The sequence below is a fragment of the Poecilia mexicana genome, unplaced genomic scaffold, assembly GCF_051168715.1.
Source record: "Poecilia mexicana isolate PSO_F unplaced genomic scaffold, ASM5116871v1 scaffold_11, whole genome shotgun sequence".
Taxonomy (NCBI): Eukaryota; Metazoa; Chordata; class Actinopteri; order Cyprinodontiformes; family Poeciliidae; genus Poecilia; species Poecilia mexicana.
Window position 1 is genome coordinate 22283181 of NW_028263380.1, and position 134935 is coordinate 22418115.

General features: G+C 47.1%; 2 protein-coding genes and 1 long non-coding RNA gene across 3 annotated transcripts; 1 reads left to right on the top strand and 2 right to left on the bottom strand.

Annotated features, from left to right (window-relative positions):
• Positions 1-14577: 14577 nt before the first annotated feature.
• Positions 14578-86304, bottom strand: LOC148156542 (uncharacterized). Its single transcript, XM_088009977.1, has 8 exons — positions 86268-86304; positions 29495-29635; positions 28230-28309; positions 24065-24476; positions 22413-22762; positions 21887-22193; positions 18846-19642; positions 14578-14676 (listed from the first exon to the last, which is right to left on the bottom strand). Exons 1-8 carry the CDS (start codon positions 86302-86304, stop codon positions 14578-14580), a joined length of 2223 nt encoding a protein of 740 aa, XP_087866103.1.
• Positions 86305-91202: 4898 nt separating this feature from the next.
• On the top strand, positions 91203-93861 carry LOC148156543 (uncharacterized). The gene is made up of 2 exons (XR_015764565.1): positions 91203-91553; positions 91917-93861. It is a non-coding gene; the product is annotated as an uncharacterized LOC148156543 (long non-coding RNA).
• Positions 93862-114809: 20948 nt separating this feature from the next.
• LOC148156544 (uncharacterized) lies at positions 114810-125274 on the bottom strand. The gene is made up of 6 exons (XM_088009978.1): positions 125217-125274; positions 124551-124606; positions 123549-124458; positions 119228-119325; positions 117894-119175; positions 114810-114957 (listed from the first exon to the last, which is right to left on the bottom strand). Exons 2-6 carry the CDS (start codon positions 124582-124584, stop codon positions 114810-114812), a joined length of 2472 nt encoding a protein of 823 aa, XP_087866104.1. The 5' UTR covers positions 124585-124606; positions 125217-125274.
• Between the last annotated feature and the right edge of the window lie 9661 nt (positions 125275-134935).

Consider the following 134935-nt stretch of genomic DNA (forward strand, 5'->3'; position numbering starts at 1 on the left):
GGTACCGCTGTGGTTTTTGTCAAAACAGCTGTGGTTGTAGTTGGTGAAGCTGTGGTTGTTGTATAAGCAGCTGTGGTTGTTGTTGGAGCCGCTGGGGTTGTTGTTGAACCAGCTGTGGTTGACATCTTACCAGCTGAAGTTGTTGTTGGAGAGACTGTAGTCTTAGACGGTGCAACTGTGGTTGTTGGCTTAACAGCTGTGGTCGTACTTGGAGCAGCTGTGGTTGATGTCTGAGCAACAGTGGTTGTTGTGGAAGCAGCTGTGGTTGTATCAACTGCTGTAGTTGTGGTCGCTGCAGCTGTGGTTGTTTGTCCCGCTGTGGTTTTTGGTACCACTGTGGCTGTTGTCAGACCGGCTGTAGTTGTTTTTGGAGCAGCTGTGGTTGTAGTTGGAGCAGCTGTTGTTGTATCAGATGCTGTGGTTGTGGTCGCTGCTGCTGTGGTTGAAGTCGGAGCCACTGTGGTTGATGTTGGAGCAGCTGTGGTTGTCGTCTCACCTGCTGTGGTTGTAGTTGAAGCAGCTGTGGTTGTTGTTGAAGAAGCTGTGGTTGTCGGAGAAGCTGTGCTTGTAGTTGAAGCAGCTGTGGTTGTCGGAGAAGCTGTGGTTGTTTTTGGAGAAGCTGTGGTTGTTGTCAGAGAAGGTGTGGATATTGTTGGAACAGCTGTGGTTGTTGTTGAAGCAGCGATGGTTGTTGTTTGAGCAGCTGTCCTTGAAGTTGAAGCAGTTGTGGTTGTCGGAGAAGCTGTGCTTGTAGTTGAAGCAGCTGTGGTTGTCGGAGAAGCTGTGGTTGTTTTTGGAGAAGCTGTGGTTGTTGTCGGAGAAGGTGTGGATATTGTTGGAGCAGCTGTGGTTGTTATTGATGAAGCTGTGGTTGTCGGAGAAGCTGTGGTTGTTGTTGGAGAAGCTGTGGTTGTTGTTGGAGAAGCTGTCCTTGAAGTTGAAGCAGTTGTGGTTGTCGGAGAAGCTGTCCTTGTAGTTGAAGCAGCTGTGGTTGTTGTCGGAGAAGGTGTGGATATTGTTGGAGCAGCTGTGGTTGTTATTGATGAAGCTGTGGTTGTCGGAGAAGCTGTGGTTGTTGTTGGAGAAGCTGTGGTTGTTGTTGGAGAAGCTGTCCTTGTAGTTGAAGCAGCTGTGGTTGTTGTCGGAGAAGCTGAGCTTGTAGTTGAAGCAGCTGTGGTTGTTGTCGGAGAAGGCGTGGATGTTGTTGGAGCAGCTGTGGTTGTTGTCGAAACAGTTGTGGTTGTCGGAGAAGCTGTTGTTGTAGATGAAGCAGCTGTGCTTGTAGTTGGAGCAGCTGTGGTTGTTGTTGGAGCAGCTGTGGTTGTTGTTGGAGCAGCTGTGGTTGTTGTTGGAGCAGCTGTGCTTGTAGTTGAAGCAGGTGTGGTTGTTATCAGAGAAGGTGTGGTTGAAGTTGAAGCAGCTGTGGTTGTTGTTGAAGCAGCTGTGGTTGTTGTCGGAGAAGCTGTGGTTGTTGTTGGAGAAGCTGTGGTTGTTGTTGAAGAAGCTGTGGTTGTTGTTGGAGCCACGGTGGTTGTTTTCTCAGCTGCGGTGGTCGCTGTCAGTGCAGCTGTGGTTGTTGTTGGAGGAACTGTGGTTGTAGTTGGAGAAGCTGTGGTTATTGTTGGAGCAGCTGTGGTTGATGTCTGAGCAGCTGTGGTTGTAGTTGAAGCAGCTGTGGTTGTTGTTGATGCAGCTGTGGTTGTCGGAGAAGCTGTCCTTGTAGTTGAAGCAGCTGTGGTTGTCGGAGAAGCTGTGGTTGTTTTTGGAGAAGCTGTGGTTGTTGTTGGAGAAGCTGTGGTTGTTGTTGAAGCAGTTGTGGTTGTTGGAGAAGCTGTGCTTGTAGTTGAAGCAGCTGTGGTTGTTGTCGGAGAAGGTGTGGATGTTGTTGGAGCAGCTGTGGTTGTTGTCAAAACAGTTGTGGTTGTCGGAGAAACTGTTATTGTAGATGAAGCAGTTGTGGTTGTCGGAGAAGCTGTGCTTGTAGTTGAAGCAGCTGTGGTTGTCGGAGCAGCTGTGGTTGTTTTTGGAGAAGCTGTGCTTGTAGTTGAAGCAGGTGTGGTTGTTGTCGGAGAAGGTGTGGATATTGTTGGAACAGCTGTGGTTGTTGTTGGAGCAGCTGTGCTTGTAGTTGAAGCAGGTGTGGTTGTTGTCGGAGAAGCTGTGGTTGTTGTCGGAGATGCTCTGCTTGTTGTTGGAGAAGGAGTGGTTGAAGTTGAAGCAGCTGTGCTTGTTGTCGGAGAAGCTGTGGTTGTTGTCGGAGAAGCTGTGGTTGAAGTTGAAGCAGCTGTGGTTGTTGGAGAAGCAGCGGTGGTTGTTGTTAGAGCCGCTGTGGTTGATCTCTGAGATGCTGTGGTTGTTGTTGGAGAAGCTCTGGTTGTAGTCGAAACAGCTGTTATTGTATCAGATGCTGTGGTTGTGGTCGCTGCAGCTGTGGTTGTGGCTGGAGAAGCTGTGGTTGTAGTTGAAGCTGCTTTGGTTGTTGTTGGAGCAGCTGTGGTTGTGGTCGCTTCAGCTTTGGTTGTTGATTTAACAGCTGTTGTCGAAGTCAGAGTCGTTGGTGTTGATGTCTGAGAAGCTGTGGTTGTAGTTGTAGATGTGGTTGTAGTTGGAGCAGCTGTGGTTGTAGTTGACGCAGCTGTTGCTGTTGTTGGAGAAGCTGTGCTTGTAGGTGAAGCAGCTGTGGTTGTAGTCGGTTCAGCTGTTGTTTTATCAGATGCTGTGGTTGTGGTCGCTGCAGCTGTGGTTGTCGGAGAACCTGTGCTTGTAGTTGAAGGAGCTGTGGTTGTTGTTGGAGCAGCTGTGCTTGTAGGTGAAGCAGCTGTGGTTGTTATTGGAGCAGCTGTGCTTGTGGGTGAAGCAGATGTGGATGTTGTTGGACCAGCTGTGCTTGTAGGTGAAGCAGCTGTGGTTGTTGTTGGAGCAACTGTGGTTGCTGTTGATGCAGCTGTGGTTGTTGTTGGAGATGCTGTGTTTGTAGTTGGAGCAGCTGTTTTTGTATCAGATACTGTGGTTGTGGTCGCTGCAGCTTTGGTTGTTGATTTAACAACTTTGGTCGAAATCGGACCCGAGGTGGTTGATGTCTGAGCCGCTGTGGTTGTTGTTGTAGAGGAAGTGGTTCTACTCAGAGTAGATGTTGTTGTATCAGTTGCTGTGGTTGTGGTCGCTGCAGCTGTGGTTGTTGTTGGAGAAGCTGTGGTTGTTGTTGGAGAAGCTATGGTTGTAGTTGGAGCAGCTGTGGTTGATGTCTGAGCAGCTGTGGTTGTAGCTGAAGCAGCTGTGGTTGTAGTTGAAGCTGCTGTGGTTGTTGTTGGAGCAGCTGTGGTTGTTGTTGGAGAAGCTGTGGTTGTAGTTGAAGCCGCTGTGGTTGTAGTTGTTGTCGGAGCAACTGTGGTTGTAGTCAGACCCTCTGTGGTTGTAGTTGAAGCTGCTGTGGTTGTTGTCGGAGCCGCTGTGGTTGTAGTCAGACCCTCTGTGGTTGTAGTTGAAGCAGCTGTGGTTGTCGGAGAAGCTGTGCTTGTAGTTGAAGCAGCTGTGGTTGTCGGAGAAGCTGTGGTTGTTTTTGGAGAAGCTGTGGTTGTTGTCGGAGAAGGTGTGGATATTGTTGGAACAGCTGTGGTTGTTGTTGAAGCAGCGATGGTTGTTGTTTGAGCAGCTGTCCTTGAAGTTGAAGCAGTTGTGGTTGTCGGAGAAGCTGTGCTTGTAGTTGAAGCAGCTGTGGTTGTCGGAGAAGCTGTAGTTGTTTTTGGAGAAGCTGTGGTTGTTGTTGGAGAAGGTGTGGATATTGTTGGAACAGCTGTGGTTGTCGAAGAAGCTGTGGTTGTTGTTGATGCAGCTGTGGTTGTTGTCGGAGAAGGTGTGGATATTGTTGGAGCAGCTGTGGTTGTCGAAGAAGCTGTGGTTGTTGTTGGAGAAGCTGTGGTTGAAGTTGAAGCAGTTGTGGTTGTTGGAGAAGCTGTCCTTGTAGTTGAAGCAGCTGTGGTTGTTGTCGGAGAAGCTGAGCTTGTAGTTGAAGCAGCTGTGCTTGTTGTCGGAGAAGCTGTGCTTGTAGTTGAAGCAGCTGTGGTTGTTGTCGAAACAGTTGTGGTTGTCGGAGAAGCTGTTGTTGTAGATGAAGCAGCTGTGCTTGTAGTTGGAGCAGCTGTGGTTGTTGTTGGAGCAGCTGTGGTTGTTATCAGAGAAGGTGTGGTTGAAGTTGAAGCAGCTGTGGTTGTTGTTGGAGGAACTGTGGTAGTAGTTGGAGAAGCTGTGGTTATTGTTGGAGCAGCTGTGGTTGTGGTTGCTGCAGCTGTGGTTGTTGTTGGAGCCGCTGTGGTTGATGTCTGAGCAGCTGTGGTTGTAGTTGAAGCAGTTGTGGTTGTAGTTGAAGCTGCTGTGGTTGTAGTTAAAGCTGCTGTGGTTGTTGTTGGAGAAGATGTGGTTGTAGTTGGAGCAGCTGTCGTTGTTGTTGAAGCAGTTGTGGTTGTCGGAGAAGCTGTGCTTGTAGTTGAAGCAGCTGTGGTTTTTGTTGGAGCAGCTGTGATTGTTGTTGATGCAGCTGTGGTTGTTGGAGAAGCTGTGCTTGTAGTTGAAGCAGCTGTGGTTGTCGGAGAAGCTGTGGTTGTAGTTGGAGATCCTGTGGTTGTTGTTGGAGCAGCTGTGGTTGTTGTCGGATTCGCTGTGGTTGTTGTCGGAGTGACTGTGGTTGTAGTTGGAGAAGCTGTGGTTGTAGTTGGAGCAACTGTGGTTGTTGATGGAGAAGCTGTGGTTGTGGTCGCTGCAGCTGTGGTTGTCGGAGAACCTGTGGTTGATGTCTGAGCAGCTGTGGTTGATGTCTGAGCAGCTGTGGTTGATGACTGAGCAGCTGTGGTTGTTGTTGGAGCAGCTGTGGTTGTTGATGAAGCAGCTGTGGTTGTAGTTGGAGCAGCTGTTGTTGTTAGAGAAGCTGTGGTTGTAGATGGAGCAGCTGTTGTTGTTGATGGAGCAGATGTGGTTGTTGTTGGAGCAGCTGTGGTTGATGTCTGAGCAGTTGTGGTTGATGTCTGAGCAGCTGTGGTTGTTGTTGGAACAGCTGTGGTTGTGGTTGCTGCAGCTGTGGTTGTTGTTGGAGCCGCTGTGGTCGTTGTCGGAGCCGCTGTGGTTGATGTCTGAGCAGCTGTTGTTGTAGTTGAAGAAGCTGTGGTTGTTGTTGGAGAAGTTGTGGTTGTTGTTGGAGAAGCTGTGGTTGTTGTTGGAGCCGCTGTGGTTGTTGTCGGAGCCGCTGTGGTTGATGTCTGAGCAGCTGTTGTTGATGTCTGAGCAGCTGTGGTTGATGTTGGAGCAGCTGTTGTTGTATCTGATGCTGTGGTTGTGGTCGCTGCAGCTTTGGTTGTTGATTTAACAGCTGTGGTTGTTGTTGGAGAAGCTGTAGTTGTAGTTGGAGCAGGTGTTGTATCAGATGCTGTGGTTTTAGACGGAGCAGCTGTGTTTGTTGTCGGAGAAGCTGTGGTTGTAGTTGAAGCTGCTGTGGTTGTAGTTAAAGCTGCTGTGGTTGTTGTTGGAGAAGATGTGGTTGTAGTTGGAGCAGCTGTCGTTGTTGTTGAAGCAGTTGTGGTTGTCGGAGAAGCTGTGCTTGTAGTTGAAGCAGCTGTGGTTTTTGTTGGAGCAGCTGTGATTGTTGTTGATGCAGCTGTGGTTGTTGGAGAAGCTGTGCTTGTAGTTGAAGCAGCTGTGGTTGTCGGAGAAGCTGTGGTTGTAGTTGGAGATCCTGTGGTTGTTGTTGGAGCAGCTGTGGTTGTTGTCGGAGTGACTGTGGTTGTAGTTGGAGAAGCTGTGGTTGTAGTTGGAGCAACTGTGGTTGTTGATGGAGAAGCTGTGGTTGTGGTCGCTGCAGCTGTGGTTGTCGGAGAACCTGTGGTTGATGTCTGAGCAGCTGTGGTTGATGTCTGAGCAGCTGTGGTTGATGACTGAGCAGCTGTGGTTGTTGTTGGAGCAGCTGTGGTTGTTGATGAAGCAGCTGTGGTTGTAGTTGGAGCAGCTGTTGTTGTTAGAGAAGCTGTGGTTGTAGATGGAGCAGCTGTTGTTGTTGATGGAGCAGATGTGGTTGTTGTTGGAGCAGCTGTGGTTGATGTCTGAGCAGTTGTGGTTGATGTCTGAGCAGCTGTGGTTGTTGTTGGAACAGCTGTGGTTGTGGTTGCTGCAGCTGTGGTTGTTGTTGGAGCCGCTGTGATCGTTGTCGGAGCCGCTGTGGTTGATGTCTGAGCAGCTGTTGTTGTAGTTGAAGAAGCTGTGGTTGTTGTTGGAGAAGTTGTGGTTGTTGTTGGAGAAGCTGTGGTTGTTGTTGGAGCCGCTGTGGTTGTTGTCGGAGCCGCTGTGGTTGATGTCTGAGCAGCTGTTGTTGATGTCTGAGCAGCTGTGGTTGATGTTGGAGCAGCTGTTGTTGTATCTGATGCTGTGGTTGTGGTCGCTGCAGCTTTGGTTGTTGATTTAACAGCTGTGGTTGTTGTTGGAGAAGCTGTAGTTGTAGTTGGAGCAGGTGTTGTATCAGATGCTGTGGTTTTAGACGGAGCAGCTGTGTTTGTTGTCGGAGAAGCTGTGGTTGTAGTGGAAGCAGCTGTCGTTGTTGATGGAGCCTTTGTTGTTGATGTCTGAGCAGCTGTGGTTGATGACTGAGCAGCTGTGAATGATGTCTGAGCAGCTGTGGTTGTTGTTGGAACAGCTGTGGTTGCTGTTGGAGATCCTGTGGTTGTTGTTGGAGCAGCTGTGGTTGTTGTCGGAGAAGCTGTGGTTGTAGTCAGAGCCGCTGTGGTTGTAGTTGAAGGAACTGTTGTTGTTCTTGGTGCCGCTGTGGTTGTTGTCGGATTCGCTGTGGTTGTTGTCGGAGTCGCTGTGGTTGTAGTTGGAGAAGCTGTGGTTGTAGTTGGAGCAACTGTGGTTGTTGATGGAGACTCTGTGGTTGTGGTCGCTGCAGCTGTGGTTGTTGTCGGAGCCGCTGTGGTTGATGTCTGAGCAGCTGTGGTTGATGACTGAGCAGCTGTGGTTGTTGTTGGAGATCCTGTGGTTGTTGTTGGAGCAGCTGTGGTTGTTGTCGGAGAAGCTGTGGTTGTAGTTGAAGCAACTGTTGTTGTTGCTGGTGCCGCTGTGGTTGTTGTCGGAGTCCCTGTGGTTGTTGTCGGAGTCGCTGTGGTTGTAGTTGGAGAAGCTGTGGTTGTAGTTGGAGCAACTGTGGTTGTTGTTGGTGCCGCTGTGGTTGTTGTCGGAGCCGCTGTGGTTGTGGTTGCTGCAGCTGTGGTTGTTGTTGGAGCCGCTGTGGTCGTTGTCGGAACTGCTGTAGTTGATATCTGAGTAGCTGTGGTTGTTTTTGGAGCAGCTTTTGTTGTATCTGATGCTGTGGTTGTGGTCACTGCAGCTTTGGTTGTTGATTTAACAGCTGCGGTTGTAGTTGATGCAGCTGTCGTTGTTGTCGGAACTGCTGTGGTTGATGTCGGAGCCGCTGTGGTTGATGTCTGAGCAGCTGTTGTTGTAGTTGAAGCAGCTGTGGTTGTTGTTGGAGAAGCTGTGGTTGTTGTTGGAGAAGCTCTGGTTGTTGTTGGAGCCGCTGTGGTTGTTGTCGGAGCCGCTGTGGTTGATGTCTGAGCAGCTGTGGTTGTAGTTGAAGCTGCTGTGGTTGATGTCTGAGCAGCTGTGGTTGATGTCTGAGCAGCTGTGCTTGTTTTTGGAGCAACTGTGGTTGCTGTTGATGCAGCTGTGGTTGTTGTTGGAGATGCTGTGTTTGTAGTTGGAGCAGCTGTTTTTGTATCAGATACTGTGGTTGTGGTCGCTGCAGCTTTGGTTGTTGATTTAACAACTTTGGTCGAAATCGGACCCGAGGTGGTTGATGTCTGAGCCGCTGTGGTTGTTGTTGGAGCAGATGTGGTTGTTGTTGTAGAGGAAGTGGTTCTACTCAGAGCAGATGTTGTTGTATCAGTTGCTGTGGTTGTGGTCGCTGCAGCTGTGGTTGTTGTTGGAGAAGCTGTGGTTGTTGTTGGAGAAGCTGCGGTTGTTGTTGGAGCCGCTGTGGTTGTATTTGTAGAGGAAGTGGTTGTAGACGGAGCTGTTGTGGTTGTGGTTGCTGCAGCTGTGGTTGTTGTTGGAGAAGCTATGGTTGTAGTTGGAGCAGCTGTGGTTGATGTCTGAGCAGCTAAGGTTGATGTCTGAGCAGCTGTGGTTGTAGCTGAAGCAGCTGTGGTTGTAGTTGAAGCTGCTGTGGTTGTTGTTGGAACAGCTGTGGTTGTTGTTGGAGAAGCTGTGGTTGTAGTTGGAGCCGCTGTGGTTGTAGTTGTTGTCGGAGCAACTGTGGTTGTAGTTGAAGCTGCTGTGGTTGTTGTCGGAGCCGCTGTGGTTGTAGTCAGACCCTCTGTGGTTGTAGTTGAAGCTGCTGTGGTTGTTATCGGAGCCGTTGTGGTTGTTGTCGGAGCCGCTGTGGTTGTAGTCAGACCCTCTGTGGTTGTAGTTGAAGCAGCTGTGGTTGTTTGAGCAGCTGTCCTTGAAGTTGAAGCAGTTGTGGTTGTCGGAGAAGCTGTGCTTGTAGTTGAAGCAGCTGTGGTTGTCGGAGAAGCTGTGGTTGTTTTTGGAGAAGCTGTGGTTGTTGTCGGAGAATGTGTGGATATTGTTGGAACAGCTGTGGTTGTTGTTGATGCAGCTGTGGTTGTCGGAGAAGCTGTCCTTGTAGTTGAAGCAGCGATGGTTGTTGTTTGAAAAGCTGTCCTTGAAGTTGAAGCAGTTGTGGTTGTCGGAGAAGCTGTGCTTGTAATTGAAGCAGCTGTGGTTGTTGGAGAAGCTGTGCTTGTAGTTGAAGCAGCTGTGGTTGTTGTCGGAGAAGGTGTGGATATTGTTGGAGCAGCTGTGGTTGTCGGAGAAGCTGTGGTTGTTGTTGGAGAAGCTGTGGTTGAAGTTGAAGCAGTTGTGGTTGTTGGAGAAGCTGTCCTTGTAGTTGAAGCAGCTGTGGTTGTTGTCGGAGAAGCTGTGGTTGTTGTCGAAACAGTTGTGGTTGTCGGAGAAGCTGTTGTTGTAGATGAAGCAGCTGTGCTTGTAGTTGGAGCAGCTGTGGTTGTTATCAGAGAAGGTGTGGTTGAAGTTGAAGCAGCTGTGGTTGTTGTTGAAGCAGCTGTGCTTGTAGTTGGAGCAGCTGTGGTTGTTGTTGGAGCAGCTGTGGTTGTTATCAGAGAAGGTGTGGTTGAAGTTGAAGCAGCTGTGGTTGTTGTTGAAGCAGCTGTGGTTGTTGTTGGAGCAGCTGTGGTTGTTATCAGAGAAGGTGTGGTTGAAGTTGAAGCAGCTGTGGTTGTTGTTGAAGCAGCTGTGGTTGTTGTTGGAGAAGCTGTGGTTGTTGTTGGAGAAGCTGTGGTTATTGTTGGAGCAGCTGTGGTTGTTGTTGGAGCCGCTGTGCTTGTTGTTGAAGCAGTTGTGGTTGTCGGAGAAGCTGTGCTTGTAGTTGAAGCAGCTGTGGTTGTTGTCTGAGCAGCTGTGGTTGTTGTTGGAACAGCTGTGGTTGTGGTTGCTGCAGCTGTGGTTGTTGTCGGAGCCGCTGTGGTTGATGTCTGAGCAGCTGTTGTTGTAGTTGAAGAAGCTGTGGTTGTTGTTGGAGAAGTTGTGGTTGTTGTTGGAGAAGCTGTGGTTGTTGTTGGAGCCGCTGTGGTTGTTGTCGGAGCCGCTGTGGTTGATGTCTGAGCCGCTGTGGTTGATGTCTGAGCAGCTGTGGTTGATGTTGGAGCAGCTGTTGTTGTATCTGATGCTGTGGTTGTGGTCGCTGCAGCTTTGGTTGTTGATTTAACAGCTGTGGTTGTTGTTGGAGAAGCTGTAGTTGTAGTTGGAGCAGGTGTTGTATCAGATGCTGTGGTTTTAGACGGAGCAGCTGTGTTTGTTGTCGGAGAAGCTGTGGTTGTAGTGGAAGCAGCTGTCGTTGTTGATGGAGCCTTTGTTGTTGATGTCTGAGCAGCTGTGGTTGATGACTGAGCAGCTGTGAATGATGTCTGAGCAGCTGTGGTTGTTGTTGGAACAACTGTGGTTGCTGTTGGAGATCCTGTGGTTGTTGTTGGAGCAGCTGTGGTTGTTGTCGGAGAAGCTGTGGTTGTAGTCAGAGCCGCTGTGGTTGTAGTTGAAGGAACTGTTGTTGTTCTTGGTGCCGCTGTGGTTGTTGTCGGAGTCGCTGTGGTTGTTGTCGGAGTCGCTGTGGTTGTAGTTGGAGAAGCTGTGGTTGTAGTTGGAGCAACTGTGGTTGTTGATGGAGACTCTGTGGTTGTCGTCGCTGCAGCTGTGGTTGTTGTCGGAGCCGCTGTGGTTGATGTCTGAGCAGCTGTGGTTGATGACTGAGCAGCTGTGGTTGTTGTTGGAGATCTTGTGGTTGTTGTTGGAGCAGCTGTGGTTGTTGTCGGAGAAGCTGTGGTTGTAGTTGAAGCAACTGTTGTTGTTGCTGGTGCCGCTGTGGTTGTTGTCGGAGTCCCTGTGGTTGTTGTCGGAGTCGCTGTGGTTGTAGTTGGAGAAGCTGTGGTTGTAGTTGGAGCAACTGTGGTTGTTGTTGGTGCCGCTGTGGTTGTTGTCGGAGCCGCTGTGGTTGTGGTTGCTGCAGCTGTGGTTGTTGTTGGAGCCGCTGTGGTCGTTGTCGGAACTGCTGTAGTTGATATCTGAGTAGCTGTGGTTGTTTTTGGAGCAGCTTTTGTTGTATCTGATGCTGTGGTTGTGGTCACTGCAGCTTTGGTTGTTGATTTAACAGCTGCGGTTGTTGTTGATGCAGCTGTCGTTGTTGTCGGAACTGCTGTGGTTGATGTCGGAGCCGCTGTGGTTGATGTCTGAGCAGCTGTTGTTGTAGTTGAAGCAGCTGTGGTTGTTGTTGGAGAAGCTGTGGTTGTTGTTGGAGAAGCTCTGGTTGTTGTTGGAGCCGCTGTGGTTGTTGTCGGAGCCGCTGTGGTTGATGTCTGAGCAGCTGTGGTTGTAGTTGAAGCTGCTGTGGTTGATGTCTGAGCAGCTGTGGTTGATGTCTGAGCAGCTGTGCTTGTTTTTGGAGCAACTGTGGTTGCTGTTGATGCAGCTGTGGTTGTTGTTGGAGATGCTGTGTTTGTAGTTGGAGCAGCTGTTTTTGTATCAGATACTGTGGTTGTGGTCGCTGCAGCTTTGGTTGTTGATTTAACAACTTTGGTCGAAATCGGACCCGAGGTGGTTGATGTCTGAGCCGCTGTGGTTGTTGTTGGAGCAGATGTGGTTGTTGTTGTAGAGGAAGTGGTTCTACTCAGAGCAGATGTTGTTGTATCAGTTGCTGTGGTTGTGGTCGCTGCAGCTGTGGTTGTTGTTGGAGAAGCTGTGGTTGTTGTTGGAGAAGCTGCGGTTGTTGTTGGAGCCGCTGTGGTTGTATTTGTAGAGGAAGTGGTTGTAGACGGAGCTGTTGTGGTTGTGGTTGCTGCAGCTGTGGTTGTTGTTGGAGAAGCTATGGTTGTAGTTGGAGCAGCTGTGGTTGATGTCTGAGCAGCTGTAGTTGTTGTCGGAGCAACTGTGGTTGTAGTTGAAGCTGCTGTGGTTGTTATCGGAGCCATTGTGGTTGTAGTCAGACCCTCTGTGGTTGTAGTTGAAGCTGCTGTGGTTGTTGTCGGAGCCGCTGTGGTTGTAGTCAGACCCTCTGTGGTTGTAGTTGAAGCTGCTGTGGTTGTTATCGGAGCCGTTGTGGTTGTTGTCGGAGCCGCTGTGGTTGTAGTCAGACCCTCTGTGGTTGTAGTTGAAGCAGCTGTGGTTGTTGTTTGAGCAGCTGTCCTTGAAGTTGAAGCAGTTGTGGTTGTCGGAGAAGCTGTGCTTGTAGTTGAAGCAGCTGTGGTTGTCGGAGAAGCTGTGGTTGTTTTTGGAGAAGCTGTGGTTGTTGTCGGAGAACGTGTGGATATTGTTGGAACAGCTGTGGTTGTTGTTGATGCAGCTGTGGTTGTCGGAGAAGCTGTCCTTGTAGTTGAAGCAGCGATGGTTGTTGTTTGAAAAGCTGTCCTTGAAGTTGAAGCAGTTGTGGTTGTCGGAGAAGCTGTGCTTGTAGTTGAAGCAGCTGTGGTTGTTGGAGAAGCTGTGCTTGTAGTTGAAGCAGCTGTGGTTGTTGTCGGAGAAGGTGTGGATATTGTTGGAGCAGCTGTGGTTGTCGGAGAAGCTGTGGTTGTTGTTGGAGAAGCTGTGGTTGAAGTTGAAGCAGTTGTGGTTGTTGGAGAAGCTGTCCTTGTAGTTGAAGCAGCTGTGGTTGTTGTCGGAGAAGCTGTGGTTGTTGTCGAAACAGTTGTGGTTGTCGGAGAAGCTGTTGTTGTAGATGAAGCAGCTGTGCTTGTAATTGAAGCAGCTGTGGTTGTTGGAGAAGCTGTGCTTGTAGTTGAAGCAGCTGTGGTTGTTGTCGGAGAAGGTGTGGATATTGTTGGAGCAGCTGTGGTTGTCGGAGAAGCTGTGGTTGTTGTTGGAGAAGCTGTGGTTGAAGTTGAAGCAGTTGTGGTTGTTGGAGAAGCTGTCCTTGTAGTTGAAGCAGCTGTGGTTGTTGTCGGAGAAGCTGTGGTTGTTGTCGAAACAGTTGTGGTTGTCGGAGAAGCTGTTGTTGTAGATGAAGCAGCTGTGCTTGTAGTTGGAGCAGCTGTGGTTGTTATCAGAGAAGGTGTGGTTGAAGTTGAAGCAGCTGTGGTTGTTGTTGAAGCAGCTGTGCTTGTAGTTGGAGCAGCTGTGGTTGTTGTTGGAGCAGCTGTGGTTGTTATCAGAGAAGGTGTGGTTGAAGTTGAAGCAGCTGTGGTTGTTGTTGAAGCAGCTGTGGTTGTTGTTGGAGAAGCTGTGGTTGTTGTTGGAGAAGCTGTGGTTATTGTTGGAGCAGCTGTGGTTGTGGTTGAAGCAGCTGTGGTTGTTGTTGGAGAAGCTGTGGTTGTTGTTGGAGAAGCTGTGGTTGTTGTCGGAGAAGCTGTGGTTGTCGGAGAAGCTGTTGTTGTAGATGAAGCAGCTGTGCTTGTAGTTGGAGCAGCTGTGGTTGTTGTTGGAGCAGCTGTGGTTGTTATCAGAGAAGGTGTGGTTGAAGTTGAAGCAGCTGTGGTTGTTGTTGGAGTAGCTGTGGTTGTTATCAGAGAAGGTGTGGTTGAAGTTGAAGCAGCTGTGGTTGTTGTTGAAGCAGCTGTGGTTGTTGTTGAAGAAGCTGTGGTTGTTGTTGGAGAAGCTGTGGTTGTTGTTGAAGCAGCTGTGGTTGTTGTTGAAGCAGCTGTGGTTGTTGTTGGAGAAGCTGTGGTTGTTGTTGGAGAAGCTGTGGTTGTTGTTGAAGAAGCTGTGGTTGTTGTTGGAGAAGCTGTGGTTATTGTTGGAGCAGCTGTGGTTGTGGTTGCTGCAGCTGTGGTTGTTGTTGGAGCCGCTGTGGTTGATGTCTGAGCAGCTGTGGTTGTAGTTGAAGCAGCTGTGGTTGTAGTTGAAGCTGCTGTGGTTGTTGCTGGAGAAGATGTGGTTGTAGTTGGAGCAGCTGTCATTGTTGTTGAAGCCACTGTGCTTGTTGTTGAAGCAGTTGTGGTTGTCGGAGAAGCTGTGCTTGTAGTTGAAGCAGCTGTGGTTGTTGTCGGAGAAGGTGTGGATATTGTTGGAGCAGCTGTGGTTGTTGTTGATGCAGCTGTGGTTGTAGGAGAAGCTGTGGTTGTTTTTGGAGAAGCTGTGGTTGTTGTTGGAGAATCTGTGGTTGTTGGAGAAGCTGTGCTTGTAGTTGAAGCAGCTGTGGTTGTCGGAGAAGCTGTGGTTGTAGTTGAAGCAGTTGTGGTTGTTGTTGAAGAAGCTGTGGTTGTCGGAGAAGGTGTGGATGTTGTTGGAGCAGCTGTGGTTGTTGTCAAAACAGTTGTGGTTGTCGGAGAAGGTGTGGACATTGTTGGAACAGCTGTGGTTGTTGTTGGAGCAGCTGTGCTTGTAGTTGAAGCAGGTGTGGTTGTTATCAGAGAAGTTGTGATTGAAGTTGAAGCAGCTGTGCTTGTTGTCGGAGAAGCTGTGGTTGTTGTCGGAGATGCTCTGCTTATTGTTGGAGAAGGTGTGGTTGAAGTTGAAGCAGCTGTGCTTGTTGTCGGAGAAGCTGTGGTTGTTGTCGGAGAAGCTGTGGTTGAAGTTGAAGCAGCTGTGGTTGTTGGAGAAGCAGCGGTGGTTGTTGTTGAAGCAGTCGTGCTTGTAGTTGGAGCAGCTGTGGTTGTTGTTGGAGCAGCTGTGGTTGTTATCAGAGAAGGTGTGGTTGAAGTTGAAGCAGTTGTGGTTGTTGTTGAAGCAGCTGTGGTTGTTGTTGGAGCAGCTGTGGTTGTTATCAGAGAAGGTGTGGTTGAAGTTGAAGCAGCTGTGGTTGTTGTTGAAGCAGCTGTGGTTGTTGTTGGAGAAGCTGTGGTTGTTGTTGAAGAAGCTGTGGTTGTTGTTGGAGCCACGGTGGTTGTTTTCTCAGCTGCGGTGGTCGCTGTCAGTGCAGCTGTGGTTGTTGTTGGAGGAACTGTGGTTGTAGTTGGAGAAGCTGTGGTTATTGTTGGAGCAGCTGTGGTTGCTGTTGATGCAGCTGTGGTTGTTGTTGGAGATGCTGTGTTTGTAGTTGGAGCTGCTGTTTTTGTATCAGATACTGTGGTTGTGGTCGCTGCAGCTTTGGTTGTTGATTTAACAACTTTGGTCGAAATCGGACCCGAGGTGGTTGATGTCTGAGCCGCTGTGGTTGTTGTTGGAGCAGATTTGGTTGTTGTTGTAGAGGAAGTGGTTCTACTCAGAGCAGATGTTGTTGTATCAGTTGCTGTGGTTGTGGTCGCTGCAGCTGTGGTTGTTGTTGGAGAAGCTGTGGTTGTTGTTGGAGCCGCTGTGGTTGTTGTTGGAGAAGCTGCGGTTGTTGTTGGAGCCGCTGTGGTTGTATTTGTAGAGGAAGTGGTTGTAGACGGAGCTGTTGTGGTTGTGGTTGCTGCAGCTGTGGTTGTTGTTGGAGAAGCTATGGTTGTAGTTGGAGCAGCTGTGGTTGATGTCTGAGCAGCTGTGGTTGATGTCTGAGCAGCTGTGGTTGTAGCTAAAGCAGCTGTGGTTGTAGTTGAAGCTGCTGTGGTTGTAGTTGTTGTCGGAGCAACTGTGGTTGTAGTTGAAGCTGCTGTGGTTGTTGTTGGTGCTGCTGTGCTTGTTGTTGGAGCAGCTGCCGTTGTTGTTGGAGCCGCTGTGCTTGTTGTTGAAGCAGCTGTCGCTGTAGTTGGAGCAGCTGTTGTTGTTGATGGAGCAGCTGTGATTGTTGTTGGTGCCGCTGTGGTTGTTGTTGCAGCAGCTGTGGTTGTTGTTGCAGCAGCTGTGGTTGTCGTTGGAGCAGCTGTGGTTGCTGTTGGAACTGCTGTGGTTGTTGTTGGAGCCGCTGTGGTTGGTGTTGGTGCAGCTGTGGTTGTCGTTGTTGCCGTTGTGGTTGTCGTTGGAGCAGCTGTGGTTGCTGTTGGAACTGCTGTGGTTGTTGTTGGAGCCGCTGTGGTTGTCGTTGGTGCCGTTGTGGTTGTCGTTGGTGCAGCTGTGGTTGTTGTTGCAGCAGCTGTGGTTGTCATTGGGGCAACTGTGGTTGTTGTTGGGGCAGCTGTTGTTGTTGTTGGAGCCGCTGTGGTTGTTATTGGTGCAGCTGTGGTTGTCGTTGGTGGGGCTGTGGTTGTTGTTGGAGCCGCTGTGGTTGTTATTGGTGCAGCTGTGGTTGTCGTTGGTGGGGCTGTGGTTGTAGTTGAAGCTGCTGTGGTTGATGTCTGAGCAGCTGTGGTTGATGTCTGAGCAGCTGTGCTTGTTTTTGGAGCAACTGTCGTTGCTGTTGATGCAGCTGTGGTTGTTGTTGGAGATGCTGTGTTTGTAGTTGAAGCTGCTGTGGTTGTTGTCGGAGCCGCTGTGGTTGATGTCTGAGCAGCTGTTGTTGTAGTTGAAGCAGCTGTGGTTGTTGTTGGTGCTGCTGTGGTTGATGTCTGAGCAGAGGTGGTTGATGTCTGAGCAGCTGTGCTTGTTGTTGGAGCAGCTGCCGTTGTTGTTGGAGCCGCTGTGCTTGTTGTTGAAGCAGCTGTCGCTGTAATTGGAGCAGCTGTTGTTGTTGATGGAGCAGCTGTGATTGTTGTTGGTGCCGCTGTGGTTGTTGTTGCAGCAGCTGTGGTTGTTGTTGCAGCAGCTGTGGTTGTCGTTGGAGCAGCTGTGGTTGCTGTTGGAACTGCTGTGGTTGTTGTTGGAGCCGCTGTGGTTGGTGTTGGTGCAGCTGTGGTTGTCGTTGTTGCCGTTGTGGTTGTCGTTGGAGCAGCTGTGGTTGCTGTTGGAACTGCTGTGGTTGTTGTTGGAGCCGCTGTGGTTGTCGTTGGTGCCGTTGTGGTTGTCGTTAGTGCAGCTGTGGTTGTTGTTGCAGCAGCTGTGGTTGTCGTTGGGGCAACTGTGGTTGTTGTTGGAGCAGCTGTGGTTGTTGTTGGTGCAGCTGTGGTTGTTGTTGGTGCAGCTGTGGTTGTTGTTGCAGCAGCTGTGGTTGTCGTTGGGGCAACTGTGGTTGTTGTTGGGGCAGCTGTTGTTGTTGTTGGAGCCGCTGTGGTTGTTATTGGTGCCGTTGTGGTTGTCGTTGGTGCAGCTGTGGTTGTTGTTGCAGCAGCTGTGGTTGTTGTTGGTGCCGTTGTGGTTGTCGTTGGTGCAGCTGTGGTTGTTGTTGCAGCAGCTGTGGTTGTCGTTGGGGCAACTGTGGTTGTTATTGGTGCAGCTGTGGTTGTCGTCGGTGGGGCTGTGGTTGTTGTTGGAGCCGCTGAGGTTGTTATTGGTGCAGCTGTGGTTGTCGTTGGTGGGGCTGTGGTTGTAGTTGGAGCTGCTGTAGTTGATGTCTGAGCAGCTGTGGTTGATGTCTGAGCAGCTGTGCTTGTTTTTGGAGCAACTGTCGTTGCTGTTGATGCAGCTGTGGTTGTTGTTGGAGATGCTGTGTTTGTAGTTGGAGCAGCTGTTTTTGTATCAGATACTGTGGTTGTGGTCGCTGCAGCTTTGGTTGTTGATTTAACAACTTTGGTCGAAATCGGACCCGAGGTGGTTGATGTCTGAGCCGCTGTGGTTGTTGTTGTAGAGGAAGTGGTTCTACTCAGAGTAGATGTTGTTGTATCAGTTGCTGTGGTTGTGGTCGCTGCAGCTGTGGTTGTTGTTGGAGAAGCTGTGGTTGTTGTTGGAGAAGCTGTGGTTGTTGTTGGAGCAGCTGTGGTTGATGTCTGAGCAGCTGTGGTTGATGTCTGAGCAGCTGTGGTTGTAGCTGAAGCTGCTGTGGTTGTTGTTGGAGCAGCTGTGGTTGTTGTTGGAGAAGCTGTGGTTGTAGTTGGAGCCGCTGTGGTTGTAGTTGTTGTCGGAGCAACTGTGGTTGTAGTCAGAACCTCTGTGGTTGTAGTTGAAGCAGCTGTGGTTGTTGTTGAAGAAGCTGTGGTTGTCGGAGAAGCTGTGCTTGTAGTTGAAGCAGCTGTGGTTGTTTTTGGAGAAGCTGTGGTTGTTGTCGGAGAAGGTGTGGATATTGTTGGAACAGCTGTGGTTGTTGTTGATGCAGCTGTGGTTGTCGGAGAAGCTGTCCTTGTAGTTGAAGCAGCGATGGTTGTTGTTTGAGCAGCTGTCCTTGAAGTTGAAGCAGTTGTGGTTGTCGGAGAAGCTGTGCTTGTAATTGAAGCAGCTGTGGTTGTTGGAGAAGCTGTGCTTGTAGTTGAAGCAGCTGTGGTTGTTGTCGGAGAAGGTGTGGATATTGTTGGAGCAGCTGTGGTTGTCGGAGAAGCTGTGGTTGTTGTTGGAGAAGCTGTGGTTGAAGTTGAAGCAGTTGTGGTTGTTGGAGAAGCTGAGCTTGTAGTTGAAGCAGCTGTGGTTGTTGTCGGAGAAGCTGTGCTTGTAGTTGAAGCAGCTGTGGTTGTTGTCGGAGACGGCGTGGATGTTGTTGGAGCAGCTGTGGTTGTTGTCGAAACAGTTGTGGTTGTCGGAGAAGCTGTTGTTGTAGATGAAGCAGCTGTGCTTGTAGTTGGAGCAGCTGTGGTTGTTGTTGGAGCAGCTGTGGTTGTTATCAGAGAAGGTGTGGTTGAAGTTGAAGCAGCTGTGGTTGTTGTTGAAGCAGCTGTGGTTGTTGTCGGAGAAGCTGTGGTTGTTGTTGGAGGAACTGTGGTTGTAGTTGGAGAAGCTGTGGTTATTGTTGGAGCAGTTGTGGTTGTGGTTGCTGCAGCTGTGGTTGTTGTTGGAGCCGCTGTGGGTGATGTCTGAGCAGCTGTGGTTGTAGTTGAAGCAGTTGTGGTTGTAGTTGAAGCTGCTGTGGTTGTAGTTAAAGCTGCTGTGGTTGTTGTTGGAGAAGATGTGGTTGTAGTTGGAGCAGCTGTCGTTGTTGTTGAAGCCACTGTGCTTGTTGTTGAAGCAGTTGTGGTTGTCGGAGAAGCTGTGCTTGTAGTTGAAGCAGCTGTGGTTTTTGTCGGAGAAGGTGTGGATATTGTTGGAGCAGCTGTGGTTGTTGTTGATGCAGCTGTGGTTGTCAGAGAAGCTGTGGTTGTTGTTGCAGCAGCTGTGGTTGTCATTGGGGCAACTGTGGTTGTTGTTGGGGCAGCTGTTGTTGTTGTTGGAGCCGCTGTGGTTGTTATTGGTGCAGCTGTGGTTGTCGTTGGTGGGGCTGTGGTTGTTGTTGGAGCCGCTGTGGTTGTTATTGGTGCAGCTGTGGTTGTCGTTGGTGGGGCTGTGGTTGTAGTTGAAGCTGCTGTGGTTGATGTCTGAGCAGCTGTGGTTGATGTCTGAGCAGCTGTGCTTGTTTTTGGAGCAACTGTCGTTGCTGTTGATGCAGCTGTGGTTGTTGTTGGAGATGCTGTGTTTGTAGTTGAAGCTGCTGTGGTTGTTGTCGGAGCCGCTGTGGTTGATGTCTGAGCAGCTGTTGTTGTAGTTGAAGCAGCTGTGGTTGTTGTTGGTGCTGCTGTGGTTGATGTCTGAGCAGAGGTGGTTGATGTCTGAGCAGCTGTGCTTGTTGTTGGAGCAGCTGCCGTTGTTGTTGGAGCCGCTGTGCTTGTTGTTGAAGCAGCTGTCGCTGTAATTGGAGCAGCTGTTGTTGTTGATGGAGCAGCTGTGATTGTTGTTGGTGCCGCTGTGGTTGTTGTTGCAGCAGCTGTGGTTGTTGTTGCAGCAGCTGTGGTTGTCGTTGGAGCAGCTGTGGTTGCTGTTGGAACTGCTGTGGTTGTTGTTGGAGCCGCTGTGGTTGGTGTTGGTGCAGCTGTGGTTGTCGTTGTTGCCGTTGTGGTTGTCGTTGGAGCAGCTGTGGTTGCTGTTGGAACTGCTGTGGTTGTTGTTGGAGCCGCTGTGGTTGTCGTTGGTGCCGTTGTGGTTGTCGTTAGTGCAGCTGTGGTTGTTGTTGCAGCAGCTGTGGTTGTCGTTGGGGCAACTGTGGTTGTTGTTGGAGCAGCTGTGGTTGTTGTTGGTGCAGCTGTGGTTGTTGTTGGTGCAGCTGTGGTTGTTGTTGCAGCAGCTGTGGTTGTCGTTGGGGCAACTGTGGTTGTTGTTGGGGCAGCTGTTGTTGTTGTTGGAGCCGCTGTGGTTGTTATTGGTGCCGTTGTGGTTGTCGTTGGTGCAGCTGTGGTTGTTGTTGCAGCAGCTGTGGTTGTCGTTGGTGCCGTTGTGGTTGTCGTTGGTGCAGCTGTGGTTGTTGTTGCAGCAGCTGTGGTTGTCGTTGGGGCAACTGTGGTTGTTATTGGTGCAGCTGTGGTTGTCGTCGGTGGGGCTGTGGTTGTTGTTGGAGCCGCTGAGGTTGTTATTGGTGCAGCTGTGGTTGTCGTTGGTGGGGCTGTGGTTGTAGTTGGAGCTGCTGTAGTTGATGTCTGAGCAGCTGTGGTTGATGTCTGAGCAGCTGTGCTTGTTTTTGGAGCAACTGTCGTTGCTGTTGATGCAGCTGTGGTTGTTGTTGGAGATGCTGTGTTTGTAGTTGGAGCAGCTGTTTTTGTATCAGATACTGTGGTTGTGGTCGCTGCAGCTTTGGTTGTTGATTTAACAACTTTGGTCGAAATCGGACCCGAGGTGGTTGATGTCTGAGCCGCTGTGGTTGTTGTTGTAGAGGAAGTGGTTCTACTCAGAGTAGATGTTGTTGTATCAGTTGCTGTGGTTGTGGTCGCTGCAGCTGTGGTTGTTGTTGGAGAAGCTGTGGTTGTTGTTGGAGAAGCTGTGGTTGTTGTTGGAGCAGCTGTGGTTGATGTCTGAGCAGCTGTGGTTGATGTCTGAGCAGCTGTGGTTGTAGCTGAAGCTGCTGTGGTTGTTGTTGGAGCAGCTGTGGTTGTTGTTGGAGAAGCTGTGGTTGTAGTTGGAGCCGCTGTGGTTGTAGTTGTTGTCGGAGCAACTGTGGTTGTAGTCAGAACCTCTGTGGTTGTAGTTGAAGCAGCTGTGGTTGTTGTTGAAGAAGCTGTGGTTGTCGGAGAAGCTGTGCTTGTAGTTGAAGCAGCTGTGGTTGTTTTTGGAGAAGCTGTGGTTGTTGTCGGAGAAGGTGTGGATATTGTTGGAACAGCTGTGGTTGTTGTTGATGCAGCTGTGGTTGTCGGAGAAGCTGTCCTTGTAGTTGAAGCAGCGATGGTTGTTGTTTGAGCAGCTGTCCTTGAAGTTGAAGCAGTTGTGGTTGTCGGAGAAGCTGTGCTTGTAATTGAAGCAGCTGTGGTTGTTGGAGAAGCTGTGCTTGTAGTTGAAGCAGCTGTGGTTGTTGTCGGAGAAGGTGTGGATATTGTTGGAGCAGCTGTGGTTGTCGGAGAAGCTGTGGTTGTTGTTGGAGAAGCTGTGGTTGAAGTTGAAGCAGTTGTGGTTGTTGGAGAAGCTGAGCTTGTAGTTGAAGCAGCTGTGGTTGTTGTCGGAGAAGCTGTGCTTGTAGTTGAAGCAGCTGTGGTTGTTGTCGGAGACGGCGTGGATGTTGTTGGAGCAGCTGTGGTTGTTGTCGAAACAGTTGTGGTTGTCGGAGAAGCTGTTGTTGTAGATGAAGCAGCTGTGCTTGTAGTTGGAGCAGCTGTGGTTGTTGTTGGAGCAGCTGTGGTTGTTATCAGAGAAGGTGTGGTTGAAGTTGAAGCAGCTGTGGTTGTTGTTGAAGCAGCTGTGGTTGTTGTCGGAGAAGCTGTGGTTGTTGTTGGAGGAACTGTGGTTGTAGTTGGAGAAGCTGTGGTTATTGTTGGAGCAGTTGTGGTTGTGGTTGCTGCAGCTGTGGTTGTTGTTGGAGCCGCTGTGGGTGATGTCTGAGCAGCTGTGGTTGTAGTTGAAGCAGTTGTGGTTGTAGTTGAAGCTGCTGTGGTTGTAGTTAAAGCTGCTGTGGTTGTTGTTGGAGAAGATGTGGTTGTAGTTGGAGCAGCTGTCGTTGTTGTTGAAGCCACTGTGCTTGTTGTTGAAGCAGTTGTGGTTGTCGGAGAAGCTGTGCTTGTAGTTGAAGCAGCTGTGGTTTTTGTCGGAGAAGGTGTGGATATTGTTGGAGCAGCTGTGGTTGTTGTTGATGCAGCTGTGGTTGTCAGAGAAGCTGTGGTTGTTTTTGGAGAAGCTGTGGTTGTTGTTGGAGAAGCTGTGGTTGTTGGAGAAGCTGTGCTTGTAGTTGAAGCAGCTGTGGTTGTCGGAGAAGCTGTGCTTGTAGTTGAAGCAGCTGTGGTTTTTGTCGGAGAAGGTGTGGATATTGTTGGAGCAGCTGTGGTTGTTGTTGATGCAGCTGTGGTTGTCAGAGAAGCTGTGGTTGTTTTTGGAGAAGCTGTGGTTGTTGTTGGAGAAGCTGTGGTTGTTGGAGAAGCTGTGCTTGTAGTTGAAGCAGCTGTGGTTGTCGGAGAAGCTGTGGTTGTAGTTGGAGATCCTGTGGTTGTTGTTGGAGCAGCTGTGGTTGTTGTCGGATTCGCTGTGGTTGTTGTCGGAGTGACTGTGGTTGTAGTTGGAGAAGCTGTGGTTGTAGTTGGAGCAACTGTGGTTGTTGATGGAGAAGCTGTGGTTGTGGTCGCTGCAGCTGTGGTTGTCGGAGAACCTGTGGTTGATGTCTGAGCAGCTGTGGTTGATGTCTGAGCAGCTGTGGTTGATGACTGAGCAGCTGTGGTTGTTGTTGGAGCAGCTGTGGTTGTTGTTGGAGATCCTGTTGTTGTTGTTGGTGCCGCTGTGGCTGTTGTCGGAGTCGTTGTGGTTGTTGTCGGAGTCGCTGTGGTTGTAGTTGGAGAAGCTGTGGTTGTAGTTGGAGCAACTGTGGTTGTTGTTGGTCCCGCTGTGGTTGTTGTCGGAGCCGCTGTGGTTGTGGTTGCTGCAGCTGTGGTTGTTGTTGGAGCCGCTGTGGTTGATGTCTGAGCAGCTGTTGTTGTAGTTGAAGCAGCTGTGGTTGTTGTTGGAGAAGCTGTGGTTGTTGTTGGAGAAGCTCTGGTTGAGGTTGGAGCCACTGTGGTTGTCGTCGGAGCCGCTGTGGTTGATGTCTGAGCAGCTGTGGTTGTAGTTGAAGCTGCTGTGGTTGATGTCTGAGCAGCTGTGGTTGATGTCTGAGCAGCTGTGCTTGTTGTTGGAGCAGCTGTCGCTGTAGTTGGAGCAGCTGTTGTTGTTGATGGAGCAGCTGTGATTGTTGTTGGTGCCGCTGTGGTTGTTGTTGCAGCAGCTGTGGTTGTTGTTGCAGCAGCTGTGGTTGTCGTTGGAGCAGCTGTGGTTGCTGTTGGAACTGCTGTGGTTGTTGTTGGAGCCGCTGTGGTTGGTGTTGGTGCAGCTGTGGTTGTCGTTGTTGCCGTTGTGGTTGTCGTTGGAGCAGCTGTGGTTGCTGTTGGAACTGCTGTGGTTGTTGTTGGAGCCGCTGTGGTTGTCGTTGGTGCCGTTGTGGTTGTCGTTGGTGCAGCTGTGGTTGTTGTTGCAGCAGCTGTGGTTGTCGTTGGGGCAACTATGGTTGTTGATGGAGCAGCTGTGGTTGTTGTTGGAGCCGCTGTGGTTGTTATTGGTGCAGCTGTGGTTGTCGTTGGTGGGGCTGTGGTTGTTGTTGGAGCCGCTGTGGTTGTTATTGGTGCAGCTGTGGTTGTCGTTGGTGGGGCTGTGGTTGTTGTTGAAGCTGCTGTGGTTGATGTCTGAGCAGCTGTGGTTGATGTCTGAGCAGCTGTGCTTGTTTTTGGAGCAACTGTCGTTGCTGTTGATGCAGCTGTGGTTGTTGGAGAAGCTGTCCTTGTAGTTGAAGCAGCTGTGGTTGTTGTCGGAGAAGCTGAGCTTGTAGTTGAAGCAGCTGTGGTTGTTGTCGGAGAAGCTGAGCTTGTAGTTGAAGCAGCTGTGGTTGTTGTCGAAACAGTTGTGGTTGTCGGAGAAGCTGTTGTTGTAGATGAAGCAGCTGTGCTTGTAGTTGGAGCAGCTGTGGTTGTTGTTGAAGCAGCTGTGGTTGTTGTCGGAGAAGCTGTGGTTGAAGTTGAAGCAGCTGTGGTTGTTGGAGAAGCAGCGGTGGTTGTTGTTGAAGCAGTCGTGCTTGTAGTTGGAGCAGCTGTGGTTGTTGTCGGAGAAGCTGTGGTTGTTGTCGGAGATGCTCTGCTTATTGTTGGAGAAGGTGTGGTTGAAGTTGAAGCAGCTGTGCTTGTTGTCGGAGAAGCTGTGGTTGTTGTCGGAGAAGCTGTGGTTGAAGTTGAAGCAGCTGTGGTTGTTGGAGAAGCAGCGGTGGTTGTTGTTGAAGCAGTCGTGCTTGTAGTTGGAGCAGCTGTGGTTGTTTTTGGAGCAGCTGTGGTTGTTATCAGAGAAGGTGTGGTTGAAGTTGAAGCAGTTGTGGTTGTTGTTGAAGCAGCTGTGGTTGTTGTTGGAGCAGCTGTGGTTGTTATCAGAGAAGGTGTGGTTGAAGTTGAAGCAGCTGTGGTTGTTGTTGAAGCAGCTGTGGTTGTTGTTGGAGAAGCTGTGGTTGTTGTTGGAGAAGCTGTGGTTGTTGTTGAAGAAGCTGTGGTTGTTGTTGGAGCCACGGTGGTTGTTTTCTCAGCTGCGGTGGTCGCTGTCAGTGCAGCTGTGGTTGTTGTTGGAGGAACTGTGGTTATTGTTGGAGCAGCTGTGGTTGCTGTTGATGCAGCTGTGGTTGTTGTTGGAGATGCTGTGTTTGTAGTTGGAGCTGCTGTTTTTGTATCAGATACTGTGGTTGTGGTCGCTGCAGCTTTGGTTGTTGATTTAACAACTTTGGTCGAAATCGGACCCGAGGTGGTTGATGTCTGAGCCGCTGTGGTTGTTGTTGGAGCAGATTTGGTTGTTGTTGTAGAGGAAGTGGTTCTACTCAGAGCAGATGTTGTTGTATCAGTTGCTGTGGTTGTGGTCGCTGCAGCTGTGGTTGTTGTTGGAGAAGCTGTGGTTGTTGTTGGAGCCGCTGTGGTTGTTGTTGGAGAAGCTGCGGTTGTTGTTGGAGCCGCTGTGGTTGTATTTGTAGAGGAAGTGGTTGTAGACGGAGCTGTTGTGGTTGTGGTTGCTGCAGCTGTGGTTGTTGTTGGAGAAGCTATGGTTGTAGTTGGAGCAGCTGTGGTTGTAGCTAAAGCAGCTGTGGTTGTAGTTGAAGCTGCTGTGGTTGTAGTTGTTGTCGGAGAAACTGTGGTTGTAGTTGAAGCTGCTGTGGTTGTTGTCGGAGCCGCTGTGGTTGATGTCTGAGCAGCTGTTGTTGTAGTTGAAGCAGCTGTGGTTGTTGTTGGTGCTGCTGTGGTTGATGTCTGAGCAGAGGTGGTTGATGTCTGAGCAGCTGTGCTTGTTGTTGGAGCAGCTGCCGTTGTTGTTGGAGCCGCTGTGCTTGTTGTTGAAGCAGCTGTCGCTGTAGTTGGAGCAGCTGTTGTTGTTGATGGAGCCTCTGTTGTTGTTGATGGAGCCTCTGTGGTTGTGGTCGCTGCAGCTGTGGTTGATGTCTGAGCAGCTGTGGTTGATGTCTGAGCAGCTGTGGTTGTTGTTAGAGCAGCTGTGGTTGTTGTTGGAGATCCTGTGGTTGTTGTGGGAGCAGCTGTGGTTGGTTTCAGAGCAGCTGTGGTTGATGTCTGAGCAGCTGTTGTTGATGTCTGAGAAGCTGTCGTTGTTGTCGGAACTGCTGTGGTTGATGTCTGAGCAGATGTGGTTGTAGTTGAAGCTGCTCTGGTTGTTGATGAAGCAGCTGTCGTTGTAGTTGGAGCAGCTGTTGTTGTTAGAGAAGCTGTGGTTGTAGTTGGAGCAGCTGTTGTTGTTAGAGAAGCTGTGGTTGTAGTTGGAGCAGCTGTTGTTGATGGAGCAGCTGTGGTTGTTGTTGGAGCAGCTGTGGTTGATGTCTGAGCAGCTGTGGTTGATGTCTGAGCAGCTGTTTTTGTAGTTGAAGCAGCTGTGGTTGTTGTTGGAGAAGCTGTGGTTGTTGTTGGAGAAGCTCTGGTTGTTGTTGGAGCCGCTGTGGTTGTTGTCAGAGCCGCTGTGGTTGTGGTTGCTGCAGCTGTGGTTGTTGTTGGAGCCGCTGTGGTTTTAGACGGAGCAGCTGTTGTTGTTGATGGAGCCTCTGTGGTTGTGGTCGCTGCAGCTGTGCTTGTAGTTGGAGCAGCTGTGGTTGATGTCTGAGCAGCTGTGGTTGATGTCTGAGCAGCTGTGGTTGATGTCTGAGAAGCTGTGGTTGATGTCTGAGCAGAGGTCGTTGATGTCTGAGCAGCTGTGGTTGATGTCTGAGCAGCTGTGCTTGTTGGTGGAGCAGCTGTGGTTGTAGTTGGAGCAGCTGTGGTTGTTGTTGGAGTTGCTGTGGCTGTTGTCTCAGTCGCTGTGGTTGTAGTTGGAGCAACTGTGGTTGTTGTTGGTGCTGCTGTGGTTGATGTCTGAGCAGCTGTGCTTGTTGTTGAAGCAGCTGTCGCTTTAGTTGGAGCAGCTGTTGTTGTTGATGGAGCCTCTGTTGTTGTTGATGGAGCCTCTGTGGTTGTGGTCGTTGGAACTTTGGTTGTAGTTGGAGCAGGTGTCGTTGTAGTTAGGGCAGCTGTTGTTGTTGATGGAGCCTCTGTGGTTGTGGTCGCTGCAGCTGTGGTTGTCGGAGAACCTGTGGTTGTTGTCGGAGCCGCTGTGGTTGATGTCTGAGCAGCTGTGGTTGATGTCTGAGCAGCTGTGGTTGTTGTTAGAGCAGCTGTGGTTGTTGTTAGAGCAGCTGTGGTTGTTGTTGGAGATCCTGTGGTTGTTGTTGAAGCAGCTGTGGTTGTAGTTGGAGCACCTGTTGTTGTTTTCAGAGCAGCTGTGGTTGATGTCTGTGCAGCCGTTGTTGATGTCTGAGAAGCTGTGGTTGTAGTTGGAGCAGCTGTTGTTGATGGAGCAGCTGTGGTTGTTGTTGGAGCAGCTGTGGTTGATGTCTGAGCAGCTGTGGTTGATGTCTGAGCAGCTGTGCTTGTTGTTGGACCAGCTGTGGTTGTTGTTGGAGCAGCTGTTGTTGTTTGAGAAGCTGTGGTTGTTGTTGGAGAAGCTGTGGTTGTTGTTGGAGCCGCTGTGGTTGTTGTCGGAACCGCTGTGGTTGATGTCTGAGCAGCTGTTTTTGTAGTTGAAGCAGCTGTGGTTGTTGTTGGAGAAGCTTTGGTTGTTGTTGGAGAAGCTCTGGTTGTTGCTGGAGCCGCTGTGGTTGTTGTCGGACCCGCTGTGGTTGATGTCTGAGCAGATGTGGTTGATGTCTGTGCAGCTGTGCTTGTTGTTGGAGCAGCTGTGGTTGTTGATGAAGCAGCTGTGGTTGTAGTTGTAGCAGCTGTTGTTGTTGATGGAGCCTCTGTGGTTGTGGTCGCTGCAGCTGTGGTTGTAGTTGGAGCAGCTGTGTTTGATGTCTGAGCAGCTGTGGTTGATGTCTGAGCAGCTGTGGTTGTTGTTGGAGCCACTGTAGTTGTTGTTGGAGCCGCTGTGCCTGTAGTTGGAGCAGCTGTTGTTGTTGATGGAGCCTCTGTGGTTGTTGATGGAGCCTCTATGGTTGTGGTCGCTGGAGCTTTGGTTGTAGTTGGAGCAGCTGTCGTTGTAGTTAGGGCAGCTGTTGTTGTTGATGGAGCCTCTGTGGTTGTGGTAGCTGCAGCTGTAGTTGTAGATGGAGCAGCTGTTGTTGTTGATGGAGACTCTGTGGTTGTGGTCGCTGCAGCTGTGGTTGTCGGAGAACCTGTGGTTGTGGTCGGAGCCGCTGTGATTGATGTCTGAGTAGCTGTGGTTGATGTCTGAGCAGCTGTGGTTGATGTCTGAGCAGCTGTGGTTGTTGTTGGAGCAGCTGTGGTTGTTGTTGGAGATCCTGTGGTTATTGTTGGAGCAGCTGTGGTTGTTGTTGGAGCCTCTGTGGCTGTGGTCGCTGCAGCATTGGTTGTGGATTTAACAGCTGTGGTTGTAGTAGAAGCAGCTGTGATTGTTGTTGTAGCAGCTGTTGTTGATGGAGCCTCTGTGGTTGTGGTCGCTGCAGCTGTGGTTGATGTCTGAGCAGCTGTGGTTGATGTCTGAGCAGCTGTGCTTGTTGTTGGAGCAGCTGTGGTTGTTGTTGGAGCAGCTGTGGTTGTTGGAGAATCTGTGCTTGTTGTTGGACCAGCTGTGGTTGTTGTTGGAGCAGCTGTTGTTGTTTGAGAAGCTGTGGTTGTTGTTGGAGCCGCTGTGGTTGTCTTCGGAGCCGCTGTGGTTGATGTCTGAGCAGCTGTTTTTGTAGTTGAAGCAGCTGTGGTTGTTGTTGGAGAAGCTGTGGTTGTTGTTGGAGAAGCTCTGGTTGTTGTTGGAGCCGCTGTGGTTGTTGTTAGAGCCGCTGTAGTTGTGGTTGCTGCAGCTGTGGTTGTTGTTGGAGCCGCTGTGGTTTTAGACGGAGCAGCTGTTGTTGTTGTTGGAGAAGCTGTACTTGTAGTTGAAGCAGCTGTGTTTGTAGTTGTAGCAGCTGTTGTTGTTGATGGAGCCTCTGTGGTTGTTGTCGCTGCAGCTGTGGTTGTAGTTGGAGCAGCTGTGGTTGATGTCTGAGCAGCTGTGGTTGATGTCTGAGCAGAGGTGGTTGATGTCTGAGCAGCTGTGGTTGATGTCTGAGCAGCTGTGCTTGTTGTTGGAGCAGCTGTGGTTGTTGTTGGAGCAGCTGTGGTTGTTGTTGGTGCTGCTGTGGTTGTTGTTGGTGCTGCTGTGGTTGATGTCTGAGCAGCTGAGGTTGTAGTTTGTGCAGCTGTCGTTGTTGTTGGAGCCGCTGTGCCTGTTGTTGAAGCAGCTGTCGCTGTAGTTGGAGCAGCTGTTGTTGTTGATGGAGCCTCTGTGGTTGTTGATGGAGCCTCTGTGGTTGTGTTCGCTGCAGCTGTGGTTGTCGGAGAACCTGTGGTTGTTGTCTGAGCCGCTGTGCTTGATGTCTGAGCTGCTATGGTTGATGACTGAGCAGCTGTGGTTAATGTCTGAGCAGCTGTGGTTGATGTCTGAGCAGCTGTGGTTGTTGTTGGAGCAGCTGTGGTTGTTGTTGGAGATCTTGTGGTTGTTGTTGGAGCAGCTGTGGTTGTTGTTGGAGCCTCTGTGGTTGTGGTCGCTGCAGCATTGGTTGTGGATTTAACAGCTGTGGCTGTATTAGAAGCAGCTGTGGTTGTAGTTGGAGCAGCTGTTGTTGTTTTCAGAGCAGCTGTGGTTGATGTCTGAGCAGCTGTTGTTGATGTCTGAGCAGCTGTCGTTGTTGTCGGAACTGCTGTGGTTGATGTCTGAGCAGCCGTGCTTGTTGTTGGACCAGCGGTGGTTGTTGTTGGAGCAGATGTGGTTGTTGTTGAAGCCGCTGTGGTTGTTGTTGGAGATCCTGTGGTTGTTGTTGGAGCAGCTGTGGTTGATGTTGGAGCAGCTGTGGTTGTTGAAGCCGCTGTGTTTGTTTTTGGAGATCCTGTGGTTGTTGTTGGAGCAGCTGTGGTTGTTCTTGGAGCCTCTGTGGTTGTGGTCGTTGCAGCATTGGTTGTGTATTTAACAGCTGTGGTTGTAGTTGAAGCAGCTGTGGTTGTTTTCAGAGCATCTGTGGTTGTAGTTGAAGCTGCTGTGGTTGTTGTTGAAGCAGCTGTGGTTGTAGTTGGAGCAGCTGTGGTTGATGTCTGAGCAGCTGTGCTTGTTGTTGGAGCAGCTGTGGTTGTTGTTGGAGCAGCTGTGGTCGTTGTCGGAACTGCTGTGGTTGATGTCTGAGCAGCTGTGGTTATAGTTGAAGCAGCTGTCATTGTTATTGGAGAAGCTGTGGTTGTTTTTGGAGAAGCTGTGGTTGTTGTTGGTGCCGCTGTGGTTGTTTTCAGAGCATCTGTGGTTGTAGTTGAAGCTGCTGTGGTTGTTGTTGAAGCAGCTGTGGTTGTTGTTGGAGCCACTGTGGTCGTTGTCGGAACTGCTCTGGTTGATGTCTGAGCAGCTGTGGTTATAGTTGAAGCAGCTGTCATTGTTATTGGAGAAGCTGTGGTTGTTGTTGGAGAAGCTGTGGTTGTTGTTGGTGCCGCTGTGGTTGTTGTCGGAGCCGCTGTGGTTGTGGTTGCTGCAGCTCTGGTTGTTGTTGGAGCCGCTGTGGTTGATGTCTGAGCAGCTGTGGTTATAGTTGAAGCAGCTGTTGTTGTTGATGGAGCCTCTGTGGTTGTGGTCGCTGCAGCTGTGGTTGTAGTTGGAGCAGCTGTGGTTGATGTCTGAGCAGCTGTGGTTGATGTCTGAGCAGAGTTGGTTGACGTCTGACCAGCTGTGGTTGATGTCTGAGCAGCTGTGCTTGTTGTTGGAGCAGCTGTGGTTGTTGTTGGAGCAGCTGTGGTTGTTGTTGGAGATCCTGTGGTTGTTGTTGGAGATCCTGTGGTTGTTGTTGGAGATACTGTGGTTGTTGTTGGAGATCCTGTGGTTGTTGTTGCAGCAGCTGTGGTTGTTTTCAGAGCATCTGTGGTTGTAGTTGAAGCTGCTGTGGTTGTTGTTGAAGCAGCTGTGGTTGTAGTTGGAGCAGCTGTGGTTGTTGTTGGAGCCACTTTGGTCGTTGTCGGAACTGGTCTGGTTGATGTCTGAGCAGCTGTGCTTGTTATTGGAGAAGCTGTGGTTGTTGTTGGAGAAGCTGTGGTTGTTGTTGGTGCCGCTGTGGTTGTTGTCGGAGCCACTGTGGTTGTGGTTGCTGCAGCTGTGGTTGTTGTTGGAGCCGCTGTGGTCGTTGTCGGAACTGCTGTGGTTGATGTCTGAGCAGCTGTGGTTATAGTTGAAGCAGCTGTTGTTGTTGATGGAGCCTCTGTGGTTGTGGTCGCTGCAGCTGTAGTTGTAGTTGGAGCAGCTGTGGTTGATGTCTGAGCAGCTGTGGTTGATGTCTGAGCAGAGGTGGTTGACGTCTGACCAGCTGTGGTTGATGTCTGAGCAGCTGTGCTTGTTGTTGGAGCAGCTGTGGTTGTTGTTGGAGATCCTGTGGTTGTTGTTGGAGATCCTGTGGTTGTTGTTGCAGCAGCTGTGGTCGTTGTCGGAACTGCTGTGGTTGATGTCTGAGCAGCTGTGGTTATAGTTGAAGCAGGGGTCATTGTTATTGGAGAAGCTGTGGTTGTTGTTGGAGAAGCTGTGGTTGTTGTTGGTGCCGCTGTTGTTGTTGTCGGAGCCGCTGTGGTTGATGACTGAGAAGCTGTGGTTGATGTCTGAGCAGCTGTGGTTGATGTCTCAGCAGCTGTGCTTGTTGTTGGAGCAGCTGTGGTTGTTGTTGGAGCAGCTGTGGTTGTTGTTGGAGCAGCTGTGGTTGTTGTTGAAGCCGCTGTGTTTGTTGTTGGAGATCCTGTGGTTGTTGTTGGAGCAGCTGTGGTTGTTGTTGGAGCCTCTGTGGTTGTTGTTGAAGCCGCTGTGTTTGTTGTTGGAGATCCTGTGGTTGTAGTTGAAGCAGCTGTCGTTGTTGTCGGAACTGCTGTGGTTGATGTCTGAGCAGCTGTGGTTGTAGTTGAAGCTGCTATGGTTGATGTCTGAGCAGCTGTGGTTGTAGTTGAAGCTGCTGTGGTTGATGTCTGAGCAGCTGTGGTTGTTGTTGGAGAAGCTCTGGTTGTTGTTGGAGCCGCTGTGGTTGTTGTCGGAGCCGCTGTGGTTAATGTCTGAGCAGCTGTTGTTGTAGTTGAAGCAGCTGTGGTTGTTGTTGGAGAAGCTGTGGTTGTTGTTGGAGAAGCTCTGGTTGTTGTTGGAGCCGCTGTGGTTGTTGTCGGAGCCGCTGTGGTTGATGTCTGAGCAGCTGTGGTTGTAGTTGAAGCTGCTATGGTTGATGTCTGAGCAGCTGTGGTTGATGTCTGAGCAGCTGTGCTTGTTGTTGGAGCAGCTGTGGTTGTAGTTGAAGCAGCTGTCGTTGTTGTCGGAACTGCTGTGGTTGATGTCTGAGCAGCTGTGGTTGTTGTTTGAGAAGCTGTGGTTGTTGTTGTAGAAGCTGTGGTTGTTGTTGGAGCCGCTGTGGTGGTTGTCGGAGCCGCTGTGGTTAATGTCTGAGCAGCTGTTGTTGTAGTTGAAGCAGCTGTGGTTGTTGTTGGAGAAGCTGTGGTTGTTGTTGGAGAAGCTCTGGTTGTTGTTGGAGCCGCTGTGGTTGTTGTCGGAGCCGCTGTGGTTAATGTCTGAGCAGCTGTTGTTGTAGTTGAAGCAGCTGTGGTTGTTGTTGGAGAAGCTGTGGTTGTTGTTGGAGAAGCTCTGGTTGTAGTTGGAGCAGCTGTGGTTGATGACTGAGCAGCTGTGGTTGATGTCTGAGCAGCTGTGGTTGTAGTTGAAGCTGCTATGGTTGATGTCTGAGCAGCTGTGGTTGATGTCTGAGCAGCTGTGCTTGTTGTTGGAGCAGCTGTTGTTGTTGATGGAGCAGCTGTGGTTGATGTCTGAGCAGCTGTGGTTATAGTTGAAGCAGCTGTAATTGTTGTTGTAGCAGCTGTTGTTGTTGATGGAGCCTCTGTGGTTGTGGTTGCTGCAGCTGAGGTTGTAGTTGGAGCAGCTGTGGTTGATGACTGAGCAGCTGTGGTTGATGTCTGAGCAGCTGTGGTTGATGTCTGAGCAGCTGTGGTTGATGTCTGAGCAGCTGTGCTTGTTGTTGGAGCAGCTGTGGTTGTTGTTGGAGATCCTGTGGTTGTTGTTGGAGCAGCTGTGGTTGTTGTTGGAGATCCTGTGGTTGTTGTTGGAGCAGCTGTGGTTGTTGTTGGAGAAGCTGTGGTTGTAGTTGGAGCAGCTGTTGTTGATGCATCCTCTGTGGTTGTGGTCGCTGCAGCTCTGGTTGTTGATTTAACAGCTGTGGTTGTTGTTGGAGCAGTTGTGGTTGTTGTCGGAGAAGATGTGGTTGTTGGCAGAGCCGCTGTGGTTGTAGTTGAAGCAACTGTTGTTGTTGTTGGTGCCGCAGTGGTTGTTGTCGGAGTCACTGTGGTTTTTGTCGGAGTCGCTGTGTTTGTTGGCAGAGCCGCTGTGGTTGTAGTTGAAGCAACTGTTGTTGTTGATGGAGCCTCTGTGGTTGTGGTTGCTGCAGCTGAGGTTGTAGTTGGAGCAGCTGTGGTTGATGTCTGAGCAGCTGTGGTTGATGTCTGAGCAGCTGTGGTTGATGTCTGAGCAGAGGTGGTTGATGTCTGAGCAGCTGTGGTTGATGTCTGAGCAGCTGTGCTTGTTGTTGGAGCAGCTGTGGTTGTTGTTGGAGCAGCTGTGGTTGTTGTTGGAGCAGCTGTGGTTGTTGTTGGAGCTGCTGTGGTTGTTGTTGGAGATCCTGTGGTTGTAGTTGGAGATCCTGTGGTTGTTGTTGCAGCAGCTGTGGTTGTTGTTGGAGAAGCTGTGGTTGTAGTTGGAGCAGCTGTTGATGCATCCTCTGTGGTTGTGGTCGCTGCAGCTTTGGTTGTTGATTTAACAGCTGTGGTTGTAGTTGGAGCTGTTGTGGTTGATGTCTGAGCAGCTGTGGTTGTTGTTGGAGCCACTGTGGTCGTTGTCGGAACTGCTGTGGTTGATGTCTGAGCAGCTGTGGTTATAGTTGAAGCAGCTGTCATTGTTATTGGAGAAGCTGTGGTTGTTGTTGGAGAAGCTGTGGTTGTTGTTGGTGCCGCTGTGGTTGTTGTCGGAGCCGCTGTGGTTGTGGTCGCTGCAGCTGTGGTTGTTGTTGGAGCAGCTGTGGTTGATGACTGAGAAGCTGTGGTTGATGTCTCAGCAGCTGTGCTTGTTGTTGGAGCAGCTGTGGTTGTTGTTGGAGCAGCTGTGGTTGATGACTGAGAAGCTGTGGTTGAAGTCTCAGCAGCTGTGCTTGTTGTTGGAGCAGCTGTGGTTGTTGTTGGAGCAGCTGTGGTTGTTGTTGGAGCAGCTGTGGTTGTTGTTGAAGCCGCTGTGTTTGTTGTTGGAGATCCTGTGGTTGTTGTTGGAGCAGATGTGGTTGTTGTTGGAGCCTCTGTGGTTGTGGTCACTGCAGCACTGGTTGTGGATTTAACAGCTGTGGTTGTAGTTGAAGCAGCTGTCGTTGTTGTCGGAACTGCTATGGTTGATGTCTGAGCAGCTGTGGTTGTTGTTTGAGAAGCTGTGGTTGTTGTTGGAGAAGCTGTGGTTGTTGTTGGAGCCGCTGTGGTTGTTGTCGGAGCCGCTGTGGTTGTTGTCGGAGCCACTGTGGTTGATGTCTGAGCAGCTGTGGTTGATGTCTGAGCAGCTGTTGTTGTAGTTGAAGCAGCTGTGGTTGTTGTTGGAGAAGCTGTGGTTGTTGTTCGAGAAGCTCTGGTTGTTGTTGGAGCCGCTGTGGTTGTTGTCGGAGCCACTGTGGTTGATGTCTGAGCAGCTGTGGTTGATGTCTGAGCAGCTGTGCTTGTTGTTGGAGCAGCTGTGGCTGTTGTTGGAGAAGCTGTGGTTGTTGTTCGAGAAGCTCTGGTTGTTGTTGGAGCCGCTGTGGTTGTTGTCGGAGCCACTGTGGTTGATGTCTGAGCAGCTGTGGTTGATGTCTGAGCAGCTGTGCTTGTAGTTGGAGCAGCTGTTGTTAGAGAAGCTGTGGTTGTAGTTGGAGCAGCTGTTGTTGTTGATGGAGCAGCTGTGGTTGATGTCTGAGCAGCTGTGGTTATAGTTGAAGCAGCTGTGATTGTTGTTGTAGCAGCTGTTGTTGATGGAGCCTCTGTGGTTGTGGTCGCTGCAGCTGTGGTTGTAGTTGGAGCAGCTGTGGTTGATGACTGAGCAGCTGTGGTTGATGTCTGAGCAGCTGTGGTTGATGTCTGAGCAGCTGTGGTTGATGTCTGAGCAGCTGTGGTTGTTGTTGGACCCGCTGTGCCTGTAGTTGGAGCAGCTGTTGTTGTTGATGGAGCCTCTGTGGTTGTTGATGGAGCCTCTGTGGTTGTGGTCGCTGGAGCTTTGGTTGTAGTTGGAGCAGCTGTCGTTGTAGTTAGGGCAGCTGTTGTTGTTGATGGAGCCTCTGTGGTTGTGGTCGCTGCAGCTGTAGTTGTAGTTGGAGCAGCTGTTTTTGTTGATGGAGACTCTGTGGTTGTGGTCGCTGCAGCTGTGGTTGTCGGAGAACCTGTGGTTGTTGTCGGAGCCGCTGTGGTTGATGTCTGAATAGCTGTGGTTGGTGTCTGAGCAGCTGTGTTTGATGTCTGAGCAGCTGTGATTGTTGTTGTAGCAGCTGTTGTTGTTGATGGAGCCTCTGTGGTTGTGGTCGCTGCAGCTGTGGTTGATGTCTGAGCAGCTGTGGTTGATGTCTGAGCAGCTGTGGTTGATGTCTGAGCAGCTGTGCTTGTAGTTGGAGCAGCTGTGGTTGTTGTTGGAGCAGCTGTGGTTGTTGGAGCAGCTGTGGTTGTTGTTGGAGCCTCTCTGGTTGTGGTCGCTGCAGCATTGGTTGTGGATTTAACAGCTGTGGTTGTAGTAGAATCAGCTGTGGTTATAGTTGAAGCAGCTGTGATTGTTGTTGTAGCAGCTGTTGTTGTTGATGGAGCCTCTGTGGTTGTGGTCGCTGCAGCTGTGGTTGATGTCTGAGCAGCTGTGGTTGATGTCTGAGCAGCTGTGGTTGATGTCTGAGCAGCTGTGCTTGTAGTTGGAGCAGCTGTGGTTGTTGTTGGAGCAGCTGTGGTTGTTGGAGCAGCTGTGGTTGTTGTTGGAGCCTCTCTGGTTGTGGTCGCTGCAGCATTGGTTGTGGATTTAACAGCTGTGGTTGTAGTTGAAGCAGCTGTGGTTGTTGTTGGAGCAGCTGTGGTTGTTGGAGCAGCTGTGGTTGTTGTTGGAGCCTCTCTGGTTGTGGTCGCTGCAGCATTGGTTGTGGATTTAACAGCTGTGGTTGTAGTTGAAGCAGCTGTGGTTGTAGTTGGAGCAGCTGTTGTTTTCAGAGCAGCTGTGCTTGTTGTTTGACCAGCTGTGGTTGTTGATGGAGCAGCTGTGGTTGTTGATGGAGCAGCTTTGGTTGATGTCTGAGCAGCTGTGGTTGATGTCTGAGCAGCTGTGCTTGTTGTTGGATCAGGTGTGGTTGTTGTTGGAGCAGCTGTGGTTGATGTTGGAGATCCTGTGGTTGTTGTTGGAGCAGCGGTGGTTGTTGTTGAAGCCGATGTGTTTGTTGTTGGAGATCCTGTGGTTGTTGTTGGAGCAGCTGTGGTTGATGTTGGAGCAGCTGTGGTTGTTGTTGGTGCAGCGGTGGTTGTTGTTGAAGCCGCTGTGTTTGTTGTTGGAGATCCTGTGGTTGTTGTTGGAGCAGCTGTGGTTGATGTTGGAGCAGCGGTGGTTGTTGTTGAAGCCGCTGTGTTTGTTGTTGGAGATCCTGTGGTTGTTGTTGGAGCAGCTGTGGTTGTCGTTGGAGCCTCTGTGGTTGTGGTCGCTGCAGCATTGGTTGTGGATTTAACAGCTGTGGTTGTAGTTGAAGCAGTTGTGGTTGTTGTTGGAGATCCTGTGGTTGTTGTTGGAGCAGCTGTGGTTGATGTTGGAGCAGCTGTGGTTGTCGTTGGAGCCTCTGTGGTTGTGGTCGCTGCAGCATTGGTTGTGGATTTAACAGCTGTGGTTGTAGTTGAAGCAGCTGTGGTTGTTGTTGGCGAAGCTGTGGTTGTAGTTGGAGCAGCTGTTGTTGTTTTCAGAGCATCTGTGGTTGATGTCTGAGCAGCTGTTGTTGATGTCTGAGCAGCTGTGGTTGTAGATGAAGCTGCTGTGGTTGTTGATGAAGCAGCTGTCGTTGTAGTTGGAGTAGCTGTTGTTGTTTTCAGAGCATCTGTGGTTGATGTCTGAGCAGCTGTGGTTGATGTCTGAGCAGCTGTGGTTGATGACTGAGCAGCTGTGGTTGATGTCTGAGCAGCTGTGGTCGTTGTCGGAACTGCTGTGGTTGATGTCTGAGCAGCTGTGGTTATATTTGAAGCAGCTGTGGTTGATTTTGGAGAAGCTGTGGTTGTTGTTGGAGCCGCTGTGGTTTTAGACGGAGCAGCTGTTGTTGTTGGCGGAGAAGCTGTGCTTGTTGTTGAAGCAGCTGTGGTTGTAGTTGTAGCAGCTGTTGTTGTTGATGGAGCCTCTGTGGTTGTGGTCGCTGCAGCATTGGTTGTGGATTTAACAGCTGTGGTGGTAGTTGAAGCAGCTGTGGTTGATGTCTGAGCAGCTGTGGTTGTAGTTGTAGCAGCTGTTGTTGTTGATGGAGCCTCTGTGGTTGTGGTCGCTGCAGCATTGGTTGTGGATTTAACAGCTGTGCTTGTTGTTGGAGCAGCTGTGATTGTTGTTGGAGCAGCTGTGGTTGTTGTTGAAGCCGCTGTGGTTGTTGTTGGAGAGTCTGTGGTTGTTGTTGAAGCAGGTGTGGTTGTTGTTGGAGAAACTGTGGTTGTAGTTGGAGCAGCTGGTGTTGTTTTCAGAGCAGCTGTGATTGATGTCTGAGCAGCTGTTGTTGATGTCTGAGCAGATGTTTTTGTAGTTGGAGCAGCTGTTGTTGTTACAGAAGTTGTGGTTGTAGTTGGAGCAGCTGTTGTTGTTGATGGAGACTCTGTGGTTGTGGTCGCTGCAGCTTCGGTTGTTGATTCAACAGCTGTGGTTGTTGTTGGAGCAGTTGTGGTTGTTGTCGGAGTCGCTGTGGTTGTAGTTGGAGAAGCTGTTGTTGTAGTTGGAGCAACTGTGGTTGTTGTTGGTGCTGCTGTGGTTGATGTCTGAGCAGCTATGGTTGTTGTTGGAGCCGCTGTAGTTGTTGTTGGAGATCCTGTGGTTGTTGTTGGTGCAGCTGTGGTTGTTGTTGGAGCCTCTGTGGTTGTGGTCGCTGCAGCATTGGTTGTTGTTGGAGCCTCTGTGGTTGTGGTCGCTGCAGCATTGGTTGTTGATTTAACAGCTGTGGTTGTTGTTGGAGAAGCTGTGGTTGTAGTTGGAGCAGCTGTTGTTGTTTTCAGAGCAGCTGTGGTTGATGTCTGAGCAGCTGTGGTTGATGTCTGAGCAGCTGTTGTTGATGTCTGAGCAGCTGTGGTTGATGACTGAGCAGCTGTGGTTGATGTCTGAGTAGCTGTGGTTGTTGTTGGAGACCCTGTGGTTGATGTCTGAGCAGCTGTGGTTGTTGTTGGAGATCCTGTGGTTGTAGTTGGAGCAGCTGTGGTTGTTGTCGGAGAAGCTATGGTTGTAGTCAGAGCCGCTGTGGTTGTAGTTGAAGCAACTGTTGTTGTTGTTGGTGCCGCTGTTGTTGTTGTCGGAGCCGCTGTGGTTGTTGTTGCTGCAGCTGTGGTTGTTGTTGGAGCCACTGTGGTTGATGTCTGAGCAGCTGTGTTTGTTGATGGAGCCTCTGTGGTTGTGGTCGCTGCAGCTTTGGTTGTAGTTGGAGCAGCTGTGGTTGTTGTTGTTGCCGCTGTGGTTTTTGTTGGAGCCGCTGTGGTTGTTGTTGCTGCAGCTGTGGTTGTTGTTGGAGCCACTGTGGTTGATGTCTGAGCAGCTGTGTTTGTTGATGGAGCCTCTGTGGTTGTGGTCGCTGCAGCTTTGGTTGTAGTTGGAGCAGCTGTTGTTGTTGATGGAGACTGTGTGGTTGTGGTCGCTGCAGCTGTGGTTGTCGGAGAACCTGTGGTTGATGTCGGAGAACCTGTGGTTGATGACTGAGCAGCTGTGGTTGATGTCTGAGCAGCTGTGGTTGTTGTTGAAGCCGCTGTGGTTGTTGTTGGAGAGTCTGTGGTTGTTGTTGAAGCAGGTGTGGTTGTTGTTGGAGCAGCTGGTGTTGTTTTCAGAGCAGCTGTGATTGATGTCTGAGCAGCTGTTGTTGATGTCTGAGCAGATGTTTTTGTAGTTGGAGCAGCTGTGGTTGTTGTCGGAGAAGCTATGGTTGTAGTCAGAGCCGCTGTGGTTGTAGTTGAAGCAACTGTTGTTGTTGTTGGTGCCGCTGTTGTTGTTGTCGGAGCCGCTGTGGTTGTTGTTGCTGCAGCTGTGGTTGTTGTTGGAGCCACTGTGGTTGATGTCTGAGCAGTTGTGTTTGTTGATGGAGCCTCTGTGGTTGTGGTCGCTGCAGCTTTGGTTGTAGTTGGAGCAGCTGTGGTTATTGTCGCAGTCGCTGTGGTTGTAGTTGGAGAAGCTGTGGTTGTAGATGGAGCAACTGTGGTTGTTGTTGTTGCCGCTGTGGTTTTTGTCGGAGCCGCTGTGGTTGTTGTTGCTGCAGCTGTGGTTGTTGTTGGAGCCACTGTGGTTGATGTCTGAGCAGCTGTGTTTGTTGATGGAGCCTCTGTGGTTGTGGTCGCTGCAGCTTTGGTTGTAGTTGGAGCAGCTGTTGTTGTTGATGGAGACTGTGTGGTTGTGGTCGCTGCAGCTGTGGTTGTCGGAGAACCTGTGGTTGATGTCGGAGAACCTGTGGTTGATGACTGAGCAGCTGTGGTTGATGTCTGAGCAGCTGTGGTTTTTGTTGGAGCATCTGTGGTTGTAGTTGGAGCAGCGGTTGTTGATGCATCCTCTGTGGTTGTGGTCGCTGCAGCTTTGGTTGTTGATTTAACAGCTGTGGTTGTAGTCAGAGCCGCTGTGGTTGTAGTTGAAGCAACTGTTGTTGTTGTTGGAGCCGCTGTGGTTGTTGTCTGAGTCACTGTGGTAGTGGTTGCTGCAGCTGTGGTTATAGTTGAAGCAGCTGTGATTGTTGTTGGAGAACCTGTGGTTGTTGTTGGTGCCGCTGTTGTTGTTGTCGGAGCCGCTGTGGTTGTGGTTGCTGCAGCTGTGGTTGATGTCTGAGCAGCTGTGGTTGATCTCTGAGCAGCTGTGGTTGATGTCTGAGCAGCTGTGCTTGTTGTTGGAGATCCTGTGGTTATTGTTGGAGCAGCTGTGGTTGTTGTTGGAGAAGCTGTGGTTGTTGTTGGAGCCGCTGTGGTTGTGGTTGCTGCAGCTGTGGTTGATGTCTGAGCAGCTGTGGTTGATCTCTGAGCAGCTGTGGTTGATGTCTGAGCAGCTGTGCTTGTTGTTGGAGATCCTGTGGTTATTGTTGGAGCAGCTGTGGTTGTTGTTGGAGAAGCTGTGGTTGTTGTTGGAGATCCTGTGGTTGTTGATTTAACAGCTGTGGTTGTAGTTGGAGCAGTTGTGGTTGTTGGTGAAGAAGCTGTGGTTGTAGTTGGAGGAGCTGTGGTTGTAGTTGGAGCAACTGTGGTTGTTGTTGGTGCCGCTGTGGTTGTTGTCGGAGCCGCTGTGGTTGTGGTTGCTGCAGCTGTGGTGGTTGTTGGAGCAGCTGTGGTTGATGTCTGAGTCACTGTGGTTGTGGTTGCTGCAGCTGTGGTTATAGTTGAAGCAGCTGTGATTGTTGTTGGAGAACCTGTGGTTGTTGTTGGTGCCGATGTTGTTGTTGTCGGAGCCGCTGTGGTTGTGGTTGCTGCAGCTGTGGTGGTTGTTGGAGCAGCTGTGGTTGATGTCTGAGTCACTGTGGTTGTGGTTGCTGCAGCTGTGGTTATAGTTGAAGCAGCTGTGATTGTTGTTGGAGAACCTGTGGTTGTTGTTGGTGCCGCTGTTGTTGTTGTCGGAGCCGCTGTGGTTGTGGTTGCTGCAGCTGTGGTTGATGTCTGAGCAGCTGTGGTTGATCTCTGAGCAGCTGTGGTTGATGTCTGAGCAGCTGTGCTTGTTGTTGGAGATCCTGTGGTTATTGTTGGAGCAGCTGTGGTTGTTGTTGGAGAAGCTGTGGTTGTTGTTGGAGATCCTGCGGTTGTTGATTTAACAGCTGTGGTTGTAGTTGGAGCAGTTGTGGTTGTTGGTGAAGCAGCTGTGGTTGTAGTTGGAGGAGCTGTGGTTGTAGTTGGAGCAACTGTGGTTGTTGTTGGTGCCGCTGTGGTTGTTGTCGGAGCCGCTGTGGTTGTGGTTGCTGCAGCTGTGGTGGTTGTTGGAGCAGCTGTGGTTGATGTCTGAGTCACTGTGGTTGTGGTTGCTGCAGCTGTGGTTATAGTTGAAGCAGCTGTGATTGTTGTTGGAGAACCTGTGGTTGTTGTTGGTGCCGCTGTTGTTGTTGTCGGAGCCGCTGTGGTTGTGGTTGCTGCAGCTGTGGTTGATGTCTGAGCAGCTGTGGTTGATCTCTGAGCAGCTGTGGTTGATGTCTGAGCAGCTGTGCTTGTTGTTGGAGATCCTGTGGTTATTGTTGGAGCAGCTGTGGTTGTTGTTGGAGAAGCTGTGGTTGTTGTTGGAGATCCTGTGGTTGTTGATTTAGCAGCTGTGGTTGTAGTTGGAGCAGTTGTGGTTGTTGGTGAAGCAGCTGTGGTTGTAGTTGGAGGAGCTGTGGTTGTAGTTGGAGCAACTGTGGTTGTTGTTGGTGCCGCTGTGGTTGATGTCTGAGCAGCTGTGGTTGTTGTTGGAGATACTGTGGTTGTAGTCAGAGCCGCTGTGGTTGTAGTTGAAGCAACTGTTGTTGTTGTTGGTGCCGCTGTTGTTGTAGTTGGAGAAGCTGTGGTTGTAGTAGGAGCAACTGTGGTTGTTGTTGGTGCCGCTGTGGTTGTTGTCGGAGCTGCTGTGGTTGATGACTGAGCAGCTGTGGTTGATGACTGAGCAGCTGTGGTTGATGTCTGAGCAGCTGTGGTTGTTGTTGGAGATACTGTGGTTGTAGTCAGAGCCGCTGTGGTTGTAGTTGAAGCAACTGTTGTTGTTGTTGGTGCCGCTGTTGTTGTAGTTGGAGAAGCTGTGGTTGTAGTTGGAGCAACTGTGGTTGTTGTTGGTGCCGCTGTGGTTGTTGTCGGAGCTGCTGTGGTTCTAGTTTGTGCAGCTGTCGTTGTTGTTGGAGCCGCTGTGCTTGTTGTTGAAGCAGCTGTCGCTGTAGTTGGAGCAGCTGTTGTTGTTGATGGAGCCTCTGTTTTTGTTGATGGAGCCTCTGCGGTTGTGGTCGCTGCAGCTTTGGTTGTAGTTGGAGCAGCTGTAGTTGTTGTTGGAGATCCTGTGGTTGTTGTTTGTGCAGCTGTGGTTGTTGTTGGAGCCTCTGTGGTTGTGGTCGCTGCAGCATTGGTTGTTGTTGGAGCCTCTGTGGTTGTGGTCGCTGCAGCATTGGTTGTTGATTTAACAGCTGTGGTTGTTGTTGGAGAAGCTGTGGTTGTAGTTGGAGCAGCTGTTGTTGTTTTCAGAGCAGCTGTGGTTGATGTCTGAGCAGCTGTGGTTGATGTCTGAGCAGCTGTTGTTGATGTCTGAGCAGCTGAGTTTGATGACTGAGCAGCTGTGGTTGATGTCTGAGTAGCTGTGGTTGTTGTTGGAGACCCTGTGGTTGATGTCTGAGCAGCTGTGGTTGTTGTTGGAGATCCTGTGGTTGTAGTTGGAGCAGCTGTGGTTGTTGTCGGAGAAGCTATGGTTGTAGTCAGAGCCGCTGTGGTTGTAGTTGAAGCAACTGTTGTTGTTGTTGGTGCCGCTGTTGTTGTTGTTGGAGCCACTGTGGTTGATGTCTGAGCAGCTGTGTTTGTTGATGGAGCCTCTGTGGTTGTGGTCGCTGCAGCTTTGGTTGTAGTTGGAGCAGCTGTTGTTGTTGATGGAGACTGTGTGGTTGTGGTCGCTGCAGCTGTGGTTGTCGGAGAACCTGTGGTTGATGTCGGAGAACCTGTGGTTGATGACTGAGCAGCTGTGGTTGATGTCTGAGCAGCTGTGGTTGTGGTTGGAGCATCTGTGGTTGTAGTTGGAGCAGCGGTTGTTGATGCATCCTCTGTGGTTGTGGTCGCTGCAGCTTTGGTTGTTGATTTAACAGCTGTGGTTGTAGTCAGAGCCGCTGTGGTTGTAGTTGAAGCAACTGTTGTTGTCGTTGGAGCCGCTGTGGTTGTTGTCTGAGTCACTGTGGTTGTGGTTGCTGCAGCTGTGGTTATAGTTGAAGCAGCTGTGATTGTTGTTGGAGAACCTGTGGTTGTTGTTGGTGCCGCTGTTGTTGTTGTCGGAGCCGCTGTGGTTGTGGTTGCTGCAGCTGTGGTTGATGTCTGAGCAGCTGTGGTTGATCTCTGAGCAGCTGTGGTTGATGTCTGAGCAGCTGTGCTTGTTGTTGGAGATCCTGTGGTTATTGTTGGAGCAGCTGTGGTTGTTGTTGGAGAAGCTGTGGTTGTTGTTGGAGATCCTGTGGTTGTTGATTTAACAGCTGTGGTTGTAGTTGGAGCAGTTGTGGTTGTTGGTGAAGCAGCTGTGGTTGTAGTTGGAGGAGCTGTGGTTGTAGTTGGAGCAATTGTGGTTGTTGTTGGTGCCGCTGTGGTTGTTGTCGGAGCCGCTGTGGTTGTGGTTGCTGCAGCTGTGGTGGTTGTTGGAGCAGCTGTGGTTGATGTCTGAGTCACTGTGGTTGTGGTTGCTGCAGCTGTGGTTATAGTTGAAGCAGCTGTGATTGTTGTTGGAGAACCTGTGGTTGTTGTTGGTGCCGCTGTTGTTGTTGTCGGAGCCGCTGTGGTTGTGGTTGCTGCAGCTGTGGTTGATGTCTGAGCAGCTGTGGTTGATCTCTGAGCAGCTGTGGTTGATGTCTGAGCAGCTGTGCTTGTTGTTGGAGATCCTGTGGTTATTGTTGGCGCAGCTGTGGTTGTTGTTGGAGAAGCTGTGGTTGTTGTTGGAGATCCTGTGGTTGTTGATTTAACAGCTGTGGTTGTAGTTGGAGCAGTTGTGGTTGTTGGGGAAGCAGCTGTGGTTGTAGTTGGAGGAGCTGTGGTTGTAGTTGGAGCAACTGTGGTTGTTGTTGGTGCCGCTGTGGTTGATGTCTGAGCAGCTGTGGTTGTTGTTGGAGATACTGTGGTTGTAGTCAGAGCCGCTGTGGTTGTAGTTGAAGCAACTGTTGTTGTTGTTGGTGCCGCTGTTGTTGTAGTTGGAGAAGCTGTGGTTGTAGTTGGAGCAACTGTGGTTGTTGTTGGTGCCGCTGTGGTTGTTGTCGGAGCTGCTGTGGTTGATGACTGAGCAGCTGTGGTTGATGACTGAGCAGCTGTGGTTGATGTCTGAGCAGCTGTGGTTGTTGTTGGAGATACTGTGGTTGTAGTCAGAGCCGCTGTGGTTGTAGTTGAAGCAACTGTTGTTGTTGTTGGTGCCGCTGTTGTTGTAGTTGGAGAAGCTGTGGTTGTAGTTGGAGCAACTGTGGTTGTTGTTGGTGCCGCTGTGGTTGTTGTCGGAGCTGCTGTGGTTCTAGTTTGTGCAGCTGTCGTTGTTGTTGGAGCCGCTGTGCTTGTTGTTGAAGCAGCTGTCGCTGTAGTTGGAGCAGCTGTTGTTGTTGATGGAGCCTCTGTTTTTGTTGATGGAGCCTCTGCGGTTGTGGTCGCTGCAGCTTTGGTTGTAGTTGGAGCAGCTGTCGTTGTCGTTGGAGCAGCTGTTGTTGTTGATGGAGCAGCTGTTGTTGTTGATGGAGCCTCTGTGGTTGTGGTCGCTGCAGGTGTGGTTGTAGTTGGGGCAGCTGTGGTTGATGTCTGAGCAGCTGTGGTTGATGTCTGAGTAGCTGTGGTTGTTATTGGAGCAGCTGTTGTTGTATCTGATGCTGTGGTTGTGGTCACTGCAGCTTTGGTTGTTGATTTAACAGCTGCGGTTGTAGTTGGAGCAGCTGTTGTTGTTGGTGGAGCCTCTGTTGTTGTGGTCGCTGCAGCTGTATTTGTAGTTAGAGCAACTGTTGTTGTTGATGGAGACTCTGTGGTTGTGGTCGCTGCAGGTTTGGTTGTTGATTTAACAGCTGTGGTTGTAGTTGGAGCCGCTGTGGTTGTAGTTGAAGCAACTGTTGTTGTTGTTGGAGCCGCTGTGGTTGTTGTCTGAGTCACTGTGGTTGTTGTCGGAGTTTCTGTGGTTGTAGTTGGAGAAGCTGTGGTTGTTGTTGGTGCCCCTGTGGTTGTTTTCGGAGCCGCTGTGGTTGTGGTTGCTGCAGCTGTGGTTGTTGTTGGAGCCGCTGTGGTTGTTGTCTGAGTCACTGTGGTTGTTGTCGGAGTTTCTGTGGATGTAGTTGTAGCAGCTGTTGTTGTTGATGGAACCTCTGTGGTTGTGGTCGCAGCAGCTGTGGTTGTTTTTGGAGCAGCTGTTGTTGTATCTGATGCTGTGGTTGTGGTCACTGTAGCTTTGGTTGTTGATTTAACAGCTGCGGTTGTAGTTGGAGCAGCTGTTGTTGTTGGTGGAGCCTCTGTTGTTGTGGTCGCTGCAGCTGTAGTTGTATTTAGAGCAACTGTTGTTGTTGATGGAGACTCTGTGGTTGTGGTCGCTGCAGCTGTGGTTGTCGGAGAACCTGTGGTTGTTGTCGGAGCCGCTGTGGTTGATGTCTGTGCAGCTGTGGTTGATGTCTGAGCAGCTGTAGTTGATGACTGAGCAGCTGTGGTTGATGTCTGAGGAGCTGTGTTTGTTGTTGGAGCATCTGTGGTTGTAGTTGTATCAGCGGTTGTTGATGCATCCTCTGTGGTTGTGGTCGCTGCAGGTTTGGTTGTTGATTTAACATCTGTGGTTGTAGTTGGAGCAGTTGTGGTTGTTGTCGGAGAAGCTGTGGTTGTAGTTGAAGCAACTGTTGTTGTTGTTGGAGCCGCTGTGGTTGTTGTCTGAGTTACTGTGGTTGTTGTCGGAGTTGCTGTGGTTGTAGTTGGAGAAGCTGTGGTTGTTGTTGGTGCCCCTGTGGTTGTTTTCGGAGCCGCTGTGGTTGTGGTTGCTGCAGCTGTGGTTGTTGTTGGAGCCGCTGTGGTCATTGTCGGAACTGCTGTGGTTGATGTCTGAGTATCTGTCGTTGTTTTTGGAGCAGCTGTTGTTGTATCTGATGCTGTGGTTGTGGTCACTGCAGCTTTGGTTGTTGATTTAACAGCTGCGGTTGTAGTTGAAGCAGCTGTTGTTGTTGATGGAGCCTCTGTGGTTGTGGTCGCTTCAGCTGTGGTTGTAGTTGGGGCAGCTGTGGTTGATGTCTGAGCAGCTGTGGTTGATGTCTGAGCAGCTGTGGTTGATGTCTGAGCAGCTGTGGTTGATGTCTGAGAGGCTGTGCTTCTTGTTGGAGCCGCTGTGGTTGTTGTTGGTGCCTCTGTGGTTGTGGTTGCTGCAGCTGTGGTTGTTGTTGGAGCAGCTGTGGTTGTAGTTGTAGCAGCTGTTGTTGTTGATGGAGCCTCTGTGGTTGTGGTCGCTGCAGCTGTGGTTGTAGTTGGAGCAGCTGTGTTTGATGTCGGAGCAGCTGTGGTTGATGTCTGAGTAGCTGTGGTTGTTTTTGGAGCAGCTGTTGTTGTATCTGATGCTGTGGTTGTGGTCACTGCAGCTTTGGTTGTTGATTCAACAGCTGCCGTTGTAGTTGAAGCAGCTGTTGTTGTTGATGGAGCCTCTGTGGTTGTGGTCGCTGCAGCTGTGGTTGTAGTTGGGGCAGATGTGGTTGATGTCTGAGCAGCTGTGGTTGATGTCTGAGCAGCTGTGCTTGTTGTTGGAGCCGCTGTGGTTGTTGTTGGTGCCTCTGTGGTTGTGGTTGCTGCAGCTGTGGTTGTAGTTGTAGCAGCTGTTGTTGTTGATGGAGCCTCTGTGGTTGTGGTCGCTGCAGTTGTGGTTGGAGCAGCTGTGGTTGATGTCTGAGCAGCTGTGGTTGATGTCTGAGCAGCTGTTGTTGATGTCTGAGCAGCTGTGGTTGATGTTGGAGCAGCTGTGGTTGTTGTTGGAGCTGCTGTGGTTGTTGTTGGAGATCCTGTGGTTGTTGTTGGAGCCGCTGTGGTTGTTGTTGGAGATCCTGTGGTTGATGTCTGAACAGCTGTGGTTGATGTCTGAGCAGCTGTGGTTGATGTTGGAGCAGCTGTGGTTGTTGTTAGAGCTGCTGTGGTTGTTGTTGGAGATCCTGTGGTTGATGTCTGAGCAGCTGTGGTTGATGTCTGAGCAGCTGTGGTTGATGTCTGAGCAGATGTGGTTGATGTTGGAGCAGCTGTGGTTGTTGTTGTAGCTGCTGTGGTTGTTGTTGGAGATCCTGTGGTTGTTGTTGGAGCCGCTGTGGTTGTTGTTGGAGATCCTGTGGTTGTTGTTGGAGCAGCTGTGGTTGTAGTTGAAGCAGCTGTGGTTGTTGTTGGAGAAGCTGTGGTTGTAGTTGGAGCAGCTGTTGTTGTTTTCAGAGCAGCTGTGGTTGATGTCTGAGCAGCTGTTGTTGATGTCTGAGCAGCTGTGGTTGATGTCTGAGCAGATGTGGTTGTAGTTGAAGCTGCTGTGGTTGTTGATGAAGCAGCTGTCGTCGTAGTTGGAGCAGCTGTTGTTGTTAGAGAAGCTGTGGTTGTAGTTGGAGCAGCTGGGGTTGTAGTTGGAGCAACTGTGGTTGTTGTCGGAGCCGCTGTGGTTGTGGTGGCTGCAGCTGTGGTTGTTGTTGGAGCAGCTGTGGTTGATGACTGAGCAGCTGTGGTTGATGTCTGAGCAGCTGTGGTTGTTGTTGGAGATCCTGTGGTTGTAGTCAGAGCCGCTGTGGTTGTAGTTGAAGCAACTGTTATTGTTGTTGGTGCCGCTGTTGTTGTTGTCGGAGTCGCTGTGGTTGTTGTCGCAGTCGCTGTGGTTGTAGTTGGAGAAGCTGTGGTTGTGGTCACTGCAGCTTTGGTTGTTGATTTAACAGCTGCGGTTGTCGTTGAAGCAGCTGTTGTTGTTGATGGAGCCTCTGTGGTTGTGGTCGCTGCAGGTGTGGTTGTAGTTGGGGCAGCTGTGGTTGATGGCTGAGCAGCTGTGGTTGATGTCTGAGCAGCTGTGGTTGATGTCTGAGCAGCTGTGGTTGATGTCTGAGTAGCTGTGGTTGTTTTTGGAGCAGCTGTTGTTGTATCTGATGCTGTGGTTGTGGTCACTGCAGCTTTGTTTGTTGATTCAACAGCTGCCGTTGTAGTTGAAGCAGCTGTTGTTGTTGATGGAGCCTCTGTGGTTGTGGTCGCTGCAGCTGTGGTTGTAGTTGGGGCAGCTGTGGTTGATGTCTGAGCAGCTGTGGTTGATGTCTGAGCAGCTGTGGTTGATGTCTGAGCAGCTGTGGTTGATGTCTGAGCAGCTGTGCTTGTTGTTGGAGCCGCTGTGGTTGTTGTTGGTGCCTCTGTGGTTGTGGTTGCTGCAGCTGTGGTTGTTGTTGGAGCAGCTGTGGTTGTAGTTGTAGCAGCTGTTGTTGTTGATGGAGCCTCTGTGGTTGTGGTCGCTGCAGTTGTGGTTGGAGCAGCTGTGGTTGATGTCTGAGCAGCTGTGGTTGATGTCTGAGCAGCTGTTGTTGATGTCTGAGCAGCTGTGGTTGATGTTGGAGCAGCTGTGGTTGTTGTTGGAGCTGCTGTGGTTGTTGTTGGAGATCCTGTGGTTGTTGTTGGAGCCGCTGTGGTTGTTGTTGGAGATCCTGTGGTTGATGTCTGAACAGCTGTGGTTGATGTCTGAGCAGCTGTGGTTGATGTTGGAGCAGCTGTGGTTGTTGTTAGAGCTGCTGTGGTTGTTGTTGGAGATCCTGTGGTTGTTGTTGGAGCCGCTGTGGTTGTTGTTGGAGATCCTGTGGTTGATGTCTGAGCAGCTGTGGTTGATGTCTGAGCAGCTGTGGTTGATGTCTGAGCAGATGTGGTTGATGTTGGAGCAGCTGTGGTTGTTGTTGGAGCTGCTGTGGTTGTTGTTGGAGATCCTGTGGTTGTTGTTGGAGCCGCTGTGGTTGTTGTTGGAGATCCTGTGGTTGTTGTTGGAGCAGCTGTGGTTGTAGTTGAAGCAGCTGTGGTTGTTGTTGGAGAAGCTGTGGTTGTAGTTGGAGCAGCTGTTGTTGTTTTCAGAGCAGCTGTGGTTGATGTCTGAGCAGCTGTTGTTGATGTCTGAGCAGCTGTGGTTGATGTCTGAGCAGATGTGGTTGTAGTTGAAGCTGCTGTGGTTGTTGATGAAGCAGCTGTCGTCGTAGTTGGAGCAGCTGTTGTTGTTAGAGAAGCTGTGGTTGTAGTTGGAGCAGCTGGGGTTGTAGTTGGAGCAACTGTGGTTGTTGTCGGAGCCGCTGTGGTTGTGGTGGCTGCAGCTGTGGTTGTTGTTGGAGCAGCTGTGGTTGATGACTGAGCAGCTGTGGTTGATGTCTGAGCAGCTGTGGTTGTTGTTGGAGATCCTGTGGTTGTAGTCAGAGCCGCTGTGGTTGTAGTTGAAGCAACTGTTATTGTTGTTGGTGCCGCTGTTGTTGTTGTCGGAGTCGCTGTGGTTGTTGTCGCAGTCGCTGTGGTTGTAGTTGGAGAAGCTGTGGTTGTGGTCACTGCAGCTTTGGTTGTTGATTTAACAGCTGCGGTTGTAGTTGTAGCAGCTGTTTTTGTTGATGGAGCCTCTGTGGTTGTGGTCGCTGCAGGTGTGGTTGTAGTTGGGGCAGCTGTGGTTGATGGCTGAGCAGCTGTGGTTGATGTCTGAGCAGCTGTGGTTGATGTCTGAGTAGCTGTGGTTGTTTTTGGAGCAGCTGTTGTTGTATCTGATGCTGTGGTTGTGGTCACTGCAGCTTTGGTTGTTGATTTAACAGCTGCGGTTGTAGTTGGAGCAGCTGTTGTTGTTGGTGGAGCCTCTGTTGTTGTGGTCGCTGCAGCTGTAGTTGTAGTTAGAGCAACTGTTGTTGTTGATGGAGACTCTGTGGTTGTGGTCGCTGCAGCTGTGGTTGTCGGAGAACCTGTGGTTGTTGTCGGAGCCGCTGTGGTTGTTGTCGGAGCCGCTGTGGTTGATGTCTGTGCAGCTGTGGTTGATGTCTGAGCAGCTGTGGTTGATGACTGAGCAGCTGTGGTTGATGTCTGAGCAGCTGTGGTTGATGTCTGAGCAGCTGTGGTTGTTTTTGGAGCAGCTGTTGTTGTATCTGATGCTGTGGTTGTGGTCACTGCAGCTTTGGTTGTTGATTTAACAGCTGCGGTTGTAGTTGAAGCAGCTGTTGTTGTTGATGGAGCCTCTGTGGTTGTGCTCGCTGCAGCTGTGGTTGTAGTTGGGGCAGCTGTGGTTGATATCTGAGCAGCTGTGGTTGATGTCTGAGCAGCTGTGGTTGATGTCTGAGCAGCTGTGCTTGTTGTTGGAGCCGCTGTGTTTGTTGTTGGTGCCTCTGTGGTTGTGGTTGCTGCAGCTGTGGTTGTTGTTGGAGCAGCCGTGGTTGTAGTTGTAGCAGCTGTTGTTGTTGATGGAGCCTCTGTGGTTGTGGTCGCTGCAGCTGTGGTTGTAGTTGGAGCAGCTGTGGTTGATGTCTGAGCAGCTGTGGTTGATGTCTGAGTAGCTGTGGTTGTTTTTGGAGCAGCTGTTGTATCTGATGCTGTGGTTGTGGTCACTGCAGCTGTGGTTGTCGGAGAACCTGTGGTTGTTGTCGGAGCCGCTGTGGTTGATGTCTGTGCAGCTGTGGTTGATGTCTGAGCAGCTGTGGTTGATGACTGAGCAGCTGTGGTTGATGTCTGAGGAGCTGTGGTTGTTGTTGGAGCAGCGGTTGTTGATGCATCCTCTGTGGTTGTGGTCGCTGCAGGTTTGGTTGTTGATTTAACAGCTGTGGTTGTAGTTGGAGCAGTTGTGGTTGTTGTCGGAGAAGCTGTGGTTGTAGTTGAAGCAACTGTTGTTGTTGTTGGAGCCGCTGTGGTTGTTGTCTGAGTCACTGTGGTTGTTGTCGGAGTTGCTGTGGTTGTAGTTGGAGAAGCTGTGGTTGTTGTTGGTGCCCCTGTGGTTGTTTTCGGAGCCGCTGTGGTTGTGGTTGCTGCAGCTGTGGTTGTCGGAGAACCTGTGGTTGTTGTCGGAGCCGCTGTGGTTGATGTCTGTGCAGCTGTGGTTGATGTCTGAGCAGCTGTGGTTGATGACTGAGCAGCTGTGGTTGATGTCTGAGGAGCTGTGGTTGTTGTTGGAGCAGCGGTTGTTGATGCATCCTCTGTGGTTGTGGTCGCTGCAGGTTTGGTTGTTGATTTAACAGCTGTGGTTGTAGTTGGAGCAGTTGTGGTTGTTGTCGGAGAAGCTGTGGTTGTAGTTGAAGCAACTGTTGTTGTTGTTGGAGCCGCTGTGGTTGTTGTCTGAGTCACTGTGGTTGTTGTCGGAGTTGCTGTGGTTGTAGTTGGAGAAGCTGTGGTTGTTGTTGGTGCCCCTGTGGTTGTTTTCGGAGCCGCTGTGGTTGTGGTTGCTGCAGCTGTGGTTGTTGTTGGAGCCGCTGTGGTCGTTGTCGGAACTGCTGTGGTTGTTTTTGGAGCAGCTGTTGTTGTATCTGATGCTGTGGTTGTGGTCACTGCAGGTTTGGTTGTTGATTTAACAGCTGCGGTTGTAGTTGAAGCAGCTGTTGTTGTTGATGGAGCCTCTGTGGTTGTGCTCGCTGCAGCTGTGGTTGTAGTTGGGGCAGCTGTGGTTGATATCTGAGCAGCTGTGGTTGATGTCTGAGCAGCTGTGGTTGATGTCTGAGCAGCTGTAGTTGATGACTGAGCAGCGGTTGTGGATGCATCCTCTGTGGTTGTGGTCGCTGCAGGGTTGGTTGTTGATTTAACAGCTGTGGTTGTAGTTGGAGCCGCTGTGGTTGTAGTTGAAGCAACTGTTGTTGTTGTTGGAGTCACTGTGGTTGTTGTCGGAGTTTCTGTGGTTGTAGTTGGAGAAGCTGTGGTTGTTGTTGGTGCCCCTGTGGTTGTTTTCGGAGCCGCTGTGGTTGTGGTTGCTGCAGCTGTGGTTGTTGTTGGAGCAGCTGTGGTCGTTGTCGGAACTGCTGTCGTTGATGTCTGAGTAGCTGTGGTTGTTTTTGGAGCAGCTGTTGTTGTATCTGATGCTGTGGTTGTGGTCACTGCAGCTTTGGTTGTTGATTTGACAGCTGCGGTTGTAGTTGAAGCAGCTGTTGTTGTTGATGGAGCCTCTGTGGTTGTGGTCGCTGCAGCTGTGGTTGTAGTTGGGGCAGCTGTGGTTGATGTCTGAGCAGCTGTGGTTGATGTCTGAGCAGCTGTGCTTGTTGTTGGAGCCGCTGTGGTTGTTGTTGGTGCCTCTGTGGTTGTGGTCGCTGCAGCTGTGGTTGTTGTTGGAGCAGCTGTGGTTGTAGTTGTAGCAGCTGTTGTTGTTGATGGAGCCTCTGTGGTTGTGGTCGCTGCAGCTGTGGTTGTTTTTGGAGCAGCTGTTGTTGTATCTGATGCTGTGGTTGTGGTCACTGCAGCTTTGCTTGTTGATTTAACAGCTGCGGTTGTAGTTGGAGCAGCTGTTGTTGTTGGTGGAGCCTCTGTTGTTGTGGTCGCTGCAGCTGTAGTTGTAGTTAGAGCAACTGTTGTTGTTGATGGAGACTCTGTGGTTGTGGTCGCTGCAGCTGTGGTTGTCGGAGAACCTGTGGTTGTTGTCAGAGCCGCTGTGGTTGATGTCTGTGCAGCTGTGGTTGATGTCTGAGCAGCTGTAGTTGATGACTGAGCAGCTGTGGTTGATGTCTGAGGAGCTGTGGTTGTTGTTGGAGCATCTGTGGTTGCAGTTGTATCAGCGGTTGTTGATGCATCCTCTGTGGTTGTGGTCGCTGCAGGTTTGGTTGTTGATTTAACATCTGTGGTTGTAGTTGGAGCAGTTGTGGTTGTTGTCGGAGAAGCTGTGGTTGTAGTTGGAGAAGCTGTGGTTGTTGTTGGTGCCCCTGTGGTTGTTTTCGGAGCCGCTGTGGTTGTGGTTGCTGCAGCTGTGGTTGTTGTTGGAGCCGCTGTGGTCGTTGTCGGAACTGCTGTGGTTGATGTCTGAGTAGCTGTGGTTGTTTGTGGAGCAGCTGTTGTTGTATCTGATGCTGTGGTTGTGGTCACTGCAGCTTTGGTTGTTGATTTAACAGCTGCGGTTGTAGTTGAAGCAGCTGTTGTTGTTGATGGAGCCTCTGTGGTTGTTGTTGGTGCCTCTGTGGTTGTGGTTGCTGCAGCTGTGGTTGTTGTTGGAGCAGCTGTGGTTGTAGTTGTAGCAGCTGTTGTTTTTGATGGAGCCTCTGTGGTTGTGGTCGCTGCAGTTGTGGTTGGAGCCGCTGTGGTTGATGTCTGAGCAGCTGTGGTTGATGTCTGAGCAGCTGTTGTTGATGTCTGAGCAGCTGTGGTTGATGTTGGAGCAGCTGTGGTTGTTGTTGGAGCTGCTGTGGTTGTTGTTGGAGATCCTGTGGTTGTTGTTGGAGCCGCTGTGGTTGTTGTTGGAGATCCTGTGGTTGATGTCTGAACAGCTGTGGTTGATGTCTGAGCAGCTGTGGTTGATGTTGGAGCAGCTGTGGTTGTTGTTAGAGCTGCTGTGGTTGTTGTTGGAGATCCTGTGGTTGTTGTTGGAGCCGCTGTGGTTGTTGTTGGAGATCCTGTGGTTGTTGTCTGAGTTACTGTGGTTGTTGTCGGAGTTGCTGTGGTTGTAGTTGGAGAAGCTGTGGTTGTTGTTGGTGCCCCTGTGGTTGTTTTCAGAGCCGCTGTGGTTGTGGTTGCTGCAGCTGTGGTTGTTGTTGGAGCCGCTGTGGTCGTTGTCGGAACTGCTGTGGTTGATGTCTGAGTAGCTGTGGTTGTTTGTGGAGCAGCTGTTGTTGTATCTGATGCTGTGGTTGTGGTCACTGCAGCTTTGGTTGTTGATTTAACAGCTGCGGTTGTAGTTGAAGCAGCTGTTGTTGTTGATGGAGCCTCTGTGGTTGTTGTTGGTGCCTCTGTGGTTGTGGTTGCTGCAGCTGTGGTTGTTGTTGGAGCAGCTGTGGTTGTAGTTGTAGCAGCTGTTGTTTTTGATGGAGCCTCTGTGGTTGTGGTCGCTGCAGTTGTGGTTGGAGCCGCTGTGGTTGATGTCTGAGCAGCTGTGGTTGATGTCTGAGCAGCTGTTGTTGATGTCTGAGCAGCTGTGGTTGATGTTGGAGCAGCTGTGGTTGTTGTTGGAGCTGCTGTGGTTGTTGTTGGAGATCCTGTGGTTGTTGTTGGAGCCGCTGTGGTTGTTGTTGGAGATCCTGTGGTTGATGTCTGAACAGCTGTGGTTGATGTCTGAGCAGCTGTGGTTGATGTTGGAGCAGCTGTGGTTGTTGTTAGAGCTGCTGTGGTTGTTGTTGGAGATCCTGTGGTTGTTGTTGGAGCCGCTGTGGTTGTTGTTGGAGATCCTGTGGTTGTTGTCTGAGTTACTGTGGTTGTTGTCGGAGTTGCTGTGGTTGTAGTTGGAGAAGCTGTGGTTGTTGTTGGTGCCCCTGTGGTTGTTTTCAGAGCCGCTGTGGTTGTGGTTGCTGCAGCTGTGGTTGTTGTTGGAGCCGCTGTGGTCGTTGTCGGAACTGCTGTGGTTGATGTCTGAGTAGCTGTGGTTGTTTGTGGAGCAGCTGTTGTTGTATCTGATGCTGTGGTTGTGGTCACTGCAGCTTTGGTTGTTGATTTAACAGCTGCGGTTGTAGTTGAAGCAGCTGTTGTTGTTGATGGAGCCTCTGTGGTTGTTGTTGGTGCCTCTGTGGTTGTGGTTGCTGCAGCTGTGGTTGTTGTTGGAGCAGCTGTGGTTGTAGTTGTAGCAGCTGTTGTTTTTGATGGAGCCTCTGTGGTTGTGGTCGCTGCAGTTGTGGTTGGAGCCGCTGTGGTTGATGTCTGAGCAGCTGTGGTTGATGTCTGAGCAGCTGTTGTTGATGTCTGAGCAGCTGTGGTTGATGTTGGAGCAGCTGTGGTTGTTGTTGGAGCTGCTGTGGTTGTTGTTGGAGATCCTGTGGTTGTTGTTGGAGCCGCTGTGGTTGTTGTTGGAGATCCTGTGGTTGATGTCTGAACAGCTGTGGTTGATGTCTGAGCAGCTGTGGTTGATGTTGGAGCAGCTGTGGTTGTTGTTAGAGCTGCTGTGGTTGTTGTTGGAGATCCTGTGGTTGTTGTTGGAGCCGCTGTGGTTGTTGTTGGAGATCCTGTGGTTGTTGTCTGAGTTACTGTGGTTGTTGTCGGAGTTGCTGTGGTTGTAGTTGGAGAAGCTGTGGTTGTTGTTGGTGCCCCTGTGGTTGTTTTCAGAGCCGCTGTGGTTGTGGTTGCTGCAGCTGTGGTTGTTGTTGGAGCCGCTGTGGTCGTTGTCGGAACTGCTGTGGTTGATGTCTGAGTAGCTGTGGTTGTTTGTGGAGCAGCTGTTGTTGTATCTGATGCTGTGGTTGTGGTCACTGCAGCTTTGGTTGTTGATTTAACAGCTGCGGTTGTAGTTGAAGCAGCTGTTGTTGTTGATGGAGCCTCTGTGGTTGTTGTTGGTGCCTCTGTGGTTGTGGTTGCTGCAGCTGTGGTTGTTGTTGGAGCAGCTGTGGTTGTAGTTGTAGCAGCTGTTGTTTTTGATGGAGCCTCTGTGGTTGTGGTCGCTGCAGTTGTGGTTGGAGCCGCTGTGGTTGATGTCTGAGCAGCTGTGGTTGATGTCTGAGCAGCTGTTGTTGATGTCTGAGCAGCTGTGGTTGATGTTGGAGCAGCTGTGGTTGTTGTTGGAGCTGCTGTGGTTGTTGTTGGAGATCCTGTGGTTGTTGTTGGAGCCGCTGTGGTTGTTGTTGGAGATCCTGTGGTTGATGTCTGAACAGCTGTGGTTGATGTCTGAGCAGCTGTGGTTGATGTTGGAGCAGCTGTGGTTGTTGTTAGAGCTGCTGTGGTTGTTGTTGGAGATCCTGTGGTTGTTGTTGGAGCCGCTGTGGTTGTAGTTGAAGCAGCTGTGGTTGTTGTTGGAGAAGCTGTGGTTGTAGTTGGAGCAGCTGTTGTTGTTTTCAGAGCAGCTGTGGTTGATGTCTGAGCAGCTGTTGTTGATGTCTGAGCAGCTGTGGTTGATGTCTGAGCAGATGTGGTTGTAGTTGAAGCTGCTGTGGTTGTTGATGAAGCAGCTGTCGTCGTAGTTGGAGCAGCTGTTGTTGTTAGAGAAGCTGTGGTTGTAGTTGGAGCAGCTGGGGTTGTAGTTGGAGCAACTGTGGTTGTTGTCGGAGCCGCTGTGGTTGTGGTGGCTGCAGCTGTGGTTGTTGTTGGAGCAGCTGTGGTTGATGACTGAGCAGCTGTGGTTGATGTCTGAGCAGCTGTGGTTGTTGTTGGAGATCCTGTGGTTGTAGTCTGAGCCGCTGTGGTTGTAGTTGAAGCAACTGTTATTGTTGTTGGTGCCGCTGTTGTTGTTGTCGGAGTCGCTGTGGTTGTTGTCGCAGTCGCTGTGGTTGTAGTTGGAGAAGCTGTGGTTGTGGTCACTGCAGCTTTGGTTGTTGATTTAACAGCTGCGGTTGTAGTTGTAGCAGCTGTTGTTGTTGATGGAGCCTCTGTGGTTGTGGTCGCTGCAGGTGTGGTTGTAGTTGGGGCAGCTGTGGTTGATGGCTGAGCAGCTGTGGTTGATGTCTGAGCAGCTGTGGTTGATGTCTGAGTAGCTGTGGTTGTTTTTGGAGCAGCTGTTGTTGTATCTGATGCTGTGGTTGTGGTCACTGCAGCTTTGGTTGTTGATTTAACAGCTGCGGTTGTAGTTGGAGCAGCTGTTGTTGTTGGTGGAGCCTCTGTTGTTGTGGTCGCTGCAGCTGTAGTTGTAGTTAGAGCAACTGTTGTTGTTGATGGAGACTCTGTGGTTGTGGTCGCTGCAGCTGTGGTTGTCGGAGAACCTGTGGTTGTTGTCGGAGCCGCTGTGGTTGTTGTCGGAGCCGCTGTGGTTGATGTCTGTGCAGCTGTGGTTGATGTCTGAGCAGCTGTGGTTGATGACTGAGCAGCTGTGGTTGATGTCTGAGCAGCTGTGGTTGATGTCTGAGCAGCTGTGGTTGTTTTTGGAGCAGCTGTTGTTGTATCTGATGCTGTGGTTGTGGTCACTGCAGCTTTGGTTGTTGATTTAACAGCTGCGGTTGTAGTTGAAGCAGCTGTTGTTGTTGATGGAGCCTCTGTGGTTGTGCTCGCTGCAGCTGTGGTTGTAGTTGGGGCAGCTGTGGTTGATATCTGAGCAGCTGTGGTTGATGTCTGAGCAGCTGTGGTTGATGTCTGAGCAGCTGTGCTTGTTGTTGGAGCCGCTGTGTTTGTTGTTGGTGCCTCTGTGGTTGTGGTTGCTGCAGCTGTGGTTGTTGTTGGAGCAGCTGTGGTTGTAGTTGTAGCAGCTGTTGTTGTTGATGGAGCCTCTGTGGTTGTGGTCGCTGCAGCTGTGGTTGTAGTTGGAGCAGCTGTGGTTGATGTCTGAGCAGCTGTGGTTGATGTCTGAGTAGCTGTGGTTGTTTTTGGAGCAGCTGTTGTATCTGATGCTGTGGTTGTGGTCACTGCAGCTGTGGTTGTCGGAGAACCTGTGGTTGTTGTCGGAGCCGCTGTGGTTGATGTCTGTGCAGCTGTGGTTGATGTCTGAGCAGCTGTGGTTGATGACTGAGCAGCTGTGGTTGATGTCTGAGGAGCTGTGGTTGTTGTTGGAGCATCTGTGGTTGTAGTTGTAGCAGCGGTTGTTGATGCATCCTCTGTGGTTGTGGTCGCTGCAGGTTTGGTTGTTGATTTAACAGCTGTGGTTGTAGTTGGAGAAGCTGTGGTTGTAGTTGAAGCAACTGTTGTTGTTGTTGGAGCCGCTGTGGTTGTTGTCTGAGTCACTGTTTTTGTTGTCGGGGTTGCTGTGGTTGTAGTTGGAGAAGCTGTGGTTGTTGTTGGTGCCCCTGTGGTTGTTTTCGGAGCCGCTGTGGTTGTGGTTGCTGCAGCTGTGGTTGTTGTTGGAGCTGCTGTGGTCGTTGTCGGAACTGCTGTGGTTGTTTTTGGAGCAGCTGTTGTTGTATCTGATGCTGTGGTTGTGGTCACTGCAGCTTTGGTTGTTGATTTAACAGCTGCGGTTGTAGTTGAAGCAGCTGTTGTTGTTGATGGAGCCTCTGTGGTTGTGCTCGCTGCAGCTGTGGTTGTAGTTGGGGCAGCTGTGGTTGATATCTGAGCAGCTGTGGTTGATGTCTGAGCAGCTGTAGTTGATGACTGAGCAGCGGTTGTGGATGCATCCTCTGTGGTTGTGGTCGCTGCAGGGTTGGTTGTTGATTTAACAGCTGTGGTTGTAGTTGGAGCCGCTGTGGTTGTAGTTGAAGCAATTGTTGTTGTTGTTGGAGCCGCTGTGGTTGTTGTCTGAGTCACTGTGGTTGTTGTCGGAGTTTCTGTGGTTGTAGTTGGAGAAGCTGTGGTTGTTGTTGGTGCCCCTGTGGTTGTTTTCGGAGCCGCTGTGGTTGTGGTTGCTGCAGCTGTGGTTGTTGTTGGAGCAGCTGTGGTCGTTGTCGGAACTGCTGTGGTTGATGTCTGAGTAGCTGTGGTTGTTTTTGGAGCAGCTGTTGTTGTATCTGATGCTGTGGTTGTGGTCACTGCAGCTTTGGTTGTTGATTTAACAGCTGCGGTTGTAGTTGAAGCAGCTGTTGTTGTTGATGGAGCCTCTGTGGTTGTGGTCGCTGCAGCTGTGGTTGTAGTTGGGGCAGCTGTGGTTGATGTCTGAGCAGCTGTGGTTGATGTCTGAGCAGCTGTGGTTGATGTCTGAGCAGCTGTGCTTGTTGTTGGAGCCGCTGTGGTTGTCGTTGGTGCCTCTGTGGTTGTGGTCGCTGCAGCTGTGGTTGTTGTTGGAGCAGCTGTGGTTGTAGTTGTAGCAGCTGTTGTTGTTGATGGAGCCTCTGTGGTTGTGGTCGCTGCAGCTGTGGTTGTTTTTGGAGCAGCTGTTGTTGTATCTGATGCTGTGGTTGTGGTCACTGCAGCTTTGCTTGTTGATTTAACAGCTGCAGTTGTAGTTGGAGCAGCTGTTGTTGTTGGTGGAGCCTCTGTTGTTGTGGTCGCTGCAGCTGTAGTTGTAGTTAGAGCAACTGTTGTTGTTGATGGAGACTCTGTGGTTGTGGTCGCTGCAGCTGTGGTTGTCGGAGAACCTGTGGTTGTTGTCGGAGCCGCTGTGGTTGATGTCTGTGCAGCTGTGGTTGATGTCTGAGCAGCTGTAGTTGATGACTGAGCAGTTGTGGTTGATGTCTGAGGAGCTGTTGTTGTTGATGGAGCCTCTGTGGTTGTGGTCGCTGCAGCTGTGGTTGTTGTTGGAGCAGCTGTGGTTGTAGTTGTAGCAGCTGTTGTTGTTGATGGAGCCTCTGTGGTTGTGGTCGCTGCAGTTGTGGTTGGAGCAGCTGTGGTTGATGTCTGAGCAGCTGTGGTTGATGTCTGAGCAGCTGTTGTTGATGTCTGAGCAGCTGTGGTTGATGTTGGAGCAGCTGTGGTTGTTGTTGGAGCTGCTGTGGTTGTTGTTGGAGATCCTGTGGTTGTTGTTGGAGCCGCTGTGGTTGTTGTTGGAGATCCTGTGGTTGATGTCTGAGCAGCTGTGGTTGATGTCTGAGCAGCTGTGGTTGATGTCTGAGCAGATGTGGTTGATGTTGGAGCAGCTGTGGTTGTTGTTGGAGCTGCTGTGGTTGTTGTTGGAGATCCTGTGGTTGTTGTTGGAGCCGCTGTGGTTGTTGTTGGAGATCCTGTGGTTGTTGTTGGAGCAGCTGTGGTTGTAGTTGAAGCAGCTGTGGTTGTTGTTGGAGAAGCTGTGGTTGTAGTTGGAGCAGCTGTTGTTGTTTTCAGAGCAGCTGTAGTTGATGTCTGAGCAGCTGTTGTTGATGTCTGAGCAGATGTGGTTGTAGTTGAAGCTGCTGTGGTTGTTGATGAAGCAGCTGTCGTCGTAGTTGGAGCAGCTGTTGTTGTTAGAGAAGCTTTGGTTGTAGTTGGAGCAGCTGGGGTTGTAGTTGGAGCAACTGTGGTTGTTGTCGGAGCCGCTGTGGTTGTGGTGGCTGCAGCTGTGGTTGTTGTTGGAGCAGCTGTGGTTGATGACTGAGCAGCTGTGGTTGATGTCTGAGCAGCTGTGGTTGTTGTTGGAGATCCTGTGGTTGTAGTCAGAGCCGCTGTGTTTGTAGTTGAAGCAGCTGTTGTTGTTGTTGGTGCCGCTGTTGTTGTTGTCGGAGTCGCTGTGGTTGTTGTCGCAGTCGCTGTGGTTGTAGTTGGAGAAGCTGTGGTTGTGGTCACTGCAGCTTTGGTTGTTGATTTAACAGCTGCGGTTGTAGTTGTAGCAGCTGTTGTTGTTGATGGAGCCTCTGTGGTTGTGGTCGCTGCAGGTGTGGTTGTAGTTGGGGCAGCTGTGGTTGATGGCTGAGCAGCTGTGGTTGATGTCTGAGCAGCTGTGGTTGATGTCTGAGTAGCTTTGGTTGATGTCTGAGCAGCTGTGCTTGTTGTTGGAGCCGCTGTGGTTGTTGTTCGTGCCTCTGTGGTTGTAGTTGTAGCAGCTGTTGTTGTTGTTGGAGCCTCTGTGGTTGTGGTCGCTGCAGCTGTGGTTGTAGTTGGGGCAGCTGTGGTTGATGTCTGAGCAGCTGTGGTTGATGTCTGAGCAGCTTTGGTTGATGTCTGAGCAGCTGTGCTTGTTGTCTGAGCAGCTGTGGTTGATGTCTGAGCAGCTGTGGTTGATGTCTGAGTAGCTGTGGTTGTTTTTGGAGCAGCTGTTGTTGTATCTGATGCTGTGGTTGTGGTCACTGCAGCTTTGGTTGTTGATTTAACAGCTGTTGTTGTTGATGGAGCCTCTGTGGTTGTGGTTGCTGCAGCTGTGGTTGTAGTTGGAGCAGCTGTGGTTGTTGTTGTTGCCACTGTGGTTGTTGTTGGTGCCTCTGTGGTTGTGGTCGCTGCAGTTGTGGTTGGAGCAGCTGTGGTTGATGTCTGAGCAGCTGTGGTTGATGTCTGAGCAGCTGTGGTTGATGTCTGAGCAGATGTGGTTGATGTTGGAGCAGCTGTGGTTGTTGTTGGAGCTGCTGTGGTTGTTGTTGGAGATCCTGTGGTTGTTGTTGGAGCCGCTGTGGTTGTTGTTGGAGATCCTGTGGTTGTTGTTGGAGCAGCTGTGGTTGTAGTTGAAGCAGCTGTGGTTGTTGTTGGAGAAGCTGTGGTTGTAGTTGGAGAAGCTGTTGTTGTTTTCAGAGCAGCTGTGGTTGATGTCTGAGCAGCTGTTGTTGATGTCTGAGCAGATGTGGTTGTAGTTGAAGCTGCTGTGGTTGTTGATGAAGCAGCTGTCGTCGTAGTTGGAGCAGCTGTTGTTGTTAGAGAAGCTGTGGTTGTAGTTGGAGCAGCTGGGGTTGTAGTTGGAGCAACTGTGGTTGTTGTCGGAGCCGCTGTGGTTGTGGTGGCTGCAGCTGTGGTTGTTGTTGGAGCAGCTGTGGTTGATGACTGAGCAGCTGTGGTTGATGTCTGAGCAGCTGTGGTTGTTGTTGGAGATCCTGTGGTTGTAGTCAGAGCCGCTGTGGTTGTAGTTGAAGCAGCTGTTGTTGTTGTTGGTGCCGCTGTTGTTGTTGTCGGAGTCGCTGTGGTTGTTGTCGCAGTCGCTGTGGTTGTAGTTGGAGAAGCTGTGGTTGTGGTCACTGCAGCTTTGGTTGTTGATTTAACAGCTGCGGTTGTAGTTGTAGCAGCTGTTGTTGTTGATGGAGCCTCTGTGGTTGTGGTCGCTGCAGGTGTGGTTGTAGTTGGGGCAGCTGTGGTTGATGGCTGAGCAGCTGTGGTTGATGTCTGAGCAGCTGTGGTTGATGTCTGAGTAGCTGTGGTTGTTTTTGGAGCAGCTGTTGTTGTATCTGATGCTGTGGTTGTGGTCACTGCAGCTTTGGTTGTTGATTTAACAGCTGCGGTTGTAGTTGGAGCAGCTGTTGTTGTTGGTGGAGCCTCTGTTGTTGTGGTCGCTGCAGCTGTAGTTGTAGTTAGAGCAACTGTTGTTGTTGATGGAGACTCTGTGGTTGTGGTGGCTGCAGCTGTGGTTGTCGGAGAACCTGTGGTTGTTGTCGGAGCCGCTGTGGTTGTTGTCGGAGCCGCTGTGGTTGATGTCTGTGCAGCTGTGGTTGATGTCTGAGCAGCTGTGGTTGATGACTGAGCAGCTGTGGTTGATGTCTGAGCAGCTGTGGTTGATGTCTGAGCAGCTGTGGTTGTTTTTGGAGCAGCTGTTGTTGTATCTGATGCTGTGGTTGTGGTCACTGCAGCTTTGGTTGTTGATTTAACAGCTGTGGTTGTAGTTGAAGCAGCTGTTGTTGTTGATGGAGCCTCTGTGGTTGTGCTCGCTGCAGCTGTGGTTGTAGTTGGGGCAGCTGTGGTTGATATCTGAGCAGCTGTGGTTGATGTCTGAGCAGCTGTGGTTGATGTCTGAGCAGCTGTGCTTGTTGTTGGAGCCGCTGTGTTTGTTGTTGGTGCCTCTGTGGTTGTGGTTGCTGCAGCTGTGGTTGTTGTTGGAGCAGCTGTGGTTGTAGTTGTAGCAGCTGTTGTTGTTGATGGAGCCTCTGTGGTTGTGGTCGCTGCAGCTGTGGTTGTAGTTGGAGCAGCTGTGGTTGATGTCTGAGCAGCTGTGGTTGATGTCTGAGTAGCTGTGGTTGTTTTTGGAGCAGCTGTTGTATCTGATGCTGTGGTTGTGGTCACTGCAGCTGTGGTTGTCGGAGAACCTGTGGTTGTTGTCGGAGCCGCTGTGGTTGATGTCTGTGCAGCTGTGGTTGATGTCTGAGCAGCTGTGGTTGATGACTGAGCAGCTGTGGTTGATGTCTGAGGAGCTGTGGTTGTTGTTGGAGCATCTGTGGTTGTAGTTGTAGCAGCGGTTGTTGATGCATCCTCTGTGGTTGTGGTCGCTGCAGGTTTGGTTGTTGATTTAACAGCTGTGGTTGTAGTTGGAGCAGTTGTGGTTGTTGTCGGAGAAGCTGTGGTTGTAGTTGAAGCAACTGTTGTTGTTGTTGGAGCCGCTGTGGTTGTTGTCTGAGTCACTGTGGTTGTTGTCGGAGTTGCTGTGGTTGTAGTTGGAGAAGCTGTGGTTGTTGTTGGTGCCCCTGTGGTTGTTTTCGGAGCCGCTGTGGTTGTGGTTGCTGCAGCTGTGGTTGTTGTTGGAGCCGCTGTGGTCGTTGTCGGAACTGCTGTGGTTGATGTCTGAGTAGCTGTGGTTGTTTGTGGAGCAGCTGTTGTTGTATCTGATGCTGTGGTTGTGGTCACTGCAGCTTTGGTTGTTGATTTAACAGCTGCGGTTGTAGTTGAAGCAGCTGTTGTTGTTGATGGAGCCTCTGTGGTTGTTGTTGGTGCCTCTGTGGTTGTGGTTGCTGCAGCTGTGGTTGTTGTTGGAGCAGCTGTGGTTGTAGTTGTAGCAGCTGTTGTTTTTGATGGAGCCTCTGTGGTTGTGGTCGCTGCAGTTGTGGTTGGAGCCGCTGTGGTTGATGTCTGAGCAGCTGTGGTTGATGTCTGAGCAGCTGTTGTTGATGTCTGAGCAGCTGTGGTTGATGTTGGAGCAGCTGTGGTTGTTGTTGGAGCTGCTGTGGTTGTTGTTGGAGATCCTGTGGTTGTTGTTGGAGCCGCTGTGGTTGTTGTTGGAGATCCTGTGGTTGATGTCTGAACAGCTGTGGTTGATGTCTGAGCAGCTGTGGTTGATGTTGGAGCAGCTGTGGTTGTTGTTAGAGCTGCTGTGGTTGTTGTTGGAGATCCTGTGGTTGTTGTTGGAGCCGCTGTGGTTGTTGTTGGAGATCCTGTGGTTGTTGTCTGAGTTACTGTGGTTGTTGTCGGAGTTGCTGTGGTTGTAGTTGGAGAAGCTGTGGTTGTTGTTGGTGCCCCTGTGGTTGTTTTCAGAGCCGCTGTGGTTGTGGTTGCTGCAGCTGTGGTTGTTGTTGGAGCCGCTGTGGTCGTTGTCGGAACTGCTGTGGTTGATGTCTGAGTAGCTGTGGTTGTTTGTGGAGCAGCTGTTGTTGTATCTGATGCTGTGGTTGTGGTCACTGCAGCTTTGGTTGTTGATTTAACAGCTGCGGTTGTAGTTGAAGCAGCTGTTGTTGTTGATGGAGCCTCTGTGGTTGTTGTTGGTGCCTCTGTGGTTGTGGTTGCTGCAGCTGTGGTTGTTGTTGGAGCAGCTGTGGTTGTAGTTGTAGCAGCTGTTGTTTTTGATGGAGCCTCTGTGGTTGTGGTCGCTGCAGTTGTGGTTGGAGCCGCTGTGGTTGATGTCTGAGCAGCTGTGGTTGATGTCTGAGCAGCTGTTGTTGATGTCTGAGCAGCTGTGGTTGATGTTGGAGCAGCTGTGGTTGTTGTTGGAGCTGCTGTGGTTGTTGTTGGAGATCCTGTGGTTGTTGTTGGAGCCGCTGTGGTTGTTGTTGGAGATCCTGTGGTTGATGTCTGAACAGCTGTGGTTGATGTCTGAGCAGCTGTGGTTGATGTTGGAGCAGCTGTGGTTGTTGTTAGAGCTGCTGTGGTTGTTGTTGGAGATCCTGTGGTTGTTGTTGGAGCCGCTGTGGTTGTTGTTGGAGATCCTGTGGTTGTTGTCTGAGTTACTGTGGTTGTTGTCGGAGTTGCTGTGGTTGTAGTTGGAGAAGCTGTGGTTGTTGTTGGTGCCCCTGTGGTTGTTTTCAGAGCCGCTGTGGTTGTGGTTGCTGCAGCTGTGGTTGTTGTTGGAGCCGCTGTGGTCGTTGTCGGAACTGCTGTGGTTGATGTCTGAGTAGCTGTGGTTGTTTGTGGAGCAGCTGTTGTTGTATCTGATGCTGTGGTTGTGGTCACTGCAGCTTTGGTTGTTGATTTAACAGCTGCGGTTGTAGTTGAAGCAGCTGTTGTTGTTGATGGAGCCTCTGTGGTTGTTGTTGGTGCCTCTGTGGTTGTGGTTGCTGCAGCTGTGGTTGTTGTTGGAGCAGCTGTGGTTGTAGTTGTAGCAGCTGTTGTTTTTGATGGAGCCTCTGTGGTTGTGGTCGCTGCAGTTGTGGTTGGAGCCGCTGTGGTTGATGTCTGAGCAGCTGTGGTTGATGTCTGAGCAGCTGTTGTTGATGTCTGAGCAGCTGTGGTTGATGTTGGAGCAGCTGTGGTTGTTGTTGGAGCTGCTGTGGTTGTTGTTGGAGATCCTGTGGTTGTTGTTGGAGCCGCTGTGGTTGTTGTTGGAGATCCTGTGGTTGATGTCTGAACAGCTGTGGTTGATGTCTGAGCAGCTGTGGTTGATGTTGGAGCAGCTGTGGTTGTTGTTAGAACTACTGTGGTTGTTGTTGGAGATCCTGTGGTTGTTGTTGGAGCCGCTGTGGTTGTTGTTGGAGATCCTGTGGTTGTTGTCTGAGTTACTGTGGTTGTTGTCGGAGTTGCTGTGGTTGTAGTTGGAGAAGCTGTGGTTGTTGTTGGTGCCCCTGTGGTTGTTTTCAGAGCCGCTGTGGTTGTGGTTGCTGCAGCTGTGGTTGTTGTTGGAGCCGCTGTGGTCGTTGTCGGAACTGCTGTGGTTGATGTCTGAGTAGCTGTGGTTGTTTGTGGAGCAGCTGTTGTTGTATCTGATGCTGTGGTTGTGGTCACTGCAGCTTTGGTTGTTGATTTAACAGCTGCGGTTGTAGTTGAAGCAGCTGTTGTTGTTGATGGAGCCTCTGTGGTTGTTGTTGGTGCCTCTGTGGTTGTGGTTGCTGCAGCTGTGGTTGTTGTTGGAGCAGCTGTGGTTGTAGTTGTAGCAGCTGTTGTTTTTGATGGAGCCTCTGTGGTTGTGGTCGCTGCAGTTGTGGTTGGAGCCGCTGTGGTTGATGTCTGAGCAGCTGTGGTTGATGTCTGAGCAGCTGTTGTTGATGTCTGAGCAGCTGTGGTTGATGTTGGAGCAGCTGTGGTTGTTGTTGGAGCTGCTGTGGTTGTTGTTGGAGATCCTGTGGTTGTTGTTGGAGCCGCTGTGGTTGTTGTTGGAGATCCTGTGGTTGATGTCTGAACAGCTGTGGTTGATGTCTGAGCAGCTGTGGTTGATGTTGGAGCAGCTGTGGTTGTTGTTAGAGCTGCTGTGGTTGTTGTTGGAGATCCTGTGGTTGTTGTTGGAGCCGCTGTGGTTGTAGTTGAAGCAGCTGTGGTTGTTGTTGGAGAAGCTGTGGTTGTAGTTGGAGCAGCTGTTGTTGTTTTCAGAGCAGCTGTGGTTGATGTCTGAGCAGCTGTTGTTGATGTCTGAGCAGCTGTGGTTGATGTCTGAGCAGATGTGGTTGTAGTTGAAGCTGCTGTGGTTGTTGATGAAGCAGCTGTCGTCGTAGTTGGAGCAGCTGTTGTTGTTAGAGAAGCTGTGGTTGTAGTTGGAGCAGCTGGGGTTGTAGTTGGAGCAACTGTGGTTGTTGTCGGAGCCGCTGTGGTTGTGGTGGCTGCAGCTGTGGTTGTTGTTGGAGCAGCTGTGGTTGATGACTGAGCAGCTGTGGTTGATGTCTGAGCAGCTGTGGTTGTTGTTGGAGATCCTGTGGTTGTAGTCTGAGCCGCTGTGGTTGTAGTTGAAGCAACTGTTATTGTTGTTGGTGCCGCTGTTGTTGTTGTCGGAGTCGCTGTGGTTGTTGTCGCAGTCGCTGTGGTTGTAGTTGGAGAAGCTGTGGTTGTGGTCACTGCAGCTTTGGTTGTTGATTTAACAGCTGCGGTTGTAGTTGTAGCAGCTGTTGTTGTTGATGGAGCCTCTGTGGTTGTGGTCGCTGCAGGTGTGGTTGTAGTTGGGGCAGCTGTGGTTGATGGCTGAGCAGCTGTGGTTGATGTCTGAGCAGCTGTGGTTGATGTCTGAGTAGCTGTGGTTGTTTTTGGAGCAGCTGTTGTTGTATCTGATGCTGTGGTTGTGGTCACTGCAGCTTTGGTTGTTGATTTAACAGCTGCGGTTGTAGTTGGAGCAGCTGTTGTTGTTGGTGGAGCCTCTGTTGTTGTGGTCGCTGCAGCTGTAGTTGTAGTTAGAGCAACTGTTGTTGTTGATGGAGACTCTGTGGTTGTGGTCGCTGCAGCTGTGGTTGTCGGAGAACCTGTGGTTGTTGTCGGAGCCGCTGTGGTTGTTGTCGGAGCCGCTGTGGTTGATGTCTGTGCAGCTGTGGTTGATGTCTGAGCAGCTGTGGTTGATGACTGAGCAGCTGTGGTTGATGTCTGAGCAGCTGTGGTTGATGTCTGAGCAGCTGTGGTTGTTTTTGGAGCAGCTGTTGTTGTATCTGATGCTGTGGTTGTGGTCACTGCAGCTTTGGTTGTTGATTTAACAGCTGCGGTTGTAGTTGAAGCAGCTGTTGTTGTTGATGGAGCCTCTGTGGTTGTGCTCGCTGCAGCTGTGGTTGTAGTTGGGGCAGCTGTGGTTGATATCTGAGCAGCTGTGGTTGATGTCTGAGCAGCTGTGGTTGATGTCTGAGCAGCTGTGCTTGTTGTTGGAGCCGCTGTGTTTGTTGTTGGTGCCTCTGTGGTTGTGGTTGCTGCAGCTGTGGTTGTTGTTGGAGCAGCTGTGGTTGTAGTTGTAGCAGCTGTTGTTGTTGATGGAGCCTCTGTGGTTGTGGTCGCTGCAGCTGTGGTTGTAGTTGGAGCAGCTGTGGTTGATGTCTGAGCAGCTGTGGTTGATGTCTGAGTAGCTGTGGTTGTTTTTGGAGCAGCTGTTGTATCTGATGCTGTGGTTGTGGTCACTGCAGCTGTGGTTGTCGGAGAACCTGTGGTTGTTGTCGGAGCCGCTGTGGTTGATGTCTGTGCAGCTGTGGTTGATGTCTGAGCAGCTGTGGTTGATGACTGAGCAGCTGTGGTTGATGTCTGAGGAGCTGTGGTTGTTGTTGGAGCATCTGTGGTTGTAGTTGTAGCAGCGGTTGTTGATGCATCCTCTGTGGTTGTGGTCGCTGCAGGTTTGGTTGTTGATTTAACAGCTGTGGTTGTAGTTGGAGAAGCTGTGGTTGTAGTTGAAGCAACTGTTGTTGTTGTTGGAGCCGCTGTGGTTGTTGTCTGAGTCACTGTTTTTGTTGTCGGGGTTGCTGTGGTTGTAGTTGGAGAAGCTGTGGTTGTTGTTGGTGCCCCTGTGGTTGTTTTCGGAGCCGCTGTGGTTGTGGTTGCTGCAGCTGTGGTTGTTGTTGGAGCTGCTGTGGTCGTTGTCGGAACTGCTGTGGTTGTTTTTGGAGCAGCTGTTGTTGTATCTGATGCTGTGGTTGTGGTCACTGCAGCTTTGGTTGTTGATTTAACAGCTGCGGTTGTAGTTGAAGCAGCTGTTGTTGTTGATGGAGCCTCTGTGGTTGTGCTCGCTGCAGCTGTGGTTGTAGTTGGGGCAGCTGTGGTTGATATCTGAGCAGCTGTGGTTGATGTCTGAGCAGCTGTAGTTGATGACTGAGCAGCGGTTGTGGATGCATCCTCTGTGGTTGTGGTCGCTGCAGGGTTGGTTGTTGATTTAACAGCTGTGGTTGTAGTTGGAGCCGCTGTGGTTGTAGTTGAAGCAATTGTTGTTGTTGTTGGAGCCGCTGTGGTTGTTGTCTGAGTCACTGTGGTTGTTGTCGGAGTTTCTGTGGTTGTAGTTGGAGAAGCTGTGGTTGTTGTTGGTGCCCCTGTGGTTGTTTTCGGAGCCGCTGTGGTTGTGGTTGCTGCAGCTGTGGTTGTTGTTGGAGCAGCTGTGGTCGTTGTCGGAACTGCTGTGGTTGATGTCTGAGTAGCTGTGGTTGTTTTTGGAGCAGCTGTTGTTGTATCTGATGCTGTGGTTGTGGTCACTGCAGCTTTGGTTGTTGATTTAACAGCTGCGGTTGTAGTTGAAGCAGCTGTTGTTGTTGATGGAGCCTCTGTGGTTGTGGTCGCTGCAGCTGTGGTTGTAGTTGGGGCAGCTGTGGTTGATGTCTGAGCAGCTGTGGTTGATGTCTGAGCAGCTGTGGTTGATGTCTGAGCAGCTGTGCTTGTTGTTGGAGCCGCTGTGGTTGTCGTTGGTGCCTCTGTGGTTGTGGTCGCTGCAGCTGTGGTTGTTGTTGGAGCAGCTGTGGTTGTAGTTGTAGCAGCTGTTGTTGTTGATGGAGCCTCTGTGGTTGTGGTCGCTGCAGCTGTGGTTGTTTTTGGAGCAGCTGTTGTTGTATCTGATGCTGTGGTTGTGGTCACTGCAGCTTTGCTTGTTGATTTAACAGCTGCAGTTGTAGTTGGAGCAGTTGTTGTTGTTGGTGGAGCCTCTGTTGTTGTGGTCGCTGCAGCTGTAGTTGTAGTTAGAGCAACTGTTGTTGTTGATGGAGACTCTGTGGTTGTGGTCGCTGCAGCTGTGGTTGTCGGAGAACCTGTGGTTGTTGTCGGAGCCGCTGTGGTTGATGTCTGTGCAGCTGTGGTTGATGTCTGAGCAGCTGTAGTTGATGACTGAGCAGTTGTGGTTGATGTCTGAGGAGCTGTTGTTGTTGATGGAGCCTCTGTGGTTGTGGTCGCTGCAGCTGTGGTTGTTGTTGGAGCAGCTGTGGTTGTAGTTGTAGCAGCTGTTGTTGTTGATGGAGCCTCTGTGGTTGTGGTCGCTGCAGTTGTGGTTGGAGCAGCTGTGGTTGATGTCTGAGCAGCTGTGGTTGATGTCTGAGCAGCTGTTGTTGATGTCTGAGCAGCTGTGGTTGATGTTGGAGCAGCTGTGGTTGTTGTTGGAGCTGCTGTGGTTGTTGTTGGAGATCCTGTGGTTGTTGTTGGAGCCGCTGTGGTTGTTGTTGGAGATCCTGTGGTTGATGTCTGAGCAGCTGTGGTTGATGTCTGAGCAGCTGTGGTTGATGTCTGAGCAGATGTGGTTGATGTTGGAGCAGCTGTGGTTGTTGTTGGAGCTGCTGTGGTTGTTGTTGGAGATCCTGTGGTTGTTGTTGGAGCCGCTGTGGTTGTTGTTGGAGATCCTGTGGTTGTTGTTGGAGCAGCTGTGGTTGTAGTTGAAGCAGCTGTGGTTGTTGTTGGAGAAGCTGTGGTTGTAGTTGGAGCAGCTGTTGTTGTTTTCAGAGCAGCTGTAGTTGATGTCTGAGCAGCTGTTGTTGATGTCTGAGCAGATGTGGTTGTAGTTGAAGCTGCTGTGGTTGTTGATGAAGCAGCTGTCGTCGTAGTTGGAGCAGCTGTTGTTGTTAGAGAAGCTTTGGTTGTAGTTGGAGCAGCTGGGGTTGTAGTTGGAGCAACTGTGGTTGTTGTCGGAGCCGCTGTGGTTGTGGTGGCTGCAGCTGTGGTTGTTGTTGGAGCAGCTGTGGTTGATGACTGAGCAGCTGTGGTTGATGTCTGAGCAGCTGTGGTTGTTGTTGGAGATCCTGTGGTTGTAGTCAGAGCCGCTGTGTTTGTAGTTGAAGCAGCTGTTGTTGTTGTTGGTGCCGCTGTTGTTGTTGTCGGAGTCGCTGTGGTTGTTGTCGCAGTCGCTGTGGTTGTAGTTGGAGAAGCTGTGGTTGTGGTCACTGCAGCTTTGGTTGTTGATTTAACAGCTGCGGTTGTAGTTGTAGCAGCTGTTGTTGTTGATGGAGCCTCTGTGGTTGTGGTCGCTGCAGGTGTGGTTGTAGTTGGGGCAGCTGTGGTTGATGGCTGAGCAGCTGTGGTTGATGTCTGAGCAGCTGTGCTTGTTGTTGGAGCCGCTGTGGTTGTTGTTCGTGCCTCTGTGGTTGTAGTTGTAGCAGCTGTTGTTGTTGTTGGAGCCTCTGTGGTTGTGGTCGCTGCAGCTGTGGTTGTAGTTGGGGCAGCTGTGGTTGATGTCTGAGCAGCTGTGGTTGATGTCTGAGCAGCTTTGGTTGATGTCTGAGCAGCTGTGCTTGTTGTCTGAGCAGCTGTGGTTGATGTCTGAGCAGCTGTGGTTGATGTCTGAGTAGCTGTGGTTGTTTTTGGAGCAGCTGTTGTTGTATCTGATGCTGTGGTTGTGGTCACTGCAGCTTTGGTTGTTGATTTAACAGCTGTTGTTGTTGATGGAGCCTCTGTGGTTGTGGTTGCTGCAGCTGTGGTTGTAGTTGGAGCAGCTGTGGTTGTTGTTGTTGCCACTGTGGTTGTTGTTGGTGCCTCTGTGGTTGTGGTCGCTGCAGTTGTGGTTGGAGCAGCTGTGGTTGATGTCTGAGCAGCTGTGGTTGATGTCTGAGCAGCTGTGGTTGATGTCTGAGCAGATGTGGTTGATGTTGGAGCAGCTGTGGTTGTTGTTGGAGCTGCTGTGGTTGTTGTTGGAGATCCTGTGGTTGTTGTTGGAGCCGCTGTGGTTGTTGTTGGAGATCCTGTGGTTGTTGTTGGAGCAGCTGTGGTTGTAGTTGAAGCAGCTGTGGTTGTTGTTGGAGAAGCTGTGGTTGTAGTTGGAGAAGCTGTTGTTGTTTTCAGAGCAGCTGTGGTTGATGTCTGAGCAGCTGTTGTTGATGTCTGAGCAGATGTGGTTGTAGTTGAAGCTGCTGTGGTTGTTGATGAAGCAGCTGTCGTCGTAGTTGGAGCAGCTGTTGTTGTTAGAGAAGCTGTGGTTGTAGTTGGAGCAGCTGGGGTTGTAGTTGGAGCAACTGTGGTTGTTGTCGGAGCCGCTGTGGTTGTGGTGGCTGCAGCTGTGGTTGTTGTTGGAGCAGCTGTGGTTGATGACTGAGCAGCTGTGGTTGATGTCTGAGCAGCTGTGGTTGTTGTTGGAGATCCTGTGGTTGTAGTCAGAGCCGCTGTGGTTGTAGTTGAAGCAGCTGTTGTTGTTGTTGGTGCCGCTGTTGTTGTTGTCGGAGTCGCTGTGGTTGTTGTCGCAGTCGCTGTGGTTGTAGTTGGAGAAGCTGTGGTTGTGGTCACTGCAGCTTTGGTTGTTGATTTAACAGCTGCGGTTGTAGTTGTAGCAGCTGTTGTTGTTGATGGAGCCTCTGTGGTTGTGGTCGCTGCAGGTGTGGTTGTAGTTGGGGCAGCTGTGGTTGATGGCTGAGCAGCTGTGGTTGATGTCTGAGCAGCTGTGGTTGATGTCTGAGTAGCTGTGGTTGTTTTTGGAGCAGCTGTTGTTGTATCTGATGCTGTGGTTGTGGTCACTGCAGCTTTGGTTGTTGATTTAACAGCTGCGGTTGTAGTTGGAGCAGCTGTTGTTGTTGGTGGAGCCTCTGTTGTTGTGGTCGCTGCAGCTGTAGTTGTAGTTAGAGCAACTGTTGTTGTTGATGGAGACTCTGTGGTTGTGGTGGCTGCAGCTGTGGTTGTCGGAGAACCTGTGGTTGTTGTCGGAGCCGCTGTGGTTGTTGTCGGAGCCGCTGTGGTTGATGTCTGTGCAGCTGTGGTTGATGTCTGAGCAGCTGTGGTTGATGACTGAGCAGCTGTGGTTGATGTCTGAGCAGCTGTGGTTGATGTCTGAGCAGCTGTGGTTGTTTTTGGAGCAGCTGTTGTTGTATCTGATGCTGTGGTTGTGGTCACTGCAGCTTTGGTTGTTGATTTAACAGCTGTGGTTGTAGTTGAAGCAGCTGTTGTTGTTGATGGAGCCTCTGTGGTTGTGCTCGCTGCAGCTGTGGTTGTAGTTGGGGCAGCTGTGGTTGATATCTGAGCAGCTGTGGTTGATGTCTGAGCAGCTGTGGTTGATGTCTGAGCAGCTGTGCTTGTTGTTGGAGCCGCTGTGTTTGTTGTTGGTGCCTCTGTGGTTGTGGTTGCTGCAGCTGTGGTTGTTGTTGGAGCAGCTGTGGTTGTAGTTGTAGCAGCTGTTGTTGTTGATGGAGCCTCTGTGGTTGTGGTCGCTGCAGCTGTGGTTGTAGTTGGAGCAGCTGTGGTTGATGTCTGAGCAGCTGTGGTTGATGTCTGAGTAGCTGTGGTTGTTTTTGGAGCAGCTGTTGTATCTGATGCTGTGGTTGTGGTCACTGCAGCTGTGGTTGTCGGAGAACCTGTGGTTGTTTTCGGAGCCGCTGTGGTTGTGGTTGCTGCAGCTGTGGTTGTTGTTGGAGCCGCTGTGGTCGTTGTCGGAACTGCTGTGGTTGATGTCTGAGTAGCTGTGGTTGTTTTTGGAGCAGCTGTTGTTGTATCTGATGCTGTGGTTGTGGTCACTGCAGGTTTGGTTGTTGATTTAACAGCTGCGGTAGTAGATGAAGCAGCTGTTGTTGTTGGAGCCTCTGTGGTTGTGGTCGCTGCAGCTGTGGTTGTAGTTGGGGCAGCTATGGTTGATGTCTGAGCAGCTGTGGTTGATGTCTGAGCAGCTGTGGTTGATGTCTGAGCAGCTTTGGTTGATGTCTGAGCAGCTGTGCTTGTTGTTGGAGCCGCTGTGGTTGTTGTTCGTGCCTCTGTGGTTGTAGTTGTAGCAGCTGTTGTTGTTGTTGGAGCCTCTGTGGTTGTGGTCGCTGCAGCTGTGGTTGTAGTTGGGGCAGCTGTGGTTGATGTCTGAGCAGCTGTGGTTGATGTCTGAGCAGCTTTGGTTGATGTCTGAGCAGCTGTGCTTGTTGTTGGAGCCGCTGTGGTTGTTGTTCGTGCCTCTGTGGTTGTAGTTGTAGCAGCTGTTGTTGTTGATGGAGCCTCTGTGGTTGTGGTCGCTGCAGCTGTGGTTGTTGTTGGAGCAGCTGTGGTTGTAGTTGTAGCAGCTGTTGTTGTTGATGGAGCCTCTGTGGTTGTGGTTGCTGCAGCTGTGGTTGTAGTTGGAGCAGCTGTGGTTGATGTCTGAGTAGCTGTGGTTGTTTTTGGAGCAGCTGTTGTTGTATCTGATGCTGTGGTTGTGGTCACTGCAGCTTTGGTTGTTGATTTAACAGCTGCGGTTGTCGTTGAAGCAGCTGTTGTTGTTGATGGAGCCTCTGTGGTTGTGGTCGCTGCAGGTGTGGTTGTAGTTGGGGCAGCTGTGGTTGATGTCTGAGCAGCTGTGGTTGATGTCTGAGCAGCTGTGGTTGATGTCTGAGCAGCTGTGCTTGTTGTTGGAGCCGCTGTGGTTGTTGTTGGTGCCTCTGTGGTTGTGGTTGCTGCAGCTGTGGTTGTTGTTGGAGCAGCTGTGGTTGTAGTTGTAGCAGCTGTTGTTGTTGATGGAGCCTCTGTGGTTGTGGTCGCTGCAGCTGTGGTTGTAGTTGGAGCAGCTGTGGTTGATGTCTGAGCAGCTGTGGTTGATGTCTGAGCAGCTTCTGTTGATGTCTGAGCAGCTGTGGTTGATGTTGGAGCAGCTGTGGTTGTAGTTGTAGCAGCTGTTGTTGTTGATGGAGCCTCTGTGGTTGTGGTCGCTGCAGCTGTGGTTGTAGTTGGAGCAGCTGTGGTTGATGTCTGAGCAGCTGTGGTTGATGTCTGAGTAGCTGTGGTTGTTTTTGGAGCAGCTGTTGTATCTGATGCTGTGGTTGTGGTCACTGCAGCTGTGGTTGTCGGAGAACCTGTGGTTGTTGTCGGAGCCGCTGTGGTTGATGTCTGTGCAGCTGTGGTTGATGTCTGAGCAGCTGTGGTTGATGACTGAGCAGCTGTGGTTGATGTCTGAGGAGCTGTGGTTGTTGTTGGAGCATCTGTGGTTGTAGTTGTAGCAGCGGTTGTTGATGCATCCTCTGTGGTTGTGGTCGCTGCAGGTTTGGTTGTTGATTTAACAGCTGTGGTTGTAGTTGGAGCAGTTGTGGTTGTTGTCGGAGAAGCTGTGGTTGTAGTTGAAGCAACTGTTGTTGTTGTTGGAGCCGCTGTGGTTGTTGTCTGAGTCACTGTGGTTGTTGTCGGAGTTGCTGTGGTTGTAGTTGGAGAAGCTGTGGTTGTTGTTGGTGCCCCTGTGGTTGTTTTCGGAGCCGCTGTGGTTGTGGTTGCTGCAGCTGTGGTTGTTGTTGGAGCCGCTGTGGTCGTTGTCGGAACTGCTGTGGTTGATGTCTGAGTAGCTGTGGTTGTTTTTGGAGCAGCTGTTGTTGTATCTGATGCTGTGGTTGTGGTCACTGCAGGTTTGGTTGTTGATTTAACAGCTGCGGTAGTAGATGAAGCAGCTGTTGTTGTTGGAGCCTCTGTGGTTGTGGTCGCTGCAGCTGTGGTTGTAGTTGGGGCAGCTATGGTTGATGTCTGAGCAGCTGTGGTTGATGTCTGAGCAGCTGTGGTTGATGTCTGAGCAGCTTTGGTTGATGTCTGAGCAGCTGTGCTTGTTGTTGGAGCCGCTGTGGTTGTTGTTCGTGCCTCTGTGGTTGTAGTTGTAGCAGCTGTTGTTGTTGTTGGAGCCTCTGTGGTTGTGGTCGCTGCAGCTGTGGTTGTAGTTGGGGCAGCTGTGGTTGATGTCTGAGCAGCTGTGGTTGATGTCTGAGCAGCTTTGGTTGATGTCTGAGCAGCTGTGCTTGTTGTTGGAGCCGCTGTGGTTGTTGTTCGTGCCTCTGTGGTTGTAGTTGTAGCAGCTGTTGTTGTTGATGGAGCCTCTGTGGTTGTGGTCGCTGCAGCTGTGGTTGTTGTTGGAGCAGCTGTGGTTGTAGTTGTAGCAGCTGTTGTTGTTGATGGAGCCTCTGTGGTTGTGGTTGCTGCAGCTGTGGTTGTAGTTGGAGCAGCTGTGGTTGATGTCTGAGCAGCTGTGGTTGATGTCTGAGCAGCTGTGGTTGATGTCTGAGCAGCTGTGGTTGATGTTGGAGCAGCTGTGGTTGTTGTTGGAGCTGCTGTGGTTGTTGTTGGAGATCCTGTGGTTGTTGTTGGAGCAGCTGTGGTTGTAGTTGAAGCAGCTGTGGTTGTTGTTGGAGAAGCTGTGGTTGTAGTTGGAGCAGCTGTTGTTGTTTTCAGAGCAGATGTGGTTGATGTCTGAGCAGCTGTTGTTGATGTCTGAGCAGCTGTGGTTGATGTCTGAGCAACTGTGGTTGATGTCTGAGCAGATGTGGTTGTAGTTGAAGCTGCTGTGGTTGTTGATGAAGCAGCTGTCGTTGTAGTTGGAGCAGCTGTTTTTGTTAGAGAAGCTGTGGTTGTAGTTGGAGCAGCTGTGGTTGTAGTTGGAGCAACTGTGGTTGTTGTCGGAGCCGCTGTGGTTGTTGTGGTTGTAGTTGGAGAAGCTGTGGTTGTAGTTGGAGCAACTGTGGTTGTTGTTGGTACCGCTGTGGTTGTGGTCGCTGCAGCTGTGGTTGGAGTTGGAGCAGCTGTGGTTGATGTCTGAGTAGCTGTGATTGTTTGTGGAGCAGCTGTTGTTGTATCTGATGCTGTGGTTGTGGTCGCTGCAGCTGTAGTTGTAGTTAGAGCAACTGTTGTTGTTGATGGAGACTCTGTGGTTGTGGTCGCTGCAGCTGTGGTTGTCGGAGAACCTGTGGTTGTTGTCGGAGCCGCTGTGGTTGATGTCTGAGGAGCTGTGGTTGATGACTGAGCAGCTGTGGTTGATGTCTGAGGAGCTGTGGTTGTTGTTGGAGCATCTGTGGTTGTAGTTGTAGCAGCGGTTGTTGATGCATCCTCTGTGGTTGTGGTCGCTGCAGGTTTGGTTGTTGATTTAACAGCTGTGGTTGTAGTTGGAGCAGTTGTGGTTGTTGTCGGAGAAGCTGTGGTTGTAGTCAGAGCCGCTGTGGTTGTCGTTGAAGCAACTGTTGTTGTTGTTGGAGATGCTGTGGTTGTTGTCTGAGTCACTGTGGTTGTTGTCGGAGTTGCTGTGGTTGTAGTTGGAGAAGCTGTGGTTGTGGTTGCTGCAGCTGTGGTTGTTGTTGGAGCCGCTGTGGTCGTTGTCGGAACTGCTGTGGTTGATGTCTGAGTAGCTGTGGTTGTTTTTGGAGCAGCTGTTGTTGTATCTGATGCTGTGGTTCTGGTCACTGCAGCTTTGGTTGTTGATTTAACAGCTGCGGTTGTAGTTGAAGCAGCTGTTGTTGTTGATGGAGCCTCTGTGGTTGTGGTCGCTGCAGCTGTGGTTGTAGTTGGGGCAGCTGTGGTTGATGTCTGAGCAGCTGTGGTTGATGCCTGAGCAGCTGTGCTTGTTGTTGGAGCCGCTGTGGTTGTTATTGGTGCCTCTGTGGTTGTGGTTGCTGCAGCTGTGGTTGTTGTTGGAGCAGCTGTGGTTGTAGTTGTAGCAGCTGTTGTTGTTGATGGAGCCTCTGTGGTTGTGGTCGCTGCAGCTGTGGTTGTAGTTGGAGCAGCTGTGGTTGATGTCTGAGCAGCTGTGGTTGATGTCTGAGTAGCTGTGGTTGTTTTTGGAGCAGCTGTTGTTGTATCTGATGCTGTGGTTGTGGTTACTGCAGCTTTGGTTGTTGATTTAACAGCTGCGGTTGTAGTTGGAGCAGCTGTTGTTGTTGGTGGAGCCTCTGTGGTTGTGGTCGCTGCAGCTGTAGTTGTAGTTAGAGCAACTGTTGTTGTTGATGGAGACTCTGTGGTTGTGGTCGCTGCAGCTGTGGTTGTCGGAGAACCTGTGGTTGTTGTCGGAGCCGCTGTGGTTGATGTCTGAGGAGCTGTGGTAGATGACTGAGCAGCTGTGGTTGATGTCTGAGGAGCTGTGGTTGTTGTTGGAGCATCTGTGGTTGTAGTTGTAGCAGCGGTTGTTGATGCATCCTCTGTGGTTGTGGTCGCTGCAGGTTTGGTTGTTGATTTAACAGCTGTGGTTGTAGTTGGAGCAGTTGTGGTTGTTGTCGGAGAAGCTGTGGTTGTATTCAGAGCCGCTGTGGTTGATGTCTGAGCAGCTGTGGTTGATGTCTGAGCAGCTGTGCTTGTTGTTGGAGCCGCTGTGGTTGTTGTTGGTGCCTCTGTGGTTGTGGTTGCTGCAGCTGTGGTTGTCGGAGAACCTGTGGTTGTTGTCGGAGCCGCTGTGGTTGATGTCTGAGGAGCTGTGGTAGATGACTGAGCAGCTGTGGTTGATGTCTGAGGAGCTGTGGTTGTTGTTGGAGCATCTGTGGTTGTAGTTGTAGCAGCGGTTGTTGATGCATCCTCTGTGGTTGTGGTCGCTGCAGCTTTGGTTGTTGATTTAACAGCTGCGGTTGTCGTTGAAGCAGCTGTTGTTGTTGATGGAGCCTCTGTGGTTGTGGTCGCTGCAGGTGTGGTTGTAGTTGGGGCAGCTGTGGTTGATGTCTGAGCAGCTGTGGTTGATGTCTGATCAGCTGTGGTTGATGTCTGAGCAGCTGTGCTTGTTGTTGGAGCCGCTGTGGTTGTTGTTGGTGCCTCTGTGGTTGTGGTTGCTGCAGCTGTGGTTGTTGTTGGAGCAGCTGTGGTTGTAGTTGTAGCAGCTGTTGTTGTTGATGGAGCCTCTGTGGTTGTGGTCGCTGCAGCTGTGGTTGTAGTTGGAGCAGCTGTGGTTGATGTCTGAGCAGCTGTGGTTGATGTCTGAGCAGCTTCTGTTGATGTCTGAGCAGCTGTGGTTGATGTTGGAGCAGCTGTGGTTGTAGTTGTAGCAGCTGTTGTTGTTGATGGAGCCTCTGTGGTTGTGGTCGCTGCAGCTGTGGTTGTAGTTGGAGCAGCTGTGGTTGATGTCTGAGCAGCTGTGGTTGATGTCTGAGTAGCTGTGGTTGTTTTTGGAGCAGCTGTTGTATCTGATGCTGTGGTTGTGGTCACTGCAGCTGTGGTTGTCGGAGAACCTGTGGTTGTTGTCGGAGCCGCTGTGGTTGATGTCTGTGCAGCTGTGGTTGATGTCTGAGCAGCTGTGGTTGATGACTGAGCAGCTGTGGTTGATGTCTGAGGAGCTGTGGTTGTTGTTGGAGCATCTGTGGTTGTAGTTGTAGCAGCGGTTGTTGATGCATCCTCTGTGGTTGTGGTCGCTGCAGGTTTGGTTGTTGATTTAACAGCTGTGGTTGTAGTTGGAGCAGTTGTGGTTGTTGTCGGAGAAGCTGTGGTTGTAGTTGAAGCAACTGTTGTTGTTGTTGGAGCCGCTGTGGTTGTTGTCTGAGTCACTGTGGTTGTTGTCGGAGTTGCTGTGGTTGTAGTTGGAGAAGCTGTGGTTGTTGTTGGTGCCCCTGTGGTTGTTTTCGGAGCCGCTGTGGTTGTGGTTGCTGCAGCTGTGGTTGTTGTTGGAGCCGCTGTGGTCGTTGTCGGAACTGCTGTGGTTGATGTCTGAGTAGCTGTGGTTGTTTTTGGAGCAGCTGTTGTTGTATCTGATGCTGTGGTTGTGGTCACTGCAGGTTTGGTTGTTGATTTAACAGCTGCGGTAGTAGATGAAGCAGCTGTTGTTGTTGGAGCCTCTGTGGTTGTGGTCGCTGCAGCTGTGGTTGTAGTTGGGGCAGCTATGGTTGATGTCTGAGCAGCTGTGGTTGATGTCTGAGCAGCTGTGGTTGATGTCTGAGCAGCTTTGGTTGATGTCTGAGCAGCTGTGCTTGTTGTTGGAGCCGCTGTGGTTGTTGTTCGTGCCTCTGTGGTTGTAGTTGTAGCAGCTGTTGTTGTTGTTGGAGCCTCTGTGGTTGTGGTCGCTGCAGCTGTGGTTGTAGTTGGGGCAGCTGTGGTTGATGTCTGAGCAGCTGTGGTTGATGTCTGAGCAGCTTTGGTTGATGTCTGAGCAGCTGTGCTTGTTGTTGGAGCCGCTGTGGTTGTTGTTCGTGCCTCTGTGGTTGTAGTTGTAGCAGCTGTTGTTGTTGATGGAGCCTCTGTGGTTGTGGTCGCTGCAGCTGTGGTTGTTGTTGGAGCAGCTGTGGTTGTAGTTGTAGCAGCTGTTGTTGTTGATGGAGCCTCTGTGGTTGTGGTTGCTGCAGCTGTGGTTGTAGTTGGAGCAGCTGTGGTTGATGTCTGAGTAGCTGTGGTTGTTTTTGGAGCAGCTGTTGTTGTATCTGATGCTGTGGTTGTGGTCACTGCAGCTTTGGTTGTTGATTTAACAGCTGCGGTTGTCGTTGAAGCAGCTGTTGTTGTTGATGGAGCCTCTGTGGTTGTGGTCGCTGCAGGTGTGGTTGTAGTTGGGGCAGCTGTGGTTGATGTCTGAGCAGCTGTGGTTGATGTCTGAGCAGCTGTGGTTGATGTCTGAGCAGCTGTGCTTGTTGTTGGAGCCGCTGTGGTTGTTGTTGGTGCCTCTGTGGTTGTGGTTGCTGCAGCTGTGGTTGTTGTTGGAGCAGCTGTGGTTGTAGTTGTAGCAGCTGTTGTTGTTGATGGAGCCTCTGTGGTTGTGGTCGCTGCAGCTGTGGTTGTAGTTGGAGCAGCTGTGGTTGATGTCTGAGCAGCTGTGGTTGATGTCTGAGCAGCTTCTGTTGATGTCTGAGCAGCTGTGGTTGATGTTGGAGCAGCTGTGGTTGTTGTTGGAGCTGCTGTGGTTGTTGTTGGAGATCCTGTGGTTGTTGTTGGAGCCGCTGTGGTTGTTGTTGGAGATCCTGTGGTTGATGTCTGAGCAGCTGTGGTTGATGTCTGAGCAGCTGTGGTTGATGTTGGAGCAGCTGTGGTTGTTGTTGGAGCTGCTGTGGTTGTTGTTGGAGATCCTTTGGTTGTTGTTGGAGAAGCTGTGGTTGTAGTTGGAGCAGCTGTTGTTGTTTTCAGAGCAGATGTGGTTGATGTCTGAGCAGCTGTTGTTGATGTCTGAGCAGCTGTGGTTGATGTCTGAGCAACTGTGGTTGATGTCTGAGCAGATGTGGTTGTAGTTGAAGCTGCTGTGGTTGTTGATGAAGCAGCTGTCGTTGTAGTTGGAGCAGCTGTTTTTGTTAGAGAAGCTGTGGTTGTAGTTGGAGCAGCTGTGGTTGTAGTTGGAGCAACTGTGGTTGTTGTCGGAGCCGCTGTGGTTGTTGTGGTTGTAGTTGGAGAAGCTGTGGTTGTAGTTGGAGCAACTGTGGTTGTTGTTGGTACCGCTGTGGTTGTTGTTGGTGCCTCTGTGGTTGTGGTCGCTGCAGCTGTGGTTGGAGTTGGAGCAGCTGTGGTTGATGTCTGAGTAGCTGTGGTTGTTTTTGGAGCAGCTGTTGTTGTATCTGATGCTGTGGTTGTGGTCGCTGCAGCTGTAGTTGTAGTTAGAGCAACTGTTGTTGTTGATGGAGACTCTGTGGTTGTGGTCGCTGCAGCTGTGGTTGTCGGAGAACCTGTGGTTGTTGTCGGAGCCGCTGAGGTTGATGTCTGTGCAGCTGTGGTTGATGTCTGAGGAGCTGTGGTTGATGACTGAGCAGCTGTGGTTGATGTCTGAGGAGCTGTGGTTGTTGTTGGAGCATCTGTGGTTGTAGTTGTAGCAGCGGTTGTTGATGCATCCTCTGTGGTTGTGGTCGCTGCAGGTTTGGTTGTTGATTTAACAGCTGTGGTTGTAGTTGGAGCAGTTGTGGTTGTCGGAGAAGCTGTGGTTGTAGTCAGAGCCGCTGTGGTTGTCGTTGAAGCAACTGTTGTTGTTGTTGGAGCCGCTGTGGTTGTTGTCTGAGTCACTGTGGTTGTTGTCCGAGTTGCTGTGGTTGTAGTTGGAGAAGCTGTGGTTGTTGTTGGTGCCCCTGTGGTTGTTTTCGGAGCCGCTGTGGTTGTGGTTGCTGCAGCTGTGGTTGTTGTTGGAGCCGCTGTGGTCGTTGTCGGAACTGCTGTGGTTGATGTCTGAGTAGCTGTGGTTGATGTCTGAGCAGCTGTGGTTGATGTCTGAGCAGCTGTGGTTGATGTCTGAGCAGCTGTGCTTGTTGTTGGAGCCGCTGTGGTTGTTGTTGGTGCCTCTGTGGTTGTGGTTGCTGCAGCTGTGGTTGTTGTTGGAGCAGCTGTGGTTGTAGTTGTAGCAGCTGTTGTTGTTGATGGAGCCTCTGTGGTTGTGGTCGCTGCAGCTGTGGTTGTAGTTGGAGCAGCTGTGGTTGATGTCTGAGCAGCTGTGGTTGATGTCTGAGCAGCTTCTGTTGATGTCTGAGCAGCTGTGGTTGATGTTGGAGCAGCTGTGGTTGTTGTTGGAGCTGCTGTGGTTGTTGTTGGAGATCCTGTGGTTGTTGTTGGAGCCGCTGTGGTTGTTGTTGGAGATCCTGTGGTTGATGTCTGAGCAGCTGTGGTTGATGTCTGAGCAGCTGTGGTTGATGTTGGAGCAGCTGTGGTTGTTGTTGGAGCTGCTGTGGTTGTTGTTGGAGATCCTGTGGTTGTTGTTGGAGCCGCTGTGGTTGTTTTTGGAGATCCTGTGGTTGATGTCTGAGCAGCTGTGGTTGATGTCTGAGCAGCTGTGGTTGATGTCTGAGCAGCTGTGGTTGATGTTGGAGCAGCTGTGGTTGTTGTTGGAGCTGCTGTGGTTGTTGTTGGAGATCCTGTGGTTGTTGTTGGAGCAGCTGTGGTTGTAGTTGAAGCAGCTGTGGTTGTTGTTGGAGAAACTGTGGTTGTAGTTGGAGCAGCTGTTGTTGTTTTCAGAGCAGATGTGGTTGATGTCTGAGCAGCTGTTGTTGATGTCTGAGCAGCTGTGGTTGATGTCTGAGCAACTGTGGTTGATGTCTGAGCAGATGTGGTTGTAGTTGAAGCTGCTGTGGTTGTTGATGAAGCAGCTGTCGTTGTAGTTGGAGCAGCTGTTTTTGTTAGAGAAGCTGTGGTTGTAGTTGGAGCAGCTGTGGTTGTAGTTGGAGCAACTGTGGTTGTTGTCGGAGCCGCTGTGGTTGTTGTGGTTGTAGTTGGAGAAGCTGTGGTTGTAGTTGGAGCAACTGTGGTTGTTGTTGGTACCGCTGTGGTTGTGGTCGCTGCAGCTGTGGTTGGAGTTGGAGCAGCTGTGGTTGATGTCTGAGTAGCTGTGATTGTTTGTGGAGCAGCTGTTGTTGTATCTGATGCTGTGGTTGTGGTCGCTGCAGCTGTAGTTGTAGTTAGAGCAACTGTTGTTGTTGATGGAGACTCTGTGGTTGTGGTCGCTGCAGCTGTGGTTGTCGGAGAACCTGTGGTTGTTGTCGGAGCCGCTGTGGTTGATGTCTGAGGAGCTGTGGTTGATGACTGAGCAGCTGTGGTTGATGTCTGAGGAGCTGTGGTTGTTGTTGGAGCATCTGTGGTTGTAGTTGTAGCAGCGGTTGTTGATGCATCCTCTGTGGTTGTGGTCGCTGCAGGTTTGGTTGTTGATTTAACAGCTGTGGTTGTAGTTGGAGCAGTTGTGGTTGTTGTCGGAGAAGCTGTGGTTGTAGTCAGAGCCGCTGTGGTTGTCGTTGAAGCAACTGTTGTTGTTGTTGGAGATGCTGTGGTTGTTGTCTGAGTCACTGTGGTTGTTGTCGGAGTTGCTGTGGTTGTAGTTGGAGAAGCTGTGGTTGTGGTTGCTGCAGCTGTGGTTGTTGTTGGAGCCGCTGTGGTCGTTGTCGGAACTGCTGTGGTTGATGTCTGAGTAGCTGTGGTTGTTTTTGGAGCAGCTGTTGTTGTATCTGATGCTGTGGTTCTGGTCACTGCAGCTTTGGTTGTTGATTTAACAGCTGCGGTTGTAGTTGAAGCAGCTGTTGTTGTTGATGGAGCCTCTGTGGTTGTGGTCGCTGCAGCTGTGGTTGTAGTTGGGGCAGCTGTGGTTGATGTCTGAGCAGCTGTGGTTGATGCCTGAGCAGCTGTGCTTGTTGTTGGAGCCGCTGTGGTTGTTATTGGTGCCTCTGTGGTTGTGGTTGCTGCAGCTGTGGTTGTTGTTGGAGCAGCTGTGGTTGTAGTTGTAGCAGCTGTTGTTGTTGATGGAGCCTCTGTGGTTGTGGTCGCTGCAGCTGTGGTTGTAGTTGGAGCAGCTGTGGTTGATGTCTGAGCAGCTGTGGTTGATGTCTGAGTAGCTGTGGTTGTTTTTGGAGCAGCTGTTGTTGTATCTGATGCTGTGGTTGTGGTTACTGCAGCTTTGGTTGTTGATTTAACAGCTGCGGTTGTAGTTGGAGCAGCTGTTGTTGTTGGTGGAGCCTCTGTGGTTGTGGTCGCTGCAGCTGTAGTTGTAGTTAGAGCAACTGTTGTTGTTGATGGAGACTCTGTGGTTGTGGTCGCTGCAGCTGTGGTTGTCGGAGAACCTGTGGTTGTTGTCGGAGCCGCTGTGGTTGATGTCTGAGGAGCTGTGGTAGATGACTGAGCAGCTGTGGTTGATGTCTGAGGAGCTGTGGTTGTTGTTGGAGCATCTGTGGTTGTAGTTGTAGCAGCGGTTGTTGATGCATCCTCTGTGGTTGTGGTCGCTGCAGGTTTGGTTGTTGATTTAACAGCTGTGGTTGTAGTTGGAGCAGTTGTGGTTGTTGTCGGAGAAGCTGTGGTTGTATTCAGAGCCGCTGTGGTTGTCGTTGAAGCAACTGTTGTTGTTGTTGGAGCCGCTGTGGTTGTAGTTGTAGCAGCTGTTGTTGTTGATGGAGCCTCTGTGGTTGTGGTCGCTGCAGCTGTGGTTGTAGTTGGAGCAGCTGTGGTTGATGTCTGAGCAGCTGTGGTTGATGTCTGAGTAGCTGTGGTTGTTTTTGGAGCAGCTGTTGTTGTATCTGATGCTGTGGTTGTGGTCACTGCAGCTTTGGTTGTTGATTCAACAGCTGCCGTTGTAGTTGAAGCAGCTGTTGTTGTTGTTGGAGCCGCTGTGGTTGATGTCTGAGTAGCTGTGGTTGTTTTTGGAGCAGCTGTTGTTGTATCTGATGCTGTGGTTGTGGTCGCTGCAGCTGTGGTTGTAGTTGGGGCAGCTGTGGTTGATGTCTGAGCAGCTGTGGTTGATGTCTGAGCAGCTGTGGTTGATGTCTGAGCAGCTGTGCTTGTTGTTGGAGCCGCTGTGGTGTTTGTTGGTGCCTCTGTGGTTGTGGTTGCTGCAGCTGTGGTTGTTGTTGGAGCAGCTGTGGTTGTAGTTGTAGCAGCTGTTGTTGTTGATGGAGCCTCTGTGGTTGTGGTCGCTGCAGTTGTGGTTGGAGCAGCTGTGGTTGGTGTCTGAGCAGCTGTGGTTGATGTCTGAGCAGCTGTTGTTGATGTCTGAGCAGCTGTGGTTGATGTTGGAGCAGCTGTGGTTGTTGTTGGAGCTGCTGTGGTTGTTGTTGGAGATCCTGTGGTTGTTGTTGGAGCCGCTGTGGTTGTTGTTGGAGATCCTGTGGTTGATGTCTGAGCAGCTGTGGTTGATGTCTGAGCAGCTGTGGTTGATGTTGGAGCAGCTGTGGTTGTTGTTAGAGCTGCTGTGGTTGTTGTTGGAGATCCTGTGGTTTTTGTTGGTGCCGCTGTGGTTGTTGTTGGAGATCCTGTGGTTGATGTCTGAGCAGCTGTGGTTGATGTCTGAGCAGCTGTGGTTGATGTCTGAGCAGCTGTGGTTGATGTTGGAGCAGCTGTGGTTGTTGTTGGAGCTGCTGTGGTTGTTGTTGGAGATCCTGTGGTTGTTGTTGGAGCCGCTATGGTTGTTGTTGGAGATCCTGTGGTTGTTGTTGGAGCAGCTGTGGTTGTAGTTGAAGCAGCTGTGGTTGTTGTTGGATAAGCTGTGGTTGTAGTTGGAGCAGCTGTTGTTGTTTTCAGAGCAGCTGTGGTTGATGTCTGAGCAGCTGTTGTTGATGTCTGAGCAGCTGTGGTTGATGTCTGAGCAGATGTGGTTGTAGTTGAAGCTGCTGTGGTTGTTGATGAAGCAGCTGTCGTCGTAGTTGGAGCAGCTGTTGTTGTTAGAGAAGCTGTGGTTGTAGTTGGAGCAGCTGGGGTTGTAGTTGGAGCAACTGTGGTTGTTGTCGGAGCCGCTGTGGTTGTGGTTGCTGCAGCTGTGGTTGTTGTTGGAGCAGCTGTGGTTGATGACTGAGCAGCTGTGGTTGATGTCTGAGCAGCTGTGGTTGTTGTTGGAGATCCTGTGGTTGTAGTCAGAGCCGCTGTGGTTGTAGTTGAAGCAACTGTTATTGTTGTTGGTGCCGCTGTGGTTGTTGTCTGAGTCACTGTGGTTGTTGTCGGAGTTTCTGTGGTTGTAGTTGGAGAAGCTGTGGTTGTTGTTGGTGCCCCTGTGGTTGTTTTCGGAGCCGCTGTGGTTGTGCTCGCTGCAGCTGTGGTTGTAGTTGGGGCAGCTGTGGTTGATGTCTGAGCAGCTGTGGTTGATGTCTGAGCAGCTGTGGTTGATGTCTGAGCAGCTGTGGTTGTAGTTGAAGCTGCTGTGTTTGTTGTTGGAGAAGCTGTGCTTGTAGTTGGATCAGCTGTCGTTGTTGTCAGAGCCGCTGTGGTTGATGTCTGATCAGCTGTGGTTATACTTGAAACTGTTGTGGTTGCTGTTGGGGAAGCTTTGGTTGTGTTTGCAGCAGCTGTGCTTGTTGTTGAAGCAGCTGTCGTTGTAGTTGGAGCAGCTGTTGTTGTTAATGGAGACTCTGTGGTTGTGGTCGCTGCAGCTGTGGTTGTCGGGGAACCTGTGGTTGTTGTTGGAGCCGCTGTGGTTGTTGTCGGAGCCGCTGTGGTTGATGTCTGAGCAGCTGTGGTTGTAGTTGAAGCAGCTGTGGTTGTAGTTGAAGCAGCTGTGGTTGTTGTTGAAGCAGCTGTGGTTGTTGTCTGAGCAGCTGTGGTTGTAGTTGAAGCAGCTGTGGTTGTTGTTGAAGCAGCTGTGGTTGTTGTTGGAGCAGCTGTGGTTGTTGTTGGAGAAGCTGTGGTTGTAGTTGGAGCAGCTGTTGTTGATAGAGCCTCTGTGGTTGTGGTCGCTGCAGCTTTGGTTGTTGATTTAACAGCTCTGGTTGTAGTTGGAGTAGCTGTGGTTGATGTCTGAGCAGCTGTGGTTGATGTCTGAGCAGCTGTAGTTGTTGTTGGAGCAACTGTGGTTGTAGTTGAAGCTGCTGTGTTTGTTGTTGGAGAAGCTGTGCTTGTAGTTGGATCAGCTGTCGTTGTTGTCGGAGCCGCTGTGGTTGATGTCTGATCAGCTGTGGTTATAGTTGAAGCAGCTGTGGTTGTTGTTGAAGCAGCTGTGGTTGTTGTTGGAACCGCTGTGGTTGTTGTTGGAGCAGCTGTGTTTGTTGTTGGAGATCCTGTGGTTGTTGTTGGAGCAGCTGTGGTTGTTGTTGGAGAAGCTGTGGTTGTAGTTGGAGCAGCTGTTGTTGATGGAGCCTCTGTGGTTGTGGTCGCTGCAGCTTTGGTTGTTGATTTAACAGCTCTGGTTGTAGTTGGAGTAGCTGTGGTTGTTGTCGGAGAAGCTGTAGTTGTAGTCAGAGCCACTGTGGTTGTAGTTGGAGAAGCTCTGGTTGTAGTTGGAGCAACTGTGGTTGTGGTCGCTGCAGCTGTGGTTGTTTTTGGAGCAGCTGTTGTTGTTGATGGAGCCTCTCTGGTTGTGGTCGATGCAGCTGTGGTTGTTGTTGGAGCAGCTGTGGTTGTTGTTGCAGCAGCTGTGGTTGTAGTTAAAGCAGCTGTCATTGTTGTTGGAGCCGCTTTGGTTGTTGTTGGAACTGCTGTGGTTGATGTCTGAGCAGCTGTGGTTGTAGTTGAAGCAGCTGTGGTTGTTTTTGGAGAAGCTGTGGTTGTAGTTGGAGCAGCTGTTGTTGTTTTTGGAGAAGCTGTGGTTGTAGTTGGAGCAGCTGTTGTTGTATCTGATGCTGTGGTTGTGGTCGCTGCCGCTTTGGTTGTTGATTTAACAGCTGTGGTTGTTGTTGGAGCGGCTGTGGTTGTTGTTTGAGAAGCTGTGGTTGTTGTTGGTGCCACTGTGGTTGTTGTCGGAGCCGCTGTGGTTGTAGTTGGAGCAGCTGTGGTTGTTGTATGAGAAGCTGTGGTTGTTGTTGGTGCCACTGTGGTTGTTGTCGGAGCCGCTGTGGTTGTAGTTGGAGCAGCTGTGGTTGTTTTTGGAGCAGCTGTGGTCGTACTCGGAGCAGCTGTGGTTTTTGTTGAAGCAGCTGCTGCTGTGGTCAGAGAAGCTGTGGTTGTCTCAGCCGCTTTGGTTGATGTTGGAGAAGCTGTGGTTGTAGATGGAAAAGCTGTTGTTGTTGTCGGAGCACCTGTTGTTATTGTCCCAGCCGCTATGGTTGTACTTTGAGTTGCTGTGGTGGTTTTCCGAGGAGCATTGGTTGTCGTCGGACCAGTTTTGGTTGATGTCTCAGCTTCTGTCGTTGTAGATATTGCAGCTGTGGTTGTACTTGGAGCGGCTGTGGTTGTTGTTGGAGCTGAAGTATTTGTTGTTGTCGTACTTTCCTTCAGAATATTTTGTATTGCAACACTTGCAGTGGCTCCTGAAGCACTTTCTGCAGCTTTTCCACATATGCTTAAAACTTAACCAATATTACACATTTTTAGTATCACAGACAAATTTAGTATAGGTTCAACCATCTTAATTCATTCCCTTTTTTAACTCACCTGCAAGCAACACCGCGTAGGTGTCTAACTTCATCATAATTCCTTTTTTTCCTTTGCCTTAAACAGAAATTAAAGTTTTTGTTACATACATTTCTACAAATATGCATTTTGGTACCTATTGTCATAATAAAAAGAATACTGGTTTATTTTCTTTTGCTCCTTACGTCTGTGTGACAAAAACTAAGACTCAGAATATTGGTTCACTTGATAAATAATTCTATAAATTCCAGTGGTTAAAAAATCAATAAGAATGTTTCTTTTCTTGTTTTTATTTTCAAAGAACCAAAGAGACAGCATACAAAAGGAGAAAAGTAGAGGAACTATGATGAACTGTTGGGGATTGCCACATTTAGGATATAGCATGTACTGTTGTTTAACAAAATATTCTGCTCATACATCTCACAATTTGTTTAAGATCCAGAAATTTGTAACCTCTATAACTATTTTGTGTGCAGTTTAATACATCTAACTGTCCTATGAACTTGCAATAACTTAAATCACTCACTCTTATATATTTTCTAAAAATCCTTCCTTTCATTTCCAAAAATATGATCGTTCTGAGTAATATTTAACTTTCATACACATTAAACACCATATTTTTAAAATATGCATTTTGTAATATGAAAGAAATAGTTATATTTTCTAACTACTAAACAGAAAAAAGTCAATGGTCCGCTGTTGCAATTACCAGCAGCACGTACCTGGTAATATGTCGCAATTTACTGCAGGAGATTACTTTTTAAAAATAAATAAATTTGCAACCCATGTATGGAGGCCTTATTTCTCAACGCAGTTGTTATGGGTTCGAGTCCCGGCATTTGACCTTTGCCTTATGTTTCTCCCCTCCCTCACAACCCGCTTTCCTGTTGCTTCACTATCAAATAAATGCCACTATTCCAGATAAAATGAAAAAAGAAAGATAAATACAAATAAGTAAATGACATAAAAACAATAATACAAATGATATAAGCTTCCATAATTATGGAAGCTTAAAAGCATATATTCAAGCTAGGAAGACTCAACTCAACTCGCGGGCCTCTTCCATTACCACGCCCACGCTTCAATCAACAAGCACCGGCGCGCAGCCACTCCAGCCAATCACCTTGCAAGAGTTCCTTCAAAATCACCAACAAAGCCAGGCTCTTCAGCTTTCAGCCGCGCTTCGACCCACCTCCTCCCCATCTCCACCTTCATGCAGAGGAGCACCTCCGTGTTCCCTCCTTCCTAGGCTTTTCTCCACCACCAGTGTCCGGGCCCGGGGGAGAAGACTACCCTGAGCTCCGGCCCGAGCCGATCATCAAATCGCTTGATGATGCTCAGTACAAACGTCTTCAGCCGGGCCAGAGTGCCAAAAAAAGAACGCAGTCTAATAAATCCTTCTAACTGATGTTTTTTCTCTGTGTGAGAAATGAAGATTTACTAAACGTAACTTGTGGGTTCTGCAGGGATCAGTGTTGGGACCCAAATTATTCAATTTGTATGTAAATGACAGTCAGTTATATCAGAGCAGCACAATGCTAGGCTAGGGAAAAAGGGTTAAGGTTAGGGTAGGGTACCTCTAACCCAATAAATGACATGGTCAAAGTGGAATCAGAGCAGCGCAATGCTAGAAGGAGAGCGTTCTACAGCTTCAGGGCCGGTACCTGAAATGCTCTATCACCACGGGGTTTAAAATAAGTTCTGGGTACCATCAGCAGCATCTGATTAGAAGATCTCAAAGTCCTAGGCGGACAGAGAGGCTTTAAAAGATCTAGTATATATTTGGGAGCCTCACCATGAAGAGCCTTAAAAGTGAAGACCAAAATTTTAAAATGAGTCCCAAAATATGCAGGAAGCCAATGCAGTGAGGTCAGAACCGGAGTTATGTGAGCTGTTCTGTGGGTTTTAGTTAAAAGCCTGGCTGCAGCAACATTATGCGTCTCCGTCTTGCTTGCATTTAACTGCAGGTAGTTGTCATTCAGGCATATTTTGATATCCAACAGGCAGTTACTGAGTTCAGTCAATTTATAAAATTCAGAGGATATTGTCAGCATACACATGGTAAGAGCCATTACTGATAAATAAAACCTATTGGGCATATGCACAGTAGAAAGAGGAGTGGGCCCAAAACGGAACCTTGGGGAACCCCACACGACAGCTGAGCAACAAGGTCCCAGAATACTGAAATTCTGTAATATTTAAAACTGTACAATTCATGTTTAAGGTCAGAAATCTGAAACTTCCACCCAATATACAGAAAATGTTTTGTGACAGAGTGGTTATAATTTAAGAAGTGAATGATATTTTAAAAAATAATGTATTAAAACAAATTTTTAAAAATGGAGACCTTAGTTCTCAACGCAGCTCTTATGGGTTCGAGTCCCGGCATTTGACCTTTGCCATATGTTTCTCCCCTCCCTCACAACCCGCTTTCCTGTTGCTTCACTATTAAATAAATGCCACTATTCCAGATAAAATGAAAAAAGAAAGATAAATACAAATAAATTACATACATAAAAAATAATACAAATTATATAAACTACTACTAATAATTTTAAATTTTAAATTTGTTTTCTTGAAGTACTACTCCATAATTTACTGCTTATTAACAAATTGCACTATAATTTGTGAATAAAAAAAAAGGTTACCAATATATTTTGTACTTACAGATTCCAGCTGGATATTTTTTCACTGCAGTAACAGAAGTTGCGATGCTCAGCGATCCTTTATGTCTGTCGTGTGAAAGCTTCTTCAGCAGAAGCTTTTATACCACAAGGATCAGGTAATGTGGCTTTGGTTTGAAGTAAATAAACAAAACTATGTGCGCAGTTAATTAGGAATGTCTGCAAAGCAATATGTTAGGTGTGGTTTCTTCTGATCATTTTAATTTCTTTTGTACACAAACAGGCTGAACTGCATTTCTTTCCTTCCTTAATTGAAGAAGTAATTATATTTGTTTCATAAACACAATACCAACGTTTGTCCACTAATCTTTTTAAAATTTTCAAATTTCAACCTATTTTGTCTTAACAATAGTCTTTAAGTAAAAAAAAAAGTAATGTAGAAATCTATTCATTTGTCTATTTTTTTAAAGGTAATGAACCAATATTAAAATTGCTAAGTACAGATTGGAAATGTGGAGGAAAAAGTAAAATTTTGCCTGCTTCTTTTTTGATAGTGATAATTCAGATGTTATTTTTTCAAGAAGCTACTTGGCTGCATTGTTTGTTTAGATTTAGACATTTGAGGTCTTTATAGGCTTTACTCTTCAAAAGGAAAGTGAAGCCTAATTATTAACACATTTAGCAGAGACCTACAAAAGTTCCTTAGTCATAGCTTAAAAGACGTTTTTCACATGACTCTGTCAATTGTAGCAGTGCCAACAGGAAGAGTCTTTCATTTCACACCCATAGCGTCACACCTAGTCCACACAGACCCAAGTACACACGCATCTAGTGCATGATTCATGATTTTCATTAAGAGTCCTAACCAGAGCTATACTAATTTGATGTATTATTATTTTTAGTTATCCTATAAGATATTTTTTACTTCCTATGTCCTTCCTATTGCTCAGTTTCATCTGATCAGAGCTGAGTGTGATTGTACTGATTTCTGAATAAGTTATCAATGGTAACCTCCCATAAGGATTTCTAAATTATTAATGGTAACCTCCCAAACAGAGGTTTGTTTCTTTGTGTGTTGGTCACTCAGCAATTAAAAACAATTACAAGGCTCTTGTTAGAATAGAAAATATTAGGTTAGGCAGAATCTTCTGAGAACAGTGGGTTCCATCCATTTTGCAGGGGTGTCAAACGTACGTGGGGTCTAAATGTACCACATTTAGACCCCACAAAATAAGGCGGAAATTATCAGTCTTATTTCTGGCTTTATTTTGAAGTAAATAACCACAAAACCAATATAAAAACACCACTTTTATAAAGTTTGAAGTCCGTGCTGTCCAACAGAGTTGAAATGAAAACTCGGTATGCGTCCATGTTATTACGAAGCCTTATAAATGCATCACATGCTTGTACGCCGCACGGCGGGCAGCGACTCCATATTAAAACAGCTGACACTTAAGATTTCAAATGTGAGAAGCCAGATAATTTGTTCAAATTGCTTCCCAGATGTTGAAAATTGATTTTAAAACTTTTCTTAATTTTTGTCTGTTGTATTTTGTGATGCAGGACAGTGTTTTTAAGTTCCAAAAACTGTGAATAAATGTTTTGCAACATTTTACAATCACTGAGATCAGTTCTTATGCATAATGCACTTAAATAAATGCTTAACTGAGTAAAAGTATTGTTGAAATTGCAGATACCTTTCTCAAAAACTGAGATTATTCATAATATATTTTGTAAAAGTGAAATTTGTTTAATGTAAAAATCAATAAGTCCACTTTTATTGGTTCTATTTAATCTTGCAATGAGTTTACTTGTGTGGCCCCCTGCAGATCAGATTAAGCTGTATGTGGCCCCTAAACCAAAATGATGTGGCCCCTAAACCAAAATGAGTTTGACACCCCTTGTTTACACCCTTGTCTCTTGTGGGGTCAGGAGGGTTGCTGGTGCCCATCTCCAGCTAACGTTCCAGGCGAGGTCACCCTGGACAGGTCACCAGTCTGTTGCAGGGCAACACAGAGACACACAACCATGCACACACACACACACTCACACCTAATCCTGTTTTAGGACTGTGGGAGGAAACTGGAGTAAACCCACGCGTGCACAGGGAGAACATGCAAACTCCATGCAGAAAGACCGGGGCCGGGAATCAAACCCAGAACCTTCTTGCTGCAAGGCAACAGCTCTACCAGCTGCACCATTGTGCAGCCAACAGTGGGTTGTATTAAAATAAACTACAGAGACATTGCCAGAAAACAATCCTCTTTGCCATTCGCTACTGAAGATTCTCAGTCTTCCACTCCATGGTTGTCTTGAGTGTTGTAAGTGTAACCCGCAGTTAGTCAATTAAGACTTTTATTTTTGCGGGCCCACTTCCTGTTTTCCCCAAACTCCTCAACTTATTTAAAGCCCCGCCTCCAGCCAGGTTAAACAACATCACCTGTTCACTGTGATTGTGGCTGGCTGCTGGCATCCTGCTGATTTCACCCTGGAAATTCAACCCAAATCTCTGAAACTATTGATTTGCACTCTTGGTGAGTTTTGTTCATGGCATAGCAGTATCTGTTTAGCATCCAGTTCTGCTTGATTGCTCATTGGAGCATTGTTTTGTTAGAACAGTTGCCGTTGTACCTGGGCTGTCACAGCTGATCGCTGTTGGGTGCGCCCCACTCCCTACTTTAAGGTAACTAAACTGCTGGTATTGTGCGTGTTTTGGCACTTTTGAAATGAAACGTATAAAATAGGATGTAGCTACATTTTAAATTGATATTGCGCAGTATATTTATTTAATTTCTTTTCCTCACACTGCTTGAGTATTTGAGTTAATTTATTTTCTTTGATATTTTGGAAGTTAACTTTGATTTCAACTTTTCAAGTTTAACCTTAATTGATTAGTTTGAAATTATTATTCTTTATTTAAATTATGGTTAATTTAACCTAATTGAAATGAAATGTTTAATTATTAGATATTTAATAATTGCATTTAATATTGTATTTGTTTGTTTGTACATTGATAACATACTTAATGGGTTTTCTGGCCTTTTAGGTCGGGTTTTTTTATATGATGGATCAGATCCTCTTCTGAACCAAAGGATGGCGAGCTAAAGGAAAAGAACTCTATGATCTTTGCATTTATTTTGAATTGTCTCTCACTGTGCATTTGTAATTGTTTTGTTTGTTTGTTTTTTTCTCCCCTTATGTTTTTCCCTGTTCCAAAAAAAAAAAAAATTCAATACATTGGCACGAAACACTAACTAAAACAGTTTCCTTGTGTTTTCATTCACACCTCAGGCTCCTCAAAGAACCGGTTTCTGATATCGCAGTTAGCTGCCTAGCCCATAACTGTTACATAGGGAACTGGACTTTTTTTTGGTTTCATTTCAGTTCAATTCAGTTTATTTATCCCAGGCCATTTCACAACAAATGTTTTGACACCTCTTATCCAGCAGTTTTCTTTTTGCATCAACCTTCCAGACAATGCAGGTCTTCTGGTTCTGGTATTGGTCTGCTCAGAACCAGAAAGAAAACACGGAGAACAGCAGTCAGACATTGATCTTCTCTTTAGGTGAACCCTGAGTTTGACCTGTTCTTAATTTTGGTGGCAGTCTTTCCCCTCTTTCATCAAAGCAATTTTAAACATTTTCTTGCTGTTGGGTGGAAATGTAATGTCCTTCAATCTTATTCTCTAGGATTTTGGCGAGCACAGCCAGAACATTGCTATGATGCCATCTGTAGTTTTTGTGGGTTAAAGCAATCTTTTCTCCTGACAAAATATCTCTCAGGATCCCCTTTCACCCACAGAGTTTGCCCATTGAGTTCTCCTTATACCACATCTATAAAGATTCACAGGAGTAGGGACAGGTTACATAAACTCTTTTCACCCACAAGGAGTTCAGGAATGGTTCCAGCTTTCCTAGGTCAACTCAGTGAAGTTCCTCTTGGTTGGATCCCACCTATGACATCCAATTGTTTTTGATGTGTCCACTCCTTCTCTAGGTTTCTTTTTTTTTTCCTGCCTGTATCATGGTTTTCTTTACTGCTACCTTGGCGTCTTTCCATGTTTTTAAGTATTTTATTCCCAGGCCTTGCCTTGCAATACAGGGTACTAGATCTAGTTGGGGAGTTCCCAGTACATGACAAAAGGCTTCTAGAACATTTTATTAATAGTACAATCAAAATGAAATGAAATTTTTTAAATTCCTTGGAATTTAAAAAATTATGGCGTCTTTGATAATATGGATGGCATTGATGGTATGACAATTTACATTTTTTTTTATTTTGTCCTTTCTCAGTTCTGTAGAGGCCTGCTAATGAGCCATTCATTTCATGTGTGTTGAGGGAAAGCATCTGAAAGTTGCAAGGTGCTGACTCTCGAGGATTGAACCTGAGCACACCTATTCTAGGCTTTATTGCAAGTAAGTGATCTATTTGCAGTGAGGGAAGTAAGCCTTTTAATTCAGGCATGTTGGAGCAGGAATGCATGTAAAGTTCCAGGGTAGCAGCTTTAGAAGACTGGACTTGGGCTCCCCAGGCCTAGATTAATCAATTATCTTGGTGCACACATTAACAATGATTGATTTTGAATATTTAATGTTGACTGGATTTATTCCTTTCAATGCGATATAATAAGCAATTTCTTTGAAGACTGTCCCTGTTCACCAAAATCTAAGATTTGTTTTTTTTAATCTATCTTTTTGAAAGTCTAAAGAGATATGAGATGGGTTTATGACGGGTAACATTTCAGGTGTGTTTACAGCTTTTCTGTCATTTTGGGACATTCCTGAGTAGAAATGAAATTCTCAAAACTACTTGCTCAATCTTCAGATCATTAATTTAATGTAACACACCAACACACACCCAGTATTTTGAATTCTTCTTGCTGTGTGATAATTGCTTCCACCAAACTTGTATTATTCCATGGTATTTGCATATGAATGGCAATAAATACTTTGATCTTGGAACCTCCCAGGCTTACAAAAGATCACACCACATCTTGTGTTATTGCTGATCTGTTGCTCTTCCTGTTTTCCCACTTTATTCAAGGTTAGACTCACTGGTTGTTTCAAAACTCATAATTTACATAACCATAATCTGGTAAAATTATGATAACAATTCTAATCTCAAAACACAATATTTGTTTGCTTTAAGGCAGAGACTTCATGTTTCAATATAACTCTTTGGATATTCCCATGTGATTGGATCATTTATGTTTTATTTAGCAACCAGTTGAACAATCTTACCAGTTAAAGTGGCTCATACTAACTTACAATTCTGACAAGATAAATTATATTCACAATGTGCCTTACAATAACATTCCCACAGAATAATGATTTCACTCTTCATTATTCTGAGGCCCAAACTTAATGTCAGCATGTCTTCTTTACCATGTGCCTAAATATGTGATTTAACAAACTAAATGTTGTTAGTTTCTGTGTTTTGAGTTTGAATTTCTTTCTGTCTAGTCCCATTTTCCCCTGTGAGTCTATGTGTTATCTTGATTGCTTCAAGGTGTGTCTAGTTTCCCTGGTTACCCTCTGTGTATTTATACCCACCTGTTGTCTTTGTTCCTTGTTGGGTCCTCATCGTTTGTACCACCAGTTCAAGTCTGTCGTCTGTTTGCGCCACATCTTGTTCCTCGGTTCACCCTGTGTCATCTGTGTTTCTGGATTCACCATTAAACATCGACTAATGTCACCCTGGGCTTACAAGCATCTTCCTCACCAACAATATCACATCATGACAGTAGGACCCGACCACAACAGAGGTGAGGATGCAAGATTAATGGCCCACGAGGCGTGGCTCCAGCAGCAGCTGGACTTGGCACAAAGTGATCTCTACAAGGAATGTAGAGATCCTGCCTTCTCTGCTGCTGGAGGAACTGGGACAGGAGTCAGACTATGACAAGGCGATTAGACAGTCTCGTCGCCACCGTCGTCCTGAGCCGCTGGAAACCCCGGCCCCTAGACGGAACCCCTGCTGCCTCCAGCCACAGCCAGTCCACGTGCCAAGATGGCTCCTGGCCTAGCCTCAACCGGTCCCCAGTGGCAAGTCAGCGCCAGAACCAGCTACCTCCAGTCCCAACGCCGAGGCAGCGTCTCTCTCGGCTGCCGCCTGTCCTAGTGCCTGCTGCTGTGGAGCAACCCCCAGAGTCTGCTGCTCCGTCTTCAGACCAAAATTTTAAAATGAGTCCTAAAATATACAGGAAGCCAATGCAGTGAGGTCAGAACAGGCGTTATGTGAGCTGTTCTGTGGGTTTTAGTTAAAAGCCTGGCTGCAGCTTTTTGCACAGCCTGCAGGTGAGCCATAGAAGATTTACTTATCCCCACTAAAAGGCTGTTACAGTAATCTAAACGAGAATAAATAACAGCATGGACAATCATTTCTAATTCATTCTGTGATAAAATAGTTTGCAGCTTAGAAATATTCCTTAAATTATAAACAGTTGTGAACTAACAGTTTGCAATGATTGTCCAGAGACAAAGAACTGTCAAAGAGAACACCCAGATTTCGGAGACTATTTATTTTCTGAAGGGTTAAAAAACCTAAGATGCTTCCTGATTTCAGCAATTTTATCATCAGGAGCAACATTATGCGTCTCTGTCTTGCTTGCATTTAACTGCAGGTAGTTGTCATTCAGGCATATTTTGATGTCCAACAGGCAGTTACTGAGTTCAGTCAATTTATAAAATTCAGAGGATCGAAATGAACACTATATTTGAATATTGTCAGCATACACATGGTAAGAGACATTACTGTAGCGATTTAAAATAAAACATATTGGGCGTATGCACAGTAGAAAGAGGAGTGGGCCCAAAACCGAACCTTGGGGAACCCCACACGACAGCTGAGCAACAAGGTCCCAGAATACTGAAATTCTGTAATATTTAAAACTGTACAATTCATGTTTAAGGTCAGAAATCTGCAACTTCCACCCAATATACAGAAAATATTTTGTGACAGAGTGGTTATAATTTAAGAAGTGAAGGATATTTAAAAAAATAATGTATTAAAACAACCAGGCAGTTTTTGTTTATTGGTGCGTGGAGTAGATGTATGGAATGGATTGAATGAGTTCAAAAAAAGTACAAATATAAGTCAGCTTAAAAAACTGATTAAAAAGGAACTTATTGCAAAATATGTTCTATAAGATGACTATAAATGCTGTTTATATAAATGGTGTTTAAATAATGGTACATCTTTAAATATGTAAAGTGGAAACAAGTTGTCTCGTTTTGATGTTTTGACAGTTAATTGATTATAAATATGAAAGGGGCAGGACATATCTTTTACCTGCTCCTTTTGAACAGAAAATATAAAATTTGCATGTCACTTGTGCATAATAATTTTCTTTACCTTTTATTTCTTAAGTTTGTTTGATTCTATTTTCTTTCTTGATTGTCTTTTCTGTCTGTTCAAAATATAAATAAATAACTAGCCAAAGGAGGAGATAAACACCACGGATGTTAAGACTCTGAAGCTACTAACCATGCATGGAGAGTTCCACTGAAAATCCAGCACCCTGAGACTGTACACGAGCCGCAAGGAAGGAGGCAGAAGACTAGTGAATGTGAGAGCCACTGTCCAGGATGAAACATCCAAGATCCATAAATACATCAAGGACAAAGCCTCAACAGGCGATGTCCTCAGCGAATGTCTCGGACAGTGGGGAACAGAGGACGAGGTGCTGGAGGTACCATCATGGGAGGACAAGCCCCTACATGGGATGTACCACCGACAAATAACTGAAGTGGCTGAATCAATAACATTAAGAAAATGACTGAGCCATAGGTGAAGTAGGACAACAGACATGAACATTAAAATCACCAGCAATGAGAACTCGGTCATACCTTGGGATGACATCAACCAAGACATCAGAAAAGCCATTTATAAAGTTTTTGTTGTACCTTGGTGGCCGATAGACCGCCGCACACAGCACAATGTGAGAGCTGCCAAGTTCAAATAGGCTAATCTCAAAGCTACTAAACGAGGCCAGAGACAACTGTTTACAAGTAAAAGAACTTTTAAAAACAGTCACTATACCTCCACCGGAGCCCCACATCCTTGGAGCATTAAAAAAGCCGCAGTTCCACAGTTCCACGGTACAAGTTAATTAATAATGCTGGAGTCACCCAAACCACTTATCCATAATTGTGTTATAAATAAAACATCCAATCCTTGAGAGGAAAAGAAATCCCTAATGACAAAAGGTTTATTTGTCAGCGACCTGGCATTTACCAAACCGATCCCGACAGAAATTGGTGGGTCTACACCATCACCTGGAGTCCGGTACTCCCAGCAAAGAGGCCACAGGTTGCTAGGATTCATCCTGCGTCTACAGGGCCAAGGAGCGCTGGGACCCTCACGGCAGTCACCCCCAAACTGGAGCAGTGTCTAAAACAGATCCCAGGAACAGCATCAGACATCTCATTCCAGCAATGTGCAGTTCTAGAAATAACTAAGATACTGTGCAGAACCCTCAAGCTCCCAGGCGTCTGGTAGAGGACCCGAGCTCAGAGGATGAAAGAGACCACCTGCGGAAGGGTGAGAAGGGATTTATTATTATATATAATGTCATTAGTAGTAGATATTATTATATATATACTTTGTCTGAGTATCTCCAAGTAGGTTTGATTTTAACTAGTGTTTCACCTTGCAGTAAACTACATATTTTTTTCTTACGTGCACACCTATCAAACATTTCCTAAATACAATGTGACCCCAACACTGAAACTGTGAGTTTCTTTAACAGTCAAGGACAGTTAGTTATAACTACAAAATTTCTGAAGAAATTTAAACGGGGCCTGCCAAAGTGTGCCTGTGGTTGGAACCCAGCAATCTGATGCTAAAAATTTGCCTCAATGCAAAAGTAAACTACAATGTACTCAATAGCATGTGGAGAGTCACAAGTATGTTGAGTAACATGGATTTACTCCATTCAGTATGTTAAAATTAGTGTACATGCTGAAATTAGTCAAAAATGGTAATATTAGCCTAAATGCAGCCAGTGGCATGTGGGCTATAACTAGCATGTTGTCTTACAATGACTACCTCCATTCAGTGTACTAAACATGGTTAATAAATAAACAAAATAGCTAAAAAAGCTTATTTTAGGAAAAAGGCTACTGTTAATGTGAGCAGTAGATACATTACCAATGTTTGTGATGTCTGTGCACTGCTTTCTGATTCTTACTTTTGCAAAAGTAAAAATTAACAGTTTGCTTCATGGCACTTGGTTACCAGAAAACGCACTCATCTCATAGCAACAACAAATATTGTTATTGTTAAAAAAAAAATTTCTTCTGCTCTTTTGAAATACTACTTATTTTATACTTGTTAAGAATTATGTAATTGGTGAATTTTGCAAAAAAATATATATATATTTTTGTCATTAGTAGTAGATATTTTATAAAACACACATTCAACACAGAAATAAAAATCTTGATTTATACTTCGTGGCAGTTCGTTACCAGAAAAGAAACCCTGCTTTAACTCTTAGCATCAAATTAATAACAAGTAATACTGTTTATAAAACATAAGCTCTTTCAAAATACTGCTTATCTACTTACAGACACAAAAAATTTAAATTTAGTAAATTTTGCAAAAGTGAAAATCAAATGTTTACTTTGTGGAACTCGGTAACCAGAAAACACGATCATCTCTTAGCAACAGATTAACAGATTAGCAACAAAAATTCTTATTGTTCAAAAAACATGAGATTTCTTCTACTTTTTTGAAATACTACTTATTTTACACTAACAACAATTGTGCAGTTGGTGAATTTTGCTGAAAAGTTAATGTTTTATCATTAGTGATAAATATATTAAACACACATTCAACACAAAAGTAAAAATCTCGATTCATACTTCGTGGCAGTTCGTTACCAGTAGAAAACGCTTATCTCTTGACACCAAATTAATAACAAGTAATATAGTTTATAAAACATAAGCTCTTTCGAAATAATGCTTACCTATTTTGCAAAAGTAAAAATCTGATGTTCAATTCGTGGCACTTGGTTACCAGTAAACACACTCATCTCTTAGCAACAGATTAGCAACAAATATTGTTATTGTTCAAAAAAACATAAGATTTCTTCTGCTCTTTTGAAATACTACTTATTTAACACTAACAAGAATTGTGCAGTTGGTGAATTTAGCAGAAAAAATAATTATTTTCGTCATTAGTAGATATATTATAAAACACACATTCAACACAAAAATAAAAATCTTGATTTATACTTCGTGGCAGTTCGTTACCAGAAACAACCCCCGCTTATATATTAACACCAAATTAATAACTTAATAACAAGTTATGTAGTTTATAAAACATAAGCTATTTCAAAATACTGCTTTTCTGCTTAAACACAAGAAATTTACAGTTGGTAAATTTTGCAAAAGTGAAAATCAGATGTTTACTTTGTGGAACTTGGTAACCAGAAAATACGATCATCTCAACAGATTAACAATAAAAATTATTATTGTTCAAAAGACATACGATTTCTTCTGCTCTTTTGAAATATTACTTATTTTACACTAATAAGAATTGTGCAGTTGGTGAATTTTGCTGAAAAGTTAATTTTTTTGTCATTAGTGGTAAATGTATTAAACACACATTCAACACAAAAGTAAAAATCTCGATTTATACTTCGTGGCAGTTCGTTTCCAGTAGAAAACGCGTATCTCTTAACATCAAATAATAAGTTAAATGGTTTATAAAACATAAGCACTTTCGAAATAATGCTTATGTGGTAATGTGACCTCGGTTTTCCTTTTTTTTGGAGTTCTATCTATGTTTTCTTTTATATTTGTTTTGATTGCTTATATTTTGAAGTTATGTATTTTCTTAGGTTTAGTTGAGTTAAACTTTTGAGTTATTGTTTTGCATGTTTTTCTGATTGGTTGTTTTTGAGGTCACGTGCCCGGATACCCAGAGAGGCCCACTGCACCGGCGCAGGTGTTATACATCTGCTTAATTAGCATGGAGATTGTCATGACAATTGAAAAGGACACAAGCAGAGAGGACGCACAGAAAAGGAACGGAGGAGAAGACGGAGCGGCGGCGATTGCGTGGCAGGAGCGGGGAGGCGGTGTATCCAGACAGGCGGATTGTACGGAAAGACTGGTCGCCGTCGAGGAGCGGCGGCTGGGTCGCTGACGGGGTTCGCCAGGAACGGGAGGACTGGATGTGGTGGAGGACCGCGCCCTTCCTTTGCTCAGATAAGGACAAACTATAGACTGGCTTATGGATTGATTGTCATGGACTGTCCGCACCTCCTTCGCTTCTGACATTGTTTTAAAATAAATGATTGTCATTTTTACGGATTTTGTTTCATAACTGTTCACAACTCCTGCCGTTATTTAGTTGGTACACCACTCGGGTGCCACAGAATCTGGCGTTGTTGGCAGGGTTGTGAGCAGTGTTTTAATAGATTTTATTTTTCTTTTTTTTTTTAGAAAAACGGGATTTTTAAATCTTTTTAAAAATGATGATGCCTATTTATCCTGGTGCCCCATGGATCCCTAAATTTGAAGGGCAAAATGACGATGCCAAGTATAGTGAATGGAAGGAGCAGATACAAGGTCTTTTAGATGCAAATGATTTGGCTGAATCGCACAAAGTAAAGATTTTGATTGGTGCCTTGTCTGGTTTACCCAGACGCCAAATTAATGTGCTCAGTGATGATGAACGTGATAGGGTGACAAAAATATTTTCCATCCTCGATGACTTGTATACAAAGAAGGTTCCTGTGTCTGTTTTACGGTCACAATTTTTTGGTTGTGTGCAGAAACCAGGCGAGTCTGTCCAGGCGTATGGGCTCCGGTTGAGAGAGCTGTACCAAAAATTACAAAAACATGATGAAACAGAAGCACCCACTGATACTCACCTTAGGGACCAATTCCTGCTTGGCCTGGAGGATGGTGCCATACTTCAGATGTTAAAGCGAGTTGTGCGCCTGGACCCTGACACAACCTTTAGAGCTGTGCAACAGGAGGCTCTTCTGTTGGAAGAAGAACAAAGTCCCAGACGGCCTGAAGTAACATGTGCTGCGGTAAGGAACCCTAATACTGTTCAATCTCACCAACAGAGTGACGTGTGGAAACAGGAGCTGAAAAGGGAACTCATGGAGGAGGTGAAGGCTCAGATGAAGGACCTTGCCTGTGAACTAATCAAAGACAAGAGATCGATGGGCCCCATGCGAACCTCAACACGCCCCAGGACCACCGCTCCACATCCCCAGGTGAAACCACACCAGAACCGCCACACCAGTTACCAATGGGATGAAGACGGTAGGCCCATTTGTAGGGTGTGCAAACAACTGGGTCATATCGCCCGATTTTGTACAGCGTCCTCAGTAAACCAGCCAGCTTTAAACTAGTGCACCCTACTGTAGAGGCCCATGCAGTGGGGTTAGGTCAACAAGACCAGAGGGCCACTACTAATTTAGTGGGGAACTGCCCCTATGTGGATGTGTTCGTGGGAGGAATTAAGTTAGAGGGACTTTTGGATACTGGCTCACAAGTGACTCTTATGCAACAGAGCCTTTTTCTCAAACACTTCCCTGACTGTCATGTTAATAATGCTCCTACTTACATCCAGCTTAAGGCAGCGAATGGCCTGAAGATCCCCTGCATAGGCTACGCCCTAATGGACTTTAAGATTGAGGGTGTTGATATTAACCAAAAAGGTGTTTTTGTCGTGACTGATGAATGCTCCACCAGTCCCCTCATCATCGGCATGAATATAATCAGACCATGTTGGCATGTGGTTTTTAATAACCCGGGGAAGCCTTTGTCCTTTTGCTGTCAGAGCCCGCGGTCCCAGCGGGCGTGGCGAGAAGCTTTTTCCCTTTGTCAGAGGACAGCTGTCACCATGGAGGATGAGTTTAAGGGATATGTCTGGCCAGCTCAGCGATGAGGGGTCAAGATCCCCGCAAGAAGTGAGGTGGTGATCTGGGGACGAGCTCGAGCAGGACCAGCAGGGACAAACTACTGCGGCCTGGTGGAAGCCCTGGAGGAGCTCAACACTGTCACAGTGGCCCGCACCCTTGCTATCGTCAGAAATGGTAGGCTCCCTGTTCGTCTAAAAAATTGTAATAATTTTCCAGTTACTCTAGGGCGCTACCAGAAGATTGGCCGCCTCTACCAAGTCGACGACGTGGATGTCCATGGAGGTCGAGATGTGGACCTGGCTGTTGATGACAGTGGCGTATTGCAGGTCGGCCTGGTGGAAGCTGTGGACACCTCAGGGGAGGGCAACGGCTTCAGCCTAGAAAGACTAGTGGAACGACCAGGTTTAACACCTGCTGAAGCTGGTAAGCTGACCACCTTACTGCAAAAATGGGGGAAAGTGTTTTCCAAGCACGACGAGGACTTTGGTCGGACGGATGCCGTCAAGCACACCATTCCAACGGGAGATGCATGCCCTACAAGGGAGAGATTCAGACCACTGCCGCCACTCTTGTATAAAGAAATGAGGTCCCTATTAGCGGATATGTTGGACAAAGGTGTGATAACTGAAAGTTCCAGCCCCTGGGCTGCACCCATTGTTATGGTCAAGAAAAAAGATGGGAGCTGGAGGTTCTGTGTCGATTACAGAAAACTGAACTCTGTTACTCACAAAGATGCTTTCCCTCTCCCTAGGATTGAAGAGACTCTAACCTCCCTTTCCAAGGCAGAGTGGTTTTCCACTTTGGATCTGGCCAGTGGATATTGGCAAGTTGAAGTGGATCCTAAGGATAGAGAAAAGACTGCCTTCACTACACCTTTGGGCCTTTTTGAATTCCAGCGCATGCCGTTTGGTCTTTGCAATGCACCTGCAACGTTTCAGAGACTAATGCAACAATGTCTGAGTGGTCATATTGCTGAGTCCCTGCTGGTATATTTGGATGACATAATTGTCTATTCACCTGATTTTGATACCCACCTGCAGCATCTGGAAGAAGTCTTCATGTGTCTGTGGAAGCATGGCCTGAGGCTGAGACCCGACAAGTGCAACCTGTTCCAGAGAGAGGTGAGATTTCTGGGTCATGTGGTCAACCAGAGGGGAGTTATGCCTGATCCAGACAAGGTGGCTGCAGTTACAGAGTGGGCTGCTCCAAAGTGCATTAAAGAAGTGAGGGCATTCCTGGGCTTGGCAGGCTATTACAGACGTTTCATACAGGGGTTCTCCAAAATTGCACGGCCACTTAATTCTCTTTTAACAGGCATCCCTACTGACAAGAAGCATGGTGCCAAATTAATTGACTGGACATCAGACTGTCAAGCTGCATTTGACAAACTAAAGGAGGCATTAACTCAAGCGCCGATACTAGCTTATGCAGACTATACTCAGCCTTTCAGTCTGTACACTGATGCCAGTTATCATGGATTGGGTGCAGTCCTGGCTCAAAATCAAGAGGGAGAAGAGCGAGTAATCGCTTACGCCAGTCGCAGTCTACACCCTGCAGAGCGAAATGATGCAAACTACAGCTCATTTAAATTGGAGCTCTTGGCACTGAAATGGGCAATCACTGAAAAATTTAAGGATTATTTAACTGGCGCTAAGTTTACAGTGTTTACTGACAATAATCCAGTTGCCCATCTACAGACTGCTAAACTTGGGGCTGTGGAACAAAGGTGGGTTGCACAGTTGGCCTCATTTGATTTTGAGGTGAAGTATCGAGCTGGAAAAGAAAATGTGAATGCAGATGCATTGTCCAGATTCCCCAAGGTTACGACCAATATTGGCTGCGCTGTGGCAGCTGTAATGGATGCAGATGCAGAAGACACAGCTTCACTCGAACTGGGGGAGGACTGGCAGGCCCTACAGGGGGCAGATCCAGACGTACATCAAATACGAGTGTATGTGGAAAAGGGGAAAGCCCCGACTAAGACTGAGCAGGCAGCTCTAAGTGAACCAGCCAAAAAGCTGCTGAAACATTGGAAAAGACTCTGTATACACAAAGGGATTCTCTGCAGACATGTGTTTGATTCCTATGTATGTGAGCCCCGTTTCCAGATTGTGTGCCCAGATTCTAAGCGTCAGGAGGTCTGGAGGAAATGTCATGAAGCTACAGCCCACGCAGGAGTGGAGAGGACCCTCACTCACCTGAGGCGCCATTTCTTCTGGCCAGGCATGGAAAAGGGGGTACAGTGTTTTCAGAATGGGTGTGTTGTTTGTAGTCTACAAAAAAATCGTGTAGAACAACGAGCACCTCTTAAGCCGATAGTGGTGTCTTACCCGTTAGAGGTAGTAGCCCTTGATTTTCTCTCGTTGCGCCGACCGAGTGACACTTATCAAAGTATTTTAGTAATGACTGATATGTTCACCCGTTACTCGTGGGCTGTCCCTACACGTGACCAAACTGCTCAAACTACTGTTCGTGCAATTTGGTCTCATGTCATTCAACCGTTTGGCTGCCCAGCACGTTTCCATTCGGATCAGGGACCAAATTTTGAATCGGAACTTATGAAAGAACTGTGTAGCTTGTACGGCGTTTCTAAAAGTCGCACTACCCCATATCACCCAGCAGGTAACGGGAGAGTAGAAAGGATGAATCAAACATTATTAAACATGCTTCGTTCACTTGAGGTTGAAAAGCAGAGTAGGTGGCCAGAGCACTTACCAGAGTTGTTGCATGCTTATAACAATGTTGTTCACAGTGCTACTGGTTTCGCTCCATCTTACCTCATGTTTGGTCGTCATCTTAGACTCCCGGTTGATTTGAGTTTGGGTGTATTAGATACACAACCCCGCAGGGACTTGCAGGGATGGGTTTTAGAACACCATCAGAAGTTGTCTCATGCTTATGAGGTAGCCCGGAATAAGATGAGTAGTGCAGCAAACAATGAAAAACGGTGTTATGATAAGAAAGCCAGTGCGCTTCTCCCTGGGGAACGCGTGTGGGTCCGTGACAGGAACAGACAGGGACAGGGTAAACTACACAGTTGGTGGGACCCAGAGCCATTTGTAGTTGTAGGTGTTGTTGGGGACACAGGTTTGGTCTACCGTGTTAGGCCAGAGAAGGGTGGGAAGGAACGAACCTTGCACAGAAATGCTCTAAGGATCTGTATTGCTCCTTCCACAGAAGTGTTGAGAGAACAACCTCCTGTTGAAACACATGAACCGCCTTTAATGCTCTATTACCCTGTAATTAACCAAGAACCAGAACAAGTACTGCGCCGCTCTACACGCACTACGAGAGGACAATGTCCTTCTCGCTATAGAGAGTAAATATCGGCCGGGACTGGCCTTGTTAAAGTGTGGGGGGGTGTGGTAATGTGACCTCGGTTTTCCTTTTTTTTGGAGTTCTATCTATGTTTTCTTTTATATTTGTTTTGATTGCTTATATTTTGAAGTTATGTATTTTCTTAGGTTTAGTTGAGTTAAACTTTTGAGTTATTGTTTTGCATGTTTTTCTGATTGGTTGTTTTTGAGGTCACGTGCCCGGATACCCAGAGAGGCCCACTGCACCGGCGCAGGTGTTATACATCTGCTTAATTAGCATGGAGATTGTCATGACAATTGAAAAGGACACAAGCAGAGAGGACGCACAGAAAAGGAACGGAGGAGAAGACGGAGCGGCGGCGATTGCGTGGCAGGAGCGGGGAGGCGGTGTATCCAGACAGGCGGATTGTACGGAAAGACTGGTCGCCGTCGAGGAGCGGCGGCTGGGTCGCTGACGGGGTTCGCCAGGAACGGGAGGACTGGATGTGGTGGAGGACCGCGCCCTTCCTTTGCTCAGATAAGGACAAACTATAGACTGGCTTATGGATTGATTGTCATGGACTGTCCGCACCTCCTTCGCTTCTGACATTGTTTTAAAATAAATGATTGTCATTTTTACGGATTTTGTTTCATAACTGTTCACAACTCCTGCCGTTATTTAGTTGGTACACCACTCGGGTGCCACACTTACCTGATTAGATACAAGAAGTTCACAGTTGGCACATTTTGCAAAAGTAAAAATCTGAAGTTTGCTTCGTGGGACTTGGTTACCAGTAAACACACTCATCTCTTAGCAACAGATTAGCAACAAAAATTGTTATTGTTCAAAAAAACATAAGATTTCTTCTGCTCTTTTGAAATACTACCTATGGTGCGTTCACACCGATTTTTTTTTTGTTTGTTTGTTTTTTTGTTTGTTTTTTGCCAGGCCGTTCACACTGCCAGTAATTGTGACCTGTTTGCGTTCTGCACTGTAAACGGGCAAACGACCGGAAAGTGTCTCGCATGCGCAGTAGAGGGCGCAATTGCGTCAGCGTTCTCAGCATAGACATAATATAAGGGTAGACGCCGCATTGGCTGCTCCGGCGCAGGAAATACGGCGGCCATCTTAGAGCGGTATAAACTCCTACTTTCCTCAATCAAAACAATAGACGATGCCTCAGCTCTGAGGGATATTATTGTTCGGATCTATGGATTATTGATGTGAGGGCTCCACAGACAGCATTTCACAAGTAAGATGGACATATTATTGTGATTATATTATATATTAGAATATTACTTTACTGTATTTATGTCCACCGGCGAGATACCAGCTAATATTAGCTACAGTGCTTGGTGTAATATGGGTTCAGCCCCGCTATGAAGGCTAACTGAGATTCTGTACATCTAAAAATATTAATTATTCTCTAACATTGACTTAGATTATATGACACAAGGGCATTAGAAATGAAACAATATATATTATAAAACTTATGTGTTATAACATTCACCAGCAAAGTTTACACAGGTGGTAAAGACTATTATTTATATGTAATTCTTTCACTAGTAAGATACATCCCAAATCTTCCGTTTTTGTTTTGAAAGTTTCATAAAGACACGATGTGAGGAAGAAGAGGGAGAAATCTATAAAGAGAGACGAATTCACTGCAGCAGGATGGATCTCATCAGATTTTGGACTTAATCTCAGCTGCTGAATCTCTGAAGCTAGAAGTCGGCAAAAAAAAAAAAAAAAAAAAAAAAAAAATATATATATATATATATATATATTATTCAGTATTAATTATTTATTTGTGCCATTATGAATCTTTATTTGTGTTGTATAGTTATTTAAATATGTATTGATATTACTAAATAATTTATTAAATAAATTATGAACGGCTGTGTGCTTCGTAATATGCTCTTTATACATCAATATCAGAATATTCCATTCCTATTCTATTGTTTTAGCCACTAAGCATATTTAAATACTTAAATAACTTAAATAACATACTTAAATAATACAATTGTTTATAAATGTAGCTTTGATAGATGTTTGAATATGGTTTCCAGTAACAAAAAAGCGTGTTATGATCGATTAAATGCGCTGATCCGTCACTGTGCCTGTTAAACACATAGGACCGAGTGGAGTGGTATACCGCTCCAAGATGGCCGCCCTAAATCTCGTCAGCGACAATAGGCGACAGCGGGGCATGAGGCGTCTATCCTTATATTATGTCTATGGTTCTCAGTGCCAACTGCCATAAAAAGAAGTGCTCAGTGTTTGCGGAAGTAAACATGGAGGCTAACGGTGGAGCTTAGTTTACATATTTGAAGAGAATTGGAGAAACATATTAACAACTTAATCTTCATATAGTCCGTCATGTTTGTTTTTTCTTCTTCTGGAATAGTGAGATTTGTTGAGAATCAGTGACGTTCAGTTCGGATGAATGCGACCTGAACGTTTGGTCGCATTTGAGTCGGATATGGGTCACTTCAGGCTGCAGTGTGAACGCACCCCTATTTTACATTAACAAGAATTGAGCAGCTCATGAATTTTGCAGAAAAGTGTTTTTTTTTTTTTGTTTTTTGTTTGTTTGTCATTAGTGGTAAATATATTGCAAAACAGAAAGTCAACAAAAAGTAAAAATCTGATTTATACTTCGTGGCAGTTCGTTACCAGTAGAAAATGCTTATCTCTTAACACCAAATTAATTATTTTTAATTTGGTTGGGGGTTTTTTGGTGTAGAGCAATAGGTGCCTTACATGCATTGCATGGAAGCATTGAAAAACAGTGTAAACATTGGTGTTTATGCTATGGCAAAGATGGACTTGTTTATTACAGGTTACTTCTGAAAGTGCTTGATTTCACTCGATTTTATTTTGGGGTACCTGAGTAATAAAGACTATACTCAAATGCACCCCAGATTTTTCAATTAAAAAATAAATAAGTAAAATGATAAGATTATTTTGATTCCCCAATAAAATATCAGGCTTCAGTGATTTGATCTACCAATTAAACTAACCAATAGGTGAAACATGACAAACTATGGCTCAGTTCAAAGGGTGTAATTAATAGTATTTTGTTGACTACTCCATTGCTGTGATGGAGAAAGATTTTATAACTGCAGATTACATCAATAGGCAGGACAAATTCAGGGTATTAGGGATAATCCACACTCACTTACACTTGGTGGATAACTGAACAATGCTCACTGTTGCTTTTTCCTCTTTAGAGAGGCCAGCAGCATACCTTGTGTGTATTTACATTACTCTGTTTGAGATTCGATTAGATTCAGAAGACTGCTTATAACATCTAATAGCAGGTTAAAAAAAATAATGAATTCAATCAAGAAGTGCAGTTTTTAATCATGGCTTCACATTAACAGACAAATATCAGATTTTAGCATAATGCCAATTTACAATGCAGATATCATCTATCTATGTTTTTGTGTCTCAGTTAAATATTTCGGTAAAACTTTGTAAAACACACATACACAAGTTTTTTTTTTTTTTTTTTTTTCCCATTTCTCAAGGGAAAAATGGAGATCCAAAGCAACTTACCTTTTAATTAAAAAATAGTTACCCCGTAAACCTAATAAGGCATTTTGCTAACACTGGGAAAAACTACTGATAATACATGGTCAGTTTTTATTTTTTAATTGTTATAGAGACATTTTGGCAGGCTCTTTTTTACAGTATTGTTTTAATCTAGTCACATTCTGAAGTAAGTAGAAGCTAAACCTGCAGGCTTTGCTCTCTGATTACAATGAGACATGGAGTAATTATAAATTATTTCAGATTACGTTTTATATGTCTAGTATGTTGATACTCTGGCCTCTGTTTGTTAGCGGGAGCTAATGTTTATGTCAGCTATGCTACTTTAGCTCTTCACAGCTAAGCGTGGATTTTTAGTATCACACTCAGCACAGTTTGAGTCTTTAATCCATAAAAAATATCTCTGGGTGATTCTTACATTATCTGTTTTGCCCAAAAGGGTCCAATCAAATTCCTAAGTCAAGTTGCTGACTGATATTTATATAGTTTGTGAGACATTCTGATTTGCCTTTTACTTTACTCACTAAGTGAATATAATTAAGTGAAATAAATTGCCTTTCGATTCTAGTTTATTGAATTTCTATGTGTATAAATAACATTTTATATTTATCTCTACACAGGACGAAACGGCTGACTGATGGATCGGGTCTGGTGTTATTTCACTTTCTGGAGGATCAGGATCTTTTAGATCTCATCTACCTTCTGATCCAATGGAGCTGCTGCAGGAACACACTGATCCTCTAACAGGATCCTCAGATCCAGGCATCGATGTCTGGTGTCCTGCAACATTTAGATATGTCCTGGTCCAACACACCTGAATGAAATGGCTGCTTAAGACAGTCAAGTTCTCCATAGTCATGCTAATGACCTCTGACCTCATGATTTGACTCAGGTGCGTTAAAGAAGAGACATCTAAAGGTTGGAGGACACCGACCCTCCTGAACTGGAGTTGAAGCCCTGCTGTACAATTTTCACTCAATCGTAATCACATTTACTTGCGTACAGTGGAAACGTTACCTTTGTTGTGGTAGGTGAAGCGTATTCAAAGTGTCTTTACTTTAAAATCGTTTTGGTTCCCATTTGTTGAAAGTAAATTACAAACATTTAGCCATAGTTTGACCACTGCTTTATGACAGAAAAAAAGTTTGATGTCACAAATATATGATTTTAATAGAGGCATCATTTGATTTATAATGTAGAAATAAGAAGATGACAAAAGTGTTTCCTGAATTAACTTTAATGTTAATTTCACTGCAGATTAAATATTTAAGATTTACCCAAATCTTTTGAATCTTTAACAAAACAGGCTCAGATTAACATGGATGGTTTCACAGCTACCTAGTTAACAATGAAATGTCTTAAAACTTGCATGGAGGTTCAAATATTTACTATAATCAATTAACAAAAGAAAACGCCATAAAGCTGTGTATTCAAATACGACCAAGGTCAGTCTGTACAGATTGAGGAGACACCATAACATCTACCAACAGAGCAAGTTAACTACTGTAGTTGTTTGAAAGGTGTCTTAGTCCAGTTGATGACTCAGTTTGAAGCTTCAGGTTTTGGTATTGAACCTCCCAGAATCTCAGCTGCTGCAGATTGGCTGAAGATGCAGAAAAATGTACAAATAGACAGTTAGTGTCTGTTAATCAATGAGACCTAGCATTAGAATGAAAATCTGGCAGAAGGTCTCTAGTGGTCTTGCAGTTCCTTTAAAAATTGTCATCTCATCAGTTTCTTCCTTTTTAACTCTTCTCATAGCATGCACCATATTGACTGGCTAAATAAATCTCAGAGCAGACATACGTTGCTGCAATAGCAAGATCTCCATGCAGTCACAAAGCATTCAGGAACCTCATACCTGTACTGCTGTTAAACTGCCAATAAATAATGTGACTTATGTGTTTAATATTCAGCTTGCCTCCCAGTATTGTGGTAAGATTAGGCCTTCTTTATTCTGTCACCATGGCACAAAAGTTTGCTTGACAAAAATAGGAACACCACGATTATGACTCATATCCATTTTAACTCTTGCTAAGATGGAGGATTAGGTGCTAATGTTTGGGGTGTGTCCTAGAGATGGAATAATTACTACATACATCACTACCCTCCTGACCTAAATAAATATTTAAACTGGTGATATAAAAAATATTTTTAAAGTTTTTCTCAGTTGTTTTGTCAATGGAAGACATGATGAATAGGAGAAGATGAATAAATTATACCTCTACTCACTGAGTGACTGATGTACTGCTCCATTTTCCTTCTCACATCAGGAAAGATTACAGCGACAACTTGTGGGTAGAAGATCTCTAGCCAGCAGGTTAATGGCCCAGTCACAGGCCAAATGGGAAGGGAGAGACAGAACCTTCTCTTTGCTGAACAAAATGGATAACTTCAGCTGTTTTCTTATGCTCAATTTAAATGAGATTTACATCTTTCCAACCAGGGAACCCCCTAAAAACTACAAGTGCACAGGAAGAAGAACTGTAGAACTGATACCCACAGTGATAACCTGAGATCAGCCAAAAAGATTCGGTCTGGTGTTTTTTTTTTTTTGTTTTTTTTTTTCCCAACCTTTATTAGACCAGGATTAAAACACCATTAAGATTAAAAACCTCTTCTCCAAAGAAGTCCTGGATAACAGGCAGCAACAAATACAAAACGAAAAATTACACAATTTTTGAAGGTGATTAAAAACTGTCTGTTAGTTTCCAAAACTTTGAGAGGCAATGACAAGGTTTGGATAACTATGTCAAAATGGGAGACAAGACCCTGATCAATAAAGTGATGTTCACAATCCAGGCTCATCTTCCAAAACCACCTGACCATCACAAATAATATTAATGCCAAAGCAAATATAAATTATTTGACCAAATGCATATCAAGTTAGGAATTTATTACCAAATATTTTTTAGATTCTGAAATGTTTAATGGCCCCCTCCCTCAAAAAAATAAAAATATAAAAAAAATAAAAATTTCAGGAGGTGAATATTGTGAAGCAGCAGCTCATTGCTCATTAGAGTGGATCTTTTCTTTTTTTTTTTTTTTTGTAGATTTGTATGTGATTATAATAAACATACAATTTCATTATAAAGATTTGTTTTTATTGTACAATAATATATATTTGAACATGTAGAAATCACAATTTATATTGGCAAGAAGAAGAGATAAATTGCTGTTGGGGTCCCCCTGGTGGCCGCGATAGGACACGCTTCATCTGTATGAACTGCCGTGTAATTTGCAGTGCGCATCCATCCAAACCTCCAAAGCACTAGTGAAAGATAACGAGGAAAACAATGTCGTAAAAAATGACTTATTCTACAGAGACAGAGAAAAGAAAAAGGGAAAATAAAAAAGCCAAGATAAAGCTATGTTTACATCTCTTGGTAATATAATGATTATAAAAAAAAGATTTGTGCATCAACTATCAAACTAGTTTTAGCTGTCAAGGACCTTGAATTGTCCAGTTCAACAGCCAAACATTTATGCTAGCGTCTTTGTGTGAAAGTGAGTTTTAACTTTAAATGAGTTAATTCTAGTGGTTGGTCCTGTATTTTTCTCAGTTTTTTTCTTTTCTTTTTCTTTTTGCTTCAAAACGGCAGGTTTGATAACGTTTGATAACAATAATTAAACCATCTCAATGTTTGACTTTGTCTAGAAAAACTATTTTTACATCTGGTACATGGCTTGTACTGCACTGATATAGCGAAAGGCTACACAAAGCTGTATTTGGCTTAGCTGTATTTTGACTCTATTTCGCTTAGTGCCACATACAGGTTTAGGCAGGCCCTGTCAACATGCGTAAGGTTTTCTCCCCTTCAGGCCTTTTGCTTGCGACTGCAGCTTTCAGCCAGTAGATGTCACCAGTCAATTTTATTTGAAGTGTCCCGACTTCAATTCCATTTTTATTTCAAGAACAGTAGTCACAAGTCACACCCCAGCGTATAGTAGGCTACACTGTGACTATAGAAAGTATATTAATCAGAGAAAATTTGTCAATCTCAAAGAGTTGGTAGGTATTTGTTTTCTGATCATATAATAAATTAAAGCCTACAATTAAAATCAAAATAGAGTTTTCAAAACAGTTTATGCAGCAAAATAAAAATATACATTTTTGAGATAGACTTTAAACACTAATGCAGTCATTGAATTAGCTGCCGCAATTAATTTGAAAACAGTATAAATCAAAACAAATGATTGATTCCAGTCAATTTTGAAAACACAATTGTTTTGAGTAAAAGATTCTGGATTGTTTCTCCTGTTACCTTTAATGACATTTTGTACCTCAAGAGAAAAGTAATATGGGCTCTGTCATGGTCCATTCTATTCCTAAATTTAAAATTAATTAGGGTGTTAATGGTATATTCAGGGAGGTGGCTGGCCTACTTTACAAAGCATGACACCCTTTTCCATCAACCATATAGAAATTCTTTAAAAGACAAATAAAAGGTTTCATAGTAATTACACCATTTGTTTAATTATTTTTTGTGTATATTCTGTTTTAAGTAACATTTGGAAATCATATTCTTATTGCGCCAGATATGCTGATCTCAGTATTTTTGAAAGGGATTGAACATTTTTGTCCACAATCTTCCAGGCTTATGTAAAAATGTTTTTTTTTTTTTTAAGCTTTACAACATGTGGGCAACTGTGACTGTGTGGGTAGAATAGTTGTCTTGCGATCAGAAGGTTGTAGGTTTGATTCCAGCTTTTTCCTGCCATGTGCCCTTGGGCAAGGCACTTAAATCAAAATTGCCTACCGATCTGTGTATTGGTGTATAAATGTGTGCATGTTTGTGAGTGCGAATGGGTGAATGTGATTCTAGCGTGAAGCGCTTTGAGTGGTCAAAATGATTGGATAAAGCGCTATATAAGTTCAGTCCATTTATCAATGGTATTTTCTCAGCAAATCATACCCAGAGTGTTGCTTTGATTATTTCATGCATGTTTGAGAAATCCTTTACTCTCCTATAGTAGTGATTCACCTGTGCAAAACCAAGCACTGCTTTCAAGGACAAAGCTCTTTCATTGAGTTGCAACTTACAAGCTTCTGAGCTTCCTTCTCACAGAGAACCCCTCCCTTGGAACTCTCAGCTCCTTCAGACTAGCCATCGCTAATTAGCAAACACCTGGTGGAACTAAACATCTAAGGAGCTCAATACAAACTACTTCTCAGTGCAATGCTAGTAAAAGAAAATTGTGAAAGGGTAAATAGAGGAGCAAAGTTGAATGCGGAGTATTAAACTTTAAAGAGATAAAGATCATAGGCATTAAATTACAAAGTCAAATTTCATTTATGTCACGTTTGATATTCACCACTTTCATAACAACTGAAAAAAAATTGTTACTTGATTGTGCAATAAAATGATTATATGTAGCTGAAAAACACATAATACATAAATTAAAGTGCATGGTTTGAAAAAGAGAAAATATTAAGTGACCCATTAATCTGTTGGGAGGACATTGCCTTGTGCTTGTAAGTGGTCTGATAACATGAATGCTGTCAGTTTCAGTATGTATGGTCAGAATTAGATGGAAAAAAAACAAGAAGAATATTGTTGCTGAAAACATGATTTTCTGACAGATGCATAGCCTGTCTTTGGGATTGGTTTTGGTCTTGGAACTCAAATGTGTATGATGCCACACAAATTTAATGGGTTAGCTATTGAAAATGCCATAAAACCAAGTTAGTCTGAATAATTTATTTCCATTCTTTATTGATAAATATTTATGTGAAATACAATAGTATTCAAGACAGTTAAAAATTGGTCACAACTATGAAAAGCACATTCATTTCTGGAACAGGCGTAATAAATAAAATGCTAACAATACATATTTGTTAAAAAATAAAAACTGTACATTAGAATTTTTGCCTAAATTTTTATATGGCTCATTAGATCCTGTAAGACAGTTTTAAGCAAAAATAAAATCTAATGAAAGGAAAATGTGGAAACTGAACCAACCAGAACAGGCGGCTGTTCTGGTTGGTTCAGCAGTTGTTGTGTGCATAAATTATTTTTTATTGGATATTAGTATTGCATTTAAGTACATGTACAAAGCAAAAAAAGGATAAATTAAATGACCATGATAAATAAGAATAAATAATGACAAACTCCTAGAGATTATTGTGAAGATTTTCAGTCCAATTTTCAGTTAAAAAAAGCTACTGTAATGACTGCTGTGAGCAAAAGAAAACTTATTTTATGACTCCCTGCTGAAGAAGCAGTTGTAGTTGGGGAAACAGTGGTTGTTGGTGGAGCAGTTGTTGTTGTAGATGCTGCAGCAGTTGTGGTGGTAGAAGTTGCAGTTGTTGTTGAGGTTGGAGCACCAGATGTTGTGGTAGGGGCAGCTGTTGGAGCAGCAGGGGTTGTGGTTGAAGTGGTGATTGTGGTTGGAACAGCATTAGTTGTTGTTGGGATAGTTGTTGGAGCAGCGGTTGTAGCTGGAACAGTTGTGGTTGTAGTTGGAACAGCAGAGGTTGTTTTTGGGGAAGCGGTTGTTCTGGTTGGTTCAGCAGTTTTTGAAGCAACAGTTATTGTGGTTTGAGCAGCTGTTGTTGTGGTTGGTGCAACAGTGGTTGATGTGGTTGGAGTAGCTGTTGTTGAGGCAGCTGTTGTGGTTGGAGAAGGAGTTGTTGTAGTTGGAGCACCTGTGGTTGTTGGGTAAACTGTTGTAGTGGTTGGGACAGATGTGGTTGTTGGGGCCGCTGTTGTTGTTGTTGGCAAAGCATTGGTTGATGTTGGGGCAGAGGTTGTTGTAGTTGGAGCAGTTGTGGTTGTTGTTGGGGCAGTCATTGTTGTGGTTGGAGCAGTTGTGGTTGTTGTTGGGGCAGCTGTTGTTGTGGTTGGTGCTGCAGTGGTTGTGGATGGAGCAGTAGTTGTGGTTGTAGCAGCAGTTGTGGTGGTGGGAGCAGCTGTAGTTGTTGCTGAGGCAGCTGTTGTTGGAGCCACAGTGGTTGTGGTTGGAGCAACTGTTGTAGTTGAAGCAGCTGTGGTTGTTGTTGGGGCACTGGTTGTTGTAGTAGTAGCGGTTGAAGTTGTTGGGGCAGCTGTGGTTGTTGCTGAGGCAGCTGTTGTTGGGACTCCAGTGGTGGTTGTTGGGGCAGTTGTGGTTGTGGTTGTGGTTGGAGCAGTTGTGGTTGTTGGAGCAGCTGTGGTTGTTGTTGGTGAAGCTGAGGTTGTTGTTGGGGCAGCTGTTGTTGGAGCAACAATGGTTGTTGTTGGCACAGCAGTGGTTGTTGTTAGCGCAGCTGTTGTTGTTGGAGCCACAGTGGTTGTTGTTGGAGCAGCTGATGTTGTTGGAGCCACAGTGGTTGTTGTTGGCGCAGCTGTTGTTGTTGGGGCCACAGTGGTTGTTGTTGGCGCAGCTGTTGTTGTTGGGGCCACAGTGGTTGTTGTTGGGGCAGCAGTGGTTGTTGTCGGGGCAGCTGTTGTGGTTGTAGCAGCTGTTGTGGTTGTAGCAGCTGGGGTTGTTGGCGCAGCTGTTGTTGTTATTGCCACAGTGGTTGTTGTTGGCGCAGATGTTGTTGTTGGAGCCACAGTGGTTGTTGTTGGCGCAGCTGTTGTTGTTGGGGCCACAGTGGTTGTTGTTGGGGCAGCAGTGGTTGTTGTCGGGGCAGCTGTTGTGGTTGTAGCAGCTGTTGTGGTTGTAGCAGCTGGGGTTGTTGGCGCAGCTGTTGTTGTTATTGCCACAGTGGTTGTTGTTGGCACAGCTGTTGTTGGCGAAGCAGTGGTTGTTGTTGGAGCAGCAGTGGTTGTTGTTGGCACAGCTGTTGTTGGTGAAGCAGTGGTTGTAGTTGGAGCAGCAGTGGTTATTGTTGGCGCAGCTGTTGTTGTTGGAGCCACAGTGGTTGTGGTTGGGGCAGCTGTTGTTGGAGCAGCAGTGGTTGTTGTTGGTGCAGCTGTTGTTGTTGGAGCAACAATGGTTGTTGTTGGCGCATCTGTTGTTGTTGGAGCCACAGTGGTTGTTGTTGGAGCCACAGTGGTTGTTGTTGGCGCAGCTGTTGTTGTTGGAGCCACAGTGGTTGTTGTTGGAGCCACATTGGTTGTTGTTGGCGCAGCTGTTGTTGTTGGAGCCACAGTGGTTGTTGTTGGGGCAGCAGTGGTTGTTGTCGGGGCAGCTGTGGTTGTTGGGGAAGCTGTTGTGGTTGTAGCAGCTGGGGTTGTTGTTGGGGCAGCTGTTGTGGTTGTAGCAGCTGGGGTTGTTGGGGCAGCTGTTGTTGTTATTGCCACAGTGGTTGTGGTTGGAGCAGCTGTTGTTGGAGCAGCAGTGGTTGTTGTTGGCACAGCTGTTGTTGTTGGAGCCACAGTGGTTGTTGTTGGCACAGCTGTTGTTGTTGGAGCCACAGTGGTTGTGGTTGGAGCAGCTGTTGTTGGAGCAGCAGTGGTTGTTGTTGGCACAGCTGTTGTTGTTGGAGCCACAGTGGTTGTTGTTGACGCAGCTGTTGTTGTTGGAGCCACAGTGGTTGTGGTTGGAACAGCAGTAGTTGTGGTTGGAGCAGCGGTTGTTGGAGCAGCTGTGGTTGTTATGGAAGTTGTTGTTGTTGTTGGCACAGCTGTTGTTGGCGAAGCAGTGGTTATTGTTGGGGCAGCTGTGGTTGTTGTTCGAGCCACTGTGGTTGTTGTTGGAGCCAATGTGGTTGTTGTTGGGGCAGCTGTTGTTGTTGGCGCAGCTGTTGTTGTTGGAGCCACAGTGGTTGTGGTTGGAACAGCAGTGGTTGTTGTTGGAGCAGCGGTGGTTGTTGTTGGGGCAGCTGTGGTTGTTGTTGGAGCCACTGTGGTTGTTGTTGGAGCCACTGTAGTTGTTTTTGGGGCAGCTGTTGTTGTTGGAGCCACATTGGTTGTGATTGGGGCAGCTGTTGTTAGAGCAGCAGTGGTTGTTGTTGGCGCAGCTGTTGTTGTTGGAGCAGCAGTGGTTGTTGTTGGCGCAGCTGTTGTTGTTGGAGCAGCAGTGGTTGTTGTTGGAGCAACAGTTGTTGTAGTTGGAGCCACTGTGGTTGTTGGGGCAGCTGTAGTGGTTGGAGCAGCAGTGGTTGTTGTTGGGGCAGCTGTGGTTGTTGGGGCAGCTGTTGTTGGAGCAGCAGTGGTTGTTGTTGGCGCAGCTGTTGTTGTTGGAGCAGCAGTGGTTGTTGTTGGCGCAGCTGTTGTTGTTGGAGCAACAGTTGTTGTAGTTGGAGCCACTGTGGTTGTTGGGGCAGCTGTAGTGGTTGGAGCAGCAGTGGTTGTTGTTGGGGCAGCTGTGGTTGTTGGGGCAGCTGTTGTTGGAGCAACAGTGGTTGTTGTTGGCGCAGCTGTTGTTGGAGCAACAGTGGTTGTGGTTGGAGCAGCTGTTGTTGTTGGGGCAGCTGTGGTTGTTGTTGGAGCCACTGTGGTTGTTGTTGGAGCCAATGTGGTTGTTGTTGGGGCAGCTGTTGTTGTTGGCAAAGCAGTGGTTGTAGTTGGAGCAGCAGTCGTTGTTGTTGGCACAGCTGTTGTTGTTGAAGCCACAGTGGTTGTTGTTGGCGCAGCTGTTGTTGTTGGAGCCACAGTGGTTGTTGTTGGCGCAGCTGTTGTTGTTGGATCCACAGTGGTTGTGGTTGGAACAGCAGTGGTTGTGGTTGGAGCAGCGGTTGTTGGAGCAGCTGTGGTTGTTGTTGGCACAGCTGCTGTTGGCAAAGCAGTGGTTGTTGTTGGAGAAGCAGTGGTTGTTGTTGGGCCAGCTGTTGTTGTTGGAGCAGCGGTGGTTGTTGTTGGAGCAGCGGTGGATGTTGTTGGGGCAGCTGTGGTTGTTGTTGGAGCCGCTGTGGTTGTTGTTGGGGCAGCTGTTGTTGTTGGAGCCACAGTGGTTGTGGTTGGGGCAGCTGTTGTTGGAGCAGCAGTGGTTGTTTTTGGCGCAGCTGTTGTTGTTGGAGCAGCAGTGGTTGTTGGGGCAGCTGTGGTTGTTGTTAGAGAAGCAGTGGTTGTTGTTGGAGAAGCTGTGGTTGTAGTTGGTTCAGCTGTCGTTGTCTGAGCTGCTGTGGTTGTAGTTGAAGCTGCTGTGGTTGTTGTTGTTGGAGCAGCAGTGGTTGTTGTTGGGGCACCTGTGGTTGTTGGGACAGCTGTTGTTGGAGCAGCAGTGGTTGTTGTTGGCGCAGCTGTTGTTGGAGCCACAGTGGTTGTGGTTGGAGCAGCTGTTGTTGTTGGCGAAGCAGTGGTTGTTGTTGGAGCAGCAGTGGTTGTAGTTGGAGCCGCTGTGGTTGTTGTTAGGGCAGCTGTCGTTGTTGGCGAAGCAGTGGTTGTTGTTGGGGCAGCTGTAGTGGTTGGAGCAGCAGTGGTTGTTGTTGGGGCAGCTGTGGTTGTTGGGACAGCTGTGGTTGTTGGGGTAGCTGTTGTGGATGTGGCAGCTGTTGTTGTTGGCGCAGCTGTTGTTGTTGGAGCCACAGTGGTTGTTGTTGGGGCAGTCGTTGTTGTGGTGGGTGCTGCTGTGGTTGTTGTGGCAGTTGTAGTGGTTGGAGCAGCAGTGGGGGTTGTTGCGGCAGCTGTGGTTGTTGGGACAGCTGTGGTTGTTGGGGTAGCTGTTGTGGATGTGGCAGCTGTTGTTGTTGGCGCAGCTGTTGTTGTTGGAGCCACAGTGGTTGTTGGGGCAGCTGTTGTTGTTCGAGCAGCAGTGGTTGTTGTTGGCGCAGCTGTTGTTGGCAAAGAAGTCGTTGTTGTTGGGGCAGTCGTTGTTGTGGTGCGTGCCGCTGTGGTTGTTGGGGTAGCTGTAGTGGTTGGAGCAGCAGTGGTTGTTGTTGGGGCAGCTGTTGTTGTTGGAGCAGCAGTGGTTGTTGTTGGCGCAGCTGTTGTTGTTGGAGCCACAGTGGTTGTGGTTGGAGCAGCTGTTGTTGTTGACGAAGCAGTGGTTGTAGTTGGAGCCACTGTGGTTGTTGTTAGGGCAGCTGTTGTTGTTGGCAAAGCAGTGGTTGTTGTTGGGGCAGCTGTAGTGGTTGGTGAAGCAGTGGTTGTTGTTGGGGCAGCTGTAGTGGTTGTCGAAGCAGTGGTTGTTGTTGGTGCAGCTGTAGTGGTTGGAGCAGCAGTAGTTGTTGTTGGGGCAGCTGTTGTTGTTGGAGCCAAAGTGGTTGTAGTTGGAGCAACTGTGGTTGTTGTTGGGGCAGCTGTTGTTGTTGGCGAAGCAGTGGTTGTTGTTGGGGCAGCTGTTGTGGTTGGAGCAGAAGTGGTTGTTTTTGGCACAGCTGTTGTTGTTGGAGCCACAGTGATTGTTGTTGGGGCCGCTGTGGTTGTTGGGGCAGCTGTTGTTGTTGGAGCAGCAGTGGTTGTTGTTGGCGCAGCTGTTGTTGTTGGAGCCACAGTGGTTGTGGTTGGAGAGGCTGTTGTTGTTGGAGCAGAAGTGGTTGTTGGGGCAGCTGTTGTTGTTGGAGCAGAAGTGGTTGTTGTTGGCGCAGCTGTTGTTGTTGGAGCCACAGTGGTTGTGGTTGGAGAGGCTGTTGTTGTTGGAGCAGAAGTGGTTGTTGGGGCAGCTGTTGTTGTTGGAGCAGAAGTGGTTGTTGGGGCAGCTGTGGTTGTTGGGACTGCAGTGGTTGTTGTTGGCGCAGCTGTTGTTGTTGGAGCAGCAGTAGTTGTTGTTGGCGCAGCTGTTGTTGTTGGAGCCACAGTGGTTGTGGTTGGAACAGCTGTTGTTGTTGGAGCAGAAGTGGTTGTTGGGGCAGCTGTGGTTGTTGGGACTGTAGTGGTTGTTGTTGGCGCAGCTGTTGTTGTTGGAGCCACAGTGGTTGTGGTTGGAGCAGCTGTTGTTGTTGGAGCAGCAGTGGTTGTTGTTGGCGCAGGTGTTGTTCTTGGAGCCACAGTGGTTGTTGTTGGGGCAGCTGTTGTTGTTGGAGCCACAGTGGTTGTTGTTGGAGAGGCTGTTGTTGTTGGCGAAGCAGTGGTTGTTGTTGGGGCAGCTGTGGTTGTTGGGGCAGCTGTTGTTGTTGGAGCAGCAGTGGTTATTGGGGCAGCTGTGGTTGTTGGGACTGCAGTGGTTGTTGTTGGCGCAGCTGTTGTTGTTGGAGCCACAGTGGTTGTTGTTGGAGAGGCTGTTGTTGTTGGCGAAGCAGTGGTTGTTTTTGGAGCAGCAGTCGTTGTAGTTGGAGCCACTGTGGTTGTTGTGAGGGCAGCTGTAGTTGGCGAAGCAGTGGTTGTTGTTGGGGCAGCTGTTGTGGTTGGAGCAGAAGTGGTTGTTGTTGGGGCAGCTGTGGTTGTTGGGACAGCTGTGGTTGTTGGGGTAGCTGTTGTGGACGTGGCAGCTGTTGTTGTTGGCGCAGCTGTTGTTGTTGGACCCTCAGTGGTTGTTTTTGGGGCAGCTGTTGTTGTGGTGGGTGCCGCTGTGGTTGTTGTGGCAGCTGTAGTGGTTGGAGCAGCAGTGGTGGTTGTTGGGGCAGCTGTTGTTGTTGGAGCAGCAGTAGTTGTTGTTGGCGCAGCTGTTGTTGTTGGAGCCACAGTGGTTGTGGTTGGAGCAGCTGTTGTTGTTGGAGCAGAAGTGGTTGTTGGGGCAGCTGTGGTTGTTGGGACTGCAGTGGTTGTTGTTGGCGCAGCTGTGGTTGTTGGAGCCACAGTGGTTGTGGTTGGAGCAGCTGTTGTTGTTGGAGCAGCAGTGGTTGTTGTTGGCGCAGCTGTTGTTGTTGGAGCAGCAGTGGTTGTTGTTGGCGCAGCTGTTGTTGTTGGAGCCACAGTGGTTGTTGTTGGGGCAGCTGTGGTTGTTGGGGCAGCTGTTGTTGTTGGAGCAGCAGTGGTTGTTGTTGGCGCAGCTGTTGTTGTTGGAGCCACAGTGGTTGTGGTTGGAGAGGCTGTTGTTGTTGGAGCAGAAGTGGTTGTTGTTGGGGCAGCTGTGGTTGTTGGGGCTGCTGTTGTTGTTGGAGCAGCAGTGGTTGTTGTTGGCGCAGCTGTTGTTGTTGGAGCCACAGTGGTTGTGGTTGGAGAGGCTGTTGTTGTTGGAGCAGAAGTGGTTGTTGGGGCAGCTGTTGTTGTTGGAGCAGCAGTGGTTGTTGTTGGCGCAGCTGTTGTTGTTGGAGCAGCAGTGGTTGTTGTTTGCGCAGCTGTTGTTGGAGCCACAGTGGTTGTTGTTGGGGCAGCTGTTGTTGTTGGAGCAGCAGTGGTTGTTGTTGGCGCAGCTGTTGTTGTTGGAGCCACAGTGGTTGTGGTTGGAGCAGCTGTTGTTGTTGGAGCCACAGTGGTTATTGGGGCAGCTGTGGTTGTTGGGACTGCAGTGGTTGTTGTTGGCGCAGCTGTTGTTGTTGGAGCCACAGTGGTTGTTGTTGGAGAGGCTGTTGTTGTTGGCGAAGCAGTGGTTGTTTTTGGAGCAGCAGTCGTTGTAGTTGGAGCCACTGTGGTTGTTGTGAGGGCAGCTGTAGTTGGCGAAGCAGTGGTTGTTGTTGGGGCAGCTGTTGTGGTTGGAGCAGAAGTGGTTGTTGTTGGGGCAGCTGTGGTTGTTGGGACAGCTGTGGTTGTTGGGGTAGCTGTTGTGGACGTGGCAGCTGTTGTTGTTGGCGCAGCTGTTGTTGTTGGACCCTCAGTGGTTGTTGTTGGGGCAGCTGTTGTTGTGGTGGGTGCCGCTGTGGTTGTTGTGGCAGCTGTAGTGGTTGGAGCAGCAGTGGTGGTTGTTGGGGCAGCTGTTGTTGTTGGAGCAGCAGTAGTTGTTGTTGGCGCAGCTGTTGTTGTTGGAGCCACAGTGGTTGTGGTTGGAGCAGCTGTTGTTGTTGGAGCAGAAGTGGTTGTTGGGGCAGCTGTGGTTGTTGGGACTGCAGTGGTTGTTGTTGGCGCAGCTGTTGTTGTTGGAGCCACAGTGGTTGTGGTTGGAGCAGCTGTTGTTGTTGGAGCAGCAGTGGTTGTTGTTGGCGCAGCTGTTGTTGTTGGAGCAGCAGTGGTTGTTGTTGGCGCAGCTGTTGTTGTTGGAGCCACAGTGGTTGTGGTTGGAGCAGCTGTTGTTGTTGGAGCAGAAGTGGTTGTTGGGGCAGCTGTGGTTGTTGGGACTGCAGTGGTTGTTGTTGGCGCAGCTGTTGTTGTTGGAGCCACAGTGGTTGTGGTTGGAGCAGCTGTTGTTGTTGGAGCAGCAGTGGTTGTTGTTGGCGCAGCTGTTGTTGTTGGAGCAGCAGTGGTTGTTGTTGGCGCAGCTGTTGTTGTTGGAGCCACAGTGGTTGTTGTTGGGGCAGCTGTGGTTGTTGGGGCAGCTGTTGTTGTTGGAGCCACAGTGGTTGTGGTTGGAGAGGCTGTTGTTGTTGGAGCAGAAGTGGTTGTTGTTGGGGCAGCTGTGGTTGTTGGGGCTGCTGTTGTTGTTGGAGCAGCAGTGGTTGTTGTTGGCGCAGCTGTTGTTGTTGGAGCCACAGTGGTTGTGGTTGGAGAGGCTGTTGTTGTTGGAGCAGAAGTGGTTGTTGGGGCAGCTGTTGTTGTTGGAGCAGCAGTGGTTGTTGTTGGCGCAGCTGTTGTTGTTGGAGCAGCAGTGGTTGTTGTTTGCGCAGCTGTTGTTGTTGGAGCCACAGTGGTTGTTGTTGGGGCAGCTGTGGTTGTTGGGGCAGCTGTGGTTGTTGGAGCAGCAGTGGTTGTTGTTGGCGCAGCTGTTGTTGTTGGAGCCACAGTGGTTGTGGTTGGAGCAGCTGTTGTTGTTGGAGCCACAGTGGTTGTTGGGGCAGCTGTGGTTGTTGGGACTGCAGTGGTTGTTGTTGGCGCAGCTGTTGTTGTTGGAGCCACAGTGGCTGTTGTTGGGGCAGCTGTGGTTGTTGGGGCAGCTGTTGTTGTTGGAGCAGCAGTGGTTGTTGTTGGCGCAGCTGTTGTTGTTGGAGCCACAGTGGTTGTGGTTGGAGCAGCTGTTGTTGTTGGAGCCACAGTGGTTGTTGGGGCAGCTGTGGTTGTTGGGACTGCAGTGGTTGTTGTTGGCGCAGCTGTTGTTGTTGGAGCCACAGTGGTTGTGGTTGGAGCAGCTGTTGTTGTTGGAGCAGCAGTTGTTGTTGTTGGCGCAGGTGTTGTTGTTGGAGCCACAGTGGTTGTTGTTGGGGCAGCTGTTGTTGTTGGAGCCACAGTGGTTGTGGTTGGAGAGGCTGTTGTTGTTGGCGAAGCAGTGGTTGTTGTTGGAGCAGCAGTGGTTGTAGTTGGAGCCACTGTGGTTGTTGTTAGGGCAGCTGTAGTTGGCGAAGCAGTGGTTGTTGTTGGTGCAGTTGTGGTTGTTGTTTGAGCAACAGTTGTTGTAGTTGGAGCCACTGTGGTTGTTGGGGCAGCTATAGTGGTTGGAGCAGCAGTGGTTGTTGTTGGGGCTGCTGTTGTTGTTGGGACAGCTGTGGTTGTTGGGGTAGCTGTTGTGGACGTGGCAGCTGTTGTTGTTGGCGCAGCTGTTGTTGTTGGACCCTCAGTGGTTGTTGTTGGGGCAGCTGTTGTTGTGGTGGGTGCCGCTGTGGTTGTTGTGGCAGCTGTAGTGGTTGGAGCAGCAGTGGTTGTTGTTGGCGCAGCTGTTGTTGTTGGAGCCACAGTGGTTGTGGTTGGAGCAGCTGTTGTTGTTGGAGCAGCAGTGGTTGTTGTTGGCGCAGCTGTTGTTGTTGGAGCCACAGTGGTTGTTGTTGGAGCAGCGGTGGTTGTTGGAGCAGTGGTTGATGTAGTCGGAGTAGTGGTGGTTGTTGTTGGAGCCGCAGTTGTTGTGGTTGGGACAGCTGTGGTTGTTGGTGCAGCTGTCGTTGGAGCAACTGTTGTTTGTGAAGCAGTGGTTGTTGTTGGGGCAGCTGTTGTGGTTGGTGCAGTTGTTGTTGTGGTTGGTGCAGCAGTGGTTTTTGGGACAGGAGTTGTTGTAGGAGCAAGAAATGTTGTGGTCGTTGCAGGATTGGTCATTGTGGCAACAGGTGTACTTTGAGTTTGTCCCTTAGTCTTCATGGTTATAGCTATGGCAAAAATAAATTAATACAATTCATATTGCTCATGTTATTTTTCAAATTTGTAGTTTCTCACATTTTTGTGAAATGTTTTCACTTACCAGCAACCAGAATCAATATCCAAAAAATCTTCATTATGAAACCTGTATTATAATTCCTGTGTAAGAAATAACACATTTGTTTACTTTTAATTTTAAGACCTCTCAATTCACTCTCTTTTTTTAGAGATGTTTCTTACATATTTCTTTCCTTCATCTGGTGTCACACCATATAACGCTTTAACTGTCACCCTGAAATCTCTTAAATGTTATCCAGTGGTTCAATGAGGACACCATTGTCATAATATAGTTAGGGATTTAAAGATTATAAATTATTTTTTTTTCTCTTTTAATTATGCTTTTTTTGTATTGTATTCTTTATCCCCTTTTTCTCCAATATGTTTGAAAGTATAAGAAAGTGTATTTCCATTTTATTTCCAATGTTTAATAATAAACTGCAACACAATAACTTTTTGATGTTAGATAAGACTTCTTTCAACTCAGCCTAATTCTCATCATTTATTTATGGTTGTTTCAAAACTAATGTCATCATCATAAATTTTACAATAAAAACAGACCTAGTTTTTATGAAGACACAGTATATAACCATTTTGTTTTCAAAGACATTAATCTATACATTGCAGTCTCCAGTGCTGTACTTTCATAATAACAGATTTACAGTAAAAACATATGAATGTGACTGAAATTAGTTAGTAAAGCAACACTTACAGGTTTTGTCGAATGAGTTCTCTTCAGTGTGACAAGAGTTGGGATTCTCTTTGGTCCCTTCTGTTCGCTGGTTGACTGGTACTGCTTACTGGTGTGGTGGAGAGCTTTATATCCATCAAGAGCAGGTAGCATGACATCAGGTGCACGCAAAGATGGAAATTAGTAATTCTGTGAACAATACTTTATTGTAGGTGTGGCTACCTGTGACATATTTCTGTCTTTAATTTGTGTGTGTGTGTGCGTGTGCGCGTGTGTGTGAAAGGCGCAAGAGGTAAGCTTGTTGAGCAGGATTTCTTTTCCTGTTATACATACGAACATAGTGTTAAATTTAGGATTGTGTTGCTGCTGATCTAATAAAAATCCTTTACACATGCATATAATTTTATTTTTCTTGAAAATAGATATTAAATCTAACTACATTTCCTTAATATTATTGCCTAAATACTGAATTGAATTAAAGAACATTGAATATTTTTTTACTGGTTTTCATTATAAATCCAATATATAAAATATAACAAATATGGTGTTAGGTATTATTTTTGATATTTTACAATATTGTATTTCTCTACATAATGTTTATGAAATATATTTTATGTTATTACTCCAAAACACCCAAAGTGATTGTTCAGACAAGGAGACTTAATTTGACTTAATGTAAATTACAATCCATGAATTTGTTTATTTTTGTTTTCATCGTGTTTCATGGAAGTCTTGTTTTGATTTTTCAGTGTTCAAAACTGTTTTTATTTTTCTGAATAATTTATACATTTTTGTCAAAATTGATATTTAAAAGTGAAATGAAGGAGTGATATTTTGGTTGTAGAGAGACCTAATATGAATAATAAAGTATAGATCTGCAGCTGGTGCAACATTGCATTTGAAGGTGTAGGAAGATATTGTTGTCAAAACTAAAGAACTTTATCTATTATTGTTGGAACAATCAGAAAATATCTCCTTAAAAAAGTAGATGTTTTAACTCCACCAGTTGTACTTTTTGATGCTTGAGTCACTGATGTCTTACAGTGTGATGATGCCTCATTGACCTGGAATGTAAAATATCTGACGCAAAGCACCAAACTCTGACATCAAGACATATCCTCTGCATGACTGAGTCATACTTGTCTTTGTAAATTCGGACCTCTGACCTGATCTTATTGTTATTAATTTGAACATTCATATGTCATGAAAAAAACCTGTTTTAACCCCTTAACTGTCACCCTAAAATGCTTACATATAAGCCAATGGGTCCATGAGGACACTGGTGTCATTGTGACGGTTGAGGGGTCTAAGTAACTAATTTCTCTTTACCTATAGCATTACTGCCATACAGATGACTGAATTAATGCAGCTTTGTTCATTACACCACCAGTTTGTTTTCTTCACAAACAATCCATTGTTTGTGAAGTTTTTTTCCAGAAGCTAAGTTTCCAAAAGTATTTTCTTGGTTTGAAGTTTTTGCTTTAAATGTTGTGTGTTTGTATCTCCAAACCTTTGAGTTGTATTTCTGCATGAAATGTGTCTATTTAGAGCAGGTGAAGTGAGAAAAACACGTTGGCCTTTGTACTCTTGTTTCACATATCTTACCTGCTATTGTTCTTTCGAAAGACCTCCTGCACATTGAATCTCACATTCTGGCATTAATTGGAACTTTCAAAGTCCTGTTATAAAATTAAATGTTTGCACTGGGTGGAAATCGATTAATTATGGTTAAGCTCATCTAGACCAATTACCAGAGATACTATTTGCAGTGAAGGTCGTGATATAACTTTTTTTTAAAGATTATAACAGATGTACTGAGATGCCCATTTCCTTTTGTCCATTGTTTGCAGAGGCAAGGGTTAGTCCTTTTCTTACTCTGAACTAGACTGTTTTCCAGAGAGTCATGCTTGGAAAAATGTGAAAAAAAAAATACATATTTTGTGCTCTCTGTGGTAGCACAGTTATTTAACTATGTTTAGATAATTAAAAGCTCATAGTGCTTTTAATTAAATTTAGGTAACAGCACTGGAGAACTCCGTAATATACTTGTTTTGTCTTTGCATCTAATAATACACTAAATATTATTAGATCACAGGGCATTTGAAATGTTTCTTTGATGACTCAGAAAGTTTCTCAGTAACACCCTTGGAGTAACACGTCCAGTATGTGGACTGCTTTGTTTTGTATCGGTGAAAATAGAGTCCACCCTATAATTGAACGTCATCACCTGTCCAGTCTTTATGTCAGAGACAATAAAACTATAATGCAAGCTGGAAATAGTCTGTTTCGTGATTTTAAAATTAATTTGTGCAAGGGTGCACCATTACAAAACAAATTTTATTTTATATTTAAAAATTAAATATGTTGTTAAATTGCTTGCTAAATATATTTATATTTTTGCAGTATCTTAATTTGTCTCAGTAGTTTGAAATTTTTTTATTTATTATTAGTCAAAATACTTAATTTATGATAAACTATTATTAAATTCATTATTAATGCAGTAATTTTACCATTTTACTGAAATGTTTAAATTACATACTGCCTCCCATTTTATAACAGACGAAAACTGATGGAATAAAAAGGTTTTAAATTATTAGAACATGATAAATATTAATTCATAAAAACACTTTATATCACAGACAAGGGGATATTCATTTGACATGTAAACCTAGAAATAGCAAATAGATTAAATGTAGTTTAATGATTGGAAGGATACTTGTTAGTATAATTAAGTGTTGAAAAAATGTCAGTGTCTTTCCCCCTTTTTTCTTGAGGTTTATGTAAGTTTTCTTCCATTCTATTATACCACAAATAACTTGACATTTCTTCTTTTTATTGATACCTGCTAAAACTCCCATTGTGTCTGCAAAAAGTACTGACACAAGTCAGCTGCTTTAATAACAGCAGCTGACATAGGAAATGTCTGAAAAAAGTACAAGAACATCTAGAATAGGTGGGTGTGTCTTTTACTTTAAAATGTTTATCCTGCCTTTCATAAATGTTAGTAACTCTATTGTTAAGGGAGGTTATTGAAATAGCTCCTTTATTCAAAAAGGGCATAGTCTTCTGATTGCAATTGCTTGGTTAGACGTCATTATGACTACTCAATCTGCAAAACTTTAAAGTTTGATAATTGTAATTACTTAGAGTTGTTACTTGCATTTTAAAGTGTATACATAAATTGATAGAGGATTACAATTAGAATCAGTAGAATCATAGTTAATTAATTTCAGTTATGATTATTGTGTATGAAGGGATTTTTTTCATGTTTTTATTTCTCTTAATCATAAGGGTTACAACCATGGACAAACTCATAATTCATCTTTTTGGAATATCGACCTACAAATATTTTAAAACACAAGTAACTCATTAACAGCCACTATGCAGTCAAGTTTCGTCAACTATAGAGCTAGCTTATCCAGTTTGGCTGAGTTCTTCTTTCGTGCCACCCAATCACACCACAGAATAAAAACTGACTCTGACAACTAAAGACTGGTAAAGCATTCCTATCATTTTCTTGAAATTTTTAAAGGACTGCGGCCTCATCAGGAAAAAAAAAGTCTGCTATGGGCCTTTCTGTACAGCTGCATAGTGATGCGTATCGAGTGCAGCGACAGCCCTGGATACATTTATGTATCTTCAACCTGCATCTTCACTCTTTTAAATCCTCTTGATAAAACACAGTGCTCCAGCAGCAGATACATGGCTACCAAAATCATTAGGTTATGACAAATCCTGACTAAATGGGAAAACTTCACACTGGACCTAAAGCAATTTGGATTCTGTGCTTAAATGCACAATTTACTTTTCACTGAGAAGACTTTGGACTACTGAGCTACAGTCCCATCTCTCCTTAATACATATAAAATATTTCTGGTTACTCTGATTTAGGAGTAACTTTTAACTAAGGAATGTGAGTCCATGTCTCAATACATCTATACCCTGAAATTTCCCCCCAGTCTTAAATAGGCTTTAAGACTTTGGAGGAGTAGAAAATGTACTGCACCTTTTTCTACAGGTGCAGTAGTAGTTGATATGAAGGAATGTACATTTTTCCTTTGTGTTTATACACAGTACTTTATGAACAATCATAGCAGTCAAGTCAGTAATCTCCCTATTGTTGTATTGGCCAACAAATATTACTAAGGTTTTCTTTTATTGGTTTATTGTAATATTCCAACTTTCTGATCAACTGGATGCTGGGTTTTCAATACTTGGAAGTCATATTCATCAAAGTTAACATAAACAAACAATGAAACTATGTTATGTGTGTAATACAAGTATATTTTTTGAAATAACATTACTCATATATGCTGAGGTCCAACGACTTGTAAAACGTGTCACTGACAATAGTGTTCATCTTCAAATGTGTCAGAAACTGTTGTGATTCTTAGTCTGCAGTGACAACAAATGGCATGTGTGGAAAATTAATATTTGTCTAGATTTTTATCGAGACAAAGCCAAAAAAATTGGATACAATTTGTTTAGCTGATACACAATGCTCCAGTGCAAGTTCTGTGACATTAAGCTGGTAACAGTCTATTTTAGTGTCAGAAAAAAACAAAGTTATGCATATTTTTAACATTATGAATGTATGGTGTCATCTATCACATAAATAAAAGCTTAAAACTAAATCAAATAAAACATTAAATATAATTTGCTTGATGTGAGTTTTTTATTTCTTTTGCTTTCTGTTTGTCCCACCAGGAAGGACTGACATAGAGATTGTATAACTGTACAAAACAGATCACAGCGCAGGTGTGAGTACATTGTTTACGCAAACTTCTCAACCATTAGGGTGTGTCCTCTGTTAAGGCTTTTCTCCCAACCTCTTTAAAAATGACAGGAAGCCTGTTATTTAAATATTTTCCTTTCATTTAACAAGGAAATACTTTTCAGTTCAATGACTTTGCTTGTCTTCATTATGACAGTTATCGACTGTAAGGCATAATTAAAGGTCTTTGAAGATTTGTTTTGTGTGACTGATAGTTAAGAGCCAAAACATGTTGCCCTTAACAATAGTACCCTCTATTGTCAAATGCTGGATACTGCACATGAACTTATTTTTCCTCGACAATGTTACTTGGAAACCCCAAATTCACAAAGATTCTCAGGCTTCTCAGATCACTCCCATCTTAGCCTAAAAAATCCCTGCCAAGGAGTCCTAGCTTAAAAGTAATTCAGACAGCTGCTGAGAACATCTCTGACTGAGGAGATGACAAGTTTTGATTGACCCAGTTAATATGCTATCTTTTAGGGAATGGGATTGAGACTTGAGTCTTTCTGAAATAAATCAATAGGTCTAGTTTTGGCTGTCATTGTTTGATACACAAAACAAAATAAGACAGACACACACAAAATAAATACATGCCCAGAAATGTATTCAATGATTCAATGACTGATAGAAAATTACCAGTCATTGAATCTAGATTGGTTGAAGATAAGTGTTTAATGATGATGAAAGTAAAATTACAGTAATTACCAAAGCACCAACATGTTTGGATGCACCTTATTTATATCATCATTATTATTGTGATATGTCATGGCTTTTTGCCATGCTGCTATTTTTACAACTTCAACTAATTTCTTGTTAATGTGGATGTTCAACTGAGAGCAATTCACTGAATGCCTACTTGTAAACTATCTTTTTTCTGGACAAACAAAATGGAAGTTATTTATCCATCTGTCCCGCCCAAATTATTAAAACAATATATCATGTTTAAAATATTTAAAACATTATTAAAACATTTTATTCTACTATATTGTATTTGAATTTGACTGTTTCAATATATTTCCATCTCTGAAAGTGCTGTAGCAAGATGTATTACTGAAACCTGTACATCAACAAGAGTGAACTACTCTCTCCTCTCCACCTTATTCCTGGGAGGGTTACCCTGCAACCTTTATGGAGAAACCTAAGGGTTCAGAGCTGGTCTCTGAAAGGAAGAGACCAGTTCTATGACTTCATTTAAGTTTTCCTGCGTAAAAACTAATTTTCTTTTTTAGCAAATTAGTAAATTAGCAAAGGTGTCTTGTGGAAGTTTGGAGTTGCCCTAGTTGGGTTTATCATGTGTTTGTAGAGTGGACCTAAAAGCAGCAGACATGTATGTCAAGTTGAGATTCTGTGATTTTTAATAAAAAGATAAACTTACAGAAAAATAAAAAAAAATCAAATGGGATCACAACTATGAAATCCATGAGAAGATGGCGACAGGGAACAGAAGGGAGGAGTAATAGGAGTAGACGAGAGAATCCGGTGAGGGGTGACTAAGGATGTGGTGCTTACATACAGAGGAGGTTGAATGCTGAACAAAAGAACGTAACGTAGCTACGTTACGCTCTCTGATGGTGAGAGCAGGAGGCAGACTGAGGAGAGGCAGAGAGAAGGCGGCACAGGGGGAGAGGAAGAGTACACAGAGGATAAGGAAATAATTCTAACACTAAAGAAGAATTAGCCTAAACAAATAGTTAAAATAAAGGATCTTATTTAAAGAAGGTTTTTTGGCTCAGGCGGCTTTTATTTGAGAGTAGTTAGACAGGAAAGGGGAGGAAGACATGCACACTCTACAAAGTGTATTTGGCTGTAGTTCATTTTATGGACTTTACATAAATCTCACCTAATTCTTTTGGTTTAGTGATGACAATGTACTTTTTTGTGTTCAATTAACTTAAAAGTTATAAATCTTTAACTTAAAGGAACTCTTTACTTTGACTTTAATTGAATCAATTGAGTTTAATGTCAATTTTCGTATCCTATGTCTGACCAACTCAATTTATTATGTTCATCCAACTCAATATGTTATGATTATCCAACAAAAATCATTAAGTTTATCCATCTCAATTCACTAAGTTTTTATAGTTTTAATAGCTTAATTTATTACGTTGACTTAACTTGACAAATTTAAGTCACTCTTACTCAAATAATATACTTTACTTCAAATAAAGAAGTAAACTAATAAAGGATCTCTTATTTTTGGCGCAAGCAGCCTTTATTTTGGAGTAGTTAGACGGGAAAGTGGGGGATAACATCAGCAAAGGTCATCAGGGTGGCAGTTGAAACTGTGATAGCAGTGTTGAAGACTAAGGCCTCCTTATGTGAGTTGTGCTTTACTGTGCACCAACACAGCACCCTGCTCAGTACAGAATCTCTATGATGATGTATTAGGTGCTGTTGACGTTCAGATCTTCAGGGAAATGGAGCTGTTGCCCATGTCACCCAAATCAGTAATGATTTTGATGTCAAGACTGAACAAACATTTGCAATCGGCTATTTTGTGTATTTTGTTTACTGTAGTATTTGCGGGTTGAATAATTGAAAAGTCACAGTGGTGGATTAAATCAGTAAACCCCCACTGAAGGCCCAGGGATCAAATGTAAGGCCAGCCACTGGAACAGATTAACCACTGTTTTGTCACTTAATTCTAAGAAAAAACACATCTATAGTAAGTCAAGTTCAGTTTATTTTATTAAGGAATGCTAAATTATATGATAATTTAAAGAAATATTCAAAGGAAATGGAAAAAACAAGAGCATACATCCTGGATAATCAATCATTATATATTCTGCACCCACTGAAAAAATAAATATTAAATTAAGAATAATAGCATTTTTAAAAAATATACAATAAAATCTCATCTTGTAGTGTATTTGTAAAACGTTAAGAGTCTTAAGAGAAAAAAAACATGAGGATCGGATTAATTTAAGAATATAATGTACAACATTTATGTTGTATTTGAAGATCATAATCAAACTAATAAATGACAAAATATTAGTTCACAAAAATAAACATAATGTTTCATGTCATTTAGAAAATATATTCAGGATTAAGTGGCTTATATGAAGACAAGCATGAGTCCAGTTTTAATTCAACATAACTACTGAAAAAAAAGCTATGAGCAAGAAGACACTTGATTTGTTGTGAACTGCATTGGAGGTTGTTGTGGTTGTGGTTGTAGTTGTTGGAACTGTGGTTGTTGTAGTTGCAGCAGTAGTTGTAGTGGGTGTACTTGCTGCAGTAGCTGTGGAATGTGTAGGGGGAGCAGTTGTGTCAGCAACAACTGATGGTGAAGCGGTTGCAGTAGTGGCAGCAATGTTGGTTGATCCAGAAGCAGCAGTTGTGGAAACCGTGGTGGTTGGTGCATTGGAAGCAGTAGTGACTGTTAAAGAAGCAGCGGTTGTAGTTGGTGTTGGAGCCACTGTAGTGGAAATTAGTGCAGATGAGGTTGTTGTTGGAGGCAATGTGGTTTTTGTTGGAGCTGCTGTGGTTGTTGTTGGAGCAGCTGAGGTTGTTGTTGGAGATGCTGTTGTTGTTGTTAGAGCTGCTGTGGTTGTCGTTGGTGCCGTTGTGGTTGTTGTTGCAGCAGCTGTAGTTGTTGTTGTTTGTGCAGCTGTGGTTGTTGTTGGAGCTGATGTGGTTGTTGTTGGAGCTGATGTGGTTGTTGTTGGAGCTGCTGTGGTTGTTGTTGGAGCTGCTGTTGTTGGTGTTAGAGATGTTGTGGTTGTCGTTGGTGCCGCTGTGGTTGTCGTTGCAGCAGCTGTGGTTGTTGTTGGAGCTGCTGTGGTTGTTATTGGAGCTGCTGTGGTTGTTGTTGGAGCTGCTGTGGTTGTCGTTGGTGCCGCTGTGGTTGTTGTTGCAGCAGCTGTAGTTGTTGTTTGTCCAGCTGTGGTTGTTGTTGGAGCTGATGTGGTTGTTGTTGGAGCAGCTGTGGTTGTTGTTGGAGCTGCTGTGGTTGTTGTTGGAACTGCTGTGGTTGTCGTTGGTGCCGCTGTGGTTGTTGTTGCAGCAGCTGTAGTTGTTGTTTGTCCAGCTGTGGTTGTTATTGGAGCTGATGTGATTGTTGTTGGAGCTGCTGTGGTTGTTGTTGGAGCTGCTGTTGTTGGTGTTAGAGATGTTGTGGTTGTCGTTGGTGCCGCTGTGGTTGTCGTTGCAGCAGCTGTGGTTGTTGTTGGAGCTGCTGTGGTTGTTATTGGAGCTGCTGTGGTTGTTGTTGGAACTGCTGTGGTTGTCGTTGGTGCCGCTGTGGTTGTTGTTGCAGCAGCTGTAGTTGTTGTTTGTCCAGCTGTGGTTGTTATTGGAGCTGATGTGATTGTTGTTGGAGCTGCTGTGGTTGTTGTTGGAGCTGCTGTTGTTGGTGTTAGAGATGCTGTGGTTGTCGTTGGTTCCGCTGTGGTTGTTGTTGGAGCAGCTGTAGTTGTTGTTTGTGCAGCTGTGGTTGTTGTTGGAGCGGATGTGGTTGTTGTTGGAGCTGCTGTGGTTGTTGTTGGAGCTGCTGTTGTTGGTGTTAGAGCTGCTGTGGTTGTCGTTGCAGCAGCAGCGGTTGTTGTTGGAGCAGCTGTGGTTGTTGTTGGTGCAGCTGTGGTTGTTGTTTGTGCAGCTGTGGTTGTTGTTGGAGCAACTGTGGTTGTTGTTAGGGCAGTTGTTGTTGTCGTTGGAGCCGCTGTGGTTGTCGTTGGTGCCGCTGTGGTTGTCGTTGGTGCCGCTGTGGTTGTCGCTGCAGCAGCTGTGGGTGTTGTTGGAGCAGCTGTGGTTGTTGTTGAAGCAGCTGTGGTTGATGGTGGAGCTGCTGTGGTTGTCGTTGGTGCAGCTGTGGTTGTTGTTGCAGCAGCTGTAGTTGTTGTTTGTGCAGCTGTGGTTGTTGTTGGTGCAGCTGTGGTTGTTGTTTGTGCAGCTGTGGTTGTTGTTGGAGCTGCTGTGGTTGTTATTGGAGCTGCTGTGGTTGTTGTTAGAGCTGCTGTGGTTG

Excerpts from the sequence above, each read along its gene's own strand:
- LOC148156542 (XM_088009977.1), bottom strand. The coding sequence starts at position 86,304 with ATGATGAAGTTAGACACCTACGCGGTGTTGCTTGCAG. Across the intron at positions 22,763-24,064 it reads ATCTGCTCCAACAACAACCA|CAACGACAACCACAGCTGCT; the intron begins CAGCGGCTCAGA and ends CCATAGTTGCCC. Across the intron at positions 19,643-21,886 it reads TGCTCAGACATCAACCACAG|CCCCACCGACGACAACCACA; the intron begins GTTCTCCGACAA and ends CAACAACCACAG.
- LOC148156544 (XM_088009978.1), bottom strand. The coding sequence starts at position 124,584 with ATGAAGATTTTTTGGATATTGATTCTGGTTGCTG. Across the intron at positions 124,459-124,550 it reads GATATTGATTCTGGTTGCTG|CTATAACCATGAAGACTAAG; the intron begins GTAAGTGAAAAC and ends TTTTTGCCATAG. Across the intron at positions 119,326-123,548 it reads GCTCCAACAACAACACCTGC|CTACCCCAACAACCACAGCG; the intron begins GCCAACAACAAC and ends CAACCACTACAG.